This window comes from Notothenia rossii (genome assembly GCF_949606895.1).
Source record: "Notothenia rossii genome assembly, chromosome: 10".
NCBI lineage: Eukaryota > Metazoa > Chordata > Actinopteri > Perciformes > Nototheniidae > Notothenia > Notothenia rossii.
Window position 1 is genome coordinate 21,271,848 of NC_136908.1, and position 125,400 is coordinate 21,397,247.

General features: G+C 40.4%; 7 protein-coding genes across 9 annotated transcripts; 3 read left to right on the top strand and 4 right to left on the bottom strand.

Annotated features, from left to right (window-relative positions):
- Positions 1–3,274: 3,274 nt before the first annotated feature.
- thrap3b (thyroid hormone receptor associated protein 3b) lies at positions 3,275–18,433 on the top strand. 2 transcript variants are annotated; one of them, XM_079653060.1, is made up of 11 exons: positions 3,275–3,665; positions 6,617–6,771; positions 10,001–10,828; positions 11,398–12,015; positions 12,337–12,500; positions 12,645–12,756; positions 13,359–13,434; positions 14,047–14,222; positions 14,997–15,258; positions 15,708–15,857; positions 16,969–18,433. In XM_079653060.1, the coding sequence occupies exons 2-11, from the start codon at positions 6,650–6,652 to the stop codon at positions 17,206–17,208; spliced, it is 2,748 nt and encodes a 915-aa protein (XP_079509186.1). In that variant the 5' UTR covers positions 3,275–3,665; positions 6,617–6,649; the 3' UTR covers positions 17,209–18,433. The 2 variants fall into 2 exon arrangements, with proteins under 2 accessions (XP_079509186.1, XP_079509185.1); XM_079653059.1 differs by lacking the exons at positions 3,275–3,665; positions 6,617–6,771 and adding an exon at positions 8,588–8,716.
- Positions 18,434–20,125: 1,692 nt separating this feature from the next.
- Positions 20,126–27,212, bottom strand: eva1bb (eva-1 homolog Bb (C. elegans)). The gene is made up of 3 exons (XM_079655489.1): positions 26,725–27,212; positions 22,515–22,643; positions 20,126–21,581 (listed from the first exon to the last, which is right to left on the bottom strand). The coding sequence occupies exons 2-3, from the start codon at positions 22,579–22,581 to the stop codon at positions 21,151–21,153; spliced, it is 498 nt and encodes a 165-aa protein (XP_079511615.1). The 5' UTR covers positions 22,582–22,643; positions 26,725–27,212; the 3' UTR covers positions 20,126–21,150.
- Positions 27,213–29,391: 2,179 nt separating this feature from the next.
- On the bottom strand, positions 29,392–31,742 carry lsm10 (LSM10, U7 small nuclear RNA associated). Its single transcript, XM_079655774.1, has 2 exons — positions 31,586–31,742; positions 29,392–30,639 (listed from the first exon to the last, which is right to left on the bottom strand). The coding sequence occupies exons 1-2, from the start codon at positions 31,725–31,727 to the stop codon at positions 30,182–30,184; spliced, it is 600 nt and encodes a 199-aa protein (XP_079511900.1). The 5' UTR covers positions 31,728–31,742; the 3' UTR covers positions 29,392–30,181.
- A 638-nt stretch (positions 31,743–32,380) lies between these two features.
- oscp1a (organic solute carrier partner 1a) lies at positions 32,381–49,007 on the bottom strand. 2 transcript variants are annotated; one of them, XM_079653748.1, is made up of 10 exons: positions 48,903–49,007; positions 37,603–37,757; positions 36,840–37,007; positions 36,578–36,658; positions 36,380–36,483; positions 35,230–35,358; positions 35,083–35,137; positions 34,596–34,741; positions 34,455–34,515; positions 32,381–32,655 (listed from the first exon to the last, which is right to left on the bottom strand). In XM_079653748.1, exons 2-10 carry the CDS (start codon positions 37,753–37,755, stop codon positions 32,536–32,538), a joined length of 1,017 nt encoding a protein of 338 aa, XP_079509874.1. In that variant the 5' UTR covers positions 37,756–37,757; positions 48,903–49,007; the 3' UTR covers positions 32,381–32,535. The 2 variants fall into 2 exon arrangements, with proteins under 2 accessions (XP_079509874.1, XP_079509873.1); XM_079653747.1 differs by lacking the exon at positions 48,903–49,007 and adding an exon at positions 38,384–38,533.
- zc3h12ab (zinc finger CCCH-type containing 12Ab) lies at positions 48,923–57,489 on the top strand. Its single transcript, XM_079653746.1, has 6 exons — positions 48,923–49,063; positions 50,883–51,424; positions 53,944–54,083; positions 55,230–55,464; positions 55,626–55,726; positions 55,856–57,489. The coding sequence occupies exons 2-6, from the start codon at positions 50,907–50,909 to the stop codon at positions 56,737–56,739; spliced, it is 1,878 nt and encodes a 625-aa protein (XP_079509872.1). The 5' UTR covers positions 48,923–49,063; positions 50,883–50,906; the 3' UTR covers positions 56,740–57,489.
- A 4,584-nt stretch (positions 57,490–62,073) lies between these two features.
- Positions 62,074–66,349, top strand: smim13 (small integral membrane protein 13). The gene is made up of 2 exons (XM_079656466.1): positions 62,074–62,564; positions 65,196–66,349. The coding sequence occupies exons 1-2, from the start codon at positions 62,489–62,491 to the stop codon at positions 65,384–65,386; spliced, it is 267 nt and encodes an 88-aa protein (XP_079512592.1). The 5' UTR covers positions 62,074–62,488; the 3' UTR covers positions 65,387–66,349.
- A 7,785-nt stretch (positions 66,350–74,134) lies between these two features.
- nedd9 (neural precursor cell expressed, developmentally down-regulated 9) lies at positions 74,135–103,005 on the bottom strand. The gene is made up of 7 exons (XM_079652786.1): positions 102,803–103,005; positions 89,732–90,130; positions 80,282–80,380; positions 79,021–79,146; positions 76,604–77,770; positions 76,126–76,215; positions 74,135–75,097 (listed from the first exon to the last, which is right to left on the bottom strand). The coding sequence occupies exons 1-7, from the start codon at positions 102,812–102,814 to the stop codon at positions 74,555–74,557; spliced, it is 2,436 nt and encodes an 811-aa protein (XP_079508912.1). The 5' UTR covers positions 102,815–103,005; the 3' UTR covers positions 74,135–74,554.
- Positions 103,006–125,400: the final 22,395 nt, after the last annotated feature.

Consider the following 125,400-nt stretch of genomic DNA (forward strand, 5'->3'; position numbering starts at 1 on the left):
GTGCATTACATTATGTTAAACCTTTGATCTATAGTCATCAAATAAAACGTCTTTATTTTCTCTCTGGGCTTCTTAATGGGAGCATACACACTACACTGTAAGTCACAGATGATCCCTTCAAACAACACAGTCAACTATTTATATTCGAGATGTGATTTCACCAAGTGGTTGTTGTCAGACAGTTGGGTTCTTAACTGCCATCCCAGAGGTTTCTTCTTCACTTGTTTCTACAAACCAGGAAGCACGGAGACGTCTCACTTTTCTCTCCTCACTTTCACTTTCCCCTGCAAGGTGAGCCTCTCCTTTTCTCCCTTTTACCTGTTTTGGGCTTTGTTTTTAGCATTGCTGAGCTCTACTCTCTCTATGAAAGTGGTCTTTGTAATTTGAGATTTAGGCTTCAATGTATTTTGTTCTGTTGAAGTAACAGATATACAATCTTTAAATAAAGTGACAGAGGGTAGTACACAAGAAATACAAACCAAAATGAGCAACAATTAAAATAAAGGAAGTAACTGATAAAATATGAATAAAACATTAAACCATAGAAGCAAATCTTTGTGGATAGTAACTAAGTACACATAGAGAAGCACTGTACTGTAAGTAGTTATATTTGATGGCACTTTATACTTTTACTACATTTATGAGACAAATATTATATTTTTCAAAACAAAGTACAAAATAATGAACGTCAACATTAACATAACGTGATAAAAGCAGAATCATAATATAATAATGTATCATAATACAATCATTTGAAAGGAGACATTCTGCATGGATAATACGATTTATTATACTTACATTTAGCTGATAACACTTTTCTACATTAACTTCATATTTAAGAAGATCTTGTCACTAAATACAAAATAATATTTTTCATATTTCTTGGGGTTTCTTTTGCTATAATGTTATTCTTGCTCGCTGCGTGTTTGTTCTATTTTGAATGATGACACAAATCCTCCACAAGATTCACGGTGTGGCCACAATCCCTTTAATCTAACTGACTTTTATTTCACTTTCATCTGTGACCTCACTGGGCAGAGTTGTCCTCGGCCCCTTGGAATTCAAAGCTCCAGTGAGACCATTAGCAGCTCGTAAAGTGAGTGACAGACAAGGAGCCATGTCTGCTCACACATTGTGGCCAAAGGAGAGATCTGTCAGGGATAATTTTAACTTTGGCACGGCAAAGTGCCAAACACCTGTGCTGCAAAGGGAATAGGACAGTGAATAGGAACTGTTTGCATATCTTTGTCGAAGGTCAACGAGGAGTGACTTGACCATGCGTGCCATGAGGAGTTGTAACAATTCAAACCAGGTCTACTATTCAGGCTGTGGACTAGATGACATGTTATTATCGTGCAGAGTGGAGGACACAGTTGCTTTAAGGCTTTGCTGCTACTTCTCTCAGTGCTTGAACTGTGATGACATCCTTCAGGGTTGTTATGCACCAGAGTCTCAGTTTTTGTTAAATGGATTATTTGAAAGATGAACTTTGTCCTGCAATACACACAATGACTTTACTTATTTGGGGATGAAACTCAACATCAAGTTGATATGACGTAATTTTCCATTTGCACAAGAAACAACAAAAAGGAAAATCAAAGACTGAACACATAAACACATTGAATAGAAAGCAGAAGGTTACAACTAAAAATTGAATAATACACTATATATACAGGTTCTTTCATGTGTGTGGTTGCATTTAAGTTTTAGTGTGTATTTCATAACCAAAGCAAAAATAATGTTATGAGTGACAGGTACTAGTACTTCATCAGATTAATAAATTTGTATTGTCAATGCACAGAATACATATTCTGAGACAGCTTTCGAGCACCAAAAGTGCAGAGTAATGTGCATTATATATATAAAAAAAAACAAGATATGATATGGATACATCGAATATATCAGATATGTGCATGGAGAACAGATTGTAGTTTATCATTGAATTGAATGCTGAAAGAATGACACTGTTACACAGTATGGCTTTAACACAGTGGTTATGAAACATTACTGCACTGCATCAACTTATTATTCTCGCACAATAAACATATGTATTATTGGTCCTTTAAAAAAAACTTTTGTGCATTAATATATTGTTCATTACTCAAGGCAAAACGTTTATGCACAGGAAACAATATAATTGTGAGTAGTGTCAAAAACTACTAAAATATTAAAGTCAGTATAACGTTATGGAAATAAAGATGGTTTGGAAACTGCAATCTTGTTGCAGAGGATTGATTTCCTCATCACTATCTGTGGGATTAACAAGTTCCCAGGAGCCGAACAGGTGGTGTGCAGATAGGTTGATACAGTTTGCAGGAAAGGAAGCCAGTGATTCAGTTTGTATCCATATTTGAAATGCCTTATCTTCTATTTGAAGGAAAATATGACATACATTCACTAGCTTTGAATAGACACTGACATGTTGTTCCGAACACAGAAAGACATGATTAAACTCCTCAAGTGGAAGGCCAGATTCTTACAATATGAAAGAAGTCTTTGTGTAGATCTATTATTTATTTACAACGAACTCACACATCTTCAACCAAAAACAGGTCAGTGAGAAGAGACAGTGTACAACTTCAGTTCCCCCTAGAGTGTATTTGGGTTTGGCCGAGGCCGGATGGACCCTGAGTGGGGTTTAGGATGGAATCTGTGTCTGTGATAGGAGGCGTTATGTGGCTTTAGTCTGATAAAAATAGTGCACAGCATTAGAAACAACACAGACCCAACGGACATCAACGCCAAGCTAAAGGACAGCTGTGGGTTTGAGGATGGAAACCTCTAATGTATCTTATATTTCCTTAAAGCAGAGCTATGGGTTTTTATTTGCTTTTTAATTATACTGTAGGCTTACTGTATTTTGTTTAAGTGTAAAATATAAATCGGAAATGGGCCTTTCTGCATAGTGAATACTGTTATTACAAAAAACACGAGACATACATTTAGTAGAGCTCTTAAGGCCTTGTATATGACCATAGTCAGATAGCTTTTTGGTTTAGTGTTTGAATCGTTAAATTCATGCTTAGGATTCCTTTCAGTCCACATAATTCATACAAAATGTTGGATACCATTAAAAAGAGATTTAAAAAAAAGAAATAACTTCTGTCCAGAATTAATAAAAAAAAACTATATTTAATGTCAACTAATGTGAGTCCAAGATAACATGTCAATCAGATGTTTAACATCAATAAAAGCAGAATTAAAAAAGTGTTTTTTATTCTAGGGTAATCTACCCCGTGTCCTCCCTGACATCACTTCACGTGACAGAAAGTCTCGCGTGATGTGAGAGTAGTGAGGATAGCATCGTGAGCTAACTGTGTCTGTTTATTGTTAGCTTTCGTTAAATCTAAATTCTGTCAAAAACATACATTTAGCACAATTGAAAAACACCTAAAATCCTCCACAGACATGTCTAATGTCGACTGACATGGCAGCACTAGCACCTGGCCTCTTCTGAAGGCGCAGTGCGTCTGTTTTGGTTGGCCTAGCAGTTGGTTACGGAACCACTGCTAACAAGCTAGCCAGGCTGCTAACATCCGTTAAATTACTTCAGTAAAACCAGGAAGGAGGGACCAGTCGAGCAGCTCGGCCTCAAAGGTTACTCAACTTCTGCAGCATTTATTCATCAAAACGATTTTGTACAGACTTGTTTGCACCGGGAAAAGGTAAATGCAATTTAATTGTGTAGCTAAGATGATAGTTGAAGTCTCTATCTGTTTTTCTTATTGTAACGCTGGAGCTCTCAGTATCGATAGCTTCAGTCAGTTTGATCTGACTCTAGTATTGATTACAATGCTGTAGTAAAGCTCACTTAATTTGTTTACTTGTGTTATATCAGTGTAGTTGTTGGTGTGGTGTCACATGTTCTCTGTGGTGCACAGGTATTATATTATATGCACATAGCCTTAAATGGCAGATATTTATGCAGTTAACCAGCTAAATGTATAACCAAAATGACCACATGAGCCATTAAACCCAGCGGTGTGTGTTGGTGTCACATAGGCCCAGTGGGGGGAGAAGTTATCAGATCTAAAATTATCATTACTTACTACAGTGTTAAATGATTACACGTTACAAGTATAACGCATCTGCATCTTGATGTTACTGAAGTACTATATATATATATATATATATATATATATATATGTATTTCAGAATACAGAAGCTTATTTGTTTTTCATTATTATATACCATTACGGAATTTTTGATCTAATAGATGTTTTATAACTGGTGCTCTTTTGCTTATTGTATGCTTTATTTATAATTATGGTTATTATTATTATTATTATTATCCATGCATTATTACTATAATTGTTTTAGTATTATATTACTGGATTAGATACAGTTGCAACTAATAAAGCTGGAGCTATTTCTTTTGTATACGGCTGACTGGTTGTTATCCATAATATATTATCATTAATTATTGGTTTATGCATTTTGATGTTGTGAAATAAATGCAGCCAAGTTAAAAGAACATTATCGGCTTCCTAAATGTAGTGGAGTAGAAGTACAAAATAGCATGAAAGTGTATTATTTAAGTAAAATGACTTCAAATTGTACTCAAGTTCAATGCATCAGAGTAAAGGTCCTTAGTTACATTCCACCACAGGTAGTCAGTGTCTCAGGGCTTTCTGGTTTTGCAAGTTTGACAGATGTTTGCCTACCCGGTTGTAATGTGTTTGTCTTTGAATGGACTATGCACCAAGTCTTCAAATGGCAACCGTCACAACCAGTCCGGCTACTTAGCGGGGTAAACCACAACCACAATTATTAACTGCATCAGAGCACCCAATATGTCTCTCATAATACAGCATTGCATATCATCTAAACGTCACTGGAAATTAGGAAATTATGGTTTATTTTATTAGATATCTAGAAGGCGTAAAACTGTGAAGGCTGAAATACCTTTGCCAGTGATGAAATGGAAAAGCCTGAAATGAATTAAGTTTACTTTCACTTCTGTTTTTGTTTGGATGTCAAGGGGGAAAGCGAGGCTTTGGTAGCATGCAGTTGATATAGTTTGGAGAAAGTCAACTCACTGATGCACCTCTTTGTAATTATCATTCAGGGCAAGACTGAAGAACAGAAGCATACGTGATGCTGAGAATACAAACTATCTGTTACCAATAATGCTTATTATAACATCTTTAGTTGTTTTTAGGCTATTATTTTACTTTACACAGGTCTGCATATGAAACCTGCTTTTCTTAGGATTTGTACCATACAATCATAATGTTGACCGTACAATTGGAATAATAAGGGTACCAGAAATAGTGGCAGAGAAAGTGGGGAAGTGTCCATTGGCCCTCCCACTTTACTCCCCTGGCCTGATGTAGCTCTAAGTCCGGTGTGATCCCATTATGAGATGGTCTCTAGTTTAAAAGAGAAATAATTACATTTCAATTATATTTCAGATTGAAAGCACTCTGGAGATATGAAGTGTTATCAATGAATATCTATACATGTACAAATGTCCAGTTTAGCCTCATTGGTAACACCTATATCACAAGTTTCATAACTGGTGGGAACATGTTCTTGCCGTGGCATCTTCAGTTGAGAATAACAACAAACAGGAGAATGAAGGCATGCAGTGAGGACTTAATAACTATATTGAAGTTTGAGGTTCAGCAAAAGAACCGTGAGGCCTGTTTTAGATGTGTACAAGCAGGGGAAACTCTGTATATTGCATCTAAGGTTTGGCACATAGCAACTGTTGTCCCTTCAAACATACCGTTTGGTATAAAAACAATCTGGAATAAAAAGCAAACGTTTCTGACTCAAATGAAGTTGGTGTTTCAAACTCAAACCCCCCCTCTGATGCAAACACAAAGGGTGGATACACTGTTGGCTTTTTGGCCTTTGTAATGTGAAATAAGTAGCTTAATGCTTGTGTAGGTGCTGCTGTCCATAGTACTGAAAAGACCGAGCAGAAGAGATTGAGACATTCAGGACAATCACAACAAATCCCTGACACAGGCCATGTAATGTGAAAGCCATTCCCCAGCGGAAAAATGCAATAATTTTTTTCTTCACAACCATCTTGTCTTATCGGGATTAATAAGTCACTGTAGGGGCAAAAGCTGTTCCTTAACCCACTGCTCTCCCTGCTCCAGATCTGCTGCTTTGTGAGACATACTGATCTTCATTTTGTAGACATATTCTATAATAACATTTCTAAGCCCAAAGCTAGACAGATGCTGCTCAAGTTCATTCTTTAATTTGACTTGGCAGAAACTAGCAAATGTATAAAGAAAACAAATGTGTTCTGAAGCATTTGGTTGAAATAAGTGATTCTATGTTGCACATGTTGTTCTCATTTTCAGTCAGTGTAGGTTCATTAGTCAGCTTTGGGCTTAAGGTCACTGCACTGAAGTTCTGTTTGTTAACCTTAGTGTAACATTGTATCTAAATGGCTCACAGATTGATGATAAGCGGTTGGGAAATAGTACAAAAAAAGAAACCTCAGTGGAGGAGTGTGGACACTTTGTGCTGGATACAGAACAATCATTCCAGGTTTTATTACGTAGCTGTCCAACCGTGATGCATATGGAGGATTGTTTTTTTCCTCTTGTACACTTTGAGTCAAACAAGTAAAATTCCCTTCTTTGTTTTCTAGTAAAGGCATATCTAAGCGGTCCTGAGTGCAAACATGTCCAAGGCTCCGGACTCTCCAGCTCGGTCCCGCTCCAGATCCAGGTCAAGATCCAGATCTTACTCCAGATCTCACTCTCGAAGCCGCTCCCGCTCCAGATCCAGAAAACGTCGCTATAGGTAAATGAAGTTTGCTGTGTCTGACTCGAACCTTCATCACTTCCTTGTTGTGCAAGGGATAAATAGATCCAGGTTTGCCTCATGTTTTTTGAGTTCATAATATCACATAATCATAAAGCATGTTTTGTGCAGTTCTTAGACAATTATTTAAAAGGGATTTACTCTAGATCTCAGTGTGTAAAAATCACTGAAATGCTTACTAAATATGTTGTTTTCTGTGGGTTTAAAGGAATTAAGTGAAAGGAACATATATTAGATTGGATATTAATGTCTGGAAGAGTCTGGAAATTGTGGGGTTAGATATCTTAAAAGTGCTTGAATGATAGTCTTCTACAGCTATACAACCCTCAATGACTAAGGTGTTAGTACTCATAGACTTTCACTTGCTGCTTTTATTGCTATTTAATATCTCCCTAAACGGCGACACATTTATAGTTTCCTTCATGGATTTTCTTATATTCAGTTGTTTTTTACTCTGTGATACAAGTCAGTGCTGTCAGGAAACACGAGGGCTGTACCCGAATATTTGTTCGTTGGAATACTATTCAGGTTTCAATTTCGATATTCGTTTTGTTTGTTTTTTCGTTTTTTTCCCATTCTTTTTTTTTCAAATTGAATTTGTTGAAATCTCCAATATCAACATAAGAGCTTGTGCCTCTTCGGAGGGTGCTAACACTTAACCATAAACCTTATTGTTTACTTTCTCCGTCTTTATATGTAGATATGACTTTTCTCCGTTAATCTCCCTCACGTTGTTTCCATAGCAAACAACTTCCTGTCAACTGCGCTAACTCTCCTTCAAAATAAAAGCATTTCCATAAATAGGAAGCCAAGCCAAATTACACTTAAGACATATACAACTGCAATGAAAGTAATAAACACAATGCGATATCCTTTTCAATTTCAAAGAACACAAGTTGCGTTAATAACTATAAAACAACAATACTGTAGAATAACAAAATAAATGCTGTGAATACACGTGTTGAAGTGGTTCGCTGCTGATTAATATTAGCAGTAATCCCCCGCGCGGGCCGAATATTCGCTGCTGATTACTACCGAATATCCGGAGCCCGAAAAATGGTATTCGGGACTGCCCTAGGAAACACACACACAACCACTGGTGTTCTTATATCTGTTTGGCTCTGTTTGTAGGGGAGCACAAAACAACTACGAAATGCATAGCTCATGTTTCAGTTGTGTGTTTACTCACCAGCTGCTTCATCATGACAGCCATTTTACTTTAGTGATACAGCACTCCTGTCTCTCTTGCAATTAGTCTAATTAAAATGGTATCCCACCTGTTTTACACAAGGAGAGATATAGGTGATGGGGAATACTAACAATTGTATGAAGCCTTTGGTGGATTCTAGTACATTTCAAGTGTAACTTAGTAAGTCCCTTATTGCCCTCCTTTCACTAGGCCCCAAGGGTTCAAGGTTAGCTCTGAATTTGCATACATATTTTTCCTGTGTGGGTGACAGGCTGCCGAAGACTCAAACTATTTGCATCAGCTTACGTTCTTTCTTGTTAGGAGCCTCCAGTCATCTGGTGTATATTTGTGGCACGTTTTAATGTGGTTTCCTTATTTAAGTGAGGGAGGGCTTCCCACGCTTGTTCGTGTCACTTCATGTTTGTGTTTAGAGCTTGACGGTTAAAGCACTTTCACAGACAGCGAGTTGTTGACTGGATGTTTTCCATTGAAGAGCATTGCTACACTGCATGTCAATGATTGTCCAAAGGGAAAAAGAGTAGAGAGCGAGTACTCTTGGCCCTATTGTATGTCCCTCCCCCTTCACTGCCACCTCCCTCTGTGGATTAGAGCAGGTTGGGCCCTGCGTGTACTCTTTGTCCTACTCATAAATAAAAGCCACACACACTGTCTTGCCTGTGGGAAAACATTGTCTGTTGTCCAGGAGTGGTCTGCTCCAATGAAAAGGCGCAACGGGTAAGTAGTTGGCATGTGCATGTAAACGTAATGGTTTTGTTGCAGGCCATCAGCACAGGTATCGTTTTAAAGGGATAGTTCAGATAGTTTGAACTGGGGTTGTTTGAGGCGCTTGTTCATATCTACAATAGGTGACTGCGACACACACTGTGTTTGGAGAAAGGGCAGTAGTACCAGCACGTAAGCAAAGCAATGTAAAGAAATATTCGTATTTACGTCTTATATATTCCTTACTAAAGACCTTTTTGAAGCTACAGAACACGCTAGTTGCAGGTCTACTGCCCCCTCTATTGTTTTTGGAATTGTTTGACTGTTGTGAAACAATTTTAGATTTTAAGTGGACCTATTTTTTTGATTCATTTGTCTGGTGATTAAAATACATGTTTGTTTGTGAGGCTTTTATTTGTAGTTTTTCATAAATGAAGCTAAGATTCAATGTTTTGAATGTATTCATTTTTAACTTCATTTTCAATTTCCTGGTGTTAAGTTTGCTATCACAGTCAACTCAATCTTCAGAGTTTTTTGTCCATAGTATTGCACTGTGCGGTTTTTAGGAATTGTTCATGGTGAAAAATGTCGACCTTTGCGTGGCTTATATAAATATAATTGAAGTCTTGTTGATCTATGCCTCTCTGAGTGAGACATCGCTGTGCCTAGTGGAGTTATGACTCGGTTATCCGTGAGAATACATCGCCCCCTGTTGACATCTGGGCAGCAGTAGATCTCAGTCTCTTCTCAAGGCTAACCATAAAAGGACAGTTAGGAAAAGTTTGTCTGATATTTGTTCAATTTCAAAGCTTCCTACAGATAGATTTTGGGAAATTGTCACTTGTAACTCTGGTCATATCGGCTTGGTAACTGAATTATCAGTCTTATGTTTCAGCCATTCTCTTGTTCGTGATAAAATATAATAAGGCTGCAACTAACCATTATTTTCTACAAATCAAGGAGTTATTCATTATACGATTACAGATGACTGATGTCACTGATGTAGCGTTCATTACAGGAAAGACAGGGATGGAATATAACTCCATATTTACACATAACGTACATCAAATCAAGTCCTGAACTCTAATACTATGTGACTCACAATTGCAAGACATATTAAGACACAGGACAGTCATGCTTCAAAAATATGATCTTTTAAAACAATTGTCATGTTGCTGATCATTTTCTTTACTTGTAGGCTGCTGACTTGCAAGATGAAACATTGTGTTGGACTACAACACACACTTTACCCTCAATTACATATCGTTTTCTTCTTCTCCCCCTTCTATCTTCCAGTTCCAGGTCTCGGTCCCGCTCTCGCTCTCACTCTCCGTCCAGAAACTATCCCAGCAGGGACTATCAGAACAACAGAGGGGGCTTCAGAGGCTACAACCGAGGCTACCGGAGGCCCTTCCACTACCGTGGCAGAAACCGAGGCTATTACCAGCGCGGCCATTACCAGAACAGGGGAGGAGGAGGAGGAGGAGGAGGAGGCGGCGGCGGCAGCGGCTACGGATACAAGGCCAACTGGCAGGGTGGTGGAGGCGGTGATGGTGGGCGTGGCGGTGGAGGCGGAGGCTGGCATGATCGCCACCATGACCAGGACCACCACTCCCACAGTCCGAGGAGGGGGCGCTCACGCTCCCGCACACCCAAAAAGCGCTCGGGTAGCCGGAGCCGCTCCCACTACTCTGACCGCTCGTCTTCCAAGGGATCCCGGCGCTCCAGGCACTCCAGCTACTCCTCGCACTCACGGTCCTCGTCGCAACATCATCGCAGCAGCAAGAGCAAGCACGGCTCCAAGGAAACCAAGGACAAGTCAGAAAGTCATCCAGAGAAATCCAGCCAGGCAGCAGACGGCAGCACCATCGAGAAGGTGTCCGGAGGGAAATGGATCGACGATGACACCAGCCCTAAACGAAGGAGCCCAGAGACTAAAAATGAAGACGCCCCCAGCAGCTCCGAGGGAAAAGGGCCTATGTGGAAAACCGTTGGTAGCGTGACCCCTCCAGCAAAGAGCCCCACAAAGTCCGGACAAACGGCCTCCTTCAGCGGCTTTGGGTTCTTCTCAAAGGAAGAAACCAAATCTGAAGATAAGACGGTGATCTCTGCTGCCTTCAAAAAGTACGTCTGTTACTATTTTCCTCCTTTGAATGTAATAACATTTCCTTTTTTTCATTATTCTAACAAATGATGAACGTTATGTTTCTTTCAAACATGTGTAGCCTTTATCAAAGAACCCTGGAGGAATACATGTTAAAATGGAAAACATAAGACTCAAGATATTTACTTTTCTGTGCATTGAGAGGAAGTCGTATGAAATCCCACTTACTTAGGCAGTGGTGGTGACGTGAGTTTGACTATTCCAATGTGAGTCCTGGTCTTTTACTGTTTCCTTAAGGGATGGGCTTTTTTAAATGTCATATTGATCAAGGCAGAACATTAGACAAGCAACTAGTAGATTGAAAAAAGAATCTTCGCTACAGCCCTGGGAAGCAAACGGATGAGACGGTACTTTAATACTGAGAATATTGTCCCAAATGTTTCCCAACGAGGAGTTAACAATCCAATAAATAACATAATAAACAATATCACAGTTTATGTGCAATGTGTATTTCCCTTTTTAAATTGTGTAACGCATTTTAGCCATGTACCTGGGGGTGCCCGTACTAAAGATCGGTTCTCTGTTTCAGGTTCTTGGCTGAGAATAAAAACAAAAAGCAGGCTGCAGAGAAGGAGAACGGTCGTGATAAAGAGCAGAGCAACACAGACAGAGAACTAGAGAAAGGAAGCAAGTCCGGAGATCTCTTCAACATCTCGTCCGGTTCTTTCAGCGACTCAAAGGAAGACAAGACCCTGCCCTTCTTTGACGCCGGAGAAGAGGAGTTCCTCAAGTCCCACGGCCTGAAAGAGAGGGACATTGAGGATGACGGGGACGCCAAACCCACCCTCACAGCTCGGGACATTTTTGGCAAATGGGGGGACGAGCCAAGCTACTCAACGTCCTACCCACCAGCTAAAGAGAAGAGCCGCAGAGATGCTGAAGAGGCAGAGCCCGCGGATCACATGGAGGAGGAGATGTACAGGAGCCGCAAACACAGCTCCAAGAAAGAAGAGAAGGCCAAGAAGAAGGAGAAGAAAGAGAAGGAGAGGTCCAGGAGGAGTCCGTCCCCTCCCGCAGCGTCCAGAGAGAAGGAGCGCCCGCTGTTCCCCGGAGCTTTCCCTCTTCGCGAGGACTCGCCTGGGCGTCGCATGTCTGCGTCAAGGGACGACTTTGAACACAAAATTGGTTCCATTGATGAAATGCCCAGGTATGTCCGAATGTCCAACATGGACTTGTTAAGAACCAAGGATCCTTGTTTTCTCTCTTAATATAACACGAGACACTTCCATTAAAGCAGAATGTAAATCCAACATGTGTGGTGCTCCTCTAACAGTCACATGCTCTCTGGCTTAAATCCCATTTCCCAATCATGATGTATGTACTATGATCCTATAAAACAAATCCAAACTTTAGCACATTGAAAATTGTAAAAACGTTCCCCAATATTTATGATTCTTTATTTGAGCCATATGGTAGCTATTTGTTCTTTGTCAATGTACAATGTGGCTCACTGCTTCTCTTCTCTCAGCTCTTCCATGTCTAAAGATCGTGTCATGCCCAGAGAGCTGAACCCCACTAAAAAAGACGCAGAGTTTCGTTCCATTTTCCAGCACGTTCAGTCAGCGCAGCTCCGCCGGAGCCCCTCTGAGCTGTTCGCTCAGCACATAGTCTCAATCGTGCATTACATCAAAGGTAAAGTATGACCTGTGCTGGCTTTGTCCCGCCTCCACAGACTCAGGACGACAGGTGTGAGATCCAGGGTACATCTCATTATATGTCAGTTACCATACTATACTACTGTATCTGGAATAATAGTTTGTTGTTCTTTATTTGCAGCTCAACACTTCCAATCCTCAGACATGTCTTTAAGTGAGCGCTTTGCCATGTACCAAAGAAAAGCTGCAGAGGTAGAAATGATGAAGCCAAGGAAGAGCCCAGAAATCCACAGGTATACACAACGTCTCACAATCTGACCTGAAGTAATGTACCCTTCTTTTAGCTCCATCAATGACCTACAGTGTTTTCAGGAATGCATACATAACAATCACAAATCCAATTGTTTGCCACTAGAGAGATATATTATTATGATTATCTTAAATCAGCTCTCATATTATTTAGAAACTATTAACTCTAAGTTGTATGGATCCGATGGACATTTAATGTAAACGTTATTTTTACTCCTAAAAAATTAATACATTTGGAACAGATGGAAATAAAAATATTTACATATATATGTATAGAATTTCAAGAAGTTAATTGAAAAAATGTTTTAAAATTTGATATTTTTGGTATATTCAATATAAATATTTACTTATTTATTTGTTTCTCTCATTTTCAGTGTATACATTAAATGAGAATTGTACAAAAATAATTAATATAACATGGGTAAGTGCATTAATTCAGCCTTTTTCGGTCAGTATACATTTTTCTTTTGGTCCCTAATTCAAAAGTAATAACAAGTTGTGTGTTTTTGAGTTGACAGACTGAACATGAACTGTACACCTGTTGTGTTTTATATATTCACCTTCGGGCTCTTTCCTCCTCTCTCAGGAGAATCGATGTTTCCCCCAGTGCCTTTAAGAGGCACACTCACCTGTTTGAGGAGATGGAGGAGACGAGCTACAAGGTGACCCGCCATTTTGAAATTTGAAGTATTTGGAACAAGCAAATTTGAGACGATCCTAAGCAGCAGTGTTCAGCTTTGTGCTTTTCTTTCAAAGGATGCATATATCTAAATCAAAAGAGCCCAATTGTGTTTTGTAAGTGCCAAGCAAGCCCCCCAGCCTATGAGATATGGTTATTGACTGGGTATGTACGAACCCAAGCAAAGGCTAAAAGGAAGCGAATTAAGATCCTGAGTCCAAGCCTCTCAAGGGACGCTTATCAGTGCCTTTACCTTGTAAGTATTTTTCTTGAAAAGAAAAAAATCAAGCTACAAAAAATCTGTTAATTAATTTTGATATGCTACATGCATGTTGCTGGTTTCCACAAATATGTTGTATTCCGTTGTGAAAAGACATTCTTTGAACATATTTTTTGTATTGTCAGTATTTTGTCTTAACCACTTGAGCGAACACATTCATATATGTTTAGCATCTTTATTTTTAATGCACTGGTGTTTGATTTCAAGCTGTTTATTTGTATGTTTCCTTTACCAAATCATTTGAAAGCATTTTGAATATGTCCATTAGTTATGCAAACAGCTGGTTCAGTGGCTAATAAACCCACCTTTCTGCAGGATCCAAGTAAAAAGTTCAAAGGCGACGTGATGGACCTCCGTCTGGATATTGAAAGACGTAAGAGGTCTGCGGGAAAGGATTACAAGCGTGAAGGAGGCCGGAGCTCAGGAGGCTCCCGGGGGCCGAGCAGAGAGAGGTCCTCTGAGAAATCTGGGAAACACCACAAGAAATCCAAGTACGTGCACTCAGTGCTCTCAAATGTTCCAACACACAGGGAACACAACGTTTGGAGGAGTAGTTACCATTGTTACTAATAATATGTTTCCATGTTGAAAGATGTAGAGTGTATAGCAGAGTCAAGTTAACAATAACCACTTTCTATTTTTTCCTACACATTCATGATACCAGATTGGTTTGTGGCCAAAAAGGCAAGAAAGGCTGAACAAACAAATTGGGAGAAAGTTGACAAATAAACACTTTAAAAATCAAGTTATTAATCATTAATAAAAAAATGGAACATACAAAATATAGCTATTTAAAACAGAGCTGTACAGTGATTACAGAATTGTAGGTGAAAAGTATTGACTAAAGGTTGTCGAAGTTTTCCAGTATGAAGAATGTAGAAGCTTAATGTGAAGTTGCAGAAGGAAATGTTGAATTAGCATTAGCTGTCACCCGGATAGAGAATAAAGCTACAACAAACAGGTTTCTTTCTGTACCATTAAAGTGCTGGAACTAATCTGTTCAAGCACACAGATTAACGACACCATGACATGAAGAAAACATGTCATGATCTGCCTGTGTGAACTTTGTTATAAAGTTATAATTTAAGATGTGTCACTTGTTACTTTTCAGAAAATGCTAAATCTGAGATTGATTGGCCAGTCATCTCTAACTGTAACCTTAGTAACCACTCTGCAAACCAATCTGCTTTTTAAACTTTCAAACCATTTTGATACATTTTATGTCTGTAAATTCTCTGACACTCGCATCCATCTTTTCTTGACAGGAAGGGTAAGAAGAAGCGGGACCGCTCTCCATCCTCCTCTTCCTCCTCCTCCTCTGCCTCTCCTTATCCTCCAGCTTTGAGGGGAAAAGAGTTCATGGGAGGGGAGGGGATGGAGCACTCAGAGGAGGGCTACGCTCACAACCGGTATCCTCCACGAGACTACGGCGGGGGCGGAGACCGGGGGGGCCACGACCGGGGGGGCCACGACCGGGGGGGCCACTTTGAGGGCCACAACGCAGAGCGGGGCAGAGGCCGAGGATTCGTAAGTTGCTTTCTGAGCTTTGTTTCTCTCTTCTGCTGTTGAGTCTTTTCCACTGAGGGAAACTGACATCTCATCTTCTTGCAATTGTTTATCCTAACGGCATCACAGTAGACGTTCACTTCTCTGCTCTGCTCCTTCCTCCTATTGCTAAGGAACATAATGTGGATGATGATGATGATGATGATGATGATGATGATGATGATGATAATGATGTCACTATCATACATATTCCATGCACTGCCTGGTTTTTATGAAGGTAATGTAGCGTAAATATGTGGAACCTCACCCCATCACTAAACAAATGCCTGATACCCATTAGTATCTCATCGCGCCTGGGTCCATTATTTGACTAATATTAAACATAACAATAAATATTCTTCCATCTTGTTGTAGAACATGTCTTTGTCCCTTGACTGCGAGTTAAATCCAACTCGTTGTTTTGATTTCAGTTCCCCAGAGTGAGAGGGAGAGGGTGGAACAGGGGAAATTATCCAGGCAACAACAGCAATGGAAACCCTGCCCCTCTGAACCCTGCAGTGCGCCCTCCAGAGGAGGAGTGGGACCCTGAATACACTCCCAAGAGCAGGAAGTATTACCTGGTGAGCCTCTCGTGCTGATGATTTAGTGATGCACCTTAAAAAACGTAGGGCTTTTAACACTGAAGGCATCACAGTAGAATTTAATTATGATACAATTAAATAATACCTTGGCTTAAGACATGTCCCTGCTGCATGTTTACCCTCTGTTGTTTGTGCATGCCGGCACAGAGCCCTTTTTAGTGTTGTTAGTAACTACTAACATCAAAGTCAACATGTTCCTGTGAAACAAGCCCATCCTCATTTTGGAGGGCTTTATTATGACACATAGAAACCAAGGATTTTTTACCCCACAAATAATTACGTTTTGATTTGACTCGGCCCACGGTTTATTCTAACTAAGCAGACTAGTAGGGAAAAGTCTCTGTGGTCACAGCCCAGGCATACAGGTGGTGAGGTTTACATCATGCAAATGCTTTCATACTCGTGGTAGAACACTTTATTTTTACAAAAGGATGGAATGTTTTGTTATTATGTATAATGGCATACTTAAAAATTCAGGACATTTTTACATTTGACTTTGATTTGTTGTCATTGTAAACATCTAACCATGATTGATTAGACGCTGTCTGGCAAAATATGGATTATTTCAACATTTTATTGGAAAGTATCTGATGAAACAGTGATAAAGAAAACCTTGAAGAAGAATGGTTTGCTTCACAGCAGAACAAACCTGCTACCCTCTAAGTGACAAATGTGGACAACAATTGTACAGTATTGAAGGAAAGCACTGCAAGCAAACCTTCTATTTAGAGATGTATAGACAGGGGGAGATTTACATTCATGCAGTTGGCTAAATATTCAGCCATGCTAATACAAATGTTTGTGATACTAACACTATCCTCTCTAGCTCTCAATCACGTTTACAGCCTTGTCTTCTGGCCACAAGTCACCTCTCGCGAGATTTCAGAACCCTGAGCGAGACTTTGAGAGACATTAACAAAGAGAAAGGAAAAACAGTTGAAATCACTAAAGGATCATTTCCATAATGATCAGATACTTTCAAAACAGTCTGAGCCTAACTGTAAAACATGGAGGAACAGTTGCTCTTTAGTAACCCTGCTGTGTGAAGGACTTCTGGTTGACCTTTAACCCCACCTGTTTCTCCTTCCAGCACGACGACCGTGATGGCGAGAAGACCTGGGTGGATTCCCGTGGGAGGGGACGGGGGGCCTTCCCCACACGCCGGGGACGCTTCGTCTACCGTAAGGGGGGCAGCAGCCCGAAGTGGACACACGACATGTTCCAGGGCGGGGGGGAGGGGGCGGAGCTAGCTGACGAGGGCATGGAAAGCCTGCCGGTCATCCGTAAAGAAACCAAGAACGCCGGAGAAGCACCCGCCCCGAAGCAGTAGAACCACTCGACCCATCACCAGATACATACAGGTGTGGGGATGGTTACAGTGATGGTGAAGGGGATATCCCCCCCCACATCATCACATTTAATGGTTATAAATGTGTTCAGTAAGTTGAGCCTTCTCACAGTTAAAGTGAAGAATCTTTGGAATGAAGAGCACCTTCATTTCAGAGTGTTTTGTTTTTAAATGTCAAGTGAGTTTTTGTTCTGCAGCTGGTTTCATTGTATCTTTTTAAGGGAGAAAATACTGAGGCAAAAAAATATTCTCTGAAGACATGACAAAGTAAAAAATGTGTGCCTTAGAAAATAAATATTATTACTTGTTTAATCCAGCTATAAGAGGTAGCTCTCCATCAGTGTAGGAAGGTTATAGATGATTTCCATGTTTATGTTGTTGGGGCTGTGATAAATCTTCGATGTTACTGCATGATTCATACCGCGCTCCTCGGGACCAATCAGAAGTGGGCTCAGGGCTCACCGCCGTCACGTTTCAGACAGGAAAGGTCAAATATCTTTAATGAACGGTTGATGTTTGTCACTTATACTCTCCAAGCGTTTTCATATAGTGCCACTTTAGCTGTATTTCTCATTAGGAAGTGAAGACATTGGTATGTGTGTGTGGTTCAGTATATTCTCATTCATTCGGAGTGTTTTAAGTTTAAAAAACAAAACAAATTGTAAAGAATTTGGCACTAACATCTTCTGATTTTGCTTTAGACAGATAAATATAAAGGTTTCAGACTGTCAAGTTAATTTAGTAAGTGGCTACCTTTTTGTTTAGATGAATAATTAAAAATGTCATAGCTTTACAAAATGCTGTATAGAATGATTCTATTATTAGACCTACATTATTGTAACCCCAACATCTAAGGGAAGTAAAAATATAAACAGGAAATGGTTCTTTTAAAAAAACGAAACAAACACAACCTTAAATCCTCCCACAAAACGAAAAAGAGCAGTTTGAGCTGATAAAGGAAAGAGAAACCCCAAAAGGATTGTGTTGATGGAAGTGTATATTTTTAAGAAGAGTTGCCGCGAACTAGCAGAAGTCGTCCTGTGAATCTCACTGTGCTGCTTCTCACTGTACATGCTGCATGTACCAAACACAACTGTAGGACTTTGTTTTTGTTCAATCTGAAGCCGAAAACTTTTGTACTGTTCTCAAGAGCTTTGGAGTACTTTGTCTTTTAATTTTCAATAAATCTTTCTTTGATTCAGGGCAACGCTGTGAGTGTGATACTTGTTGAGAACTACCAAATGGAGAGAGAAATGAGTGTGACAGCCCTCTCTGGTGTTGGTTTGGGGTACCACACTCTCTTTAGCAGTACGCCTGAAATACTAACACATTTAACCATAAAGCATCTCAGGGCTAGAACTATTCATTACATGTTAGCCGTTTTTATCCAAAGCGACTTGCATACATTCAGTTCTGTGCACAATCCCCACAGGAGCAAGTTGGGGTGAAGTGTCTTGCCCTGGGACCAGCCTGGGACACAACGACATGTTGACTGCAGTGGGGTTTGAACCTGTGCTCCCCTGATCCGAACACCAACGCACTAGTCCACTGCGCCACAGCCTTTACTGTCATTAAAGATACATCTGACCTTTTTTTATTTTAATCTTTGTGTAAAAACACAAAATAGTTTAAAAGATAATGATGCTGAACACTCTAATGTTAACCCTTTTTCTGAACGCAAACATAACTTTTTATCCAGATAATCCAATCCTGAATCTTTTCTTCTAACATTCACTGCCAGAGGGGGGAGACAAAAGCTCCACACCCCTGCTTAAATGTACTATCCACTCATTGCTTTAGCACTAATTACATTTGTGTGTTTTTTTACTCATATTCTAAAAATCCAATGTCTTCATCGTGATTGTTTCCAGGAATGCCACCACAGACAGTTTCCTACTGCAAAAGCAAAGGCTGTTATCAGTGGACCATTAGCTCTATCACCATTGTGTTACTCCCCTATAGGGACATCACAGGCATTTATTTAAATATAAGTCTTCAAGACTATTACTTACAGTTAAATATCTAGATACCACTGTCCTCTGCTTTCAGCCTGTGACATGGTCTTGTTTAATGCAGTGGTGTTTGAAACATGTCATCAGCTAATGAGCAAATCTCTTCAAAGTGGAACAACAAACAAGTAGGAGGGGCCTAAACAAGTTTGAATAAGCCATGTGTCCCAGGTTGGTCACACCATCAGGCACCATCAGTTGTGTCCTTTAGTCAGTATTGAAAATGTCCCTCTGGAAATCCTAAAACAATTTCATTCAGTGCTACTTACCGACACGTGACACACGCGGCTGCAGTGAGCCTTTTCAGAGGCCGTGGAGGACCATTTCAGCCAACAGAAAATAGACTCTTCTTCAGGGGGGCATCGCTGTGCATTGGTAATATCTACAGAACGGCTGAGGTGAATCGCTCTTTCATAGTCGTGTTCACAGAGAAAGCTGCAGTGTTGTAGCTGACGCTGGGAGGAGTGGGGGGGTGGTGGGAATTGTGGAAAAGGGGAACACAGGAAGTGATGGGGTCAGAGACACAAGTCAAATGAAAGGCTGGGAAAAAGACTGCAGGGTCTCTTTCTGTGGGAAGATCCTCTGCTAACATTTGCCCACTATGAAGCACTTTACATCAGGGCTGCAATTAATTACTGTGTTCTAGATTGAAAATGTCTCATAAGAATAAGAAATTGTGTTCAAATTGCTAAAATGTTTATTATTGAAGTGATTCATTATTTAAGTTATTATCTTTGATTTAGGTCAATATTTTTAGGTTTTTGGATTGTAAGTCAGGCTAATCAAACTGTTTAGGAATTGAAAATGCATTTTGGATTTGTCAAAAACAATTAGCACATCAATTAGTACAGAAAAAAAAACATATTCAATTTACTAGGAGACAAAACCAATAATCTTGAGTGTTTACTTTTTCTTACAATCGCCAGAAAGAAATTGAATGTATGATTGACTTTCAAATAATCCCAGATGGACATTGCTACATCTATTGATACATATATGTGCTTTTGTTGATTGTAAAAGTGGTTCAACTTTTAATTATTCACATTGCAAAGACATGGTAGAATACAGATGAAGCCAAATATGGTGCAAACTAAATCTGTTGTCACAGGCGATATAGTACAAAATATATGGAGAAAATATGTTTTCAATATTAAATTACAGAATGAGACTCATAATAATAATGTGAATAAAAATATATAACCCTTTTTTAAATAGTGAAGTAATTCAGCGTTTGCAATTAAACTCAGCTCAACATTATATCACCTTATTTGATAAATCAAGTGATTGGAATTGTTATTTCATTCCAGCATTTTTTTATTTAAAGGAAAGTTCTTATTTTTTTCTCAAAAAGGCCATAGATTAAATTACATTTAAATAAAGTATTGTATTTTGAATGACATCATGACTTTAGTGCATTTATTTACTGTATCTATTCATATGATTATTTCATTTTTTCATAATGTCTTATTTAATTAAGGATTGTACGAATGTTTTTAGGGCAGAAAAGAGTTAGGATATTTTTTATTTTATTGTTGTTGTCCTTATTTTGTATTTTTTTACTTGTAGTTGTATTTTTTTTACTTGTTGTAGTTGTAATGTAACTTCAAATTGTTTCACTTAAGCAGAATACAACAGTCCTGTCTCTGTATCTTATTACGTTTTATCAATATTTATATTTGTGGTTCACATTAGAAGTTCAGTTAAAAATATTGACTCTTGTGACAAGATATCAATTTGTTGTCAATGAATAGGAGTGTTCCACCAATAATGACCCTGCGGAGGGCAAATATAAGGTTCACCACCCCTACCATTTTAGACAGTCTCTTGTTTTCATTTTGAACATGGCCCGCCACACAGATCCAAAAGTCTCTTCTGCCTTCTGCAGTCAGGGAGCATATCACAGTCAAAGTGTGTGTTAGTGGTAGTGCACCCGTCCGATGGTCCCCGTCCCCGTGACCAGGATGTCTGGCTGTCCGTTCCTCCAGATCTCCCTGACGATTCGCTCCCTCTCCTCCAGACGGCGCGCCTTCTCCAGCTCCTCGGCGGACGCAAACACATTGACGCTCCTCAGAGTCCCGTTAGAGCTGCTGTCACCCAGGGGCCCCAGGGTCACTTTAGGGATCTGCGTCGCCTCCTCATCTTCCTCATCAACGCCCCCCTCCTCATCCTCCTCGTCCTCATCTTCCTCCGCGCTGGAGTCCTTCAGCTTCCTCCTCTCTGGGGAGGGGGGAGCCCTGCGGTGGCGGCGGGTCCTGCAGGCGATGGCGGACACCAGGAGGCACAGCGCCATGAGGAGGCCCAGACACACGCCCATCATGAAGTACAGGGCGAAGCTCTCCGGATTGGCTGTGAGAGAAGAGAGGAACACAAGAGCATTTATTAAAGGTCCCCTATTATACTGTTTTTCATCAATATATTATAGGTCTCAGATATATACAAACATGTCTCTGAAGTGTTTGTCTTGAAATACCAAACAGATCTTGCTTTGTAGCATCCCATAATCCCCTCTGTTTCAGCCCTGTTTCAAAAGTGCTGATTCTCTGTCTGTTACTTTAGATAAAAATAAGGAGCCACTCCCCACGCCCCTCTGAGAGATATTTGGTTAAAAAGAACACAAAGGTGCTCTAGGAGGAGATTCAGGTGATAAGGGGGGTGACAAAGGTTACCTTGGTTGGTGATTGGCTAATGGTTACACAAGCCAAAAAATCGTTATGACATCATAAAGTGGCCAAAATCTGATCAGCTCATTTTCAGAGAGGTTTTTATATAAATGGATCAGGACAAAAAGTGAGGGAATCTTTTTCCCTGAAACTTTCAGAATCTCTTTACACAGAGGGGACACATGTTGATGTAGAAAATAAATGAAAAGTGGATTTTGCATAATAGGTGACCTTTAAAGTAGTGAGCCCCAACGTTATAATCTCGATTTTGATCTCTTTGCCGCCTCTTATGGTGATAATGTAGGTGTGTTTGGTGTTATGCAAATTGAATACTTTTACATGCACAAAATCATGTTTTTGCTCTTTTTCCAAAAATACAAATATAAGCTGTTCACATTGTTAATAACAGTATATTCCAGAAATATTCCCGATTACAAGCAGCCATTTCAACTTCCGTTGCATCAAAAAGGTCATAGAAATATTGGAAACTATATTCTAAAAAGACTGGCACAATTACGTTATTTTTTCCTGTATATTTCAAATGACCCCAAAGATTCATGCCATGACACATTGATTGAGCCTCGAACCCTGGGTTGAGAACCACAGGGACATGTTTTACCTTTGATGTGAGCGTAGGTGGCCATGCTGTTGCTGAGCAGCTCCATGTCTCTCTTAATGGGCTCCATCCTGCTTCACAGAGGCTTCAAATCTTCATCAGGACTTCCTATTACACACTGAACTCCAACACCTATACCACAGACCACAGGAAAAGGAGACAGTGAGTATTTATCACATTATAAAATGATGTCGCTTTTAAACCCACTAAGGAAGCCTGAACTCATTTAAAGGCTTTCCCCTCTCATTACCTCTGTGATCTACAGCAGAGGTCAGAGGTCAGCAGAGAGGACATTGTGTTCCTCGTAAGTGTTTTACACTCAGCCTGCGGTGAGCACAGAAACATGAGGCCCTCTGTGTCTGATGGGGATGTTTATATTTATGTCATCAGTGCCTGAGGAGGCTCTTTTCCGGAGTCGAGTCGAGTTTTTTTGGTCTTTTTTTTCCCACAGAAAACAAGTCACATGACTTGGATACTCCGAGCTATTAACAATATGTTATCGCAAAAAAACATGTGATTGTTCTGGTTTATTTTGCATTTATTCTGATATGTCTTGTCTCTTTTTCTAATGATGCTGAAGCACTTTTAATGAATTCTATCTCCAAAGTATCTATAATTATGGAATGGATGATCAAATACAGTATCCAAAAGCAGTTCACAACTCAATGTTTCATACTTTCAAGAAGGGTTTTGGAGAGTGTTCACACTGACAGCACATACAAATTAACTTGTATACAAAAATGCTTATTTTGTTGTGTTCCACTATTTTCCAACAATGCAGTGCAAAAAGGAAGCAGAGGGGCTGCCCACAGCTGCACATAATTAAAACTAATTGTGGATGGTGGTGAAACAGCCCAAAGGACATCTAAAAAAACAAAGAAAAACAAAGAAAATATGTAAAATAAATCTCAATGTCCATTTGTGAGATTTAAATAGTAGTGGCATTTGAAACTCACGATTAGATACGAATTGTCTGTTTCCTGTTGGCATTTAAAGGTTAAGTATGTTGATTTATTGTCGGCCTACACCACCAGCAAGAACCATCATGATGACAATGCTTTCAGTTGATTTTATGGAGGTGTAATGTTTACTAGGTCAAACATCTGAGTTAAACGTGTTAGCATGTTAGCATGCTATAGCAGCTATACCTACAGGACCTATTGAAAGTATGGTGTCTTCACGCGGATGTGTAGGTTATAACAGAATGTGCCTTCAGACATGCAAAATGCTCCACCAGCTCTCCTACCAAAGAGCAAGACACAAAGTCTGTATAGTTGGTAAGGCGCTTCATGCTATGTCTTTTTTTGTTCATTTTCAGTTGTTGAGTTGAATTGTAGTAATTTTCATTGTCTTTTTAGTAATGAAATGTCTCCTTATGTTGCTTTGTAATTGTTTAAAAATATTCTGAGTGACTTTGGAAGAATGTTTTGTCTCTTTGTAGTTTACTTTTTTCTCTTTGTGGTGCAGTTGTTTTTATTGTTATGGTTGTTTTCATTGTCTTTGTTGGAATTTTGAGTTTTTCCGTAGTCACTTTGAGTTTCTTTGTTATCAGTTGAGTCTCTTCCTGGTTTCTGTGTGTCTTTTTGAGTGACATTTTGTCAGTGAAGGCCCAATCCCTCCTTGGCTACAGGATATGTAGGGTAGTTGTCTCCATTAGTAGTATTGACCATTGCCATTCCTGGAGCCAAGCTGCTGAATAGAAACAGTAACATGGCTTTGGTTACTCAGATTAGTAGTGCCATTTTCCCTTTGAGGGGTAAAACTGAAACTAAATAATGGGCTACATGCGAAAGCTAACACCTGTTGCATTTTATTGTTTGTTAAAATCCAAAATGTTAATAGGATTCCAAGTTTCCTAACTTTATATGCTCTAACACTAAAGTCTCCTACTTGTAAAAAAAAGAATGTATCTAACAGAAAATGCATTAACTGCAATTCAAATTATAGTAAAAACAGTTATACTTAAAAAATACTAAAACGTTTTTTCTTTCTTTTTCTTTCTTTTCCTTTTCAACGATCAATCATTTGAGAGGGATAGACACTGAGATTTATTTGAGGTTAAATGTCACAGATGGTCCCACAGAAAATATAAAGATTGATGTAAACATGATGACTGATATTCCCACCCCCTCACATTCCCTGTCATTAAAACAACAATGTGCGTGGGAGCCGAATGTTTTTCTTTCTGGTGCTTTCTCTCCGGGGAGAAAACAAAATCATGCCCTGCTGCAATCGCTGCCACTCGGGGGGCTCTCCCGCCCTGATCTTTATCCCGGTGACTCTTGGCAGTCCCTGTGCACTCTCAAAGGCTTTCTTTTGAATATTTTTAAGGACTGCAATTACATCCGTGGTCTCTATGTTGGCCGCTGACTCATGGGAACTGGTGGGTTTCAACCAGCGTTGCCCTCTGTTTGTCATTTAACTCCCAGACAGAAGAAGCATGACTCCATCTGCACCCTCAATTTGTGGCCCCCAGACCTTAACAACTTAAGTGGGCAATTAAGTTTCCGCTTGTGCAAAGTCAAACATTGTTTTCTGGCCTTTACACCCAGCACTTCTACATGCCCAACGACCAGATCAAACATTTGTCACACTGCAGATATAATCTTCTTATCAAGTCCGATTTTCTGTAATTTGAGTCTTTACAGGAGTTAGCACACTGTTAGCTTAGCTTAAGCATAATTTCTGGAAAACACTAAACCACCTGCAAGCTCTCCGACTAAACTTTCTATCTAGTTTGTTTATTTTGAAAGCAGTTAAGGAGTTATGTGCCCAAATATGTCGTGCCAGGCAATGGACCAACAAATATATCAGCAAAAAGTGAATCAGCAAAATGTTGTCTTTGGTTTGTACTGATTAAGCAAACAAGATAAATGGATGTTAATCAGTGATCTTTAGGAGGTTTGTGTTGCCTTTGGAAGGAGCCAGGGTAACTTTATCCCCCTCTTTTTATTCTTTATGCTAAGCTAGGCTAACTAGCTACTGGCTGACTTAGATCTCGAAATGGTATTGATTTCCCATCTTAATCTCGCTAGGAAAAGTGGAACAGTCTACTAGTGGTGAAGGAATATTCATATTCAAATCTGAATCTCCTGGTCTGGTTCTAAAATTAAGTTTTGATTTTAGTGCATATTGGATGTATTTTAAGCGCCGACTCTCTTTTCTTGAAACAACAAGTTGATTTATTTTGGAAAGAGTTCTGGAGGGATCTGGAAGGCTGTGGCGCAGTGGGTTGGTGCATTGGTGTTGGGATCAGGGGAGCACAGGTTCAAACCCCATTGCAGTCAGCATGTCGTTGTGTCCCTGGGCAAGACACTTCACCCCAAATTGCTCCTGTGGGGATTGTGCACAGTACTGAGTATGTAAGATGCTTTGGATAAAAGCATCTAACATGTAATGTAATATAATGTAATCTGACTGCACCATGTTCCTCTTGTTTTAAGAAAGCAGATTATTATTATTTTTAAAAAGATTAGTATTTCCTCGTTGCACTTTCAAACTCTTCTCTGTTGGCACATTTACACTAAAATACAAGTGTTTTTATACGGAGCTCCACAGAGCTTCCCTCACAGCATGAAGCGGACAGTTTGTGGTGTAGTCTGCCCGAACTTGAAGCACAAATACCAGAGGGAGACAAATGTCCATTTTACACAGCAGCCGCAATCTCGAGCTGACAGATTTAACGCCTAAGACTTCCAGTCCAATAACTTCACATGCAAAGCCCGGCAGCTGAAGCTGTTTATGTAACCCTATAAAATGCACTCCCATTCAACCCTCCCACACTTCCTGCTTAGATAATCCTATTTAAATCAAAAGATGAAATCTGAAACCATTGAATATGAGAATTGTTGTTTTACAGTAGTCCACAAAGAGTCTACTGTCTCAGACAGTCAAACATACTTTCATTAGCACAGTAGAAAGTGAATGAAAGGGTCTTTAAAAAGGTATTTAAATGCATAAAAAAAGATGGGTTTTTTCTTCTTTGTAGCTACTGGACCTATAAATGTTTTATGGTCTGTGGTATTGTAAAGAACATGGTGCAGGCCCTACTAATAAACTACTGTGTTGCCTTGTTTATTGCCTGAAAGCAAAGTCACTGCAGTATATTTGGGAACTTTTGAGACAGAATGAGCAATAATAATTTGATTTGTACATAGGCCTACATTTGAAGTATTTTAAGATTAAAAGATAAACATCTGAAGTTATCACTCACCTTGGTCCTGGATGGAAGCTGTCTGCTTGACTTGAACACAAGATTCCAATGGGAAAAGAAAGAACTTAGATCCAATGTTGACCTGGTCTGTCAGCCAACACGTAGATACAATCCCATCATTTGGATGGAGCAGTGAGAGGATGTTGGTCACTCAGTGTTTGTGACAGAAGCTGATGTAGCTGCTTCACAGGGAGCAGCTCTCCACTATGATCCACTCCCTGCCATCCTTTGGAGGAGGACCAGCCAGAAACACTCCTCACATGTGTTGAGAAGGAGGTGTTTCCTCTTCCTGAGAGATAAGTGAAACACAAGTATGTGCCAATGGCATCTGTCTGTAAAATAAAATCCACCAAAAGCAGATAAACCACTCTATAGAGTCCTCACTTTTATAGAAAAAAACCTTTTTACTGGAGTTGTTCTGCCTCTGTGCAGATTTGAGCCACACTACTGACCAGAGGGAGGTGATCTTTCCTCTGCTGGCCACGAACGCACCACAGTGAGGTCTGTTCACTGTTAAGCCAGGAGGGTGGGACAGGAAATAGCTGCAGGAATCGGCTGACATGGGCACAGGGCCGCGGTGCCTTCAGGGGTTTGTGGATTAATTGAGCTCTTTGTATTTTTATCTAAGCGTCAAGTGAGGGGGGGGAGAAAGACCTCAGCAGTGCAGTTTGTGTCTTTAACTGAGTTTACTAAGCAAACAGTGGAGCCAGCAGGTGCAGTAATACAAGGGGAAAGTTAGACCTTTCTTATGTAGATGTCCAGTCAGTGTTAATGGTTCATTTCGGCAATATAAGCAATACATTCCTTTGTGCGTGGTTTACTGAAGCTGAGTACTTATGCTTGAGAAACCGGCAGTGCCTATGAACCAGGATGAGCTTTTGACACCCAGAGGTCTCATCTCGACCGTATACTCTGGCTTGAATGACTGCGGCTGAATATCAGTCAGCCAAAACACTGTCAAATGTATCCATGTCTATTTTGTTATGCCATTTTTGCGTTTAGAAATGTGACTAGTTTGCAATACAAGCAAGAAGAATAAGTGTTGATGCAGAGACTAGAAATCCAGGTGGCAGTTTGCTCTTCCTCTTCCAACTATGTCTCTGTCATGTTGTATGAAAGCTCTGGATCCAAGATGAAAACAGATTTTGCAGCAGGAGACTCAACTGTCTCAGTCAGCATAACACCCATTGAGGAATGTATTGCTTCAATTGACATCATTTACCACAGTGATTGGACATCCACATCAAAGGTTGGGAATGTGTCCTTTAAGTACATTTACTCCTGTACTGAACAAAGGGCACCATTTTGAAAGGACCATTTCCATTTCATGCTAATGTTACAAAAAGAACAAGAAGTAGTGGAAGGAATACCCGTCTTTCTTGAGTAAAAGTAGCAGTGAAGAAATACTGTAACATGTAAAACCCGTAGTAAGCCGGAGTATTTTTTCCTTGCTGTATTGGACATTTTACTTGAGTACTTCTTTGACCACCGTTGCAGTCAGTGACAATCGGCTGCGTCTTGTTAAAGAATTGTTTGTGCGGTTGCGCCTCAGTAAAGTGCTATTCTGAGTTTAGTGAGTGTTGATGTGGCACTCGGTCGTGTTTTTAGCAGAGCAGTAAGCAGTCATTATGTGGGCTGCTGTCATTCACATGCTCCCAATGTCAGTTCTTAAAGCATTTAGGGAAAAATATGTCCCTAAAAACACACAGGGGCCACAGCTAAAACAATGATCCAACCGCTGAGGGACATTCCTGTGTGTACATTTCTTAATATAATGTAGTATTTGCTTGCCAATCCCATCTATCTACAAGGGCAGGGTTATCTGCCTGTGTTATGTCAGGCCTGTCCTCTTCCTGGCAGTGTAGGAATAACATACCCCTTTGCAAATTCCTCAAATTCCCTATCGTATATGTGCATCGGGAGAACACTGGGACGGCAGTTTCCAAAGTGAAACACTCTCTTCCTTTCACTCCGCTCTGCACGTTTCCATTGGCTGAACAGAGTGGCATCCCGGCTCACAGTGACAGCTCCCTGGTGCCGGCAGCAGAGATGTGTGTGAGGCGGAGGCTCTGGAAACATGCCTGCTTGTTTTTCCCTCCACCAGACTGGCATTGATGGTGACTAATGTTTTCCTGCATGTGGGCAGTTATTAAGTCTCTTCACAGACAGACAGATGGGCTCTGTGGGGCTCAGGAGCAAAACGCTAACAAGTGTTTACAGTTAGGATTTCATCTAAAAACAGCAATACATCTACATCACACAATTAGCCAAATAGTTGTTTTTCTGCTCAAAACCACATTTTGTTCATGAAGTAGCAACTAATGCAAAGATCCCTTCTCTTTATACACTATCAACACACAGCAAAACTAACTGACTATACAATTGTGGTGTAGAGATGTGAAGCCCTATTTTACATGTATTTATGTTTTTTTATTCGACTGTTTATTGAATGTTTTATTTTTCTAAATATTTTGTTAGTTTGATGTTTTTCCAAAAAACAAAAGGAGGTCTGTTGTTAAGCCTTTGTAAACTTACTCATATTTATTATATTTTCATCAACTGGATTTGATAGTCTCACTTGTGTGCATAGTAATTATGAAAACATTTCAATTTCATTTTAATGAACGAGTCATGTGCTGAAACAGAGAAAACGTTGGCATGGGCAAATGAGTTCATCACAAACATCTTTATTCATTATTTCTGTCTGTGCTACGAAAATGTTCTTACTTTTTCAAAATGCTGTAAATAAAACCATTTGTGTCAGTTACAACCCCAAGTCCCAACAGAGATAATATTCAACTCATTAGCTAATCCAGTGGTTCATAAAAATACATATGTTGTGTTAAGAGGCGCAATCTTCATATTCCATTGATTCATCCATTTAAACAAAATTCATGTACAACTTTAAATGTTGATGTCATTTTTAAAAGCAAAAATACCCCAAAATAATCTTGTCAAAGCTTTCCTGTCAGTGTAAACTGAATATGTGTGTGTGTTGTTTGGATACAACAGGATATTAGAAGACATCACTGGGCTCAGGATAATCATAACAATCACTTTCACAGTTTTTGACATTTTGTAGAAAAAGCAAAAAAAAATCAATTATCTATCATGGCTGCAGTCCTCGAAAAATAAATCCAGTGTCATTCATGATTTACTGATATTTTTCATCCTGTATGAAACCCATCATTACAGGTGGTGGCCTTTAGTATACTCATTAAGTGTGAGAAGCTCAAACAAAGAGGGACATATCAAACAAGGTTTTAGAAGAAAAAAAGTAAAAGAATCCAAAACTGATTTATTTCTTGCTCTTGTCCCTGCAATCATTTATTTCATCTTCAGGTGGAAAACTGCTGGATTGTGATACTTGTCTTAACATTATTATTGTTGTTGTTGTTGTTGTATGTTGCCTCCATGTGTTTTTAAAATAGTCTTGCGTAACTCAAAAGTTTAGGCGTTATTTTGCTTTCTTGGCGTACTCTTTTCTGCCTCCTCCCTTACTGCCAAAGTTGCGCACGCGGTGGATCTTGGCCAGATGGCCCTCGATGGTCTTCATTATGTCCACGTGGTCTGGGATGTGGACATAGCGGATGTTCCTACCTGTGATAAACATGTCCTTCAGCTGGCTGGATTTACCCCGCCTGTCTTTGTACGTCACATCGTCCAGACGTACGTTCATGAAGGCGTCCACGTTGACCACGCGGCCCCGCGCCGAGCTCTCGTTCCTCAGCTCCACCGTGGTCACCTCGCCCTGCAGGCCCTGCAGCAGGACAACCATGCTGTTCTCTGCGATGGAGCGCTCCCTGATGGAGTTGAAGACTTCAGCTACAGGTGCAGAGCCCGAGGGCGGTGAGTCGTCACTCCTCTCTGACTCCATGGATGCTGAAGAAGAGGACCTGCAGAGTCCAGGGACACCTACAGACAAGAAGAAGATTAGACAAACAAATTAGTTGTAAAACTGTGAATTGCATATTTTTAAGTAACATGTTCTATTGCTGTTTGCCTACAGTATGTATGATTTGTTAGGTGTCACTGTTGCTGTCACTGTAAACTAACCCACTTTACCATGCTGTACAGATAACTCTTACAACTGATCCTGAAAACTAATGAAATAAAAAAAGTGTCTTCTTAAGTGAAGATAATCAAACACTGGGACATTTGGAACAAGTGTGATAAAAACAATTTATTTTTAGAGCTGAAAAACTGCAGTTGTATTTTTCCTACTCCTACTTTTTCCAACTAAAGCTTGGACACAGCCTCCACTTGTAGACTTTCTGTTAAGTATTAATATACATTTGAATACAGGCCAGGAATTGGAAAGTTAGACGTTACAATTAATATTCTATTCTCCTAAACTAACCACTTTGATGTAATTGATGCTAGCACTGCCAACACACCTTCATTTAATAAAGCACTGATTAAGATTCAATCAGCAGACATGCACAATAACTGGAACACAAATAGGCTTATTGTGGGGCTTCAGGACAGAAAAAAGGTAAGATATTATTACTCTTAAATATGAAATGAATACATGTGTTAAATTAGGTTTCCAAACACATGGCAGAAATTGACATAGCTCTAAACACATGCACTCTCGTTATTGATACACCATTTACTGGCTAAAAACCAGCCTTTTTGGAAAATATGAATTCTTAGAAAACTATCTTAATACCACATACCGCTGTACAACATATTCCTCAATGTAATGGTCTTTACTCAATATAGGAAGACATATTTATTGACAGAAAAATAATTGAAATGTGAGAATTAACTGGTGTTAGCAGTGACATGAACAAGTACGACAGAGCTTCCTCAGAGTACATGTTATATGTTATAATACGAGTTTGTTTGTTAGATTTACCTGGACTTGTTAAATCCTTATTTTGCGTGAAAAAACCCCGTTGACAAACATGAAAACAAGTTGAGATTTCCCTGCAACACGTCCAAGGCAGGAAGCGCAGCGTGATGACGTTTAAATGTACGTCGCAGATGTGCGTCAACATAAAACAACATCGCCCCCTGCAGGCGGCTTTAAATCAAACCTCTGCTCCAGAACCGTAAACCAAACTGTAACTATATGACTCTGTAAACACGTTATATCATTGTATATTGATAATACTCCCCGATATATTTAAATACATCTATTCAAACAAATTAAGAATGCCAAAATAGTTGTCACATAAAACAGAGTTTGCAGAACATAAAAGACAGGATTATACAGCATTGAGTAAACTATAAAAATGAATAATGAAGGAACACAATCAGGGGAAACGTCAATAAAGATGCTTTGTTGATGAAAAACACATCATTTCTAATAAATAAATAGAAGGGATTATACAATAATAAATGTGTCCTCCAATTTGTACTCCTCGTGGTTAGACTTCTTGTTGTAGTCTCTTATTTCTATCTACACACACATATATGACATCCTTTCGGACACTTTATGTAACAACCATATTCACCTCAATCTACAGATCCCAAGGCAGTTTTATTAAAACATTTACAATCTATAATCGTCTCATCAATGACTAATTTATATTCTGACATTGTGTTAAATAACAGAAAACCAACAAACAATATTCAATAAATGCTTTATTGAAAACATAATTATTATAAAGAAAATATATTTTACAATGGAACATATTTTGTGCTTGTTATTGAAATAAAGTTAAATATAAGTACGTTTTATCAGATGCTACCTAATCATTTGATATATTATTACTCTCTAATCTACTTCAGTGTTAAACAAACATGTCTAGATAAGTCGGGAAGTAGAGTTAAAATGAATCTTGTTGAAACTACACATCAAGGTCAGAGGTCGTCCATCATGGCCAGCAGGTCGTCTCCTTTGCTGCTGCTCAGATTTCCAGGCGGCTCTTCTTCTGCAAACTGTCCGGCGATTCTAGCAAGCTCAGTCGTTACCTGTTCATCCTGAAACAAACAATCCATCAACAGGTCAATCCTTTACAAATATATAATTAACCAATGATGTCGTTTAAGAAGATGTTATTAATTGGTTAGCTACAGTCTCTACAGGAAACATGGACATTCATATCATGTAATTAATTTATTATTGAGGAAAAATTATATTATTAAATAATTATTTAAAAAATATATATTATTCTGTAAAAGAATGACACTTCTTCATAATGGATACATTATTTTAATAATTTGAAAAGAAAACCTTGTTATAATGTTAATCTCATAATAATATGGAATATATTTATATAAATTATATTTATTACATTTTATACTATGCCTATGCTATAAACTTTTTATTACATAATGGTATATTTATTTATTTTAATGTATAAAATATCCTCCATCCCATACTACATTATTCTGTGCTACACGATATTATCTTTAACACAAATGCAAACAACAACACTGGCGTACGCTGTTTACATTTCCTATACCTTGCTGAATTTGCCTTCTCATTTTATCATTAATTTCTCTTATAAAGTTTAAATGATGGCTTAAAATAAAATAAAAAGACCTAACCTCAATATACAGTAGTACATTGTATTACTTTTTCTATTGATCTGTAGTTGCTTCTGTCTTTTCTCACATTCATTACAATAAGCATCTGCCTGATAAGGTATTCCCCCAGTGCAAGGGAGGGGAACCTCCGGCCCCCGGACCATGTACGGCCCGCGAGACCATTTGGTACGGCCCTCGAGGTAATTTATAAACACACGCAAAAAAGAATAAAAAAACGCAAACAAATTAAACAAGCGAGTGCCTGTATTTCCTGGCCAAGGTCAAGGTCTATGAACACAACACAAGCCTAACGTGTCATCACGTGGTATATGTCTGGTCTGACAGGGGTGCAGTTCTGACAAGAGAGCACAAGAAGGTCGCTCCGGCACTTCCAAAAATTGCAGAACCCATAAGGAGCCGTACAAATGCCGCAGTTTTTGCGTGGCTGTGTCTTTAGTTGAAAGCCCAGTGGCGATCTGTTCATCTGTCATACTGATCATACAGTCAATAACTTTGTTGTTATTAGCATCTGGTTAGCTAGCTATGCTAACGAATATAAGAAGCTTTTTCTACAACCAGTGAGGTAAAGGCACATCTTTATATGATCATTATAAAAAATAAGAGAATAAAGTAAACAGGTATAAAATACTATATGACAGTAAAAACAAGTTGTTATTAATAAACAAGAATACAGTTTAAAAGGGGAGTGATTTGTAAAATATCCATAAAGAAAAAGAAAATCTGCTTACAGTTCTGTTTCATATGGATGTTGAGAGATGTATCCATAGATCTCCTAATTTTGCTCTCAAAGTGCACCAGATTGATGCTTTTAACTTCAACATTCAAAAACAAATCTTCCCGGGGGAGCATGCCCCCCGGACCCCCCTAGAGGAGGTTAGGTCCCCCCCCCACACTTAAATCATGTTCACATGGATAGGAAACTAAATACATTTGCACACATCTTGTGTCCACACACAACCATGCACGAGTCATGGTAAGATATCTGGATTAAGAGGTTGCTTTTTCTCTGCACAGCATGAAAGAAAGGCCAAATGGGCTGTGATTTTAGTATTTTTAAGCAGAGGTCAATCATTTGTACGGCCCTCGGAGGATGTTGGAAAAATGTAAATGGCCCTTGAGAGGAAAAAGGTTCCCCACCCCTGCCCTGTATGTATGTTTAGATGATTTAAAGTAACGTGTTATAACTTAAAGCTGGTTTGTTCACATTGCTGACTATGACATCACCTTACCTGCATCGCTTGAATATGTATCACTTCAAACAAGGGCTCCTCCGCTAGGCCTGAAGCTCCCCTGTTAAACAACATCAGAGTCATATTTGAAACAGTTAATGTTAATTGAATAGCTGAGTATAAGATAAGAAAAGCACTCACGCCTCCTCCTCCTCTTGGTCTGTGGTAAACAGGTTTATCCAAAAGCCAGTTTCAGCTTTGGGCTCTTTCTCGGCCTGCATGCTGCCCATCAGGCGAGCCAGCAGGTTCAACTCCTCTTTGGCCAGCAGGTTAGGTGTGATGTCCGTCTGCAGAAGGATGGGGGAGGGGAGGGGGGTGCACAGGGAGGTTATACATGAACAGAAAGAGGGTCTTAAGCCTGCAGGATACAATATTCGATGCAAAATGATTGGGGAATCACGCAGCGACCTTTGAGTGCTTTCTGCAGTGTCTATTAATATTTGCAAGATGACAAGAACGATCTGTTTTCTCTGCTAGATTTAGAGCTTACAACATGTATAATAAGAAATCAATATGAAACGTTTAGGAGAAAATAACACTATTTGGAGTTTTCTACTCTTCATTCAAGCTTGTGACCTCCCAAAAAGAAATGCTTGTAGCTTCTGATCTTTAACACTCCTCTTATTACCTTGACAAAGGTATCCTTCGATGTGTGTGTCTCCTCTGGATGGTTCACAGTGTACCTATTTTCATGTAACACAAGGGAGCGTCATGTTCAAACCACTTGTACGTTATTTTCATGTCATCATTAGTACATGTGGTGTACATATCATACATGTCCGTGCCCAGTCTGATGACTCTGTCTCCATGCAGTTCAAAGCACCCCTCTCTCACAGAGCTGCTGTAACTTCCTCCTGAGGGGAACTCACTCCGTCTCACTTCTCTGCCCTTTCCGTCAAACGTCCTGTAACAGGAAGCAGATGATGAAACCGTGGAATATTGAGATATTACTTTTAAGCTGTCAGAGGACATTTTCAAGTTAAGACATTTCAGCTTGTCAGAGGAGCCTTGAGACTTCCATCATACAAACGGCTACATGTGGTGCCACCAATGGAGGTGATTGGCTGTGTGAAAATGATACCCAACCACCAGATTAGAAAATAGGCTTGGTGTGTAAAAGTATTTAATATTTTGTTCTGAAACAGTAAAAAATGGTCTTTACGAACCAGTTACCCTGTGTGAAAACATGTTAGTAAGCAAATTGATTCCCTTTTCTTGCCTCGTTACTAGCTCTTCTTATAGGTTTGTCATTTTAAACAAACAAATAATTGATTAATTAGAAATTAAAGTATCATACTTCTAAGTGACGAATCTGACATTGTTAACTGTGTTTTAAAAGGACAATCTTAACTTTAGGGATAATTGTATTGCTTTTTCTGAGAAGCTGAAACAATTTGTAGAACAATTCTGTCCATTTTATAAGCTTACGGTTTGAAATGTCTTATATGAGTAGTGACATGCAGTTAAGTGCAGAACGTTTTACAACATGTTACCATCTAGAACACAACCACAAGTCAGAGGATTCCCGTATTCATTGGGAATCATCCTCTGGGGAAATTGAATGTCTGCCACACATTTCCTCGCAATTTACCTACATAAGGCGTCATAACATCTTGATAGAAACAATTTTAAAAAAAAGGTGACAGGAGAGATAACTTAATATTCATTAGTTTAATATTGTTCAGTATATTTCAGACTGTAGTATTTTAATGATAATATATGCAAGATTAAAAAAAAGAAGGGGTACAGGATAATTTAAAGTTATATGGCAGCGCTGTGTCAACATTTTCATATTATTGTAAGGACCATGCATAAAATACATACATTTTAAAAAGAGAAGGCATGGTTGATATCAGATTTAGTATGTAAAAGATAGTTCAACAGACTTTTAAAATCAGAAAACACAATGTTCGTTAGCGGCCTACCTAATGAGCCCTGGGACATCTATCCCATGAGGCACTGGGCCTGATGTTGACAGGGCAAAACGTCCGTTGGGATTTTGGACTTGAATTTTGAGGAAAAGTGACACCTAAGAAGAAAAAACCACATTAAAACCAGGCTATATTTTATTTGACATGTACTGACTGCACTGCATTGACTGACATGTAAAGCAGAGGACTTACTCGAACATGCATGTCTTGAAAAAATATGAGCAGCGTTTGTCTGAGAAGCTGGAATTCACCTTCGGGTAAAGATGAGTATACCTACAGTATACGTACATAAAGAAAAACAGGCCAGAAAGGATGCAACTCTATTAAAAACTGACAGCTGGAATCCAGACAGTATGCACATGCATGTACAAACACTTGCACATACTGTAACATGCAGCATAAAACAGTCAATATGATAGTTTAAGGTTGATTTACACAACAGCTCTCAACATACCTCGATGATCTTCCTGTGTGTCTCGCCCACTTGGTTCACAACCACAGGAGTGTCTTTTACAAGTTCCCTGATGGTATCTATGTGATTGTAAGTGATGAGCAGCAGGTCTTTAGGCCTTGGACAAAGGAAGATTTGATATTTGAACGCCATGACCATCAGCTCGTAAAGCTACAAGAGGGAAAAAGAAAGAAGGTATAAACTTTAGGGACATGCCACCACTGCGATCAAACCAAACTGGCTTTAATACTGGCAATTTTTGACAACTTATTTTGACCTTGTTGACACCTTTAGAGGACTTAAATCATTAATTAAACCCTCAGTATTTGACCTGATAAAATTCTGAAAATATAAAACAACAGTAGGCCAGTGTTGGGCAGCCCTTGCGTGGCCAGTCATAACCCTTGATTATACTGTTCTTTACAATTATTGATCATGTATTGCAAGATTCTTGTCTTTAATATGATATGATGTATACAATATGATGTATAAAAACATTGTTAAAGCTGGGGTAGGCAATATTTCTCAAATGCCTTGAATATGTTTGTAACCTCTTTTTTTCCTTTTTTCGAAATTGCCTGACCTGGTTACCATTGAATAACATATGCTGACAGGTTGTTATGGAACTTTTGGCCAATGATGACAGAAGTAAACTGCCAACAGTAGTTAAGCACAACTTTTAAATAACAATGTTTGAAATGTAATGTTATGAAATAAAATCATTAAAGTGACCTCATGTAATAAATTCCTTTAATCTTGTAAATACCCTGTCCATGCTGGCCGGGTTCAGCCTCATGATGGAGGCGTGTGCTATCCGAGTTAGCACTGTTTTCAGGGTTCGGTGGGAATACAGCTGCTGAGGTTTGAGAAGTTCATCCATAAAGTCTTTACTAAACATGGCTCCCACAATTCCATTCATAACTGTGAGTGACACAGAAACAGAAAGGTGGTTAATTATTGTTATTTTATGCCCATTGAAGACTTATTAGACAATAGAACCCTGTGCTGAGACATGGCCCGACACCAAGTTTCCTAAGTGGCAAGATACAAATACTTTCAAGTTGTTTAACCTCTTTTTTGTTGTTGTGTTTATCCTTATAATACTACAACGGCTGTGCAATTAGTAAACAAGATAAGATAAGGCTTTATGCTAGGCTATATAATTACACAACTCTGCCAAATTATTCATTTTTCTTTAGTCAGTATATTCTACTTGTAACCGAGTATATCTACACCTCGGTATTACTAATTTTACTTATCCTAAGTAAAAGGTCTCAATACCTTTTCACTAATGCTACAGGGGCACAAGGAGCTGACTATCATGTATTGCATGAATACCTCTTTTTCTGTCATTTTCTGACCACACTCCTGCATCCGAGTAACAAACGAAAGAAAACACTTGTCATTTGAGATTGTCAGTGCATGTAAAGCAAATGCTGCACATGGTTAGTTTTCAAGCATCAGCAATACAGCTTGTCAGGAGGAGGGGTGACTGGGAGCTAAACACACGCACCTCCCAAGCCTGTCATTTCTCTAGCTACCTCTACCTTTCTCTGAATTGTCCTCGGACGTGTTGAGAGCTTGTAGGCGTTGGTCCAGTATGTAAAGCATTTCCCCACCAAGATTAATGAAAACCAGGGGGAGAGTTCTCATAGACATCCTGCAATGGCAAACAAGGGATTCACTCGTAGTCAAAAGCTGGTGCACAAGTGGGTGTTGGAAGCAGTTTAGCCCTTCTCAGATCTAAAGCACTCCTGTCATTTAAAAGGCATTATCTGAGCTATCTTCCTGTTGTGAATCGCCACTACTAACAAAGTGTCCATGTCAAGTCTTATCTGATCGTGCTTCTGCAGATAAACTGTCGCATTAAGATGCAACAGGTGGTGAGGAAGAGGATCAGCAGAAGCCAGACACAAGCTTATTGGCCAGGATAAGGGTGACGTGCCAGCACAGGAAAAACCAACCAAAGAAGGGAAATTACTGGGTATATTTTACATTTTTGTTTAGTACAACATTGTGCTATAGGCGTGTTGATGGTATGATGCAAACATAAAAGTTAAATCGCCTTATTACACTTCATGGCCAAATGAATGTGGTAACATCAACAGTACAAGTACAAAGTATGTCCTATGACATTTTTTAGAAGTAAATGCGAGGCTTAGCTTAGCATAGACTTGAATCTTTGGTGCTTTATGGCAACCTCAATTGATGACAAGGTTTCAGGAAGTCACTGCGCCCACTCAGAGAAAAGTCCTGTGCGTAACCCCCTTTAACCTTTAAGCTTAAGCAAAGAAGATATAACTTCTCTAATTAGTGAGCTTTACAGTTACTGGTACACTTTTCTTCCCTATGTAAAAAGTAAGGCTACATCTTTCCCTATTCTTGCAGTCTTGCTCTCTGGAGCTTCAAACTTCGAAACTCTCCTCTCAACCTCAGCAAGAAATGGAATATGTACTTTTCTGATACAATTGCGTATAGATTTATTCAAACTAAGTGTAAATAAACAGTCCTTTACAAAAACTATACAAATGTATGTCAACAAGGGTGGTATTGTATACCTATATTTGTTCCGATACAAGTACATTTCTAAAATCCTTTTTAGAAAAAAGTTTAGGTCATTAATGAATTGTACATGTAAAGTACATGCAGTGTATAAAGGATATACTATAGCTAAATTGACTTGTTCCTGAAGTCTCATTTTACTAACTGAACTGTTAAGATATAATCTGTTCACAATTGTAATGTAGCCCTTAGTCTTTGTGTCTTTCTTTCTCTCTCCCTCCCATTCAAATAAAAGATTAGGGAGTAGAAACATGCAAAATAATATTTGATCGTTATGCTCACTGTTACAGCAGCTCACTCACACTCAAACAGTTGAGTTTGCCACAGTCATCTCCACGGGTGGAAGCTTTTCTTGTGAAACATTTTGCATATTGACAATCGGGGAAAATATGTCTTGGAAAGAAAGCTAAACAACATCTGGGAAATAAAGCTAAACAAATCCTGATCAAGCTCAAGGGAAAATCGATTAGTCAAGAAACCGATCATGGAGATCCATCTTTACATCTGGCTTCTCTTAATGTAAGTAGGACCTATAATTGATAAAAAATGTCCTGTGTAGACCGTTTTTATTTGCCTGTTGTTAAACAACTAGTTCAACTTTCTTCTGCTATTGAAATATTTACACTATCATAATCGTGTCTTCCCCCCATCAGAATAACCGCCTGTTCAGGGAAAGGTTTCAATGATAAAGAAACCCTGGATTCACAATTTCATAACCTGGACTGGATGAAGTCTATTCCTGACGAGACTCCAGTCTCTGCTATCTCAATTCCTGGAACACACAAAAGCTTGTCACGATATGGAACATATAAATGTCAAGTTTGGACCTTGAAAGACCAACTTAATGTAGGAATACGATATTTTGGTTTGCATGCTGAGACTAGGCTGCGGGATAAAGACAACATTTATATTCTGGATGGAAACATGATGTTTTGGAAAGACATTCGATTTGATGAAGTTCTAACCGAGATCATCAATTTCTTATCAGACCACAGTAGTGAGACTGTGCTGTTGAAAGTGAGTCTCCATCATTCTTTCTTTTACAAATCAAAAGTTGACGAACTCTTGAAGAAATTGATTGAAAACTTCCGAAATAATATATTGACTACATGGAACGTACCAAATATGAAAGAGGCAAGGGGCAGGATTATTTTTCTCCAGAGTAAAACATTTAATGATGGAACAGTAACCTACAAATCAAAGTTCTTTGAACATAAAAAGCTAAAGAATGTTGAAGCTCAAATAGAGTACCAAAAGGCATACATGTGTCGCGGTGTTATTGTAAAGACAAACCGTAAGGCAAAAGGGTGGGCAATTCCTAAAACATTGGCTAAAGACATTAACATGCAGCTTTATGACCTTGTTGTGGAACATAATAGAACCTCCTCTAACCGGGGCTGCTTAGGTGTCATCAGCATGGACTTCCCGAGTGCCGATCTGATTAGACACATCACTCAGCTGAGTCCTTGCAATTGTGGTCAAGGTGCAAAAGGAGGATATGGGGGAGAGAGACCTCAAATGACCATCGAGCCACCAATTAAAATGGACATAGAGACAACAACTGAAGATGAAGACCTTTTTTTTCCATCTTTTGATACAGAACCTACAACCCAATCTTTAACATCCGGTCATATTACGGTTTCCTCTAAAACAACACCTCAACCAGAGCCCACAACACCTCCACCGGAGCCAACGACACCTCCACCAGAGCCCACAACACCTCCACCGGAGCCCACAACACCTCCGCCAGAGCCAACAACACCTTCACCGGAGCCAAAAAAACCTCCACCAGAGCCAAAAATACCTCCACCAGAGCCCACAACACCTCCACCAGAGCCAACGACACCTCCACCAGAGCCAAAAATACCTCCACCAGAGCCCACAACACCTCCACCAGAGCCAACGACACCTCCACCAGAGCCCACAACACCTCCACCAGAGCCCACAACACCTCCACCAGAGCCAACGACACCTCCACCAGAGCCAAAAACACCTCCACCAGAGCCCACAACACCTCCACCAGAGCCAACAACACCTCCACCGGAGCCAACAACACCTCCACCTCCACCGGAGCCCACAACACCTCCACCTGAGCATACAACACCTCCATTGGAGCCCACAACACCTCCACCAGAGCCTAAAACACCTCCACCGGAGCCCACAACACCTCCACCAGAGCCAACAACACCTCCGTCGGAGCCCACAACACCTCCACCTGAGCATACAACACCTCCGTCGGAGCCCACAACACCTCCACCAGAGCCCACAACACCTCCAGCAGAGCCCACAACAGAACCTCCCACAGAGCCAACAACACCTCCACCAGAGCCCACAACACCTCCACCAGAGCCAACAACACCTCCGTCGGAGCCCACAACACCTCCACCTGAGCATACAACACCTCCGTCGGAGCCCACAACACCTCCACCAGAGCCCACAACACCTCCAGCAGAGCCCACAACAGAACCTCCCCCAGAGCCAACAACACCTCCACCAGAGCCCACAACACCTCCACCGGAGCCCACAGCACAACCTCCACCGGAGCCCACTACACCAGAGCCAACAACATCTCCACCCGAGCCCACAACACCTCCATCGGAGGCCACAACACCTCTAACAGAGCCCACACTACCTCCAGCAGAGCCCACAACAGAACCTCCACCGGAGCCAACAACAACTCCACCAGAGCCAACAACACCTCCACCGGAGCCAACAACACCTCCACCTCCACCACCGGAGCCCACAACACCTCCACCAGAGCTCACAACTCCTCCACTGGAGCCCACAACACCTCCATCGGAGCCCACAACACCTCCACCTCCACCACCGGAGCCCACAACACCTCCACCAGAGCTCACAATTCCTCCACCAAAGCCAACAACACCTCCACCAGAGCCAACAACACCTCCATTGGAGCCCACAACACCTCCACCAAAGCCAACAACACCTCCATCGGAGCCCACAACATCTCTAACAGAGCCCACACTACCTCCAGCAGAGCCCACAACAGAACCTCCCCCAGAGCCAACAACACCTCCACCGGAGCCCACTACACCAGAGCCAACAACATCTCCACCCGAGCCCACAAAATCTCCACCAGAGCCCACAACAGAAACTCCACCGGAGCCAACAACACCTCCACCAGAGCTCACAACTCCTCCACTAGAGCCCACAACACCTCCACCGGAGCCCACAACACCACTAACAGAGCCCACAGCAGAACCTCCACCGGAGCCCACAATGCCTCCACCAGAGCCCACAACAGAACCTCCACCAGAGCCCACAACAGAACCTCAACCAGAGCCCACAACAGAACCTCCATCAGAGCCAACAACACCTCCACCAGAGCATACAACATCTCCTTTGGAGCCCACAACACCTCCACTAGAGCCCACAACACCTCCACCAGAGCCTAAAACACCTCCACCGGAGCCCACAACACCTCCAACGGAGCCAACAACACCTCCACCAGAGCCCACAACTCCTCCACTAGAGCCCACAACACCTCCATCGGAGCCCACAACACCTCCACCAAAGCCAACAACACCTCCAACGGAGCCAACAACACCTCCACCAGAGCCCACAACTCCTCCACTAGAGCCCACAACACCTCCATCGGAGCCCACAACACCTCCACCAGAGCTAACAACACCTCCAACGGAGCCAACAACACCTCCACCAGAGCCCACAACTCCTCCATTAGAGCCCACAACACCTCCATCGGAGCCCACAACACCTCCACCAAAGCCAACAACACCTCCACCAGAGCCAACAACACCTCCATCGGAGCCCACAACACCTCCACCAAAGCCAACAACACCTCCGTCGGAGCCCACAACATCTCTAACAGAGTCCACACTACCTCCAGCAGAGCCCACAACAGAACCTCCCCCAGAGCCAACAACACCTCCACCAGAGCCCACAACACCTCCACCGGAGCCCACAGCAGAATCTCCACCGGAGCCCACTACACCAGAGCAAACAACATCTCCACCCGAGCCCACAACACCTCCATCGGAGCCCACAACACCTCTAACAGAGCCCACACTACCTCCAGCAGAACCCACAACAGAACCTCCACCGGAGCAAACAACAACTCCACGAGAGCCAACAACACCTCCACCGGAGCCAACAACACCTCAACCTCCACCACCGGAGCCCACAACACCTCCACCAGAGCTCACAACTCCTCCACTAGAGCCCACAACACCTCCATCGGAGCCCACAACACCTCCATCTCCACCACTGGAGCCCACAACACCTCCACCAGAGCTCACAACTCCTCCACCAAAGCCAACAACACCTCCACCAGAGCCAACAACACCTCCATCGGAGCCCACAACACCTCCACCAAAGCCAACAACACCTCCATTGGAGCCCACAACATCTCTAACAGAGCCCACACTACCTCCAGCAGAGCCCACAACAGAACCTCCCCCAGAGCCAACAACACCTCCACCACAGCCCACAGCAGAACCTCCACCGGAGCCCACTACACCAGAGCCAACAACACCTCCACCAGAGCTCACAACTCCTCCACTAGAGCCCACAACACCTCCACCGGAGCCCACAACACCTCTAACAGAGCCCACAGCAGAACCTCCACCGGAGCCCACAATGCCTCCACCAGAGCCCACAACAGAACCTCCACCAGAACCCACAACAGAACATCAACCAGAGCCCACAACAGAACCTCCATCAGAGCCAACAACACCTCCACCGGAGCCAACAACAACTCCACCAGAACCTACAGCACCTCCACCAGAGCCAACAACACCTCAACCAGAGCCCACAACACCTCCACCAGAGGCAACAACACCTCCACCGGAGCCAACAACACCTCCACCGGAGCCAACAACACCTCCAGCAGAGCCCACAACAGATCCTCCCCCAGAGCCAACAACACCTCCACCTCCAGCAGAGCCCACAACACCTCCACCAGAGCCCACAACGCCTCCACCAGAGCCCACAACAGAACCTCCACCGGAGCCCACTACACCTCCATCAGAGCCAACGACACCTCCACCCGAGCCCACAACACCTCCACCAGAGCCCACAACAGAACCTCCACCAGAGCCCACAACAGAACCTCCACCAGAGCCCACAACAGAACCTCCACCGGAGCCCACAACGCCTCCACCGGAGCCAACGACACCTCCACCTCCATCAAAGCCAACAACACCTCCACCAGAGCTCACAACTCCTCCACTAGAGCCCATAACACCTCCACCGGAGCCCACAACACCTCTAACAGAGCCCACAGCAGAACCTCCCCCAGAGCCAACAACACCTCCACCTCCAGCTGAGCCCACAACACCTCCACCGGAGCCCACAGCAGAACCTCCACCGGAGCCCACAACACCAGAGCCAACAACACCTCCATCCGAGCCCACAACAGAACCTCCACCAGAGCCCACTACACCTCCACCAGAGCCAACAACACCTCCACCCGAGCCCACAACACCTCTACCAGAGCCCACAACAGAACCTCCACCAGAGCCCACAACGCCTCCACCAGAGCCAACAACACCTCAACCAGAGCCCACAACACCTCCACCAGAGGCAACAACACCTCCACCGGAGCCAACAACACCTTCACCGGAGCCAACAACACCTCCACCGGAGCCAACAACACCTCCACCGGAGCCCACAACACCTCTAACAGAGCCCACACTACCTCCAGCAGAGCCCACAACAGATCCTCCCCCAGAGCCAACAACACCTCCACCTCCAGCAGAGCCCACAACACCTCCACCAGAGCCCACAACGCCTCCACCAGAGCCCACAACAGAACCTCCACCGGAGCCCACTACACCTCCATCAGAGCCTACGACACCTCCACCCGAGCCCACAACACCTCCACCAGAGCCCACAACACCTCCACCAGAGCCCACAACAGAACCTCCACCAGAGCCCACAACAGAACCTCCACCAGAGCCCACAACAGAACCTCCACCGGAGCCCACAACGCCTCCACCGGAGCCAACGACACCTCCACCTCCATCAAAGCCAACAACACCTACACCAGAGCCAACAACACCTCCACTGGAGCCCACAACACCTCCACCAGAGCTCACAACTCCTCCACTAGAGCCCATAACACCTCCACCGGAGCCCACAACACCTCTAACAGAGCCCACAGCAGAACCTCCCCCAGAGCCAACAACACCTCCACCTCCAGCTGAGCCCACAACACCTCCACCGGAGCCCACAGCAGAACCTCCACCGGAGCCCACTACACCAGAGCCAACAACACCTCCATCCGAGCCCACAACAGAACCTCCACCAGAGCCCACAACGCCTCCACCAGAGCCCACAACAACACCTCCACCAGAGCCAACAACACCTCCACCAGAGCTCACAACAGAACCTCCACCAGCGCCAACAACAGCTCAACCAGAGCCCACAACACTTCAACCAGAGCCAACACCACCTCCAACTGAGCCCACAACACCTCCACCAGAGCCCACAACAGAACATCCACCAGAGCCCACAACACCTCCACCAGAGCCCACAACACCTCCACCAGAACCCACAACACCTCCACCAGAGCCAACAACACCTCCACCAGAGCCTACAACACATCCAACAGAGCCAACAACACCACCACCGGAGCCAACAACACCTCCACCGGAGCCCACAATACCTCCAGCAGAGCCTACATCACCTCCACCAGAGCCCACAACAGAACCTACAACAGTGCCAACACTAGCTCCACCAGAGCCCACAACAGAACCTCCACCAGAGCCCACAACAGAACCTCCACCAGAGCCAACAACCCCTCCACCAGAGCCCACAACACCTCCACCAAAGCCCACAACAGAACCTCCACCAGCGCAAACACTAGCTCCACCAGAGCCCACACAATCTCCACCAGAGCCCACAACAGAACCTCCACCAGAGCCCACAACAGAACCTTTACCAAAGCCAACAACACCTCCGCCAGAGTCCACAACACCTCCACCAGAACCAACAACACCTCCACCAGAGCCAACAACACCTCCACCGGAGCCCACAACACCTCCACCAGAACCTACACCAACTCCACCAGAGCCAACAACACCTCCACCAGAGCCCACAACACCTCCACCAGAGCCTACAACACCTCCACCAGAACCTACACCACCTCCACCAGAGCCAACAACACCTCCACCAGAGCCCACAACACCTCCGCCGGAGCCTACAACACCTCCACCGGAGCCCACAACACCTCCACCAGAACCTACACCACCTCCACCAGAGCCAACAACACCTCCACCAGAGCCAACAACAGAACCTCCACCAAAGCCAACAACACCTCCACCAGAGCCAACAACAGAACCTCCACCGGAGCCCACAACACCTCCACCAGAACCTACACCGCCTCCACCAGAGCCAACAACACCTCCACCAGAGCCCACAACACCTCCGCCGGAGCCTACAACACCTCCACCGGAGCCCACAATACCTCCACCAGAACCTACACCACCTCCACCAGAGCCAACAACACCTCCACCAGTGCCAACAACACCTCCACCGGAACCGGAGCCCACAACACCTCCACCAGAGCCTACAATACCTCCAACGGAGCCCACAACACCTCCACCAGAGCCAACAACACCTCCACCGGAGTCCACAACACCTCCACCACAGCCCACAACACCAGAGCCAACAGAACCTCCACCAGAGCCCATAACACCTCTACCACATCGGATTTATCGACCAACCCCTCTGTCTAATGCATTATATCCAGTTTTGATCCCTATTATCCCCCTTAAAATAGAGCCCAAAACACAGTGGAGAAGGCGTAACTGTCATAGAGGGTAAATCGAGTAAAAAAATCCCTACGTTAAAATAATATTTTCTTCTAGAGTAAACATTGAATAAAAAGATTTTTCTGACCATGTTGATTTTTGTCTCAGATATTTAGTCCTTTCGGTACTCAAATCATTCAGAATATTGTTTGAAATCTTTCACAAAGTTCTCACTATTTAACTGTAACACAATTATGATCTGAATCTTAGCAACATGTCTTTTGTCAAAGATTTGAAAAATGTGTCCTCCCTACTGCATGAACATGTCTTAAATGGAGTGATTTATAAGTTAACTAAAGCAAGCACTTGACATATGCTGTAGGTTTGAAAATATGTGAAACCCTTTTGTAGCATGAAGTATATAATTTTTAAAAATATGGCCTTGTCCCGCTTTGGTGAAAACCGTAAATCAACTGTGGTTTGTGAATTTGCCTTAAGTTTAAAAAACTACAAAACTATTTATAGACCCTATTGTAAATGTATCAAACAGACAAATACATTGTAACGTTTTTTCATAGATTAAGCTACCCAGCAGTGACAGAAATTACAATGATTATTGATCAAAAAAGTATTCAGATTTACAAGAGATCCTAATCCTTCATCCATCTAAAAAATACTCCATTGTGAAAAAAACAGTCCTGAATGCAAATTGTTACTTCAGTAGAAATGAATTAGCACCGGTTATCTGCCAAATGCTGGTCAAATATTCAAGGGTTTAGAGTTGCATCATCCCTCACCATTCAGAAAACAATGTTAATCTTTTGAGCAACGAATACAATTTGAACATGTACTAGCCCTTTGGCTGGTGGTGTTGCACCCTTATTGTAAGCTAAATGTATCTTTTGTATCAAAAGTAAAAGTACTCCTAATGCAGAATGGCTCCTCAGTGTTATATTATCACATAATTATTATAATATTCTGTTCTTATCCATAACGAATGTATGGAAAAGTATTTTAATGTTGGTCAATATGGAGACCATTTTAGATATCATTTTTTTAATGAAAAAATTAAGTGAAAGTGTCATTTAAATGTAGGAAAATAAACACATATCTTTCTCTAAAAATGAAGGGAAGTCTAAACATAAAATGGAAATACTCAAGTAAAGTACAAGTATGCCGTGCTTAGTAACTTGAGTTAATTGACTTATAAATATTTTCTAAAATAATATATATTATTCAAAGAGAGCCACTCTGCGATGATTCTGTTGGATTCTAATACTACTTTTCATTTTATGCTACACATGATTATTTTAGTTTTGTCAACTGTATTTATTTGATAACAGTGAGGTACTTTAGCAGATTTAGATTAGAAGGAATTAGAATTAGGCATACTAAAGTAGGCCTCTAAATCATATCCATTTTGGTAGTACTTTACATTGTAATTTTAAGACACTGTCTTGTAGGTACTTGCAGCCGAGTTCAGGCTATAATTCTACATTGTGGTGATGCACTTTTACTTGCTTTACCTAATTTTTGTTTCCCAATTTTCCTCATGCATGCATATGTAATTGATAGAGAACTGCCCTCAGAGGCAGCGGTGGGAAGTAACTAACTACTTACTTGAGTATTTGAATCTAATGCTTCTTTGTAATTCTACTCCACTACAACTCTGGTACTTCTACTCAAGTACAAGATGTGAGTACTTCTCCCACCTCTGCTCGGAGGCAGCAGGTTTATCTGTTTTACTGGTGCTCATGTGACTAGCCCCAACCTGCGCTGTGGTCTCATGTGGAGAGAAGGGAAAACCCGACTTCCTTGTTGCCGGCTCACAGCCCCAGAGATCCGCCTCGTCGACACGTTAGCTCAGCAGCAGCAGATTATTCACCTGGAAATTGGAGATACTCATTCAACAGCTCCTTCGTGTTGTTTAAGGTACGTTTATGTCTCTCCTTTTCGCTAGGTTTGAACAAGCGGAAACAGAAACAGCGACTTTTTCAAACTAAGTTTTTTGACACTCTGTTGCCCTGTGTTTATAAAGTACACACCACTTAAAATGAAGATTCAACAATGGTGGAAATATATATTTTTGTACTAGATGTTATTAGATTCACTAATGACTCTGTTAAAAGTGCTATGCCACAAAGTAGGCCTACTACCTAGACATCAGGAAAGCCTGCTCGGTTGAAGTCTTTAAAAAAAAAGGAATACTTAAAAAATATTTTTACAATTGTTTGCCTTTTGGAAGCTACCTCCTATTTCTCAATGCACTCTGATGCATGTTCACCTGTCAGCTGATTTTGTGTTGTATTTGCACTGTCCTCCTTTTAATGCACACTTTTATCGTCATAGCTTTCTAATCTACATTTATTTTTTATACGTCTGCTCTATGCTATTTTAAGTTTGTTTTTATTGCTTTTACTGGTAACTGTATTCTATGTGATATACATTTTCTGTTAGTGTTTTAAGAGATGTCAACTACTGTCAAGCACTGCAATTCTTGTATGACAGGTGCTATAGAAATAAAGATGATAATTATTAATAGTATTATTAATAAAATTCTATTTTTCCTGCACTCTTTTAAGTAAAAGTAAAAACATGATAGCATCAAATATACTTAAAGTAGGCCTTCCAAAGTAGCCTACTCACTAGAAGGTCTCTTCAGAATAATGTACTGTATATGATTACTTTATAAAGTAGAGCTAATTTTAACTGAGCCTACTTAACATGACCGGTGTGCATTTATAATTTAAGTCTAATGTCTTGTTACCTTAATAATAAAAACATTACCTTTTTATATGTTGTAATATTAGACTAAATCGGTAAAGTTAAATACATGTAACGGAGCAAAAGGTCTACTATTTGCCTCTGGATTGTAATGACATAGAAGTACAAAATACCGAAAAATAACACGTCATGTAAAGTACAATAACCTCAAAATATATATACATATGTACATTACTTAAGTAAATATATCTTAATAAGTTTTACTCTATTTTCAGATTCTTAGGGAATGACATAATAATCTGTGTTTATTTCCTCTATCAGTTCTTCTTTTGTTTCGCATTTAACTTCCGTCAGATGGGAGGATGACAATATGTTTACACTCAAGCAAAGATATATTTCCCAGGACTGAAAGTCGATTATCTATAGCTAGTTTGATCATATTTTACTCATTTCAGACATTTATCAAACAAATAACCTGTTTTTAGCCTTGCAAATGTGAGAATTTAGTTATTTAATTGTATTGTGATACATTTTTGTATTTCTGATTCTGATTGGACAAAGGACACATTTGAAGAGTGGAAAACTGTTATGGGCTTCTTTTATTGATCCATAAAAAATACCTAACAATGACTCGATTAATACAAAAAGAAATAATGTATAATTAAAATTGTACATTCAGAACCTTATTTATGTATTAGCATCAAATAATACTTAAAGTACCAAAAATAAAAGTGACCTGAATTCAGAATACACTTATCAATTGTCTTGCTATATAACTGAAATATATTTATTGATGCATCAATGTGTTAAATGCTTGTTAAAATCTGGTCTAGTGTGGGCACATTTTTTATATATTTTTCTACATTTTATCTGGTATTTGTTCATTATATTTTGTATTAATAATCTGAACCTGCAAATTAACTTCAGTTTTGAAATCAAGGTAGTTAAGTAAAAAGTTCACTTAAGCTTCACAAATTGTATTGCAGTAGAAGTATCAGCACAGTGTCTTATAATGTGTTTTGTGCAGGTGGAAGGTTTGCGAGTTGAAGACATGAATGCTGATGTTGCTGTCTTCACATCTGGACCTCCGTGGAGTAAAATCTCAAACATTACGAACCTCCCAGACTCCGGCACTTCTTCATGGACCTTCCCTTCACTCCTACCGGATCCAAACTCCTCCCGTCCCTCCAGTGAGAGAATGCTCCACAGCGGACCCTCTCCCTCCCCGGGCCCCCAGCATCCGGATGCCCAGCTGGACTTCTTCCACAAGCTGGGGTACTCCACGGCCCAGGTTCAGGCCGTTCAGCAGAAGTTCGGCCCCAATATGGACACAAACAAACTCCTGGGGGAGCTGGTGAAGATCGGGGCGAGTCAGGAGGCCGGTGTGGGGCTCGAGCAGGGGCCGGTGACCACGATGTCTGTGCTGGTGCCCAGAGGGGAGCCCCAGCCTGCGGGGCCCACCATGCTGCTCCCCCTCGCAGTGTCCTCCCCGCAGAGCAGAGAGGAGATCCCCGAAGAGGACGATGCTCTGAGACCAATCGTTATAGACGGGAGCAACGTGGCCATGAGGTGAGGACCGTGAAATTATGGATTATTCCGCTGATAAACAAAATAATCAGCACCTATTTTGTTAATCCATGAAAAAATCCCAAAGTTCACCGGTTAAAGCTTCTTAGATATAACAAAGTTCATTAAAAAAGAAAAAAAAAATTAATTAGGTCTTACTCGTTTAATTCAATTAACCTTATTTTTTTTTAAAGAAAACCGTTATTACTGTAAGGTGATAAGCCTGATAAGAAACGAGGGGAGCTTCCCAACACTGACTCACATCCATCTGATATATGAATATGAATGAAACAGGAGAAGTAATACAACATCTACACTTTCTACATAGTGCTAACGTCAGGGCTGGCAATGGAATTTAAATGTATCTCTATTACATTTCTTATAAAAACTGTAGTCAGTAACCTCATCCAAGACTAACAAAATTAAATTAACGTAACTTAAATACCATCTGTTTCTTTTGGATTATCTCAATTCCAGGTAATGGCAACATTTCACAACAAGCAAAAGCTTTTTTCACCAACGTTAGAGACAATGATTTAATGATAATTACTAATATTTCTTAGTTTGTCGGTAATTTACCCTTTTTTGTAACCGAAGTATTTAACCCTCTTCTATGATGCGGCCCAGGTCTGAGTATTTGAAGCTTGCTAACATGTGACCAGCATACTTGTTTAGCACATTAGCATGCTCACATTTGCTAATAACCACCAAACTAAAAGTACAGCTGAGGCTGACGTAGTTCTGCAAATATTTATTCATAAACCAAAGTAAATTTGACGTGATAGTGACGGTAGATGAAAAGTCAGAGGATCACAAAAGTAGTTATATTTCATCCTGAGGGGGAAATGAATGTTTGTAGCAAATTCCACGGCAATCCATCCAACAGTTTTCTCACTCAAAAGCACCAAAGTGAACCTCATGGTGCTACTGGCACGGATAATACCATACAGTGTTTCCCCTAGGTTTACTGTTTTGGGGGGGTGCTGCCTGAGCGGGGGGGGGGGTTTCAAAAACATTAAACTCACTACTTAAAATGAAATCATTTAGTTTATTTAATAAAAGAGCACATGTTCAATGTGGAAAGTGACAGTAGATATAGATTAGTTGCTATTTGGTGCTATATATATATATATATATATATATTAAAAAAAAGAAAATTATTATTTATTTTTCTAAACACCTTGAATTTCAGGAGGGGCGCGGGGCTCCGTTGGCGGGGCGCAGCGCCCCTCCAAGACAATGGTAGGGGAAACACTGCCATACAAACTAATGATACTTTAGGAGTTCCTGATTAGTTCTGATTTGTGCTTAATGCTGACTCTGCATTTGCATTACGCACGGCCTGAGGGAATGTTAAAGGACTGTTATTACATCCTTGGACAATACAAACATCTACATTACGGCGCCTCCTAACATTTATCTTTCATGTGTTTGGCATGTGTGCACACAAGGGCCCTCACACACACTCTGAAACACATTGGGTCATATATTCCCTCAGTGTCATAGACAATCAGCTACTGTTTTTATCTGCAGTTGTTAGACTCATATTGCCAGTCATTCTGGGAACTGCCTCAGCGGTACACACAACCTTTTCCTCCTTTCATCTCCTCATACCTAAACCTGCACACACAGTTTAAGGAACTAATGGTGAGAGAGTGCACACGCACACACAGGTTACACACACTGTGTCTTCTTGCTGTTTCGGAGTAAACACACCCTTATTTTTGCATTTTCAAACCGGGCACGCTCGTTCAGGTGAATTGCCGTGAGGCTGCTCAATATGCAAATCAGCACAATGTGACTTTGTTCTTGTTTCCTTAAAGGACAGCATTGCTTGTTAAGGAATACATCATTTCCACATGAACAGGCTCAACAGCATTTCACATCGGCTCTCCTATAAGCTTTTTTTACCCTCTTATTTCTCTTTATTATTTGACACTGTCAACTGTCGTGTTTTCACATCAGACCTAAAGTAAACGTGTGTACATATATACATTTGAACTATTCCCTGATACAGGGTTCTATATACTATATAGGGATGATAATGAACATTCACCTTAAACTCTCTTTGTACCAAGGACAATCAGGTGATTTGTAAATTGATAATAAATCAATCTTTCAATCTTTTTTTCTAAACAAAAATCAAGAAATTAGCTGTAACTTGCTTCTTCGACATATCAAACAGTAGGAAGACATTACAATGGGCTTTGAGCGCCTGGGTTGGATATTTCTAAACAATTTAAGACATATTATAGGCCAAACTGTTAATAGATAAAGAAAATAGGTTGGTTTAATATCTAAGACTTAATTATGAAACTCAACCTGTTATAGAAAAGTAACCTAGTTCTCTTACGAGTCTTTAATTAACACGACAAATATTGGGGGTTTGATAAGAGCTTTGATGTAGTTTGAACATCAAAGAGTGATATCATAAAATACACGTCAGCCTTTGTTCTGAACTAGCTGGATATTTGTTTAATTGTTAACGTGTGAATGTTTCCCATCCCTGTTCCTTCTTTCAGCCACGGGAACAAGGAAGTGTTCTCTTGTCTGGGAATCCAGCTGGCTGTGGACTTCTTCATGGACAGAGGTCACAGTGAAGTCACCGTGTTTGTTCCCTCGTGGAGGAAGGAGCAGCCTCGGCCAGATGTTCCCATCACAGGTCAGACGACTCCCATTTATACCCGTTGTAAAGTTTCTACTTCCTTCTTCGTCTGCCACCGTGCCGACACATAATTACGCCCTCAAGTTTAATTGGATCCAAGGTGTGGTGGTGTTTTTATGACGTATCATTTTTCTTTTTGTTATTAGAGGTTGGGCCTCCTCATTATTAATTTTCTGTAAGCAAAAATGTAAAACATTTACATTTTGCAGCATCTAAAAAGTGTGAATTTGCAGTTTTTAATGTTTTATATCTTTGCAAACTTTTTATTAAAACTCTTATTCAAATAAAACACATTTAAAATATGTCAGCTACCAAGGTACTTCTCGCTTGGAGGAGGTAATTGGGAAAAATAAATAGCAATAATAATGATTGGATTATTGTTGCAGTCTAATTTGAGGACTTGAATAGACTTTAAAGCAGAATTAAAAACCATTTGATTTGAGCTCTGTGCAACAGAGTGAGCTATGCTGCTTACAATGGGGAAATACCCTTTGTAGGTTTGGTTTCTTCCCTTTTGCCAGTAAATGATCATTATGTGTAAATAATGTAGATAAAATCTCAAAAGATAAAAGTGCAGGGTTTTTCCACTGGTTTGAGATAGCAAAAGATAACCATTTGAGCTGTCAGTGAGTCACACAGCTTTTGGTTACATCTGGAAACCCACCGTACTGCTTGTTTGCTTTATATACAGATTGCTCATGCTGATAAATATTTTATTTTGCAGGATGTACTTGTAGGGCCTTTGTTAATATTCAAACAGGTCAAATCTCTCTGCTGGGAAAGAACATAAATTAATATGCATTTTTAGTTTCCTGAAATATGGTAGTTATTATTTAGCTTATGCTCTGTAAAGATTGACTTTAAGTGGCTTCACTCCATCTTTTTAAATGACAATGTGAAAGTGGTCTGTTGAATTGATAAATCTACTTTTTTGTACCAGATTGTTATCATGTTTATTTTTGCTGTATGTTTGCATTATACAATGTGAGTCTGTGGAGAGATGGACCATCAAGTTAACATTTGAGGAACTGCAGTTTTTGTCCTTTTCGTTTGACAGTGACAGGACTCCAAACTGCTGTCTTTTAAATGATGGATGTTTTCAGTCACTACAGGTTTAACTGTGATGTTATGCTTGGTTTACAGATCAGCGCATTCTCCGAGACCTGGAAAAAAGGAAGATTGTGGTGTTCACGCCATCGAGACGTGTTGCGGGCAAACGGGTGGTCTGTAACGACGACTGTTTTATCGTCAAGCTGGGCTACGAGTCTGACGGCATCATCGTGTCCAACGACATGTACCGAGACCTTCAGGGAGAGAAGCCTGAGTGGAAGCGCTTCATTGAGGAGAGGCTGCTCATGTATTCCTTTGTTAATAACAAGTGAGTTTTGCCTTTTGATAGACACTAAGTTCCCTGTCCGCTTTCATATCGAGGTCAAGGGTTCACATTTTGGCTGTAACTTTGATGTATAGTGAAACTTAACTGGTTGGTAGAGGCAGTAATTCTAGGTTTACTAATGTTTTGATTTCCCCCTCACTAAGGTTTATGCCTCCTGATGACCCTCTGGGCCGCTACGGACCGACCCTTGAAAACTTTTTGCGGAGGTTTCCAAAGACTCAGAAAAAACAACTATGTCCTTATGGTGAGAACAATTGTACAACGCATTACTGGTCTTGCTTGGCAGGTGTCACAAATACTTTCTGTTCCATAGCTCAGTATCAGATACAAAAATCATCTGCACTACTAAATATTCTGTTTCATTCTATCTCAGGGAAGAAATGCACTTATGGGATTAAATGTAAATTCCACCATCCAGAGCGGGCCAAACAGTCCAACCGCTCTGTTGCCGACGAGCTTCGGGTCAACGCTAAGTACCCGTCCACCGCTCAGAAACAATCCTCCACTCGCTCCAGTCCTGTGCCGGGACAGAGCCTTTCGCTGGTGGAGGACATGGCACGGAAACTGACTTTGGGACCCGAGAGTGGTTCCCTAAAGAAAGATCATAAAAGTCACCGCTCCAGCAAGAAGGCCACATCTAAAAAGGAGAAACGCTTGACTCCTGACCTCATGTCAGTGCGGCAGAGTGGCTCTTGGGAGCAGCTGGACTCTGGTTTAGGCTCTATAGACAGTCAGCCAATGGAGTCTCCTCAGAGTGTGTGTGATCACCAGTATGGGACGGTGTATGAGAGCCTGCAGAACAGCCACAGTGTGAGACAGCAGTACAGCCCTCCCTGCAGCTGCTGCTCACATGGCCCTTCCTCTGGAGGCACGACGCCTGCTTTCCAGCACCAAAACCAGCATTACAGCATTCCCTACATGCATCAGTACCCCAGCTACAACGAATACCCGGTGAGTGCGTACAGTCAGCCGACAGACTTCCAGCACAGCAGAGCCCACAGCCACCATCAGCAGCAGTACTGGTCCGACCCAATAGGGGCTCATCCTCAGGTGGTCCAGCGCCTGTCGAGGGAGCGCTCTCAGTGGGAGGCTCCTCCGGGGTCCAGACCTGGAGGGCAGGAGAGGGAGGTTGTGAGAAAGAAGCTGCTTGCTATCTTCAGCGTCATCTTGGTAGATGCAGCCATGGATATGTATCCTCAGCTGATGGATCCACAGATGCTGGTAGTGGAGATCCTAAAGCTGCAGAGTCAGAAATAGTTGCTGAGACGAGATCCAGCGATGATGTGAACACATGTTCAGAAAAGTAAAACATGAGTTTGTGTTTTTATGTATTGTGGTATCCACCTTGCTGTAAACCGTACTTGAATGCCTTTTTTAGACAATGGTTTAGTCCAGGCATTAGTCCACAGGTATTTCCTACAATCTCTTGTTAACATAGGAACCAAACAATCTTTTTAATGCTTAGAGGCCAGTGTGCAAATGGCCAAAACACATACAAAAATGTTTTGTTAAAAGAAATACCTGTGCACAAGTGGACTAGTCCTGTATTTGAGCTTCTTTTTAAAACTGTTACATTGTAAGTAAGATAAGAGGCAGTATGCTGTTGATACAAATTGTATCTTTATTTAAAAATCTTAAAGGGAGAAGTGGATTTTAATGCCATTATATGGGATTTAAAACAACACCCTGTTACCGTCAACTCAGAATGTACTCTATTTGTGTACACTTGTAATCGATACAATATTACTGTAAACTTGTATTATGCCTGTTATGTCTTTCCGGGTCATATTGGCACTGTGCCTGTTATGCTTTTACTAGAGTTGGCGATAATTCAGATGGATCCACCCTTCAGGTTTTTTTCCTAGTACGATGTGAGGGTCTAAGGACAGAGGGTGTGTCGTATTGTCATACTGATATTCTGTACAAACTGTGAAGTCCACCGAGACAAATGTAACATTTGTGATATTGGGCTATATAAATAAACATTGATTGATTCAGTAAAAGCTTCTTGTTGATTAAACAATGGGTTGTGTTGTCAATTATTCAGAGCAATTCTTAATATAATTAAAAATTCATCTCACCGAAAATGAGATTTAAAACAGAGAACTGGTTTTATGATGCTAAGTATTCCCTGCTAAGTATTCTTGTTTATTTGCTTTTGCTATGTTTGTTTTTGTACTTTATCCACATTTTCCATTTTCCCACATATATTATTTTTGGCCTCATATCTTGTCAGCACAAGAAAACCTGTTCATCACAACCTTCAACTTTGACTCTAACTTTGCCAAAACTACTTGGATATGTTTCTTTTTCACCAGAAGCGTTTTATGTGCAGCAATTAACAACGATCTCCTCATTAAAAGATTAACTTTTAGATAATTGGGAAAATAGCATAAAGCCCAGGGTAACATCTTTTATCCTATTACGAAAGAAGATAAAAACCAGGAAAAGCAACACATATTTGATTAAATGGTAATGAATTGTTTGAAATGTATTGGTGTCATCATAGTAGACAATGACCAAGTGTCTTTAGAATACTAGGTACATTAAATCTTGAGTATTTGGGTTTTGTAATTCATCAAGTTTGTTTGTGCAGGTTTATCAGTAATTGTATATATACTTAGTTGAATTGCTTTTGCTTACATTTCCCAGATTGCAATGTGACACAGACAGCAACCTATGGTTCTAAAAAGTGAAGCCAATTGGGAAGTGTCTAAAATGTGCATTCTTTCACTGGGGGTGAAAACAAGTCTGATTGTATATTGGTAAATGAGAACATGACTCTACACCTCCCTTCATTTATTACCTCAGTTCATATTATTTGTATTATAATGAGTTTGTCGTCTCACTTTCTATTCTCAAGTCTGTTTTAATACACCTTGATATTAACTTTGTAAGCCATAGCCCCAATTAAAGTGAAACTAGACGATAAAGCAGGGCACCTTTTAGGAAGTACCATTTGATTGACAGGTCACCCACCATGACGTCTGGGTCGTTTGCACTTAAATGTATTTTACGTTTTACACAGAATTATGAACAAATACCTCATATTACATTGAAGCACAGCAAATGTATGTGCTCTGATGAGAAATATGTATATGCAAAACATGTTTGTTGTCTTTGCACAGCGCTGAGGTCTGTAAGAACACCTCTTCTAAGCAGCTAAAACGCATAAATTCAAAAGGTCATCATCGGTTTGAGTTAAAAAAAAATGTTAACATGACATGTCAAGACTTGTTCTGTGACATTAAACCACCTTATGTTTTAAAAAAACAGTTTGTCCAATTAAGGTCAAATGTTCAAGAGTACACAATGATCAATCACTGTCAGGATAATTTCCATGATCTCATTCACAGTTACCACACACTGTGTTGGTCTGAGACAGGTGTTGAATTTCAACAAGTGTTTGTTTCATTCATTGTTACACAGTGACGTTTAGCGACGGGCCACTTAACCGACAAACAAGCTGCTGGAGGAAAGGGAAAGAAGAAAAACATTTAACCCTCCTGTTGTCTTCAGGTCAAATCTGGCCGATTTAGTACTTTCATCAATCATAACTTTTTAGTTTTACGTTCGATTGCATTAATTCTTTATCATATCCTTCACAGACATTTGAAAATATATAATTGCTGATCACCACTTTCATTGAATTTTGGATGATTTAGTCAACTTTGTAACACCCATGGTGTTCCCATAATGACCGCCATAAAGAAAAGCAATTAGTAACCATCTGGATCAGATAAAACACACACACACACACACACACACAAACCCACACACACACACACACACACACACACACACACACACACACACACACACACACACACACACACACACACACACACACACACACACACAGAACAATTTGATACATTTCCCACTCTTATGTGCCCATCCCCCACATGGATCACACCTGGCACACGCAATACATGTTCAGTGTCTATTCTTTGTATATTTACTGCAGTTGTTCATGTATATCAGTAGTCTGATACAATATGTACAGTTTGAAAGGGTGTTGAATTAAATTTGGTGATGATTAATGGTTTTTGTTTGAATGTAATAGCAGTTAAAACAGGACCGGTCAAATTTGACCGCGAACACCAGAGTAAGGGATAATAGGAGGCTTAAGTGAGATTTATGACTCAATCACGGAAACGGTTTTACATAAATATGCTCTGGCGGTACTTGCTTGTGCTGCAATTTGATATAACCTCACATGTAGGCACATCTACATGCATAAGTGAAGATGTGTAATGAGGAAATATATACATTTAATATGTGTGCGCATAAGGTCACTAAAGCAAAAAGTAGCAAGAAAATAATTACTAATGAAAATCTGGGCAGAGGACCACATAAACATGCTCTTATACATTTTAAAGGAAAATATAAGATTGTGTAGGCCTGTGAAAGGATGCAAGAACAATCTATTTTTGAGGTAATTGCACGTCTACAGCACTGTATTTCAGAGGAAACATGCATTTTGTAGTTGAAAAGACGAAAATGAACTTCTTTCACAGGAAGAGGGCAAACCGCGTGTTTATCTGATTGAGGTTCCAGCTGAACTGTGTGGAACATTTTGCATCAGATAAGATCTGCAGAAACCTTATTTGAAACCAGGCCAGTGCTTTCTGTTCTTATATAGGCCATTACCTAGACTGAATGGGAGATAACACACTTTTCTAGTCCCATATTGTCTGCAGAATCCAAATTCAGACTCAAGATTTCTCTTTTTGTCCCACAGAGGGGAAACTTGCATTGTTACAGCAAAGAGGCAATACCGCTTAGACAAAAGTAAAACAGTATGAATCAAGTGTCAAGCACACGTAAATCAAATAAGAATCCAAGATTATTCAAAGGAAAGATATAGCAGCAGAAAACTGTGAACATATTGACGTATCCTTTAAGGCAGATGTAGCAAGATTTTTAGAAACAAATGAATGATCTACTTTTCCAACAATTACAGAGCTACAAAATCAATTACTGCTAATATTTATGATTTTAAATCCAGACAAAAAATATCATTATTTAATTAATTAATTAATAATTAATACATTGTTCAAGCACTGTTTACAATTGTTTTTAAAATGCAAGGCCTTGTTATTATTATTAATATTATTATTATGTTGAACATTTTCATTTATTCATTTCCTTTCTAATTCTAAATATGTTATACATCATATACACTTTGTATTGTGTTGTTTTATTCTCTCTGTACAGCTTTAACCTAATGTGCATTAAAAATAAAACTCAGTGGTAAAGCTGTTGGCTAAACATTTCAGTCTCATGTTATGTTTTATTCAAATTCAATCCAAATACTTAAACTGGTCGTTAAACCCATTCAGAGAGAATGCTCCTAAAAGGCTTTCAGATCCCTGGGCTGGATCCACATACTTGAGTTATACCCAGTGTTCTTCTTACACGTTTTTAAAATGAAGTTTTGAAGAGTGATTCATGTACTCACCGTGCCTCAGCAGAATATGCAAATACTCATGCTGGCGTACGTGCAGGGATGTGCTCCACTGCAAGTCAAGACATGAAGTGCTGTTCCTCAATGTCAGAATGAGGAATGAGGGTGAGTGACAGGCTGAACACACTTCATTTGCATTCACAATGTGGTACTGTTTTTAGGATCACTTTTGAGATACTTTTGGAACATTATTAAATCAAGACTTTACTTGTAATGGGTATTTTTAGTCTTTGGTATTTGAAACTTTTACATAGGTTACACGTTTAAGTACTTCTCCCACCTGATAGCGTTACATCAATACATTTGATTACATATTTTTGAATCTAATCTTAGTTCATCTTTTCACAAGATACTTTTGTACTTCTATATTTACCTCAAAGCTTCATTTAAATACTGTTTAAATGTAGTAAGAGAAACCAAGCAAAGGTGGGAGCTTACTTGATGAGAACATTTGTGGGAAATATGATGTGTCAGCATATAAGAAAACCTCCAACTTCAAAACATACTGACACTTGACAACAAATCACCGGGTTAGGCGTTTGATGATGACTCCTCCTGCTGGATATGCAAATACAATGCAGTAGTGCTTTCAAATTTCACTCTAAAAGAAGAAAACCTAAGTATAAAGATTGTTCTTCTTTATCCACAATGTTTAAGTTTGAGATAGAATAATGTATATTTGATTTTAACTGATGATTTTGGTCCAACCTTGCTTTGTTAGTTTATTTTGTGAAGTAATGACCACCACAGGTTTTCTTTTATCTTCTTGACACCATAAAAGTTTAGAACTGTCATATAGTGTTTGAATAACATGTTTTGTGGTCCATTAGTATGTTTAGACTGCTAAAGTGTGCTTTTCTAATAGTATACAATTATTATTTTTAAATAGCTGAGCTGTGGTTTTTCTTGTGAATATGTTCTTTCTAGTTTTTTTACCAAATAAATAATTTGACCTCTCATTTTACTCTGGTTCAAGATTAATAAAAAAAGTTTATTGAAGAAGAAGAAGAAGACGACGACGAAGAAGAAGAAGAAGAAGAAGAAGAAGAAGAAGAAGAAGAAGAAGAAGAAGAAGAAGAAGAAGAAGAACTTCACTATCCAGAAGTAAAATAGATGTTGCACATGCGCAGTGTGAATCAATATCATGACGCTTATTTTGTTGTCTTCTTAGCCAAGTTACTGTAGCTGCTGCACTGTCTCTGTCTGTGATAATAACAACACACGTTGCAGTGATGTAGCACACAGAAGAAGGACTAAACCCTGCTGTGACCAGCTAACGTTAGCTAATGCTAAAATCTGTTATTTAAACTAAAGTGGCTCCGTTTGACAACCAGCTAGCTAACTAGCTAGCCAGACAGACGCTACAAGCTGCTGTGCGATGTGCTGCTGTTTGTTTTTCTCCACAGCTAACTAACTCTGCTGCCAGGCGGCTAACAGAGCTAGCTAGCTGCGTGTTGTAGTGTGCGGTGTTGGGCAGAAAACACACCGCAGGCAGACCCCTCCTTATGCTGGTGTTGTTACCCAGTGTCCGCTAATATGTGGCAGAGTGTCGGGCTCACACTGCTGGTCATTGTGGCCACACTGGTGTGTGCGCTACTCTTCATGCTGTTTGGTGAGTTTAAAGGAAATAACCTTGATCAGTTACTTACATAACAAGCTAACTTTCTGAGCCATACTTTACCATATTTATCTGTAACAAAACAGCTTTGTTTTTGATAGATAGTGAGGGCACAAAACTGCTAACTCATAAGGATATGAGTTAGGGTCCTATCATGTTCTTGATATACACATGGTAAGGTATTGTTGGGGCTTCTTAGTTCAAATGAAACACGGTTAAAAGGAGGTGGAGCTTTTTAAAATGCAGCTTGAATGGTAGATATCCGTCCTGCTACTGTGAGATATTACTGTCTGGATGTATCGTTAATATGTCATAATAAGACGGGTAACATAGACAGGCTGCCCCAATAAGAGGCTGCAGGAACGGATTACATATTGGCTGATCTCCTTAAGGAATATTGGAACATTTTCTGCCCTAATGTCTAACTATTTATGTTAAGTTGTCTTGTATGACAGGTCAGGGTGTATTACATGTCTGGCACGTTTCGATTTCAGTACGGCGTTTCTATTTTTATCACGAGCAGAGCTGAAGTCACAACATAACCCTGCTGGCCTCCAGCAGTCTGTTTTTCTATCTCCTCCTCTTCCTCCACCTGATCAGTTTATGTCTCTTAATATATACTGTAACTACAGATCCAGGGCTAAGCAGCTGTTTTCTTGAAAGATAAATCCCCGGCCATATTTTAAAAAAACGAACAATAGTTTTGAAAGTATTTCCAGAGTCCCAACATAATCCTTTGCCATGGTAGAAGAAGTATACAAATGATCTACTCGAGTAAAGTACCAACACGACACAATTTAAATGTAATACATTTAAAATATTACTGAAGTGTAACTACAGAAGTATTATCAATCAAGTAAAAATTGATTTTATGCAGAATGGCCCTGTCGGTGTTTGTTAAATATAATTTTTTGATATTGTTATTATTATTATTGATGTTTTAATATGTTGGAGCTAGGGCTGTGCGGTATGACAAACAACTCATATCTCGTTTGTTTTCTAAATTATCACGTTATATCACAGTATTCATTTATTTTTCAATGATTGGAAATCTATTTACATGTATACGTTTTGGCCCCACACAAAACAAATGATCATTGGTGGCCCTTATGAGTCTTGTGTGTTGAAGGGATCAGAATGCATGGAACAACTGCAATATGTAAAGCATTTTATTGTGCAAACTTTGCGTACCACATAACAACTTGCAACAAAAGAACTGTTTGAAAATGCACATTTCAATACTTCTTTTATGATTGACCTCCAAACTTAGGTTCAGAATAAAAAGTGCAACTTAATAAACCTTGCTTCACTCCACTGACAGTACCCAAGTAAACAAATACAACTAGTGCAAGTTGGCTGGCAGTGAACTTTTATCCTTCAATATAGAGACTTTACTAACCGTTTAACCACATTTAATACTCAAAATGGCTACAATATGAACACCATAAAGCGCTCTAGCTGAACATTATATACAGGCTAGCGAGGCTACATTAAGGCTTTGCCAAAGCTTGTTGAGCCCCGAGACATCTCAGACTTTATACATTTTGTAACACCGCCACGGTATTGGGGTATATGAAAAATTCATATCATACGATATAAAGTTCATATATATAAAGTATTCGGTATGAAACGGTTTACCGCCCAGCACTAGTCGAGCTAAATTCAACCACTTCTTTGCTTTGTTTAAAACCATAATATTATAATTCAGTTGTATTTAAAACATGGATCTGAGAAGAACTTTTTAGTTCAGTACTTAAATAAATGCATGTGGTTATTTTTCACAGCTGCCCTTCTGTCCATCTGGATGAAAAGTAAATACGATATTGAAATTTCTTTTTGCAAAGTAGCCCATTTACCAGCTCTATCAGTCTGTTGCCTTCAAAAAAAATAAAAAAACATACTATTAATTTTAAGAATATGAAACAATAAAAATTGGTTCATGTTGTACACTTGGAAGAGATGTAATTTCTGGCCGCCATTTTTGTTTTGGATTGGGTTAAAAATATTCGTTACCACTTTACAATAAGACTACCCTTTTAAAGGATTCATAAAGGGTTTATAATTAGGTTATGAATTAGGTTGTAAACGCTTTATTAATTTTTAAGAAACATTTATAAACCAGTTCTAACATAGTTTTCATACATCAACAAAGGCTCACTATTTAGCAAGATGACTAAGCCTTATATTGGCTACTTAACGAGAATCAACTCAGTGAGCAACAGATACCAAGGATGCTGGCTGATGAAGGAGACGAAGTAAGATAAGTAGCCAATATAAGGCTTAGCAGTACAGATAAATGTGGGCTCACTATTTGGCAAGCAACCGGTCACAGTCGCCCTGTTTATCTCATGACTTATAAAAGCTTATTAATGATTTATAAAGTGTTCACAACCTAATTAATAAATGAATTGCAAACTATTCGTAAACCCTTTATAAGGGTAGTCTTACTGTAAAGTGGTACCGTTTATTCTAATCAGAATTGGCTTTATTGGCAAAGTCTGTGTACATTTCTTGTACACTTTCCTCTGACTCAGCGTAATGTTACTACACGAGGTTCACCTGTGGTTTTAAGACTGCCTTTATATGCCAGTAAACATCCTCTCCCCCTGTCTGCTTGCCCCTCAGGTTGGTATGTAGTCTGGCAGCTCTTCCTGTCCAAGTTCAAGTTCCTGCGCGAGCTTCTGGGAGACGCCAGCAGCCCGCAGGCGGAAACGCAGCCGTCCGAACCCAAGAGCGAGCGGACAGCCAGCGCCCCGACGAGGAGTCGACCCCGGAGCGCACGCCAAAGAGTCGCCTTCACAGAAAACACTTCATAAGATCATCCACACTGCCACTGTTTCCCTCACTCACCACCCCTCGCTCTGAACCGCCATGTGTGATCGGTGAGGACATTCAGCCCCCCTCTCCACCAAGACACTTTAAACTGACCAGGCAGATCTCCTGGTTTCAAAGGGAAAAGCCATTACTGTCCATTTCTGCGTGTTCATTCTGGGTCATTATGTTCTGGGGCTCACCTCACGCTCCTCCTCTTATCCTGCAATAGTGACAGCCACGCTGCTTACTGCCACCCATGTGAAGTATCAGAGGACACAAAGAGATGTGCTCATTTTAATCTATATGTTTTAATCTTGTCTTAGAAAAAAAAAGTCTTACTTTGAAAAAAAGCAGGCGGTTAACAATGAGCTTGTCTGCATCATTTCAACAACTGAAGATAACCCGAGGGTGATTTGTACAACTGACGATTTTCTTTTCTTTGAAGTGCAATGAGAGGAATGTGTCTGCTGGTGTTTTGTTGTCTTGTTGTTTCTTGCACAGTGTACTCTGCGTTTAATGAACAAACATAGAAACTGTTAGTAGATAAGGCCCAACGCCTCCAAGATGAAGATATCAAATAACCTGTTGTGTAAAATGTGACCTTGCAACTCCTCGTTCTTTAAAAATAAATAGATTTATACGTGAAGAGTCAGGAGAAGGTTTGAAGGCAATCTAAGTGTTGAGAATCAACGTTGTTACTTTATCAGTCGGAGCAGCTTCCTCTCCTGTTCCCTGTGCCTTGCTGCACATGTGCCCGTTTAGATGGCATCCACTGTTCGTCACATGACCTCCTTTTTGTATAGCTGACCGGTTTGAATCCATTAGAAATCAGAGCTGACCAATATCTGTGTGATATTCTCCCTCCAGGTTCAACTCATGTAACTCTTGCACCTTTTGATCAGCAGTGATTCATTTTCTTCTTCAGTGGAGCAGTAGCTTAAAATAAATAATACCATGAGCACTGACCTGTGTGTTGGACTGTTTGTATGGACATTTGATTTATGGTTACTTTTTTTTATATATATAGTCTGTAAACATACAAATGACTTCTAACTGTAGAAAGATGACGATTAAGTTGAACAATAATGTAATCCTCCAGCTATATTAATACCTGATCAATCATTACAGTTATTTGTTCATCAGAAAAAGTAAGAAGGGTTGTCTGTTTCTCTTAAATTAAATTAAACATCTCTTTGTTTTGTACTGACAACACAAGACAGCCCTTTTGACTTGATGAACTTGGGTGGGTATTATTCACTATTTCCTCACATTAAGAGACCAAATGATCATTCGATAAATCGAGAATATTATCGGCAGATTAATCAAAGACAAAATAAATAGTTAGCTTAATGTTAGTATTATATAATATTTAGTTTTTCCCTTCATGAATCTGGACTCATTACCACAAATAGAAAAATGTGGAAACATGATTTGCGATCCAATAATTTGATGCAAAACAACAATTGCTCAGATAATCTACTTAGTTAGCTATACAGTATATGCTAATGTTTTTTTTTTCTATGCACCTTACATGGATTTGTGATATACCATTATCCCCTTTCCTTTGGTAAGGGAGGGTCCTGTGTACCCTATGACGAGCGAGGTCAGATAGGAAGAATTGAAGCACCTTTCCTTAGCAGCCAGCCACCCTGTTTATATAAAGGCCTCAAACCAACTGCCTGTGACGCAGAGGCTTCATTTTGTGGAGGCAAAGCTCTGGGGAAGGTCCCAAAAAGAACAGCAGCCTTTGTAACAACTAAGACATTCTTAGATATAAGGAATCTTCCTTTAGATGACTGCTTGTCTAGACTGGGGATCACTTACAGAAGGATCACCATCACTGACAAATCCTCAGCTAGAGACTAATGAAAGCATTCTTGGAGTTTAAATAATCCATTTAAGGAATCTCTTAATTTGAAGATGATTTTGCTAAGAGGTGAGATTGGATTGTTTGGCCTCCTTTCCAAGCAACTTATTAGGAGGATATCAGGCACGGCTCATCGTGACTAAGGGACAAGTCGCCATAACGTGAACCCAGCTAAAGATTGCTGTACAGATTTAAAAAATATCCGGCCTTTGCCGAGCCCCATCCAACCTGACTGAGCTCAAGAGGATCCACACAGAAGATTGGCAGAACAATATCCAGATCCAGGTGAGCAAAACTTGTATTTCACCAAAGAAGAGAATGTAATCTGTGCCAAAGGTGCAGTCTAATGAAGTCAATCAATTTGAGATGGTCTGAATAATATAAATGTGTAATTGGTTAGGTTTTCACCAGGTTTTCACATGTATTAGATGGAATTTGCATAACAAAGTAAGAGAAAAGAAAAAGAAAAGCAAGCAAAAATCTAGAAACAATATTGAACAATAAAAGACACAATATGTTTAACAAAAATACTAAACCAAAGAGGGATATTTACAGTAACTTGTTCCAATCAGAAGGAGCATAAAACAAGATTTTTCAGATCAAGGGTCTTTGGTTAATAATTGTAAGTGTAAAGTATAAGGAATCACTTTTTTTGAAAATAAGGATTTAAAAAGTTGAAACGTTTTTTTTTAAAGACATTGTTCTCCAGGCAGACTTGGACCACGTTTGTAAAATAAAATAAAAATCGGTTTAGTATTATCCTGGAGGACTTTCATTTGAGCTACAGCTCTCCCACCGTCTCCAAGCTCTGTGAAGTCTCCCAGCTCCAGCAGTATGTTCAGCTGTCCTGCCAGCAGATGGCAGTGTGGCACAGATAGAGAACAGACAAACTGTCACAGCCTAAAGGGGAACACTTATGAGCAGCATGCTACATAATACAGTCGATTCAATATTGGCATTGTTGGAAAGGTTAATGACTAAATCTAATATGTTACAAATTAAATAATACACACAAATGTGTAAATTGGGCAATAAAGCTATACAATCCCAAAAGACATAAATCTAAACCAGGCAGTTTAACTCTCACATCATCAGTGCCAAATAAAGATAATCAACATATGTATATATATCATTTTTCATTCTACATAAAGCGTTTAAGCGAAAATAATATATCTTGCTTAAACCCCTTGGAATTAATGACTGCAATTTAATGGCATTTTTCATTAATTTGGTAATTTAAATACATTGCTGTGTCACTTAGTTGCTATTTGTGAGATAAAATCCATCTACATACAGTAGAGAATAAAATCCATCACTTAGATTTTAATCACTTTCACACTTGTTTGAGGATGGTTTCAAACTTAAAACTAGATTTAGATAAACAGTTGACCTTTCTTAGTTTTGAAGACAGAAATGGATGATAAAACATATCAAGCACCTTCTCCTCTTCTTGTTGTCTCTGCACCCTTTAAGCTGTGGCTGGATTACCATTAATGACTGCCCCTGGAGTCAATGCAGTGAATTCATCTACTATATGCATAATGTAATTTGAGCTTTAAAAGAGCATTTTAGTCTTTGACTAAGCTTAATCCATTTCAGCCCCGGGGGTCATTAGTATTCCTAAAGTGCTTGAGCTTGATACAACGCAGGGATGCAATTATTGTGGCGGCAAACATGCAGCATAGTGAGGCCCAAAGGATTCCATTGACTTACATTGTCAAAACTGACACTCTTTAAAAAGTATTGAATTTCCCCAGAGCTTGTGTCTTTTCTCAGTCAGCTCCTCCAAAACTCAAATTATTATTTTACCCAAGGCTGCAACAACCAATTTATCCTCTATCTGCAGTCTTAACTTTATATTTAGGTTGAGGAACTAAAAAAGGAGGTGACGGGAAGTAGCTAAATACATTTACTTTATTAAGTTTCATGTGCTTACTTTACTTTAGGGTTTGCAATTTCTGCTCCATTTCAGAGGGAATTATTGTACTCTATAAACGTTATCTGACATCTGTAGATAGATCAAAAAGGATTTAAGATGTATTATTAAAGAACCCGCACCTTATATATTACTTAATTTTGTTTACCAGCTGCAACATTTAAATGAATGCATTAATATGCATACATCTAATCCATAATACTTCATTCAGATACAGGCAAATCTTCATGATGAAGTCCATGAAGTACTCAGGTCTTTGGGATTTCAGACCATAAACCTATAACACTAGATTGAAGGGGAAACCCCCAAAAGCCTAATAGGGCCTCTTTAAGTAAAAGTGGAAATACCAGTGTAGAAATCCTGATACAAATACAAGTAAAGCATTTCAAATGTGCATAAAGTTTGAGCATTCAAAAAACACTTCACCTTTGGAATACATTTAGCATATATATCATGATTTTTATCAGATTATTCATATTTTGTGTTATAAACCAACATTGTCAAATAAATGTGTAGATTAAAACATATAATATATGCCTCTGTATTGTAGTGAATTGGACATATAAAGTATCAGAAACTGGAATATTTAAACTAAAAGTAGCCTACCTACAAATTATAGTTAGGTACAGTAGTTGAGTAAATGTACATTCCACCACTGATTTGTATGGTGATATTTGTATGATTTCTAATTGAGTAATTCTGAATGCATGGCTCTTACTTGTAACAGTATGTATGCACTGTAGTGCTACTGTTGTACTTCATCCAGCTCTGAGGCCTTTTGCTGTGGTATGACTCAGAAGTTGAGTATCCCCTGCATCCATCGTCTCCTGGAAACACATGCAGGACATTAAGAAGCCACCCTCACAGTAAATTGACTTTGAACCGAACCTTCACTGGTACTTTTATTCATCCTAATGATGCCCCTCTCCCTCACAGTACTTTTCTGCCTGCAGCTGGGGCAGCTTTTCAGAAAAAAAAGAGGCTGAGCTACGAAGCTGTAATTTCAGAGCCTGCAAATACTTTACAGGAAATGATTGTGGTGAACCAAGGAAATGACATCCTCTCTCCTCCAACTCTCTCCTCTGTGTAAACAGTCCAGCTCTGCTCCTGCTGTCGGCTGCAGATACTACACATTATCTCCTCCATGACCTCTCCCTGTTTGTTCACTGGGAGACAGGTGAGCAGCTGACTGTTCCCCTGCTTTATGTCACTGCTAAATTTCCATCTCAGCAGTCCCAACACCTGTTAGCTGTTTCTCGTCCTGACTAGACGGTATCTCATCGGGGAGCGCGGTGGAGACAGCTGCTCAGGGGATTCAGCAAAATACAGCTTTAGCTCTGTCTCTGCAGCACCTGACGTAGTTGTTGAATTGTGGCGAAGCAAAGACAGTAATTTATGAGATGCTTGGCACGCTGCCCCCGGTGACAGAAGACACACAGGAGCAGAGGGACTGAGTGTTCTCCTGGTCTGAGTGCATCTATTACAGCTGCCGGGACTAAAATAACTCATGGATTCAATCCATCCACAGGTCGAAGCATTAATCAGCTAAAAGCTGTTTTCTCACTTCAGAGCCATGTCCTCATCCTGTGGTGGAAGATCGATTCAGATCTTCTACATTTACTTTCCCTTTTGGAAGTAAATGTCCTGCGAATACTAATCTCTCGGAGTCAAAATATATTTTAAGTGAGCCTAGCCTAAAAAAAGTAAAAGTATCCATGATGCAGGATGAAAAAAAAAAAGGATTAGATATCTGGATTACAATTATTGACTAAATGCTGTTGCACCTGGTAAAGGTGGGTTTAATTGTACTGCTTGCTAGCTAATCCTAATACAGTATATGGTACTTGATTAGTTTAGTCCATATGTGCGAAGAAATGAGTAAAGCTAAATAAATGTAGTAAAAAAAGCACATTGTCTCTGTTGACTCTAGTCACTAAATATCATACAAGTTTCTATGTGTATTCTCAAAAAGACCATCAAGGAAGCATCCTCAACTTCAAAACTAGTGCTTATAATTGACTAATAATAGGCTAACCAATCAGAGCAGACTGGGCTCTGGCTTCCGACAGAGGGAGTAGATAGCTATATTAAGTATAGACATAGAAAAACAGGTCAGAGTTTAGTTTAAAGCATGAACAATCAATTAAAAGAAGATAGGAAACAAGGCTTTTGATCAATGGCCTCAGAGTCCATGTTAAAGGCCTTTTGCAGATTATTCATGTATAAGGTGCACTCTAACTGAATGGCATCTTTGCCATACAGTAAGCCAGCTTTGAAACTTTTCTAAACTTCACTGCTTCTGTAGTTCCTCCTCTGTTGGCAGGGAATGTCAAAAACAGACTTGTAAAAATGGGCCTGACATCTCCTGATTTACCGTGTCTGTGTGCAGTTTGTTAAATGGGAACCCTTTCTAAAGTCATCGCAAATTCCTTTCTTCCTCATCTCCCCGGAGAGCTCAGAGTGGGATGCAGTGAATAATAAAAGCAGTTGGGTTGCTTGTAAGTGCCAGCCTTTTGTGAGCCCGAAGGATTTTTAATGAGATTTTGTGATTGGGAGCTGAAGCCTCACTGCAGTCATCTCTTTAGGCCTCCATCTATCTATAAAGCAGCGTTTCTCCACAGGCAGAGACTATATTTCACTCGGCTTATAATAAAAGAGGGGCAGGTGAACACAAAGGCTGCATGGAGTTATATCCTATAGCCAGTTACTGTACACACACATCAGGCCTCAAACTCAAATGTTCCCAAGAGGCAGTGTCGGAACATGTGATCAATTCACTACACTTTAAACCAGAGAAAATGCTTTTCAGCTGATTGGGTCAATCTGGAAAAAACATGTTTCCCAGCATCCAGGGAACATACCTCATTATTCTCCATGTGTCATAATGTTCTTAAGCAACGTGAAGAATTATTTGGCAGAGGCACATCATCCAGCAGCCATCTTAGCCGGACCCCTTTCTTAAAGGTCCCATGTTATGGCCATTTCTACTGATCATAATTCCATTGTTGAGGTCTACTAGAATAGATTTATATTGTGCAATGTTCCAAACTCACATTGGTTTCTCATACAGCATCTCTGTATAGTATGTGTATTCACTCTCTGTCCTAAACGGCTTGTTGGAGCTCCTGCCCCCCCCCTCCCTATGAGCCCACTGTGCTCTGATTGGTCAGCTCGCCCACTCTGTTCTGATGCGGAACATCAGTGATTATGTGTTACATACATGCGTTAGCAACCAGAAAATGACACCAGCAATGACAAACAGATGAGAATGCTGCGTGGGGTCTGGGTGCCGTGTTCGCGGGATGTTGCGCGGCTCACTACTGCGAGGAGCGGACAGTGTGAGCTGGGTTCATTTCCTGCTTGCTGCGTGGGATCTGCGAGACAGCGCAAGTAGGGCTCCACTATAGCACCCCCCCCCCCCCCCAGCGCGTCACAGTTTCTCCGCTGAGAGAGTGTGTGTGTGGGTGAGGAGCTCCACGGATTGGTCCATTTGGACCAATGGGTCCATCTCATTTCATTTCATTTCATTTCAAACCTTTATTTAGACAGATTGGTCCCTTGAGATCATCGATCTCATTTACAAGGGAGACCTGCATCATTTAGTTCCACATGAAACATAAAAACAACATACAAACAACAGAGGATATCATATTTACATATAAACATCTGGGTATGGTCTCGTCACTGTACCCAGCAAGAAAAATAAAGATCTCCAACAAGGCGTTCTGGGGCAGCATAGACAGGTCTTTTCTGTGTTAGAGTTTTACTCGCTACAGGGTGTACTTTGAGGGTTTGTGACTTTGCAGACCGTTTACATGCATAAAAAGCTACATAACACACAAGGGGACGGGTGATAACCGGAGAAGCATGACATGGGATCTTTAAGATTATTGGGTATAGTTTACCCTGATCAGATTTGACTTGAAATCAAAAACATCCCGCAGGCGTCCACCATGATGTGATTGAGTTTGACCAGACGTTGGGTTGCTACAGTACAGTTGCATAAAACCCCTAAAACCGGCAACATTTGATTTGCTTTGGATACATTTACTGTTCTTGTAAATTCAGTTTATGAAATTTTGCCATCATACAAACTTAAAAAGCTAACTCAAGGTCCAAGTTTCACTTTTTTGCAAGAGCCTAAAACAACAGCTGGAGCTTTAATGTTCAAATAGAAATGCATTATGTTTGAATCTTTCTGAATCTCATGGTCTTCATCACTACAGATAGTTTCCTGTCAAGCTCCAGAGGAAAAATAAATATTATTAATATTTTCTTTTCACAAGAAATACTTTGACACTCTCATCTAGCATAGCATAGCATACATGCCTGTATGTGTAATTTTTTCTGTTTCCACCAAGAACTTGTGGCCAACAAATGGCAGCAAGCTGGTGAAGACCACAAGCATTAAAGTTCCTTCTTTACCTTGGAAATAGAAATCTCAAGGTCCAATTGCTAGATTTTCTTCCAACAGGGCTTTATATGAAAACTGAGAAAAAGCCGTCTGCTGATGAAGCCCATGAAATGATATTGATAGCTCCAAAAAACAATACTTGTATCTTTTACATTTATATTTCTGTGTTAAATGTAATACATGGCAAATAAGCAGCCACTACCCAATGATGAAAACCATGATTTATGCTTAAATAGATCTTTAGTTGTTAGTTTTGTTTTCAGTGTCCAGTGATATCCTTCATTGTGTTTACAAGATGTTCACACTGTTACATATTTTATTAATTAGAGTCATTAATATTTCATTAGTATCGCCTGGTGGCTTTATCTGAAAATATCAGACCTTAAATCACGAAAGGCCAAAGGACCTTGACCTTTCCTGACATCCCGCTGAGTAAACCATAAATAATCCCTTCCTCTGAAATATTCTTCTGATGCTAAATTCTCTTTTACTGTAAATAATCTGTTCTGTCAGACATATTGAAGACACAGTCACATGGTTAAGAAGTCTTTACTTTGTGGAGAGCTCCACACACACACACAGACACACACATCAACATTAACATGGTTTAAAAGCAGATTTACTGTCACACCAGAAGGAAGACACATCAACAACACTACAGGCAGAAAATGAAAAACACAGAACATCTCATAAGGTGCTTCATAATATGCGACAGGAATGTTATGAAAAACGTCTACATAATCCTGCGGAGACACCAATACTGCATCTACATATATATATATATTCATACCATTATATAAAACAAATCTACACAAAAATAGAGCAAATATTTACAGAACACAGACTTATTTACAACATCCAAAACGTAAAGATGAAGAGCAATATATATATAATGTAAATATATATATTTATGAGAATATTAATGTACACAAAGTCTGTTAAGTGGTTGAAAGTCACAAGTTGGCCAGTTGCATCAGCTGTTCTTTGAACCTCTGCGCGTCATGCGACAGGTCGGTGACTCGGTCCACCATCTCCTGGATGGCGGCCGTGTTGGGGTAGTTCAGAGCGGCCGTTTTGGTCGCCGACACCACCGTCTTTAGCAAGTCGCACAGCACGTTACTGGAGTTCATCACCCTGTTGGCCACCTCGGGCGCCGACGCCTGCCTGGACAGGGTGTCTCCGATGAAGACGAGTTTGTGCGCGCTGAGGATGACGAACTTGCTGTGCGCCACGAAGATGCGGGGAGGCTGACCGGCGCTCACGCAGCCGAAGAAGGCGTCCACGGCACTGAGCAGCGGCACGAAGTGCTGCTCGCACTGCTCCGAGTAGAAGGCCAGCAGCTGGCGGTCCCGAGCACACACGTGGGGGGAGGGGGGAAGGGAGGAGGAAGAGTCCGGGGGGGAGGCCGAGGTCATGTCCGAGTGTGAGATCCACTGCGTGACGTCGTTCTCCACGGGTCTGCTCACATCCTGCTCCAGCTTCTTGAACTGATTGATCTGTGAAGGACACAGGATCCAGATTATTGTCTGAGATTGTGAACATGTACAGAGGAGGAAGTAATCAGATCGTTTACTGATGCAAAGGAGCTACGATTTAAATTCTTTCATCAACTACTTAAAATGTACTTTTCTTTTAATGTCATGTTATTGTTTGTATTGTGTGTTGTTCTGTTGGTTTGCCATCTCTATTGAATTCATATTTTTCTATCATATTTCTCTTAAGAATTGTGAATTTAAATATTCCTTAGGTGGATGCTAATGCTCTTCCTGCATTATATATGATCTTATATGTATTTCATGTGCAAAAGAATAAAAAAAAAAAATCCACAATGACCCATTTTCCATTCTGTTTTTGTACATTTAGTAACTTTAGAATTACCTTGCCTCCAAAAAGAGTAGAAATATAAATTGACAGACAAATTGAACCACTTTAATATAAAGTCCAGCCCTGAACATGTAACCCGGCACATTTCACAGAAAGTCCTATGAGGTCATGCTCTGCAGAAATGCATCCAAGATTAACACTTTACCCCTCGCTATTGGACGGACAAACATAGAAACTCGCTTCTAGTTATTATTTGATTAATTATCATTTTGAAGCAAAGATGACACATATCTTCTGGCTAATGGGGATTTGATACACATTTATTTTGTTGTAACCCTTGGTGAAATAAAACAAGCAATTGAAAGACACCACTTTAGTCACTGTAAGGTTATGATGTCTTTTAAAAACACTTTTTGTATGTTTAAAATGAGCACTTAACAGAGAAATTGTATATTATTTATAATACAAATGACCTTAAGTTGCAACGGTCAATTACAATGATTTGAAGTATTTGAAATTGAGTAAATATTGCATCAATCCAAGTGTGTTGAGTTATCTGTCTCTGTGTTAAGCTATATGGCTGCAGATGCTGAAAGGTCAACAGCTGTGTATATCTGCTGGTATGAATATATTAATATGCACAGCTGATCAGCCACAATCCAGTGCACAAAGGTCTTGTGAAGAGGAGAAAGAGCCTCACCTGCTCCTGGCCCAGCTGGACCTGACTCTGTTTGATGATGTTTTCTTTGTCCAACAGCTCCTTCTGCTGACGTTCAAAGTCTTCTTTGCCCTGTGGAGGAAGAGGAGCAGATGATCAGAGGCATTCAAAGGTACTCACACAGCCTGGCTTTAACTTTCTGATACTTCCTACATGAGGCTCTGCCTTCAGTCAATGGAATCGATGCTTTTACAGGAATGAAACTACTCTTCCAAAGACATGGATGGATTAAAAATGGTCTTTAACTTGGTGGCTATTTGAGGTGTAAATATACTCATGACTATCACAGACGATACAGACGATAAATTAAAACCCCTTTGTACAGTTTTGAAACATTTCTGACTTTTGGTGACCTCTAGTCACAATAACCCTAAATGGACCAGAACCTAAGGCTGTTAAAATGAATGGTCTAAACGCATCACTTGGACATAAGTGGCTAGACTGGTTCCTGAAGATTTACCTGGAGATGTACATAGTCGTAGTCCTCCATCCAGCTTTTGACACACTTCTCGCTGTTGTTCATGTTGTCTTTGTCTTGGCTGGAGGGCACGGGGAAGGGCTTGGTGGGTCCTCCGTAGTTGTCGTTATCGGAGGAGGGGGAGGTGAGCGGCTGGATCATGTTCTCGTCAGGCGAGCTCCCGATGGAGAAGGACCCGTCCGTGTGCGTCCTCCTGAACAGCAGCTCAGCACTGCTGCCTATCGTGGAGGCCAGCTGCTTGGTGTCATCGGGCACCGTCCTGGAGACCATGACGAAGCGATCCAGGTCGTCGCTCTTGTTGTGGTGCTTTGCTGAGGCCGCCAGGGCGTTCAGGGCCCAGCTGCAGTTCTCCAGGACTTGGTAGATCTGCAGGAGGATCTGCTGCGAGTCCTCCAGGCGTCCCAGCTGCCGCCTCAGCTTACAGTGCAGGCTGGAGTCCGACAGGGCCGTGGCGTTGGCCGCAGCGCCTCTGCCGAAGACCACAAAGTCCCCCAGGGCCGCCCGGACCCTGTCCAGCACGGTGCGGACGTCGTTGGCGTGGCGCTCCATGAAGGGAAAAGTCCTCCAGTGAGGGGAAGCTGACATTGAATGTAGCGCTCCGACGGAGGCCTCCACGCCCTGCTGCAGGCGGCACAACCTCTGCACCGCCGTGTCCACGTCCAGCGCCAGGCGGCCCTCGGAGTGGGAGCCGGCCGAGGACGAGGACGTGGACATGCTGCTGCGTGTGCTGCCGGTACTGGAGAAGGACAGGCGGTTCACCCCGTCCGTCACGTCCCCCACCGCCCGAGCGTCCTGAGCGGGGATGTCGTAGATCCCTTTACTGTCGTTGGGCGAGGTTCTGTGCTGGGGGGGCGGCATGCCCCGGGGGATGTCGTATATGTCCCTGTGAGACCCCGCCCCCGTGTGAAGGGCGGGCGGGGGCACGTCGTAAATGCCCTCGTTGCCGTTGGTACTCGGGTGTTGGTGATGGGCAGGAGGCTCCACCGTGGGGGGGAAATCGTAATGTGACTGGGGGCTCTGTGATGGCTTGGTGAGGGCAGGTGGGGGTACGTCGTAGATGCCTTCCTGTTTCTGTTTGAGAGGCTGCGGGAAGTCGTAGTTTCCCTCCTCGACAGCGGGGTTAGTCCTGCAGGGAGGCACCGAGTACACCTGAGGGCGAGGAGTGTCATTAGTGCAAATTCACAAGCAGGTAGCACATCGCTGTGTTTATGACCCAGACATTTTATTTGACAAACATTTGTATTTCATTAACATTGTTTTTTTGTCTTTACGTTCTTCATCTGCAGTCCTTTTTAATTGTAGAAAGCCAGTTAAACGGCCACACAAAATGTTAGATTTTCCAGGAGAGGTCTCGCTTGGGAAATCAGGTTTCTCTTCTCCCTTACCATCATCAGGAAAACCAGTTCACATGACATTTAAGAAATCAGCTCACTGAAAGAAGTGGACCATAAACTAAACAGCACTAAATGTCAGTGGGTTTTCCTCGGATAGAGTTTGCACTGCAGTGAGAGGTTGAGGGAATGAAATACCTCCTGGCTCTCTGTAGATGCAGTGTTTGAAACCTCAACTCTTCTGCCTGTAATCCTTCATCTGATGCTGAGTACAAGAAGGCTTTAAGAGGAACATTACTAAGGACCCTTACTCAAGTATTGTACTAAAGTACATTTTCAGGTCCTTGAGTTTTCCATTTTCCAACTCAACCCGATGGTTAATCGGGTTAATCTGATTCTGATTCTGATACTACATTTCATATGGAAATATTGTATATTGTTCATGAATATTTTTAACAGCAGGGTTAGGGTTAGGCTAACACTTACCCTAACCCTAGTATCACTAGTTACTCTTACTTAAGTAAAATATTTGTCCAATGTCTGGCTTTAGGCTCCCACTAAGTTGCCCTAGCAGAGTGTATGAGGTACATGGCACAAAGTATGATTGGACCGCAGTGGGGGTGAGTAAAAACAGTGGCCTGTAAGTGATTTCCATCAGCCTCCAAACGCACTATTTACAGCCAGACGAGGCAGCCCAAAACTATAATTAAGAACGATGCAAATAACCGGTCCCGGCATATTTCAGGTTATTGCAAACAAACTGATGGCTGTCCGCCTGCACGCCTCTGGGAGTCTGCTGAAATCTTAGAGGGTCTGGAAAGAGAGGAGTTATGTCCTTGACACATAGCGACTCGTGGAGCTTTTGGTTAAACTCTCCTGGCAGGCAAAGCTTTCATTAAGTACCGCCGCAAGCATGTCATAAATATGACATTTAAGGTTTTTCCCCTTTTTTTTAAATTAAGAGAAATTGTAGGAGCTGTATCAATAAATAAGTTAAGCAGCTACCACTTCCTTAATTCAGACTTGAGTCTCTGACTGATCACTGTGGTAATAGAAATGTTGTCTCACCCCTTGTGAAGAGGGAGGGACGTCGTACACGCCCTGTGATCTGGCGTCCATTTGAGACGGAGGAACATCGTACACTCCTTGGTTTCTGGCTCCTGGAAACATCTGACCAGGCGGAATATCATACACCTGAAATATAAAAAGTATTAAGGTTAACATATATAAAACCTTATACAAAGAGACTTAGCACATAGTGAGATAGAGAACATGGATTACTGAAACATGGAGTGTCTTTTTGTTATTACTAAGTGGTATAATAAATATTTTGGGAACGATGTTGATGACATTTCTTATATTTTGCAATCAGCTTTTATATACCTTTTTGATTATATTTATCATTACAGTTTTTATTTTTTCTTTATACTGTAATTTGATTACAGAGAACAAAGTACATGCATGGATTAAATGAGTGTATCAATTAAAAGGACATAAACAAACATAAAGAGGGGTACTTCAAGTTTAATATAATTAATATAATAATATCATTTAAGAAGACATTTTTGATGTTTGATTGAGGAGAATTGCAGCCTTTAATTGTTATGAACCTACTTTTGATTTGTGCTTAATAATGCAACATGCTATAAAACAGAAGGAGTCATCAGCTGACGAGGAGATGACAGGACAAAATGTATTACTGTCAGAGATCCTGTGTGAGGAAATGGGGTCACTGCAGAGAACAGGACGTGTGCTCCATCAAATACAGAACAGACTGAACATCAAAGGAGCTGCGTCGCAGTTCAGACCAATCCAAACCACTGCTTAGTTTCTCGCTATGGTGACTACTGACCGTTTTGTTTGTTTTAAATGATAGATTCTATTTAATGATCATGATGAGGTGACACACCTTTTTTTTAATTATCATTACAGAAATTACTGGTTTGATTGAAAACTATAATTTAAAGAGCCATATCAGTGTGGAAATCTATGGAAGCCCTAAAACGTTAAAAAAACATGCATTTAAAAACATGGCACAATGGCTGGCTGTTATATAAATCTGAGGTTTGTACTACAATTTGCAGAAACACTGTTATGATTGATCAAATTAAAAACAAAACAGATTTTGAACATTTTCTTCATGTGCAGTTTTGCATATTTCATGGAAAATCCTGACTTTAAAAGTTATTCAATTATATGTGATGGTACATTTTAGGTAGAATTACGATACTTTTTTAATCAATCCGAAAGTACACTTGTACTTTTTAATTATAAGTGTTAGTTTTCACAATATGTAGTACTAGTACATGAGGGAACACGAGACACCTACCCCCTGGGATCTACTGGGGGGGACATCATAGAGGTCCTGCTGGTTGTGCTGGCCAGGGCTGAAGGTGTAGGACTGGCCCACTCTGGTCGGGGTCACCACCTGTCCATCAGAGAGGGGGGGGGAGACAAACGGTCAGAGCTGCTCAGCACAAATACTGTGAATCACTAATTACAAATACAGTCCTCCTGCTGTTTCTGGGACCATTTCGTGTCAATTCTATGCTGTATAATTACAAGTAAAGGCGAAAAATGACAATGAAAATGTATTGATTTAACAGCTTTGTAACAAACAAATTAATTCAGAGATTTTTTTTTTTTTATCCGAGCCCAAAGTGAAGTCTTTAAAATATCTTGTCTGAAACCGACAGCCAAAAATATAAAATCTACAAAATAGAGCTGAAAGAGTTCCCTGCGAATAAACAACTATAAACTGGTTGGTCATATTTCAGCTAGGTAATAAAATCAGAATCCTGCAGTTCAACTAATAAAACACAAATGTGGTAACAATTCAGCACAACTCTGAGAAAAACAAATGGAAGGCCTTTATCTGAATAGTTGAATGATTTATGATTCAAATGGTTTATGAGAGAGAGTTTTATCGTAGTCCTGGCTGGATTGTGAGATTTTAAACTTGGTGAAGTAGTCATAAGGTCACTGGTATTGATTCACAACCCTGGCAGTTTGTGTTTGTGGATTTAACACACCTTTAAAATATTTAACACCGAGGCGCAGACAGGCTACAGAATAATAGTGTGATTACTGCGTGGAAAAAAACACAGACCAACCATGACATTTTAGCTCCCGTTAATTTGTTTTACCACATTTTCCCTACTCTTTTCCCCTCGGTGCTAATCATTCCCTCCACACCTCCTAATCCCAGAGTTTCCATCCCCCTCCCCCAGCGCCGTCCTCCCCCTAAAAGCAGACCTCCTTGCTGCGTCAGACACACAGGAATGCTGGGAATGTCCTTCCCTGAGCCCCTTTGCTCCTCATCTGCCCCCCCGCACCACTATCGCCACACTCATTAACGGGGGTTTGAAAATAGGAACCATACGCATGGCTTCCTGGCAGAGGGGACCGTCTCCAGGGAGGTTTTAAAGTTAACTCCCAGAATCCACTCATGAGTCCCCATGCAGCCGAGTAAATATCCTAATATAATCTCTGGTTCTGAGCAGTAGGAGCCAACTGAGAACGGGATTAATGTTTCTGAGGAAGCAGAAGCAGAGGGTTGGGTGTTTGTCAAAGAGAGTTATGAAAAAAGGTAACAGAGGTGGAAAGTGAGAGTAACGGAAAATGAGAGCGCGTCGCCTAGTATGGGAAGGAATGCCATTCATCTGACTAACAGTAGTCCATATGGTTCTCATAAGCACAACCTGAACGAGCCCCGGGTGATTTAACGCATCCATTGTTGGCATTCCTGTCCCTGTATACATCATCCCGCAGGGCCTGTGGGGTCAGGGCTGAAACGTACACCGTTGGCTTTAAAACACGTTGTCTGAAATAAACCAGCAGAGGAATAAATAGCCTGCTTTTGGATCTTCTCACGCACTGTCGCTCGCACACTTCAGGCGGTTTGAACTGGGGGGAAAGATACTGTTCCGTGCAGAGATGGAAACCCCGTTGATATCCTAGATCTAACATCTGGCTGTATAGCTCTATGAACACATTCATTATTGGCGATTAATTCGGAGAACTGCCACCCCTCCCATGACTCTTATTACCGTCAAAAATGTATGCAGTGTAAAGTTAATATTGATGTTTTTGTAAAATGTATATTTATTTTCGTATTCAATTTGACAATTAATCAAGTTCCCATATTCTGGGGGCTTTAGGAGTTTGAAACAGGTAGTTATTGACAGGAGCTTGAGCCCTTTTATTTCAAAGCCTATATTTTTTTAATTAAAACAATTTATTTTACAAGGAAAGTATTCCGAATTTGCAATTAAGGACCCCTGTTTGCACAGTGTCCAGATGGAAGTACAAATGGCTATAACTGGATTACTTTTAGACTGAAGAAAATCTTAAAACGTGATTCTTCTCACGCAAGTTAAGGACCTATGTGAGCTACATACTGATAGACCATAATGGTATTCTGAGGGAGTGAATACAACAATGTATACGATGCTTGTCTGTTAAGCTTTGACTGATATTCCTCGGAGAAAGAGTGCAAAAAGTAATACAAATTATGTTATTCGACCAAATTATAGTCATTTGAATGTAAAGTAGTTGTTTTAGTTTCCTTTGCAAGCCTTGAGAGCTTTGGTACTGATTATAAAGCAACATACACATCTGATTTAATCTTTTTTAAAAGCTGTTTCCAGCCAATTTGACCAGAGCATGTGAGCCTTTCACTGAGTAACAACAAAGTGCTGCCTGGTAAAAGGTCACTTCACCCGGCTGCTGTCCCTGTGGGTTAAGCCTGTGTGCTGATGATAGAGGGGGGGGTTTGGCCTCAGCTGTCACATGCAGATGGCAGCGAGGTGTCTGTCAAAGACCTCTGTGACCTTTATCACAGGTACATGTCATTGCTTTGAGCAGCACTCATCCCAACAGTGGCTCCTCTCAGCCGCTGCCAGATGCACACCGCTCATTTATTTCCCATCTCTACCCTCTGTTTACCCAGCAGGCTGTTGCTCCGAGGCCGCACGGCGCTGCTATAATTGCCGGTGGGTAAATATTGACCGCGTCCAACGAGGTTGGTGCTTGCTCGGCAGCGGTGGCAGGGCCTTTACGGGGAGCGATGACATCATGAAGAGCTGCGAGAGAGCTGAGCAAACATTTGCTCCCACTCAGGTGATAGGTTCTTAGCATTCCTTAACGGAGGAGGCCGAGCAAACGGAGGGACTAAAGAGGGATCGAGTTTAGACTAGTGCCCCGAAGGAGCCAAATAGATGCCTTGTTAGCGCTCCTACGCCGTTATGATGAGTGACTCATGGCTCTCTCAGCGATATTGTGTTTACTTAGCATCCTGGCTGGCTCAGGTTTTTGGCAAGAAGGACTTTTAAGCTTTATTTCAGTCATTTGAGGCGTCGTCATTACGTCAACATGACTTTGTTTTGTTTTACACATTCTATGAAATGATGGGCAGTTTATCACATTAAAGATGTTTCTTTTAGGCTCATTATGATTAATGGACAAAATAGTTATTTTTTCATATTATTTTTGGGGAACTCCCCCTTTTTTGGACGGTTGAAAGTGTAGAAGTGGTGAGAAGATACGTGTATAAATACATGATCTGCTGCTGTGATAAACGTTTCATCTCGGCTGGTGTGTTTACTATCCTCAAATCTTAGCGTGATAAGACAGGATGTTTTAATGCAACACGTACTTGCATGAAACCTGCAGACAAATTAAGTTCTGTTCCTAACCTTAGGCCTTGTTTTCCAAATTTCATATTTGGGACTACTCATTCAATCACTTTTAAACATCCAGCAGAATCGTATTCTTCTACATTTTATTCTCCGCTCGAGATCCTATTTATATGTGAGAGATTGAACATGTGTTGTTTTCATACTGTTGTCTTTGTGTGAGTTTATGCACTTTGTGTATGGGGCAAGGTTCAACAGGAAATCATAATTTCACACCTTTTCATTGGTTGTATACACACACCACTTCCCCCCGCTGCTGGTGACACAAATCAACAACCCTAACGAGACCTATCTCTAAAGGCTGGCCCATAAAAGAGGGTGACAACAAAGGCATTGCGGTCAAAGTGGCACTTTATTGAACTCCAACCATCCAACTCCTTATTCACGCTTCCTCCTCCCCTCTCTTGTGCTCTTATCCATCCATCTGGATGTGGACAATGTCGACATCCAGAAGTTTTTCCACTCTTAGCTCTATCAGCATCGATTCACCTTTTAATGAGAGCCACCCAAGGGCACCAATCAAACCATGCTATCACTCATATATAAGAGTGGTGTTTTCTATACGACTGCAACTCCTAAATGTAGGGTGTGTTTCTTCTCTGAAGTGATCTGCTTGTTTCCGCTCAAAGCACAAAGATGTCTCTCGCAGAGTTGTGGGCCAGAACCGCTCGATAACGTTCCCCTCAGCCACTCTGAGCTGCACCAGCCTATTAAAGTGCCAAACTAATTAATGCAGGCAATTAACTGGTGAATCCTGTGAGGCTTTCAGCCGTCCCCTCCGTAACACGTCCAAGTGGCTAAACCCAAACAGACAGCAGGCTTAATGAGGAGCATTAAAAAGAGAACACACTGATTTTATCGCTAATAAGCATCGTCATTCATCCTCTCTGATCAAAGCGGATTCTTAATCCGGTGGAATGAGTATCTGAAGAGAAGAAGTGTTAAAAGATGTGTCTGACATTTGGGTTCTTAAGAAAACTGTATCCTGAGACAGTTCTTAGAAAAGAAGAGGATAATGTCAAATGAGAGCGAACCGAGTGAACTTGAAGCAATAAGCTGAGGAGGGAGTAAAGCTTAAGACACGCTAGCAGCTCTGTAGGCTTAACATCTGCATGGAAGATGCTTTTGCTAGCATCTACAAATAATCCTCACCCTGTTCCCAGTCTTATTTTAGCAAAGTAGCATGCACATTTTTGCTAAAGAGGACAACAAACGAAGTAATGCTGAGGCTAGGTTTAGTGGTATAGTAGAGGGTTGGACACACTGAGAAATGGACCTTATAAAGGCACCAAAGGAAGAGTCATGGGGTGCTCCTGTATGCTATGATTTATCGTCGGTAGGTCATGAATGTTGAACCGAAATTCATGGCAATCAGTCCAATGGCTGTCAGGATATTCATGTCTGTATTAAAGTCGTGGAGATCTCACCATGTGGCTAAGATTCCCCGACAATATTCCTGCTTGTGTTTAATTGGAATATTTCCTGGTCTCCTTTGTTTGATATAGGGTGAAATTGATTCCTTCAGCTTTTCAACAGTTGGTTGGATTAAAAAAAGGAAGATTAACTAAAACTTCAGCTTTGGTAGTTTGCGTCTTTACTAGGTTTGCAACAATTAGTTGTCTTGTGGTTCAGTTGACCCACTGGAATCAAATCGACAACCTTTTTACGTTTTTCAAGCACAACATTGAAAAGTATTCTTATTTCAGCCCATTCAATTACTCTCAAAGCCTCCTGCTTGATATCATATTCAACATCTTCGGGTTTTGGACTGACAACATTTTTTTTTTTACCAAAGCTCCTACTTCTGCTACCTTATCACATCCGCTGCTTTAAAACGTTCAAGGAGAGAAAGTCCTTTTTAGTATGCACACACAGAAGAGCACATTACTTTTGGTACAACTGATTTATGACCTCGCTCCCTCCGATCAAACCTCATGGGCCAGCGATTCATCACATATGCGACAATGGCGAACAGACGGGCGTCTGAAGGAGCTGGCCATGCACTGCAGGAAGAAATAACTCACTTATCTGGAGCTGAGATTGTCCTGCACATGATTAGGCAGAGTAAATACGTCCCAGGCAAACAAACAAGCCATTCATTGTATATAACCTGGTTACTTCCAAAAGGGGACTTTTATCAAGGTAGATGGCACACCCTTACAGTCCATAAACAGCCATTGGAGCACTTCCTTGAGTTGTGTGGGAGTTTATGAATCCTATTGTTGCACCTCTACCTCTTCATGGCACCAATGAGCAGATTGGATCTATGGGTATGACACAGTGAATGGAGGAAATGCCCTTACAAGGAACAGACCTCATGAAGTCAGGAAGTGAGGAATGAAAAGGCCGTCTGGTGGGAGCAGATAAGGAACTAGGCGGAGATCTTTGAACTCTGAACCCAACCCATCTTTGAACACAGTGACCTCAGCGCCTGAGTCAGAGGAAACTGGGGAGAAACCGACGGCGTGAAACAGACACACCTTTCAGAGCCCAAGAATAGATCAGGAGCAGCACATTGAGATGAAAAATGGGCCTCTGAGAGCCGGATGATAAAAGACGGTACAAGGCTTCTCCATGTGAGGAGGCTCTTTGTGTAGCCGAGAGCTCGAGGCACACGGTCCCAGCTCTGAAGCCGTGAGGGGGGGGGGGCAGGAGGGTCAACCAAGGACAAGGCTACAGCATCAAACGAATACAGAAAGAGAGGAAAAGAGCGCCAAAACCTCAGTGTGCCTTTATATACCAGAGAACCACACCACATGAAGGGAAAACAGCCATTCGCCAGTCTGGATTTGCACTGCTGGGTTGGCATGCAAATCCGAGAGGAGCCCATGCATGCACTCTACACACACATGGTGAAGGACATGAAGGAGCCGCGCTCTGCTGGAGGCCTTACAGTAACATGATAGGGGATTATCCAGTGTAGGGTCCTGGTATTAGTCTCCATAATCATTCGGGAAGGAAGTGAGTGTCACTTGAAGACAAGAAAAAGTCTGTTTTCCCTTCAGCTCCATCGCCTCTTAGCACATTTACAATGCATGAGACAACGCTCCGCTGCCTGTCACCAATACCGCTGCCGCAGTAAACAAAACTGATTTGGTGTTTGGAAGAGCAAAAGGTCAGGGTTTGGATTTCACGAAGACAAAAATGATCTCAACAAATATTATGAGACAGTACAACTGTGCTTGTAAAGTTTCAAATTGGAAAGAGCCTCTTTAAAGTCTCTTAGATGATTCTAATGTTTTTTATATTGTGACCATTTAACAGTTTGGTGAACTTAATAGCTCAAAATGACTAGCAGTTGCAATAAAGAATAAGATACAATGAATAGCAAGAGTCATTAAAAAACGAAACCTCTTTGTTAACTTTACCAACATTTAATAGCACAACTTTTCTCCAGCATACCAAGCTTTATGTCACAGATGTTTTCAACAATCATTAGGACTTCAGAGGGTTACATTTGTTCCCGAAAAACAAGATTTTGTTTTAATGAAGTTGAATTAAAAGGGTGTTGAGGTTGACTTGACTTGCAAAAGGCTGAAGCAAATCAAATTGGACATTTTCTGATTAAGACTTGTTGAGTTCAAACGTGTTGGTTTCCATTTATCCAATTAAATCATTTTAAACTGAAATGAAACTGCCTCCAATGCTTTTCTGCCGTGGACCATAGACTAGATGAACCACCATAGTTTGTTTCTTTTTTGCCATTATGTTTTGAAAAATGAAGACTTGATTACACATTAATGAGTTTAGAGATGACATATTATAATTCAAAAGAAATAATATATATTTTGGTTGATATATATTTAATATCAACCAACTAGTATTGAAGCATACTGGTCATATCAAAATAAATATTGTGGATGATAATGGTTATTATCCGCTCCTTGTGTTTTTATATGCATCTTTGACTTTTTACCCAGGACAATGCCCTGTTAATTTCTTAAACTGATGATTCATCCCGTTTAATTTCCATCCAACCAGCTAACACGGGACTTTTTGAACTCTGAAAGCCCAAAATAACTCCTTCAACTTCCTCTCCATAAATCTTTCACTCTAGTTATTACTGCGGCTACAGATACAAATGGTGATTTGGTCAAATGTTGATGGAAAACAACGGAGCCTTGTCTGGACTCCGGCAATACTCAGAGTAAAAAATCTCTCTCTTCATTAGACAGGAACAACCGCTGGAAATTGAACCATTTTGACAACCACAGATTGGAGGGAAAGTTAACGTCCAAGAGATCTCTCCAGTAAAATGATTACAGCACAATACGCACTCTCATTCGAAGCACATTTCATTTTCCATCTTATCACCAAAGCCTTTTTTAATACCATTCATCACGTAAGCCTTGAGGCCTGTTTGTGTTAGTGTTGGTTGGCAGTTTGCAGGTTGATTGACAGGTCTCTCCTCTCAGAATGACTTTATCACACAGTCAATCACAAAAAGTCCTCTAAGCCTTGGGTGCCTGCTGCCTATTTACCTTCTGAAAATGCACACCTTAGCTCATTTCTATGATGGCTGGAGCTGATTTGTAAAAAAAAAAAAATCCCCCTAGGGATTTCAAAAGCTCATCCAGCATATAATTAATTTCCGTCTCCTGAAGGGATGATCTGGTCTGAGGTGCTAAAACTAGTTAAGCGGTTGAATAAACAGTAAGGTTTTTCCCTCCTGTTGAAGCACACCATTTTGAATGGAGAATCACTGGGCTCACTTTTGTTCATCTGGAGCAATTTTTTTAATACTGAGACCAATTTAAATGTTTAAAAAAACTACTGGATAAGCAAAATGGCTCGGTAATTAGGAATAAAGCAATATAGCTTCTTTTTTTTGGGCTTACATCACCTTTACCAACGTTATTCAATCCGGTTCTGTGTGCAATAATAACCTGATATATTTTCCAGGACAGCTTGAGATATAAGCTCTAAATAATATACTAAGCGGCCAGTAAAACAACAAATGTGCACAATGGACACACTGCTTTTTGTGTACATATATCTAAACTGTGAGAGGACCATGCCAGGTGTAATGGGTTTGCCAGCTGCCCGCTTAGAGCATTTAAATGCAGCTGGGCTCCACCGAAATCCAAAAAACAGCTCTGTTCTGTTTGCTTTTCCACGAGTTATTCCCATATTCACTGCCCGTCTGTGGCTTGGACTGGCTCGGCTACACACAGTGTGCCAATATACATATAAAGCCAAATGGAAGCTCTGCACAAAAACACTACCCTGCTCTGTGGTGAGCACCAGGCCCGGCACACCCTGTGCACATTTCACATCACAGACCCACGATCTCTCCGGCCTCTCTGCTCTCTGTGTGTAATCACATTGATGGGAGTCGTGGCAGGCTGGCAGGATAACAGGTCACGGTGCGAATGCCTTGTCCTTTCACATCTGATACCAGTGAAGGCCAAGCCCACCAAAGTGGATGTTTTAAATCCGCTCTGATCCTCAAGGACTGTCTCCAGAGATCAGTCTCCTTTTTCTCTAAACGCACTTCATCATTTTCAATTGTTCAATGCTTTCATCCCCCACTATACAGTTGCATCTGAAAAATATAAGATGAGTACATAATTGGTATAGGGATTCTTAAAATGTGTATTTCACTACTTTGCGACTATGTTAAAACCCAATGAAATATAATAAAGTGAATAATGGAAGCCAAATTCCTTTGGACATTTTGGGGCTAAAACATTTGACAATTGACATTTATCGAGAAAAAGACCCCAAAAATCTCCATTTCAGATTTTCAAATGTTGCTTCTTTAATTAAGTGAATATATGAATGTGCTGGACTGCTAACACAAGCTATTGGAAGTTATGACAAAGTGTGATGAATTGTTTTGCGACACCACTTTATTGATTTATTAGAGAGCCAGAAGTCCACAGCTTCCAACCAATCACTTCAAGAGGTGGCTTCACTGATGAGTTCCTCCGCTACACTTAAAGGAACTTTAATCAGCTGGTCCATGGTGCATGATTGGATTAAATGATTAATCACAATTGTAATTGACAGACTCACTGATATTTAATATGGTCATTAGTTGCAACCCTAGGGAAACGTAATCAACTATCTTCATGTCTTACCTTGCTGGGGGTGTTATCAGCTGCTAGAGTACTCCTGGGTGGGACTTGGTAGATGTCTTGTGCCGGGGGAACTTGGTAGATGCTCTGTGGACTCTGGAGGGAGGGGGGCACCTGGTAGATCCCCTGAGCCCCCCCTGAGCCAGCCTTCTGCTGATAGGCCAAGCTCTGAGGGGGGGACTGGGCAGCGGCGGCCGGCGACTGGGCCTCGAACATGGGTCCGATCAGCAGCTTCAGGCGGTTGCCAGGGGCGATGCCTTGGCGGCCGTGCAGGGAGCAGAGCCACCAGCCCTCCAGCCCCCCCGTGTTCTGCTCGATGACCGTCAGGATGTCCCCTTTACGGAAGGCCAGCTCCTCGGGGGACTCCGGCATGTTGTCGTACAATGCTTTGGCCATCAGGTTCTGCGGAAATAAGGGCACACATTGTTCTTTAGACAAAGTTCATGGCTTCTTTTTCCATTCTAATAAACATAAATGCATTTTAGGAAATCAACTCATTAACTTTCTTGCTTAGACTTGGATTAGATCAATTCGATTTGCATTCCTATACTTTAAGTTAGAAGCTTCTGCCTGTAGCAAGTTAGCTTATAGCTTAGCACCAAGAGTTAAAAACAGGGGAAAATAGTTGGCCTGACGCTGGCCATCGCCTCTCGAGCCCAATAAAGAACAAATGTGTAAAAGCATCAAGTGAGGTTTTGTTGTCTCAAGGTGACTATGCAACTTCAGGCAATGGCTGATAGAGGACAAAAAAAGTTTACAGCAAAAAAAAATTATACTGGAAAAACCCACAACTTATTATGTATTTGGATCTGGGTCTATAGAGGTGTCACAAGGCCAATTTTGTTTATTGTAGACAGAGCCAAGATGGCGTTTGCCCCCATTTTCCAGATGTTATGCTAAACTAAACCAATCATCTACTATTTGTAGTTTTTTAAGCATACAAAAACAAGTTGTTCCAAACCCCACACTTAACGCCAAAGTATTATTTTCAACCATTTTGGTGAATGACATGCTGGTGAACTTTTCTTCAAATTACCATGGAGGATCCCATTAGCCCCCAGCTCCACGCCAGATGTCTTTCAAACCAATGTGAATTTGATGGGATTTTATCAGCCGGCTCTCTGCTCGGGGGCACAGTTATCTAAAGGGCCAGCACAGGGCGGAGGGATAATGACTCTGAACCACAGATTTTGGAGATAGGAAAACCCCTAGAGTGTGCCACTTCTGTCTGAAAGAGGCATTTTAAGCCTAATTGCCTCAGTAAATGCATCAGTCCTTTTCCTTTAGCTTTTATTCATCCATGGAAGGAGTTAACTGAGTATGAACACTCCTTTTCAGCTGCTTCATAATCGCTCGATAACAAACTTTAACTCTTGGGAGATGCCCAGCACAGCAACAGTCCTGTGCTTAAACTCTGTAAACTCCATAAATACAATTAGCGATTAAGTGCCAAGGGCACTATCAAGGGCAACTAAACTGAAGGAGAGGAGAGAGTTTGTTTGGTTTTCCCAGCTTGACTGTATTTGGTGCAAACAACATAACTTAATTTTATTTTTGCAACCCACTACCTGAGTGAAACATATTTTGTTGTTTTATGTATCGCCTTTTCTTCTGTAATCAAGCCAAGTATATATTTCTAATGACGACAAACCTACAGAGGGTTGAAACCAGACTGCTGCCGACGTTAAAGCTTTATAAACTCATCCTGTAGTTTGTATTAAACCCACTTGTATCAGAATAAATGAGCTGCGTAGGGGATATAATCTGAATCCTAATCTAATTCAAACTAGATGCACATTTGGATTAGAAACAAATATTTCTACAGAGGGAGGATTATCAGAAACGTGCAACCAAGAAACAGGGACTAACTGCTTACACACCCAAATATAGCTTCTGAAAGGGAAATTCAGTTTCTTTAAACGCCTAACCCCTTCAGTGGCAGTGTGGGAATCAGGAAGCCTAATTTGAGGCTTTCTTGAAACCTCTTTGGCCTTCCTCTTTCCTACCCGGCCTGATTCAGGCAGTTCCCATGTGAAACTCTTTCTGCTGCCGACATCGTTATCTCTCACTGCGGCCTGGCCTCTCTGGCTATTGTCTAAGTTCGCTGTCAGGGCCATTAGCCAGCAACACCTGTCGCACAATTACATCCCCACAATCAACCCCCTGCCACCAGCTAGCTGCAACAAGTTTTGATTGTGACCTCCCGAGGTCGAATTAGCCCAATGGGAGTAGACCTGGATGTTCATGCTCATTGCAATAATGTAATCAATGCTGGCATCCATGAGGAAACAAAATGCTGATTACTGTGATTACAACTGTAGCTCCAGCCAGAGTTTGAATAATTTCAAACATGCAAGAACATTTTTGTATCATCATAAACCTCCCTCTCTGTCTGATGTTCATTTGTACGAATCAGATTCACCAAACCTTTTATTCGTCTTCAAACGTCTTCAAACTGCACACATTTGTTGTAGAGTGCTTGTTTAAGCCTCATGAATGTCAATTGCCCGATTTTGAGATTGAATTATTAGCATATTCAAGGCCTTTTAAATGTGCCATATCATTTGACTTTCTCTTTTCTGATTGAGGGCCAAGTTTCATCTACAGAATAAATTCACACCAAAAGGTCATGCAGACAAAAAGTTAACAAGATTGGCAGATATATTACTATTGTTGTTGAGGGAATCAAAATAATCCCAAATAATCGAATTCAAGCACTGAAGGACAGGTCAGGGGAGGATAGCAGAATAACAGATTGACAGAAAGTCTATGCTGTCATACTGAAATATGCCCAAAAATATATAAATCTAAACTAAAATGGCTCCATTAATCGAAAAAAGTAATTAAGATATTCAGGTAAAAGATTAGAAATGATGGCATCATGATTCTTACATTTTAATCACTTTTCCCCCCTGCGGAGAATGGCAGACTACTGGACAAGTCTGGACAGATACAAGATAATTGGTGAATTCCATCATTTAGCTGAAATGTTGCGTCAGAACTGTTTGCACAAGTCGTTCCTGCATTAGGTCCATGCAGTGGTAAACTGCTACGTGTTCAGAAGTAATTAAATTAACTCACAGAGCACAGAACTGCACGTAGCACACGCTGCTTTGAGAGAATGCCACATGTACAGAATCACAAACCAATGTGTACACATACAAAAGTGGCTACAAGTTGGACCTTATATTTGTCCTTCATTAAAAAAGAGGAAAACTACATATAAATGATATATACTGTACCATGATTTCCTTTATACCATGAAGGTAATTTCACATCGATAGAACGCTTAAACTTTAGTCTTTGCTGGCAGTACATCGCATTAATAAGTCACACATCAGTCTGCATTTGTGTTAAAAAAAACTGAACACGTACGGCATGGTGTGTTGAGGTGAGTGTGGCGACTGAGAAACATGTTCACACACTTAACCCTGACACTCACTGTGGTTTCGCTTTATTGGAGCAGAGCTTTTGGAGGTAAACATACAGACAATATACTGTAAATGAAAATCATGACCACTTAAATAGCACCTCGACCAATAACGATTGAGTCATACATGAGCCAGAGAAGATATGTGAAACAGAAAACATCCCCCCTTATCATTTTGAAAAAACCTGTTGTTAGCTGTAATGGCTAACAGCTACATGCAGATCCTTTTTTGAAGTGATGCTCCTGTTTTTGTTTGTGTTTGTCTCACTGCATCACTGTAATCGCAGCAGGTGAAACTGAGTATTAAAGCGGGCGTCAGATCTCTGCTATAAACATTGGTTAGTCACAACACGGTGACTGCACCGCTCGCCATTGATCTTCCTATAAACACATGTGTTTGTCATTTGTCAGTGGGCAGGCGGGGAGGGCCCCTTCTGCTTCACCCACTGACGACCAGCTTCCAGGAAGTTATGTGTTATAAGTCAGCGAGGCGTTCTGCTGCTTCCTAATGTAAACACAAACCTTTCCTGGTCCTGCCATTTAAATATTGATGTAATAACAGAGGTTAGAGGGGGTGTTCAGAGTGGGTTAGAAGGCAAGAGCTTATCTCAAAATAAGCCGAAAGGTCTTTTAATGGTTTTGCTCTTTGCTATTTTTCAAACCTTTTTGGGCCCACTACAGTATGTCTTAAGCACGTCAAAGGAAACAAGGCAGTCTAACCTGGTATCCTTTTACATTTCCTCTTATATAACGTTTATGAAAAAGTTAACCCTGATTTTAATTTTACATTTTTAACTGGATTTTGTTATACCATATTTCTATTTAACCTCCTAAGGTTATTTCTCAGTTATTTGCATAATCTAAGGCTTCTACCATTTGTTCAAATGTAGAGCTACATGAATCCATTATTAATGCGACAAAGAAGTAATCTGCAACTATTTCTAAGCATCCATTCATCATCGAAGAAGTGTCTTTAAATATTCTTTGATTTTAGCTTCTTAAATGTGATAATATTCTACTTTTCTTTGTCACATCTGATAGTTGTCTAAATATTTTAGAGCTGATGGTCGAATAAAATAACAAATACATTAATTTTCAATAGATCTAATGATTCCTTATTTGAAATATGTATTGGTCTATGAAATGTCAAACAATAATGGAAACAATGGCCACGGTGTTGATTCAGAATCTTTTTTTCCTCCGAATTATAGTGCAAACCCCAAAACATGCAGTTTACAATTATATAAAACTGAGAAAATATTTTTGGGCTATTCCTTTTAAAAGTGAATGAAATGTTTACCTGTAACTATTTGGTTAAGGATGAAGCTTGACAAACATTGGCATGATTACTGAAGAACGTATCTGTTCCAGATAAAAGGAGGTATGAAACTTGTGTACACATGTATTTGATTTATTATTGGGGGTTTCCCATGTCTAATGCCGCCCTCGACAACATCTGGTTTCAGGGGCGTTCTCACAGCCTTGTATGTTTTCGTCATTAGAAAACGAGGAATTGTGTAAATCTGAGCCGTCCAGATTCCCACCTGGAGCTGCACTGCAGCCTGAAGACCTAGCTGTCTGAGCCCCTCCACCCTGACTCACAAACCTTTACATCAACAAGGCTTTTTTTCCACCAGCGTCTCGCCTGAGCACAAACAGTGTAAACGTCCTGTGTGAGTAAAAGCCTTCGCTGACCATCTGAAAATAAAACCTTATGTAACTGTACTGCTTACTGAAAGGGCCCCACCTTTGCTTTCAGTCAGTACTTTCTGGGTGGTTTTGGCTCTGCCTCTCTGGGGTAGACATCAATTTACTAATAATCAAGGTGGATTTGGCTAAACAAGTACAAAAAAAAAATTGCCCTGCTTCTGCAGCCAAAAGCCCAACCACAGCACCCAGCAGTAACATAGCATCCCCACAGCAACGAGAGCTGTTCGTCTTTCAAAGAGAAAAGGATGTTTTCAACCAAGAATAACAACAACCTGCTCCAAATAAAGTGGTACGCTCCAACTGTGAAAACCTATTGGTGTGAAAATTAGGACCGTACCAACTGCAACAAGACCCGGGTTGGTTCGCGGAAGAGGGCGAACCAGCACACTCATTTGGCCTCATTTCACATGGTTAAATATAGAAAATAATTATAGTAATGACGGTAATGAGGACCTGATGACTTTTACAAGCCGTTCCTCAGAGTGCGGGTGAGCGCCAGTTCAAATAAATGGGCCGTGTGAAGGGTTCTGGGTAGAAAGGGCTCATGGGAAGCGGTTCAGAGCTCAGACCACATGGTAATTTCTTCATTTGGACATTTTCAGGAAGGTTGACCCTCTGATTACAGCCTAAGCCAGTGGGCCACCATTAACATAATTACACAGCAGCCTCGGTGAAACTTCACCTCCGCTATTTTGGAAAAAGTCTTGTGGAAAATGACACAACTTTTGAAGCTTTTATTTTAAGCCAGGGAAACGTGATCCAATACATGCACTGCTGCCACACAGGGACTGATTGATATGTTATGCAAGCAGCTGTAAATCAATATGACACAGTTACAGTGACGTCGATAGAGCTAACAATCAATGGTTTATTCCTGTGTGGCTTCCATCATGGTCATCAGCCATTGATTGGTTTCCAATACCTTTTGGTCCGAGGCACCCAAACAGCCATGACATGTTATGACTTTATGTCCTGACTGAATGTAGGTTCCAAATAAATAGTACTATTCATTATATTATTACATTTGTTCTACAATTGAACCATCCACATTTAGTTTGGTTAGTTCAGCAATAATTAAGTACACTATTATTATACTAGTGCCATGACTCTCAGTTGCATAAGTGACAGTAACTACAATCTTTTCTTAAACATAACCAAATTAAGAGTTGTGTTGCCTAAACCCAATTTCCTGTGAAGAGGGAAGTTCAATTTGAAATTACACTGTAACAAGCAGCACTTCAATAAGGTTATTGACAGAGACACTACAGGGGTACCTGTTGGTTATCAGAAATAAATGTTTTTTAATGAACATCCCCAATTGCAACAATTAAACACTTTTTATATGGTTATTTCTACCATTTTGTCGCGACTTTTAGCTACCTGTTTTAACCTCTATGTTAACTCTTATATTGACTCAACAATCTTTCCACGTACTACCTGGCAACTGCAGAAGTTCCCCCTGGGGTAATTCCCCACTGTGAAATCACTGTTATTGGACAGAAATAACATAATTGGCTTATTCATTAGTTTTTCCCCCAACATCTGAATAGCATGATTTTGTGACTTGATTTGTGACTGTGTAATGATTTTCAGTGGACCACAGACATCAAGACACAGCACACCAAGCTCCTCCAGGCTGATAGAACAGGCTCTATTCATCCTGCATAAAAGACGATTGTATCCCCAGTGTAAATATGACACCCACCACCTTCACTCTTCTCCTATTTGTGATTCACAAGCTGTTGCAGCACTGCAAGGAAATCTCCACTCCCCAACACTTCTAAACAGCAACAGTGTGGTGACTGTCTCTCTTAGACGGGATGTGATGTGCAGTTTTTTGTCTAACCACACTGCAAGCTGTGACCACTGAAGCTTAAAACATCTATGTTTGAGAGCTGACATATTTGTTTCGTCAGTCGATATGCATCGCTAAAACTGTGTCAAAGACATGGCATTTACCCAGAAACAAGAATAAGCACATTTTGTCTTTGTTTGTCTTTTTCGCCATACAGTATATTGTATGTTAGTACCAAGAATAAAAAGATGTATCTATCGAAAACATAATGGTTGGACACATTTATAATGAAAATGATCATTAGTTGCATATTTCTACCATTCTGATTGTTAAACTGTGGCAACCTTTTTGCAACTTAGAGCATTGAAACTCGTGATGCAACACAAAGTATGCCGTCAGCCACATCTTGCTTTAGTCACAGGAAGTGAGTTGAGTAACTTCTTGGTTAAATGACAGTTCTCTTCCGAACTCTATCCATTCATCATAGGTGTTTTATTTGTTTACTGTCACATAAACTACAAGGTAACTTCTTAGCCTGCAGCACTTCCAGGCTTCCTTCCACTGACCTCGACTTATCACCTCACATCTTGGACTCCTCCTCGCTAATCTTGAACACTAACCTATAATTAGATGAAAAGCTACACTGGAGATGTTCTCTCTAAAAAGTGTATTAAATTCTGTGAACTGTAATGTCTGCTTGGCAAACATTGTGCAACGTTGCTTCTCATATTCCGCCAAATCGTTCCAGGACTCTGTGAATGGTGCAGCAGGAAGAGAAAGTGTCATTCAATTTGAGAACCCAAGTTAGCATGTTGTTATGGTTGAGCAAAGCTATGAATCTTTTCATGCTCTAAAGGCTTTGTTCGGTTGGCGACACCCTCTGACCTACGATAGACCATTTTCCGCACCTCCTTGGGGTCAAAAACGTAAAGTAAAAACAACAGTATGGATGGTATTTATGGGGCCTATGCCAAGAGGCGCTGAGTGTTGGCAGAGCGGAGACGTGGATTGCTTCCAAGCTCGACATTGATGCCAAAAGAGGGTACATGATTGCATAGTAACCCCCGGAGACGAGAGCTAATCCCTCCAGGGGGCATTAGCCGAGTTGTGAAATATGTTTCATGGTATCTCCGCAGGGACACATTGAATGGTTTTTACATATAGGAATAGCCAATGAGATGGAGATTCACTTCAGTGTCCTCCCGATTTCACGCCACGGAAAGATCTCACAGACACAGAAAGACAAACAACTGAAGCTGCCATCTTCTCCCTTTCAAACATGAAGGGCATCTGAGATGAAAGGAACATCTTTTGTTTATTATTTCGCCATTTTTAACAATTTAGAGCTTTTGAACACATCTACGGAGGATGTGCTTTCAGTTTGAGTATTTTATTTCCCTGTCAGAGGTTGGCACTCTTTCTGTCATTATATATTCATATGCCAAGTATTTTTTATGTTTTCTATTGGATTTTTTCTTTTATTAAATGCCCATGAGAAGCACTTAGGACCCAAGTTGATATGTTAAAACTCTTTTGTCTAACAAATGGTTTCATCCAACCAAACAGTCAAAGAGCCAAAGATATTCAGTTGTCATATATGAGCTGGAACTGGAGAGTGCTGCTGTCTTGAAAAATAACCAGCTATAGATTTATTATCAAAGGTACATGTCCAGCCAGCTAAAACAACTCTGCAGCATTAAGAAATCCATCTTGTGGCTTCTCTGAGTACTCAAACTACAGAATGAACCAATTCAGTGCAGTGGCATTAAACACTTTTCTCATCTGTCACGCTGACTCTTATCTGCCAACAGGACGGACTCTCCACAGGGTCGAACCTGGCCAACATTGGCTCGCTACATCTTGAGAGATGACCCTGCAAAATAGTTGGCATTCCTCTGGGGGAAGGAAGGGGGTGGCGGGAATGATTTCCGCCAAAGGTCAAACATGGAAATGATTATCTGCATTGTTGCTGATATTAGGTAGTTTCTCTCTCTCTCTCTTTCGTTGGCTGGAATGATCACACAATGCAAGCTATCTGCTTCAGACGTTTTTTTGAATGTTTAATACTGGCTCACGGTGCGAGGGGCGCAGCATGGAGGGGGTTTAGGGGGTTGAGTGACTGCTTTTGAGCCTCATTGGGGGAGAAGCTCTTCACGCTTACTTAAAAAATCTTGAGCAAACTTGAAGTCATTCTGCATTTAAAATGTTCAGAAAACTGGACGTCACAGCATGAAAATAACCTGACTTTTTAACAGCATGAGAGTAAATTATGATAGAGAGTCTGTGCAAAAGCTATTTCACTGCTTGAACGTGAGCATAGAACTTGCAGGTTTTCTCAAAACGAATTGTTTGCCTGGTTTCCTTTCAGGAGAACACAAATGTCTCTAGACAAAGAGTAGACTGTGTATCCCGGTACTACCAGACTCATTTACAATGTAAAGGGGCACCTTGAAACAAATCATGTGCATCTTCCGAAACAACCTTCCCACGCACGATCGCCTGGAATGCTCTCATTCTCACGGGGCACTTCTCGACCTCCAGGCTCCCATCCCCCCCATCCAACAACCACCGAATACATCCAACTGTTTGCCCTCTCGTTCCCCCCTCAACTTCCTCTTTCTTTTCTTTTCTGCAGGCCCTTTCAGCATCACAAATCCTCCTCCTCCTCCTCCCTCTCAGAACAATGTCTGCTCTGCTCTCCTCAAAACCTCTTTGCTTTTGGACCAGTGCCTGGAGCCTGAACCCATAAAAAAGAAACACCAAAGACACACAAGCACACACACATATTGGCTAGAGTATGGGTCCACCTAATCATTCCTCACTGTGGTTGTGAAGCTATTTCTGCAACAGTTACGTCAGCTACCAAGGAATGAGTTTAAGGTTGTGGAGGTATTTGGGTGAGAAGATGGGGGAGGTCTTTTAAAAGCTAACTCCAGAAAATAGTTTAGTGAAGCATTAAAGGAATAGTTTAACATTTTGGGAAATACACTTATTTTGACAGAGAGTTAGACAATTACAGTTATATCACTGATATGTCTGAAAAGTCAACAAAGCTAGAGATAGAGAGTTAGCTTAGCATGAAAACTGCCTGTGACCAAAGGTTAGGCTTCAACCTAGAGCTGCACCGCACAAGCTCAATAATTAATTTCCAATTGTGGTTAATCTGTATGAAACTCAAATATTTAAAGAAAAATATGTTGTTTTTCAATGGAAGTTAAACTTTAAATGGTAGGTTACCTGGCTGTACTCTTATATTATTGGATAGTAGTGGTTAACAACAAGAAAAAAATATATGGTTGCGATACATTTCACTGACATTGGAAAAACAATATGATTAATTGTATTGGAGGGAATTAATTGTGTATATAATACAACTTGCAGGCTGGGATATCCATAGCACTCCAATGCTTTCATTCTGAATGATATTTTGACACATTTTAACAAATATTGTGCATTCTTATTAAAAGGACTAGTCCATATTGCAATTTCGATGAAATCTAAACAGTAGTTCCTGCCTACCGGAAAGTCCAAACCTTACCATTTTTGTACATAAGGAATCATCCTTTATGCTAAGCTAAGCTAACTAGCTCTGGCTTTATACTAACTATACAGACATGAGAGTGGTGTTGACTATCTCATCTAACTCTCCAATCAGAAAGTGCAAGTGTAATTCCCAAAGTGTTGGTACTCCTCCTGAATTTGAAACCTGTGGGCCTCACTGACGCTGTTAGAAATCTCTCTGTTTGCGGACCCATCAAGGGGATTATACGCATATGATGACCTATGGAAGAAAAGCCTTTCCTTCACACCTGAGCACAAATGGGAAACCAGGAGGGGAGGGGGGTGAAGGCTGTGGCACCTCACCTCAGGCCATGAGACGGGGCGCCAGACGCTCGTTAGGCTGGTGTTGAATACCGCTCTGCGAGGAAAATAGCTCTTAATATAGCTGTGAATAATTCATTGCGGCTGAGATCAAGAGCAGAGATTTGATAGGGGACATAGTTAACTTTGGCACCATTTAACAGATTTAAAGATGGACACAGTGACGCAAAATGTGTAATCTGATTTTCCAACCTTTCTTATGTCTGCCTACGTGCCACACTACTTTTCATCTAGCAGTGTTGCATAATCCAGATATGTTTATCATAAGCAAATAGCACTCTGCTTGATTTCTGTACTCTCCTTATCTCGACTCAGTCAAACAAAGAAGCACCGTTTTACGTCAGAGATCCTCTTTTGCTTGGAAACACTGTTGTTGATCGCAATAACATTATCTTCCACTGATCTCCAGGAGGAGTTTTCTGAGGCTGGCCTCGATCTGAAAACCCATCATCAACACCCTTGATTGCTCCGGCTCTCTCCGGGTATGTGAGCTATGTAACTAACTGGACAATGACTCAGTCTGGACCATGACGCAGACACACAGCCTGCACCACCCTCCAATCACAACCCCACCCTGCTAAACATTGACACAGCCCAGTAGACGCTGGGGAAAATGGATCCAAAACTGTGTCAAGTCAATAGCCTGAGCCAACACAGCTACTTCACACTTCACAAAACAGCCACTGCCCTCCAAAACCTCTGAATCATCCAAACACTTTGCACAGTTTTTACTTCCCTAATATGGTGAGGCAGAATTCTCACTGAAAGAGGGGATGACATTTAAATGCAACAGTTCAGTAACCAAGGTTCTTGCTAAATACCCATTGTTTTAAAAACAGTGCTAAAAGCTCAAAGGCATTCACACAGCAGAGCTCCAGTAAGACCATGACATGTTAACATCCAACAACAGTTCATAATGTAATTTAAATGGGCCTGAAGTCGAGCTGTCCATCACAAAGTAAAATCCTAAAAGAATAATATTGACAGACATAACAAAGACTCTGATTGGCTAAAGGGAAGAGTAATATGAGAGCATTGAGGACCTTTCATGCAGACAGACACGATTCATTTTATAGTGAAAGCGCCAAACAATTTCAGCAAGAAGCGGAAAATACAGTTAATGGTATTAATTAGTCAACTGAAAATATGTGTTGTGCCAGTGTGGCAGCTTTCCCTGTAACACCTCCAGTATTAGGTTATAGGAACCCAAAGATTTTCTCAAAGGAATATTTGGCGAGTTAACAGTTTGGCCAATTTCAACAAATAAGTCTACTGACTAAATGGTTATCTGGCAATGAAAATCCATTCATACTTCAAGATATTTCAACAAGAAAGCCAAACAGTTCTTGGTTCCAGCAGTTTTGATGATCTCATATATCTTTGGATGTACAGATATAAAATTATGTTTGAGTTTATGGTATAGTTATAGATCATGAAAGACTGTTTTTTAGGTGAAACCCAAATATAACAGTTTTAAATTGAGTTACAAATAAATTAAGACATAATTTTTTGAGGATGATATCCATATTGCCCAGCTAAATAAAAAGATAACCAAACAAAGTCCAACACCAACAAAAAGGTGGTGATCAAATAGCAATTGAATGTAAAGTGGAATAACGTGCTTTTGTTGGCAATCTGACTTTCAAAAGTCACTATATTTAGGACACTGGTAGGGGAATAATAGTTGAAATTATAAACAGAACATGACAACATATTTCAGATCCCTTTTTGAAGGGGGGAGGAGGGTACGCTTTTCCTCTATTTACGCCCCTGTGATCGCAATAAATGTGGCCCGAAGGCACAGATAAAACAACTGAATGCTGTAGACTCAAATTAGACATCCACACACACACACACACACACACACACACACACACACACACACACACACACACACACACACACACACACACACACACACACACACACACACACACACACACACACACACACACACACACACACACACACACACACACACACACACACACACACACACACACACACACACACATCTACCAAAAGTGACAGCATCTTCTCAGCAGTTTCACTTTGATAACCTGATTATTTTTTTCAAACAAACCCGGATGCACTCATTTAAACAACTTATAATTACCGCGTTAATGCCAACAGTGGATAGTTGTACAATCATCCACGTCGACTCTTCTGACAAAACCAGCTTTGTAAATAAGTATTTCTTTAACATACATAATGACAAACGAGAAAGTGCTGTTCCAATCCAAGTCGCATTACTTACTTTGTATTTCATTTTGCAAAGGTCTCTTCTGTGACTCCAGTGAGTTAAATATCCGCTTTATCGCATTCAAAGAGCGCACATGAGTGAGTGCAGGGCCTGAAGAGTTTTCTGTGTGGTTAACCAGCCATCCGGAGCTTCAGAGACGTAGAAACACTCTCTCCGTGGATCCTGCGCCGCTTCTTTCTGCTCTTCCAGAGCCAGACTACTCTTCATCACATTGACGCTGCGAGAGGCTCATTTGAGTGGAACGCCGCTCATTGGTCGGTGGGAACATTCTAGTCCCGCCCCAGCCCCCCCCCCCCCCCCCCCCCCGCGCGAACTGCGGAACTGCTCTGTTACAAACCTGACCTCGTTATTACAATAATAACATATATATATATAATTATACAGATAGAACACATGTTTCAAAAGGTGTTCAGTAAGTATTAAAAAAGTGCAATACAAGATGTTAATGTTAATATACTTCACTTTTCCTAGGTCTTCTTACGTTTCTTTTTTCTTAACCTTCTATTTGACCCCACACTGTATGCCAAATTAGCTTTAAGGACTTCCTGTTTCCATTGTAGCAATGGAAGTACAGAAAACAATTGTTTACACGTATAATGATGAAATCTAAATTGGGATGATTCATATTGAAGTTCTGCAATATTGTCAGAAACCTTTTTTCTATGATTTCTTCTATGATTTAGCCGATTCTACAGAAAGTATTAGTCCCATTAAATCGCAAAAATAAGTGTATCATGTCTCTGTGTTTAAATCTGAGCCGAGAAATTACTCTAAGAAGAACACATTTTGACGTAAAATGAGACAATCTGGCAATAGGTTTTGGTATCATGAATGTAATCATTTTTATTCTGCCCTTCGGGTATTGTGGGCTTTTTAGATGTTTAAAACAAAAGTTCATTTAAAGGTGACTTATCATGCAAAATGCACTTTTGTACATATTTTATACATGAACATGTGTCCCCGGTGTGTCAGGGAACCCACCAAGTGTCAGAAAAACACAACCCTCTCTATTTTCCTATACCCAAATCTCTTAAAAAGGGGCTGCAACGGATCTGATACAGACTGATCCAGATTTGAACACTTCTATGACGTCACAGAAGTGGCACTATGGCTATTGGGTCAACTCCACCAATCAGGAGGAGACAGCCACGGACATTGCCGTTCGAAAGCGCTGGAGACGCTGTAGTACATATGCCAGGCCTGTAGATGGTGCTGTTCTCACAGAATCAGCCCATGAAAAGACAGTGTTAAATTGAGCGAAATGAGGAATGGCTAAAATGCATGATTTGTTTGGTATTTTGAAAAATAAAAAGTATAAATATGCCTTTATATAGGTATGGTCCTACACTATATTATTCAAATATAGCATGATAGGTCCACTTTATATAACTGTAAAAAAAAACACGTTGTCACTGATAATCAAACACTACACCTTGTTTCGCTTCGCTAGCTAGCAATAGCTAATAGTCAAGTTTTTATCTAATTTGATTGCATGACTGTATGCTACTGACCAAACTTCAATATGACTCATATGTTGTGTACCCCCTCATGCATGTTGTAATTTAAGTTACTTGAGTTATACTTGTTATGTATATCAAAAATAAATATGAATATTAAAATAAATGTAGGCTATATTGTTTAAATTAGAAAAATAAAGCCTAATTTATACTTATTTGTCTACAGTACACAATTTAACAGATTAAGAGGAAGTTCTTGCCCTGTTGCAGTGTCTGTTTTTCTGAGAACAGTGTAACACTGAGTTGGGAGGAAGTGCGATTATGTAGCATCTTCTTCTGCATAGTAATGTGTCCGTTGGTTTAGAAGAAAATTACAACACCCTGTTACACAACGCTGCCTGTGCATCATCCTGCTCTTCAATGAATAAATAAATACATAAACAAATCTGTTTTCTCTCCGAGCTGTAGTGAACAGCTTCAGTTTACATGATTGAAAACACTGGCTGCACAAAATAATAGTTTTTGTATGTTCTCTTGGTCAATTCACCTTTTTTTGGAATACTAGATTAAGAGATCTGTTTTTTAGAAATACAATCATTGATGCACCTTACTGCTCCTCATAGGACTATTCTGCAAAACTGAGTTATTTTACTTTTTTTGTGCTTATATTTATTGTATGTAGAGCTACTTTTAGTGTTGATGCAGAACTTATTAGTAGTAATACATTAAGTAGACACTTAGTTGTGTTAGTATTTTTAACGGAGTATTATTCCAACTTAAATATCTGACTACTTTTTCTAACACTGGTTGAAACTGACCATAAAGAGGTTTCCAGCTATTTAAAAATGACAATCGCTGTTAACAAATTGACTGACTTTTTCAACGACCACATATTACCTGGAACTGTCACCCTCTTGATTGAATTAATTAAGGAAGATAACAAATCTGAAGAATCTCCATCTTTCTATACAAAATACAAAGACTTTCCTGACATAATACTTAACTTATTCTTTCTTGGGAACATGTACAGGTTGTTTGACATACATTTACAAATTGTTTTACGGTACTTTAAAGGTTATCTTTAGTGCTCACCCTGACTTGAGTGAAGACGACAGCGTAGATATCAGCTCAGTGTCTAATGGAGGTGACAAGGAAACACCCAAGCTGATCTCTGAACTAGCAGGAAATCCTTCTTCTCTCTGCATCACCTTGCTAACACATCCTCACAGCCCATCTCTGCAAAGTATGCATTATGGTTCTCAAGATCTGCATGTCCTGTAACAGTGAAAAACAAAGCAACAGAAGTTATTCCTAACACCTTGCAGGCCTGATGTGGCCTGCAAGATGTCTGTTCATTATAGACTGTTTTCTCTAAATGGGTAAATCTCCTGTAATTAGCTTTGCCTCTCATGTGTTTCCGAATGCTCTAATGTGTGTAAGCTCATTTATCACAATCACAGGGACCCTATCGGATCTCATTGTCCCCATCTGTACAGTCATATCCTCAGATGAATGCCTCTTGTAAAGGCACTCAAAGTGTGTGTGTGTGTGTGTGTGTGTGTGTGTGTGTGTGTGTGTGTGTGTGTGTGTGTGTGTGTGTGTGTGTGTGTGTGCGTGTGTGCGTGCGTGCGTGCGTGCGTGTGTGTGTGTGTGTGTGTGTGTGTGTGTGTGTGTGTGTGTGTGTGTGTGTGTGTGTGTGTGTGTGTGTGTGTGTGTGTGTGTGTGTGTGTGTAACATACACCAGGCCAGCTGGTGCCCTTTCTCTGAGCCACAAGTGGGTACTGGGGGGCTATTCTTTTCTGTATGCCATGTGATTATGTGCATGTGAGCACCTGTTTCCTATGACAAACACAACTCAATTACCCATCTGTTTGTATCAGCGCTGTGTAAAAAAAACAGCCTGAAATAATAAGCCAAAAAAAAGGTTGTTTATCCCATTTTTCAACACATTTGGCTGAGGTTGAATGAGTCCATTCGATTTCCATCTCTAGTGGCGTGTAGTTTCCGCTGGTTTCAACTCAAGCTTTATCAGCTTGTCGCTGGTAGAAATGAGAGATTTACTGTAGAGAGCCTCTTGAGTTACAGCCCCAAAATCCTTCTTTTGATTCTCAGTTGCCCGAGGGAGATTTGTATTGGCATCCGAGCGCCGAGCGCGGTCACCATGACGACTGCAGTATTTGTGGTCTCACACCTACTGTATTACACGAACAGAAAGGCCTCCAGAGGTCTTTCAGTGCTATTATGGCGCATTTCAGCACGGAAATGACCGGTAATAGTGCGAGTGAAAAATGAGCCTCCTGCCTTTCATCTCCGCCAGGTGCCTGTGATGTTTGGGTTACATAAGCGCCCCCGCAGATCTGACCCCAGGTTTACCAGAGGGCACCGCAGCCATACATCTTCCATAAGTGGAGATCACAGGGCTCTGTTGCCTCCAGCAGGGCTTCTTGCTGCTGTATGGTGGATGGACAGAGGCAGGAGGCGTCGGACTGACAACATCCCCTCTGTGAGGCCGGGCGGAGGTGGCCCCTCACTGCTGCCTGTGAAACACCGTCCCTCAATCTCTCGCAAATCAACTCAGGCAGATTTATGGGACCACCACCCTAAGTCCACAGACAGCGCTCTGACAGGCTAGGCCCCCCACTCTTCCTCTGTGTCTCCCTCTTTGTGCCCCGTGACCTTGTGCAGCCTGTGGCCCGGCAGCAACGGAGAGGAATGCACAAAACTCACAAGAGAAGAAGAAGAAGAGTGAGAACATTCAAGTCTGACACACAATTGGGGTCATGATGTTTTTCTGCTATTTGTACCGTAAACTTTGAGAATGGTCTGCTATGGCTTTGAGGAAAAGTACCCCCACAAAATTTCAAATCCAGTGTCAAATATACTACCCGTGTGACCTTGAATTCTCAAAGGGAATTTTGTTTTTCTCTCAAATATATGCTTTTTTGCTAAAACCTTATTATTCTGTCACTACCACTTATAGACTGTTTATTCAGAATAGTTCTAAAAAGTAACATTTTAGCTAAATACATGTGTATGAGAAAAAGCTAGTTGTTTTTTGCAAATTCAAGGTAACAGAGGGTGACTTATCGTTTTACAAATTGTCATTTATTCTTTAAAGATTTTCTTTATTTTGTCCAATGACACTTAGATGGCTATAATTGTTTAACTTCGCCAAACAAGTTTCTCAAGTATATCATTTTGATATATTTCAACATTTCTTAACCAACAATGTAAGAGAGTAGACACAACAACTGGATGTTTTAAAATGAACACTGAAATGAAAAAATAATAAAAACAAAGTAAATTAAATCTTTTTTTTTGTTCAACTTTGCTAAGTTCAACATTAGGGAAGGTTGTGGTTTTACTTAGTACTATGTTAGAATAATACAACACATGTTACATGAACTCCACACCTTACACACACACAACTTCCTGTGTAAGCTTTACATGTTCACATAGACATACATTACAATTTTTTCAATGCTGTTTTTTTAATATATTTTGGGTGAATAACCCTATACTGGAAAAACTAGAAAACAGTCAATCTTAACCTGTACTGTCGACATTTGGAGTAGACACATTCTGGGAGTAGTCTGATCCTTCCTCGTATTGTTTACTTTTCCTCCTCTCATAAAAACGGAGTACTTATGACGAAACTGCAGGCTTACAATCAAGATGGCGGCAAAGATAACTAAAAGGGATTTAATAATCTCATATTCAGACTAACTTTTGAGGATCAAAATACTCATTATACACCCGGCAAAGATATAAATTAGTCAAATATGCCTTCCCCGATTCTAAAGCTTACTGATTAACACATTTTATCTAATTTGTTTAGTCGATAACATTTAAATGTTGTCTTAAATGTTTGTTTGGCTACTGTCTTGCAAATGGTATTGATGAATTCAAGTTGGCAAACTGGGAACAAAACAAGTCAAGTTGTCACAAAAATGTACAGAGACCCTTAGAATTTCAGTCATATGCAAGATAATGTCCAGCAGTCAAAAACGCTTCAAGTGTCAATACTTTTTTGGGAAAGTTGAGAAGTTTTATTGAATGATGCAATTTTAATGCTGCTTTTTTGACATGATACTTCAACATTTGCATTCAAATATTTTATGGAAATACTGTTTAGAAATACTTGTACTGAACTTGATGACTGAAACTGGCGATCGACTGAAACAATTACATTGAAATGATTTGATCATTTCCAAGCTGCTCGCTCTGCTCACAATATGTGCGCTGCTTAACGTCTCCAGTCGCTGTGCTCAAACATTACAGTAGATTGATTTCCCTCTGCGTCATTAACTGAATCCACCACAGATCAGAGGAGACAGTCGCAGCACTATGAGCTCTGTAGCCTTCAGCAACACACTCCAAGGCTCCAGTTTGGCCAACCTCACTAACATGAACGGGTTCATTTACCTCTGATTGTCACAGTTGTATTTCAATGAGCTGAATAGCTCCTTGTGTGCGGCTAAAGGCTTTGCTTTATTTGTTCTTCAGCTTGGCAGCGATATAAGTTATCCACGCTCGCTGAAAAACAAGGCTATAAAGTCTGAATCAGACTCAGATTGTGCTGCACACGTACACGCTCGCTGTGAACGTGAATTACTCTTAACTGGGCACCAAGGCAATCTTTTAAAATCCAGAGTTCAATGTGCACTGTTTTTCTATCCCTCTCACTTGTTCATTCTCCGTACATTGCCCGGGCACACCTTCCCCTGTGAGTAATTTGCTTCTGGATTGCTCTTGTATTCTGCTGCACAGCCAACTGTTCATCATCCTGTCATCAGTTACCGCAGGATAATGCTTCAGTGTCAAGAACACTTTTAAAATTCAGACGACATACAGCTCCCCGCACACAGCAGAGCTGTATTAGTGGAAACAAGAGAGGTGAAAAATACCCTTTTTCCACTTTAAAACGCAAGGACACAGAGGTCATATATATGATCTCGGCACAGTGTAGGACTAGGTCTCGCTCCCAATCATCCACTCCACTGAACAATAAGCCTGTATGTATGTCACTCAATCCGCAGCAGGAGAGTACTTCTCATCTCTAACAGCAGTGGTAATCTTTAGTTAGACATTGGGGGAATTTTGAAAGACACTATTTACCTGCAGTACCTTGCAAAATGTATTAAATTCTATAATACGTATATATAGTAAGGTCATAACAATAGAACATTCGAAATACTTCTATGGAAGTCAGATTGAGGGGATTATATTTACAATAACTATTGATCTGCTACCAGTTTTCTTTATACATTTAAAAGAATATACTACTAAATTGTGAGGAATGTGTCTTATAAATAGATTTTTGACCACCTAGGAATATTTAAAAAAGAATCCTGACTATGACTGCAACATTTAAGGTAAGGCCAGCTGTGACTACATACAGATGCAAATTAAACAGCAACAGCATCTCAACTTTTAAGAGTAAGAGAATATCTGAGGGTTTATTGTTTCTTACTTGCAATTTGAGTTGTTTTATCAGAATATTACCCCTCTCCTTGTCTCTGTGAATATTTTTATTTTCATAACCCACAACGGTCTTTATATGCCAACATATTAAACAACATCCAGTTAAAAATCAATCCAAATTGACCCACTATGAACATGATGGAATCTGTGGATGAAGGTGCTTGAGTTTTTTCTGTAAGGGGCTGTGGGATGATGTCAGTCAGTAAAGGGTGAAGAAGCTCTGGTGTAGGATTTAGAGTCTGTGCTGTGATTTGAGGGTGATGATGCCTGATAACGTGTTGACACTCACATTTCTGCAGCGAGATATTCCGCCGCCTGGTTGGAAGCCTGATAAGAGCTCCTGTTGGCAAGGTGACAGACGGAGCGTATTGACCCCCTCTGCTCTGTCTGATTGGAGAATTGTGTGTGTGTGTGTGTGTGTGTGTGTGTGTGTGTGTGTGTGTGTGTGTGTGTGTGTGTGTGTGTGTGTGTGTGTGTGTGTGTGTGTGTGTGTGTGTGTGTGTGTGTGTGCCAGTGTTTACAGTATTTGGTGTGTTACATGGATGTGTGAGCAAAGGCAGCTTTAATCAGGCCACTAATCCCAGGGCGCTTTAAAGCTGCAGCATTGTGGGAGTGAAATGAGACACTTTAAGCTGAGCATGAGACGATGACGTTTTTTGTGTGCGTCTTAACCTTTTAAAAGGGGCTGCAACTAACTGTTATTTTCTGTGTTTTGATGAATATTCAAGAAAATTATTAGTTTATATGACTTCAGATGAATATAGGAGTTGGATACACACCTAAATCCCATTTAAACCAGAGACATTGGATTGCTTAGTAAATTAATATTTCTTTTATGAAATACAGAAGCTTCGTAAAGTAATAATTGGGGATCTTTTAGCAATTATTGCCCGGTCGTTTTTTTCACTGATCAAAACAGTGAGAGTGAATCAAAACACTGACAATGTGGGCTGTTTATCTGTTTAAACAAGCTAAAAGGGGGATTACAAACTAAACAACAAAAACAAATGGAAAGTGAAACATAGAAATGAGTGAAATACCCAGAGATTTAGATACAACAACAACAATTATCGTAAAGCAGGAGAAATCAGATAGAAACAAAAGCTAATATTCCTCTGCAGAGACATACCCTTTTCCTCTAAAGTATTAAAAATTGAAAACCTTTTTTCAATACAATTTTAAAACTCAGCATTATATGACATTTTATTCACAATAGCAGATCATTTTCTCTGTCCTTCTCCGGGGTTTTATTTCATCACGTTGTTTTATGTCATAATGGCACTCCATATACAAATCTGCAATGGTGCAGAGCAAGGTATATTATCTACTCTTGGTTAGGTCTATGTTGTGTGTATTTATTCATTGAATACTAATTTCACTTAATTTGAACAAAAGATCCATAAGCCCAATTTCAATTCTTGTTTTTGTTCCAGCTAACAAAGTAAAGCTACTTTATGTTGAATAACCGAAAACAATGAATCCATTTTTATAATTGTGTCCCTAATTTTGTGTTGATGGATCATTTCATCACTGATTCAAAGATGTTTCGGATGATTAGACTCCTATCCCATTCATAACAAACCAGCCACGACACATCGCATCAACACGTATTCTTTGTTTACAATCACATGTGCGGACAAGTTGGTCTAATCTGATCATATTTCCGCCTGTCTTCTTCTCCTCTATCTTACAATATCCTGCACTTTTATTTTCCCTTTATTCAAATGTGTGCCAAAGATTTATCGGCCCATGTGATGGATCCAGCACATTTGGACAGCTCCTTTCTGTCTTTCTGGAGTAAGCTGTCCCTGGGCTTTGAAACAAAGCATGGAGAGAAAAACATAGTGGTTTTGGCTTTGCTCCGCTGGTTATTTATGGAGAGGATCCATCCATCCTTTTTGTGCTCTGCGGGCAGGGGCGATGCGGGTGGGAATTCTGGGAATTGAAGCATCTCAACAAGGTTACAACCCCCCCAACAAAACATGCCGGTGGACGAGGAGGACCTCCAATGCCTCTGGCTTTTGAAATACTGTGCTCCAGAGTACACTCACGTTTAAATATGCAAGAACAACAATATTCTAAGAGGGATTCCTGACCTTTAACTTCCCCGATCTTGTTACTCACCTTTTTGTTGCCAAAGTATCATTTCTCCACCACCTGACCTACTTTCAGCCCATTCTTCCTGCACTGTAAACATTAACCTTTTCTACACTTCTTAAGTTTCTATGGCTTTTTCATACCTGCATGTTAATGTTTTCCTAACTTAATCCAACCAACACACTGTGCTCAATCATACCAGATGGGGTTGAGAAAACATGTGAATGTGCAGGAAGGAAAGTCGCTGATACAATGCAAGCCATCCGTGCTGGGGCTTTGTGTGAGTGTGCCTTTGGTATGGCTGGCGGTGTATTGGAAATGCAGTTCTGGTTTCCTGCATACCCTGCTGACTGAGATGAATGGGAGTAGTGTGGGTAGTTTCTTAATGAACTCATAGCAGGGTGTAGTCTGGGCTGGCGGATTGCTCAACAGAAAGTATGGAGCGCAACAAATCTAATTGTGGCTATTGAGAACGGAGCTGATTCCTCTGATTGCTTTCTGGTTTGCTGTTGTCAGGACAAGGAGCTCTGCCCGGGATCTGTGGTTAAAAAGTAAAGCGAGCACTTGGCTTACTTCTGGATTTGATGTTGGCGCGGGATGAGACGTGATGGGGCATATCTGGTGTTGACGAAGCTGTGTTAGTTCAATATGAAATGGAAACAAACAGATTACATCAGTCTGTATGCTCTGAAAGCATGTCTGGCAACACCCTGGAGGTCACACAACAACAGTTACCTTTAAAAATACAAAAATGGAAAAAGAAAGTTGCCAGAATTCAAGATTACAAGTCTGCAACCATCAGTGGTGGAATTAAATGTAGTACATTTAAGTTCTTAGACACTTTTAGGCTTTTATTCCAGTACTATTCAGAGGAACATAATGTGTACCTTTTACTACAATACGTTTATATGATAACTTTAGTTACCCTACATTGTAATAGTTATATTTATACACTGTAGTATTACTACTTTCAGTCAAGCAAATGATCGGAATACTCCTCTTACCACTGATAGTTGATCTCCATCAAAGGCTTAGCTAAATGCTAGCATGCTACAATTAAGCAGGCATATTACAGTACATCAAATATTTACAATCTTAGTTTAGCGTGTCAGTGTACTAACATGTGGGGAGTCAACCGAAAAATACCTCTTGACGTTTAGGCACAAGGGCGTGTTGCATTGTTCATGTGTAGCCTAGCTAGCAAGAAACGAAGACGATATGAAGATTGATTCTTTCTCTAATCGGGGAAACAGTTGACCTTTCAAGGGTCCTTTGATACATTTCACTCCGCACACCCCGTCAGTTGTTTGTTGCATTAGCATTGAAACTCAGAAAAAAACAATTGTAATCCTTTTTGTTGAAAAACATACCCTGACTAACTCGATAATGTTAAAAACAGACAACAAAGGAATGCATACCCTGCATCTTCATTTTATTCAAGGATGATATTTCATGCATGTTCTATTTCTGACCCCCTTTCTGATTATTTTGCGAGTGACTGCCATGACAATAATAATCTTCAAGCCACTAGCACATTAGCTAGCATACAAAACAGATGTTTACAACAAGGCGGCCATTGTTAGCCAACAATAATCTATCTGATGTTTTCAACCTCAGCGTCTGTGCAGATATAAAACATGTCTTTTCATGATGGCTGAGTTTTATATTTAGAAAAGGGAATCAACTGAAGGCCTACAATATGTCTCCCATCACCTTAAAGTCCTCTGCTTTCTGTCTCTCTCTGTCTGAAGCACAATCACAGCACAACTTGCGGTCAGCAGTCTGATCCAGTTTCTGCTCTTGGCCATCCGGAGCGGTTTCATCTCAATATCACTTCCCCCCATTCAGTCAGAGTCAATCTGAATACAGTAAGCCACACATAGAGTAGTTATACACAAGGTTTTATACTGAGTATAGGCTATCTGTTTTTCCTTCAGAAGTGATCAATGCTGCTGCTCTGCAAAACTAAAATACATCCATAACCAGTGACTTCATGTCACCCAAAAACATCAGGTGTGTTATAAGTAATAGGATATCCCTAAAATATATAATATCAACACATGTAATCATCACCTGCCAAAGTATTTGGTAGTGTGTGTATTTACAGAGACCCTCCAGCCCACTGCCTATATTTTCCTATTAAGCCGTGTTCAGCACATTTCTGGGCATCAAACTTTATTATGATGGAACAAGCAGGTGCCATATTTATAAGAACCAATTATACAGGAAGCTACGGATATGGCTAATACAGTGCAGAAAAAAAGCAAAGCTAGCAAGCAAAACACAAAGCAGAGAAAGCTTGTTGCAAAACGGAAGTGAATCTAGGGTTGGCTTTCATTCGCTGGCAAACTTCGTCAGCAAGGTAAGTGTTAGCATCAATAGCAAGAGGGCAAAGAACTTTGGTTCTTAAGAGGCCATAGAGATCAATCGTGTAGAATCAAGACTCGTAGAAACAGTTGCATAAATTAGAAATGCATGATTGTCTACCTGGACAAAAACAGTGCTTCTCTTTTTAGGTTTTTTGTCTTGTATTGTTTCATCCCTCCTCCTTTATTTTAACTTATTTTGATTGTAAATGTTTTTATATTTCAAATGTCTGTCCAGTTTAATCTATTTCCATTCTGTTTTTCATGAGTCACTTTATGGATGCCTTTTATGCATTACGGATGTGTGTGTGGTGTTTGTGGCTTGAGCATTAAGATTCATCATTTTGAGAGTTAAAAGCCTGATGAAGGTTTAGGACAGAAATGTTGCTTTAAAACTAAATCTCGAAACGTTCACAGTGGCATGACATATTCTTTATGCGAGTGCACTTAAAATCATTAACGGCAAAAAAAGAAAGAAGATTTTTATAGCATAATAAGTCACCATAATCACTATTTTTGTAATATCTTTCCCGTATGAAATGAAATTCCAAACTCTCCATTTAGAGAATGAATGCTCTGCTCCCTGACATGAAAGACACATTTCCCAGGAACTGTTACCACCTCAGATTAATGCTGTATTCAGATTTCCAAGCAACAGATGCAGAAGAAGAGACAAAGAAACAGATGAAAAAGCCATTTGGTGAAAGAATGTGCAGAGAGGCTCAGTGCCAGACTTAACCAGCCATTTGTTTTTGCAATTGAGTTCATCTGGGCGCAGGAACTCTAAGTGATGTTTATATCTGTATTCCTCTGGCTCGCTGGAGTTTTAATTTGGCTGAAAAATGTGCCTCAACTGTAAATCATTTCATATTCCAAAGTCACGGACCAAACAACAGGAGCTTGAGTCAGAGATGTGTTGTGATCCTGGGAAATGCTGTTCTGTGTGTGGAAATATAAATCCTCTGCCATTTTAGTCTGCGTTCCTAACCCACAATAAATTCTGTTTAACTATTATCAGAGATACTAAAAATGACAGTTTTTTGGAATAAAAAAGCTGCTTTAAAGACACAGAAGGAACAAAAAGCCAACCATTTGTCTGAGCCATATACCTATGTTTATTTTTCACCGCTGATGCTGGGGTTGTTTCCATATTTAGCTGAAAACATGGATTCCTCATGCACGGCTACCTAAACCAATTCCACCAATCTCTGATCAGACGTCTGAATAAAAACAGTGCAGGATACCGGCCGCCGCAGGGGATCCAGCTCCAATCCTGACCTGATATAACCCGGCTGCATGAAGCCCCCCCCCCCCCGAGGCTTAACTGTTGCTAAACCAAGCCTGGCATCCCGGCTTCACCCACCTACCTCAACCACATTTCATCTTGCTACACATACAAACTGTGGGGAGGCAGCGTTGCGCTTAAAGCAAGGATTTTTGTTTGTTTGTTTGCGAAAAGAGTCACGAGGCCACGCTAATGAAATCCCTAGAGAACCGTAAGATGTTTGGATTTCAAAGACTAGAAGCTATATTTACTGTAGGCTATGTGTTTTTTTATTTGATCGTATGAGACAATTCAGCTTGTTAATGTAAACTCCTTTTAAGAATTGCAAGCCTGCTTTCTTCATCTTGTCTACTTGGAAAATAGAGCATACTGTTAGATCAGGCATTAGCTGAGTGCTGCTACATTCATGCCTCACAATCACCGTCTTATTCTTCTGCGGCTTGGCCTCCAGCTGATTTTTACCATCCAATCATATACAATCAGATTCCTAGAAAGCAGTCTGGAATCACCAAATGGTATATTAATAGCATGTACATTTGTTTTAAAGTCATTTGCCTGGCATAGCTACGGATTTGAAAAAAATGGTTTATGCCGCAGCATTGTTGGATGGTCATAACAAGTGCTGTCAGTTGAAGTTGCATACAAAGCATGATAGTCTGCGAAGTGAGGACCACGGATTTCCTGGCGTCTAACACGGCTTGTTTATCTGGGAACAGGTTTGTTAAGTAAATTAGGTTATGTAAGTATGTACATAACTTAATTTTGACTGGACCTATGATTTAGATTATGTTGAGTTGTGCAGCAACATTATATCAAAGGTTTCTGCAGTCTCAAACATAGCCAAATGTTTTTTTTAAACAAGGACATTTTCATTTTCATTGGTTGCCTGAGATTGGGTATTTTTGTGCAAATGTCAGCATTTGATTGTCAGCCAGAAGCTGTCATACATTGATTCTATCCAGCTTTAAGACACATTTTCACTATACACTTATTAGAAAATTATGAACATATATATTAACTGGATGAAAGATGTTAGTCCTCAGACATCTGGATCTTAGGTTATTTCATGTACATCTTGAACTGTTCCTAAACCTAAACGCGTCCATCTTTGATGTTGAAATGATAATGAGGACTTCAATGACACGCAAAAGGATTGGAAATCTGTTGAAAACACACACAATGTTAATATTGTTGTGCCATTCATACCTTTTCTGGAGATTACATTGTTAGAACATGAGAGCCTTTTCAATCAAATTGAACAGACAACTGTTTTCCCATGTTATAATGTGCAGCCAAACTTTTTCCTGATACACACCTTGCTATACCCATCTCCTGAAGCCAGTGCTGTTGTCTTGCCGGTGATCAAACCCATGTTGTGTTTTTTTGTTGGTCTGCTGGGAACAATGAACCAGCAGAATTTCCCATTCTCAAATAAGGCCATTCTGCAGCTGGTTGTGTGACCGCGTCCTGTTAAAACAACAAGTCTGGTGAAGGCGTTCTCTCACTTATCACTGCCATCCTTCGCCTGTTTCCAGCATGCAGGGGCGTTTTCTGTAAATCACTGTCACACTGAGGCTGGCTTCCTCTGTCATTTGGGATACAACATTCCCATTATGAAATGACCTGATTCTGTTCAGAGCTATGAATATGATTTAAGTTTGTCGACCGCAGGCCTTTTTTTTTGTCTGAACTATAATCCATGTTGGGTTTGAGGACAAAAACAACAAAGCCTTTATTTTAGGATCTGTTTTGTCTTTTCTCTCAGACTGGTTCTTATCAGCCTCCTCAGTGCTGCCATCTCTTCTTTCTTTTGGTTTCTGTGTGTGTTGTATTTCATGCTGACAGCTCTGTGGAGTACAGTTATACCACCACGCCCTGCAGTTAGCTCAGCCCTTCCCAACAAAAGACCTCCGTTTAGGGATTATACTGTACAGGATGTAGTTGACTCCAAACAACAGGGATAGCCTTTCACTCACCTTGTTTGTTTGCTGTACTACGTCTCCGGTGAATGAACACAAGGGCAACTTGAGCCCTTTTATTACCGGGCTCCACCGGAATGTTTAAGTGGATCTCAAAGAAACTCTATCGGGGGAGGGGAGGACATTTGCAGGAAAACAAAGTGCTGTTTGGATGCTTGCAGAAATATGAGACAAAAAAGAACAAGACAAACAAATCATTAACAAAAGTTTTATTCACTTGTTTATAATCTGGTATGAGATGACCAGGGATAAAATACATGAGAAAACCTCTGCTGGTGTCAGTTTTTCAGTATTCCCACACTTGGTAATTGCCTGTGATTGGTTTCAAATGTAACATGACTGGTTGTGTTTCTCATTTGCCTCACAAAAAAAGCAGGAATGTTGAGGTTAACTGGATCTGTAGGAGACATTTTTTACAAGAATGTTTGTCTAATGATGTATTCAGACACCAGGAGCTTAAGTTTCAGGTGTGTGTGAGGAAAAGCTGTTGAGAAAAGAAAATGTTCTCTTGTTTTATTACGGCTTCTTATAAGTTAAGCCATGGAGGATACATTGGAGCAGACTTTTTAATTTAACGAATGCACCTTTTGTTAAGAAATCAGAAATGCTTTAGTTATCACTTGGGGGGGAATTGAGTTATGTTACAGTTGCTCTATATGTTAGCGAAGAGAAGAGCAAGAACAATAGAATCAGAATTAAGTTGCTAGGTAGCTTAATTTATATATAATCATTTATTTGTTGATTTTCCAATTGTTTTGATTGCGTAAATCTTTAACCTAGCTAAAGCTATGGAATCAAATGTATTAATCTATAGGAGTAGAAGTAAAGACTGCAGGATTGTGTCCTAAAAGCCGAAAATGAGTTTTTTAGCACGTTCTTCGTTTCAGTCAATCAGTATTTGGATCAATCTCTAACATAGTCATTGAATTTAACACGTAAATATATATTAAGTAATATACATGTGTAAGTAAATCCCCCAATTTCGAAGCTTTATAAATTAGCGGTTAGCTAACAAGAGGCTAACTGAGTCTTTACGTTAGCTTGAACAATTTACCTTTATTTTAAGTGCTGGTCAAGCTGAAATCACACAACAGTGGTGTAGTTTGTTTATGGCTTTAAGATCTTAACAATGGTGCTGATTCGTTAAAAAAAAGGTCTTGCTGAGCAAAACCAATCTAGTATCATATGTGTTTCTTTGCCACCAAGTTTATTTTCTATATGATCAAAAATTCAATGGAACAATCCCATTGGCTTTTTAACAGCGAACAAGGACCATGCTAACTTCCGGGTCGACCTAAAAACTAATGTCATTCCTGTAGCAATCTATTCTGTAAAGCAAAATGGAATTTCAAGTAAGTCAAAATTGAAATTAAATACAGAACTTCAATACATGTACTCATGTACCTTCCATCAATGTTTATAGTATACCTTACAGCTTCAACTGCCCTTTATGTGCAACCACTTTTTTGTCCAAACTGTAATAGATCACAAAGATAAACTCACAATGGACATCATCTTATACTCAGATCTCCACACGCAGCAGAGAAGTGGGTCATGGCCGCTGCTTCCTAAACCAGACTGCAAAGCCCAGCCAGACTGAATCCCACCGGCACGACAACCTCAAGTCTTTTACCACCGCTGCTAAATTTAGGTTAGAGCTCTGAGGAAAGGATGTCTTTGAAACCCATTCTCTGCCTTGTCACAGATATCAATGAAATATTGGTCAGAGATTTAACAGGCGAGAGCAGAGCGAGTGCGCGAGGCCTGCGGGGATTCATACCTGCTCCCCTGCGGCTTCACATCCGTCTCTGCAAAAGAACAGATGCAGCTTTGTTTCTCTGAGCTGTCTCAGCATCAGACGCACCATTTCAAGCATTGTTCTTCACTTATCGACTATTCAAGTCTGTCTACCATCAGTTTACTGTCGTCTGAATCTGTTGCTGTAGCAGGTTTTTCAAAAATTAACATATTTCTTATCTATTTCTGCGTCAAACCGAGCCTGAAATTAGCTTCTTGTTCAAGCAAAACAAAGACCACCACATTTTCATCACATATTCTGATAGGGGCTTTGTGTGGGAAGCAGTTGATTGACAGCAAACAGAGTGAAACATAATGAAGAGATATAACAATGTAACTGGGCACAATGAGAACCAGACGATAAAGAAAAAAATAATCATCATGTTTATTGTAAAGAATTAAGGAAATTGTATTGGGTATAAAAATAACTGGCTGTCTGTAACTGTTATTTTCAATATCAATTCATCGGATGATAATCTCATCTTCTTTTGTCTGAGCAATTGAACAACACGTAAAGACATTTATTTGTGTTATGACAATCATCATTATCTAGTAGCTTATCTGGAAATAGTTAACACTTTGTTACAACTAAGTCTGATTATTGGAAAAATGCAGCTGAAAATACCAGATTTGTACCCGATTTGAGATGCTGAAACCCCTGTTGGAGTTGGATTCCTACTTGGTCATCCTTCGTGCTTGGACCCACGTGTCCTGAAGACATAATAAATGTGTGTTGTGAACTCACATCGTTGTTTATACACTGACTTGGAAATCCCTGCAGCCTCGGGGCCGATGGCTGAGGTCAGTGGCCCGGCTTTCCTGGTGCTCAGTCTTTATCCCAGACAGCATGAAAAGCACCCTGGGGAGAACTGAGGTCAACAAACACGTTTTCACTGTCAACAAACTGACGGTGACTGCTTCTTCTGGTCGCAACACACAGCTGATATCAATATTTAAAGATTTGAATGACAAATGGGGTCTAATAAATCAGGATACAATGTTTCATCATGCAACATAGCACTTTTTTCCGGATTATATTAATAAATCCCCTGTCCGTTTAGCCTCATTTTGAGATTATAGTAGAGCTGCTGCCCTCCCTGTTACCTTTGGAGCGTCTATGACCGTGATATTTAGGAAACATCCCAAAGCCTGTTTCAGTGTAAACTCAGCAGCCAGACTTAATTTGTTTTATGTCCTGGTCACAGATTTATTATCCAGACCCCAAACTCACCTTGACCTTTTAGATAAAGACACGAGAACAGATTTGCAGTCGGTTCTGTCACGTATAACGTCACATATAAATCAGTTTGTAGGAGGACATTTGGAAAAACAGACGCTTCTCATTAACACTTATCGCACTTTGCTGTCAACAAATTGTGTTTTGACAAGCCAACACTTGTTTTTGCGATGTTCCTCCCAGTATTTCAAGGCCATCTCCCAGCGCGCTCACGTTGGTCCTCAAATGTAATCATCATACACGGATCCGGATTTGTCTGGCGTCATCCAGTTTGTCAGAACATCTTTGAAACATAATCTACACAGTGCAGAACTTTTAAATCAATCTGACATCCATACATGGCAACCCCGGTTCAACTGGGCGGGTCAGCTAACGTAACTTAGCCGTTAGCATAGCTGCTGTCAAAATGGCAGGGCAGGACGATGTTCCTCCGAAGAAATAAAAAAGATAAAATTATGCGAGAGTTGGACAGAACAGTTTCTATTCATTTACATGTAAGCTATTGATATTTTTGTTAAACTGCGGTGTTGCTGTGATAAAGTGTCTGTACACATGAAATACCAACCCAGTCTCACGGCATTTCGTGTTCACCAACACGATTTTTAATCTATTGATTCGTGTTCACCAACACGATTTTCCCCTTTTTTTCGTGTTGCACAGCACGATTTTAAAAGCAATGTATTTCTATTGGTAGTCTCACGACATTACGTGTTATAGGAAGACCGGAAGCTGTGTGGTTCATAAAAGCATGTTCTTACTCAATATCAAGCCACAATTGTTGCTTTTATTTTAAATCGTATAATTTCGGACTTTTGTTGCCGTCTGTGAGGAAAATAAATGGGGCTGAGAGCCTCAGGATACTGAAATCTGTATATATGTAAATCTTTTTTTCCTTCTAATTTGTTATTCTTTTCAAAATAACACACTGTTATTTACTCACCAATAACACACAATTATCCTTGTTTTTATTTATTTGTTTAATTCCATAATCTCTGGGTTTTTTGGCGTCCTTCAGGAACTGAATTTCAAAATAAAAATAACCGGAAACAGATGTACGCATTTCGAGTTCAGGATGGCCGAAGGCACTACACTACCCATAATACCCAGCTATCGTTTAGGACTACAGTCCCCGTGATTAATCTTCAAGCTCTGGGATTGGATGTTGGAATGGCAGTGCGCCAAGGTTACGACGAGCGTCAAACAGCTGTTTGAAATGGAACGAAACCACGACAGACTATCCAAAACTGGAATCGAACGCCCCCCCAGGACTACACATGCTATGGGACGTCTCTACTGAACGTTTTCGTTTTTCCCACAATTAGAAGTTGCCAGTATTAAACACATTGGTGTTATCAAATGTAAAACATATAATTAATAAATGGGTGAAAATCGCTTGTGTCCATAATGCGCAGCATTAATATATACCCACATGACAGCTCATTGTTACTTTGTAATTCTACTCCACTACAATTCAGAGGTTAACCTGGTATTTTTACTCCACTACATTTATTTGAGTTACTTTGCAGATTCTGATTAATGATGTGAAATATAAACAACCCTTAAAGCAGACTTTAGTTACACCTGAGTAAAATTCAGGGAAGGTGATTGTCAAATGCCAACAATCAGGAGAGATATTTGATAGTTGGTGCTTGAGAAGACTAAACATTTATCTGCAATTGACATGAATGGAAACGAGTAAAAAAGTATATTCATTACTCGTTATTCTCTACTAATAGTTAATTAAAGACTGTATAATGGCTATTTTGCACATCCCTTTCAAGATTTCAAGATTTTCAAAGGTTTATTGACATATCATAATACACAACTGTGTATGCAATGAATGAAAAACTTGGGTCACAGGTTCCTCAACAGCGCATTACAAGACATCTATCAATATGTGTGTACCACCATGGTACCACCACCATTAAACTGTCATATTCTGCACATTTCTTATACTATCTACATACATAAGAGTATAATTCATATGTATGATATCAGTTAAAATAAGTGCTTCAACATAGTCAACATTGCAGGAAAGCAATATATTAGACGTTAAGTACTTTGTCGGGCTTAATATTTATCTGTAGATACCCCCAAAGCTTTTTTCTTATTTAAAAGAAGACCTTAATCTAAAGTATTATTTAATGTTTGAATAAAGGTTAATTCGTTTTTCTGTTTTGCACATCCTCATATTAATATCTTTGTACATCCAGCACTAAACGGTTTTATTGTAGAGATCACTTACAGTATCTTCTTGATTTTTTATATTCTATATTTCTATCACAGACCTTCTACTTTCCCCCGATGAAAGTATGTACTCTTAATATTTTTTTTAATCAAATATAACACATAAAAACAATAATTCAATAACATGCTTTGACCACTAGGCGGTGCACACAAGGTACACACAGCCATAATAACTTTTTATTATTAGTGTAGGACACTTATGTATGTACAACATCTGAAGATGTGTAGTTTTATTCATGCTTTCACATAATTTTACAGCATATTGCTATACTATTTCAGACTCAGTATTTACATTCTTATATTCAAAGAAAATCAGTAATATATTTAAAAACTACAAGTCCTTTTATATCAGCTGTGCACCGTTATGGTGTAAATATAACCTATCTACCAATTGGATCAAATGTAAAAGTCAGCCGAATAAGTGTTGATACTGCGAGGAGACGAATTGTGTGAAGAAAAATTGAAGATGTTGTTTAATTGTTGATATATATATGATCCACGTCAAGTCTTCAGTTTCGGCGGCATTTCTTCCAGTTTTTCCAAAGGTCTTCTCATCAGGGCTCTATAAATAAAGAACTACGGCAGATCTGTAATATGTAATGCAGCCGAACCGTGTATTACAATGCCGTTATGGGATGACTTTCAAAGAGAAAAGCAAGAACACACGGAATTAAGTATTATTTTATTATTTTAAAATGTTTTCCGGATTTCAAATCATATAAACACCAAATCCCATCATGCATTGCGGCTAAAACATCCAATCGGCGAGCTTAAACCATAGCTGAGGATCTTGGGTAATCGCTGGAAATCCCTACGTCTGTTTCCGGTTATTTTTATTTTGAAATTCAGTTCCTGACGGACGCCAAAAAAGCCAGAGATTATGGAATTAAACAAATAAATAAAAACAAGGATAATTGTGTGTTATTGGTGAGTAAATAACAGTGTGTTATTTTGAAAAGAATAACAACTTAGAAGGAAAAAATGTTTTACAAATATACAGATTTCAGTATCCTGAGGCTCTCAGCCCCATTTATTTTCCTCACAGACGGCAACAAAAGTCCGAAATTATACGATTTAAAGTAAAAGCAATAATTGTGGCTTGATATTGAGTAAGAACATGCTTTTATGAACCACACAGCTTCCGGTCTTCCTATAACACGTAATGCCGTGAGACTACCAATAGAAATACATTGCTTTTAAAATCGTGCTGTGCAACACGAAAAAAAGGGGGAAATCGTGTTGGTGAACACGAATCAATAGATTAAAAATCGTGTTGGTGAACACGAAATGCCATGAGACTGGGTTGGAAATACGTGGACCAAAGGCCACAGTGAAGTACTGTTCACACTGAAGAATGTGCTTCATTGAGTGGTTGGTTTTCATCAAAACCAAAGATGCCGGTTTTTGTTTTTGCCACCCTTTGTCTGTATGAGAAAATCCCATAGAACTGCTGTAAATTGAATTAACAAGCTTGTTTCCCATGTTCTCCTCCGCCCTCCCAGCAGTAGGAACAATAAGTACTTGAAGAGGGAAACCAGGAATCCTTATGTTCATCCAGAATGAGTTCATGATGGAAACCAGTTTGTAGCTTTTGAGTTGCAAAGTAATCCATGGCAGGGCTTTGTGCCTGGCGGTTGGAGTGTGTGGTATCATTGTTTTTAAAGGAGGACAGAATAGCTGTAGAGCCCCGCCGAGCAATTTAAGCCTTGTAGCTTTTGATATGTTTAGGATTTGGATAAAATCTTATAAAAATAATGCTTATTTTCAATTTGTCCCCAAGAAGAACTGATTGCAAAAATGCGATTTTGTTCCAGTACGGTTTTGCTCTTGTGGCTTTACTGATGCACTGCTGTTGAATACAATTCAAGAAATATTTAAATTCAGGACTTTGCTATGAGGATAAACTTTACAACAACATAGAATAGAGAAAATATGATGTGGTATATGATCACCTGATTATTTGTTCTTTATTTTAAATAATGGTTTTTAATCCATTCTAAATTAAGCTGCATTTCATTGTGCAATCCCGTATATTAGAAGGATAATAAAACCTTGAACCATATTCGTGCCTAATATTAGACAGCTAACATAATGCTAGTTTGCACAACACACCAGGTACAGCTAAGGTTGATGGAAATGGCAATACTCTGTGAACAAAAATGTAACTTACATTTTGATCGGATGATGGAGGGAGTGGAAAACTCAGACCACTGTTGACCAACTCTGCAGTTAGCATCACACCGGTTCCGTCGACAAAAAGCTAATGAAGTTTTTGTATTAATGCAGAAAATAAGCTCTGTATGATACTTGGGTATTTAAAAAAAAAAGATAATCTTTACAATTGAACACCGCTTCTCTGATTTTTGAAGCTTACATGTACTGTAAATGCAATTGCCAGAAATAAAAAGCTAATGTTGGATTATGAACAAACTAGGCAGTCTATAGTCTCTTTTGAGACACATACAAGTGGGGTATTCACTATGTACTTTATTTGTTGAAAGAAAAAAAAGGTTAAGCAAAGAGGGAACAATGAGTGCAAAAATGCTGACTTATTTTGTAGTTTCTGGACTCGTTCCTTCAACCCTTTATGAGTTAACCAACAGACTGACATTTTTAAGTTTAACCTTTGTCCGGTGAGACACT

Excerpts from the sequence above, each read along its gene's own strand:
- thrap3b (XM_079653060.1), top strand. The coding sequence starts at position 6,650 with ATGTCCAAGGCTCCGGACTCTCCAGCTCGGTCCCGCTCCAGATCCAGG. Across the intron at positions 12,501-12,644 it reads AATCGTGCATTACATCAAAG|CTCAACACTTCCAATCCTCA; the intron begins GTAAAGTATGAC and ends CTTTATTTGCAG. Across the intron at positions 13,435-14,046 it reads TGGAGGAGACGAGCTACAAG|GATCCAAGTAAAAAGTTCAA; the intron begins GTGACCCGCCAT and ends ACCTTTCTGCAG.
- eva1bb (XM_079655489.1), bottom strand. The coding sequence starts at position 22,581 with ATGGAGCCCATTAAGAGAGACATGGAGCTGCTCAGCAACAGCATGGCC. Across the intron at positions 21,582-22,514 it reads CACCTACGCTCACATCAAAG|CCAATCCGGAGAGCTTCGCC; the intron begins GTAAAACATGTC and ends CTTCTCTCACAG.
- lsm10 (XM_079655774.1), bottom strand. The coding sequence starts at position 31,727 with ATGTTGACGCACATCTGCGACGTACATTTAAACGTCATCACGCTGCGC. Across the intron at positions 30,640-31,585 it reads TAAGGATTTAACAAGTCCAG|GTGTCCCTGGACTCTGCAGG; the intron begins GTAAATCTAACA and ends TCTTGTCTGTAG.
- oscp1a (XM_079653747.1), bottom strand. The coding sequence starts at position 38,495 with ATGTCTATGAGAACTCTCCCCCTGGTTTTCATTAATCTTGGTGGGGAA. Across the intron at positions 36,659-36,839 it reads CACACAGGAAGATCATCGAG|GTATACTCATCTTTACCCGA; the intron begins GTATGTTGAGAG and ends CGTATACTGTAG. Across the intron at positions 34,516-34,595 it reads GACCAAGAGGAGGAGGAGGC|GGGAGCTTCAGGCCTAGCGG; the intron begins GTGAGTGCTTTT and ends GTTGTTTAACAG.
- zc3h12ab (XM_079653746.1), top strand. The coding sequence starts at position 50,907 with ATGAATGCTGATGTTGCTGTCTTCACATCTGGACCTCCGTGGAGTAAA. Across the intron at positions 51,425-53,943 it reads GGGAGCAACGTGGCCATGAG|CCACGGGAACAAGGAAGTGT; the intron begins GTGAGGACCGTG and ends TCCTTCTTTCAG. Across the intron at positions 55,465-55,625 it reads TATTCCTTTGTTAATAACAA|GTTTATGCCTCCTGATGACC; the intron begins GTGAGTTTTGCC and ends CCCCTCACTAAG.
- smim13 (XM_079656466.1), top strand. The coding sequence starts at position 62,489 with ATGTGGCAGAGTGTCGGGCTCACACTGCTGGTCATTGTGGCCACACTG. Across the intron at positions 62,565-65,195 it reads GCTACTCTTCATGCTGTTTG|GTTGGTATGTAGTCTGGCAG; the intron begins GTGAGTTTAAAG and ends CTTGCCCCTCAG.
- nedd9 (XM_079652786.1), bottom strand. Across the intron at positions 77,771-79,020 it reads TCCCTCCCTCTTCACAAGGG|GTGTACTCGGTGCCTCCCTG; the intron begins GTGAGACAACAT and ends CCTCGCCCTCAG. Across the intron at positions 75,098-76,125 it reads TCCAGCTGGGCCAGGAGCAG|ATCAATCAGTTCAAGAAGCT; the intron begins GTGAGGCTCTTT and ends TGTCCTTCACAG.